Genomic DNA, 144179 nt, shown 5'->3' with positions numbered 1-144179 from the left:
ACCACATTACTTTCATTTCCTTCACTGGTCCAGATTTGACCTCTGCTTCGACTTCCAAACCATTCAGTTGGATGAGCTAGCTCTACAGCTAGCACCCTGGTATCCCTCTCACACAGTCTGTGCACGTTGAGTGCTAGCCGTTAACCCGAGCATCTCCTCGGCTCTGCAGCTGGGCCAACATCTGTGCTCTGTGTCTTCTTCGTCCGCCCCATTCCCTCCAATAACCTGCCATGCCTCTGATGGGTATGAATAAAGGAGGGAACAATCTGGATCCTCTGTTGCACAACATGCTGCTGGGACTGAACACATATTAATAATAGATTCGCCAGGATTGACCTTCCCCTTAGCTTTCTTTAGCATCAATTGCTACATAAGTAGCCTACTTTTAAAAATGTCCATTCGCGAGCTTATTTTAATCTTGCAAAGTAAAATAAATTGCTTGGTACAAGCTAAAACCTCCAAGTGTTGTCTTCAACCTTTGTTGGAAGTGTGTTAAGCTCGCTCCACAGCTCTGCACCTACACCAAAGTAAGGGCAGGAGAGCAAGAGACACGTTTACAGGACAGTTAGACAAGTGAGATATAGAATAATAATTCTTCCTTATACTATGTGTTTAGCAGTTGATATGTGAGGCAGGTCTTTAAATGCCTTCATGTGGGGATGTTTTTAGTAGCATAAATCCAACTTGTACTCACTCCAATCTTGTTACATAATTAGCTTGGTCAGTTACCCAAAAGCTTCAAAATATGACGCTCGAGGTACCACTCTACTAGCAGTTTTGCACCTGCAGGACTGCACAGTAAAGTTAGCAATAATAAATACAATTCAGCAACAATTCAGTTAGATTTTCAAAATAAAATAATATTTTTACATTTAATGACTTTTGGACTTAGAACTCTGATCATTTACACATGGAAAACGTGAAAGGGTTGCGGAGTGGTTATGTGCATCACTACAGCTACTTGGTTTGAGTATAAATCAATGATGTTTATAAAGATGGACGACGCGTCTCCATCTGCTCTCATTGTACAAAATTGAAGCCAAAATCCCCCCCCCATGAAGGGCGCTGCTATCTTGCCCTGGTGACGTCATATGGAGCCAGAGCTGCGGGTGGAGCCGCTGTAGCCACTTCCGCTAACCAAAACACACTTTTAATTACCGAAAAAAACAAGCAAAGATCCCGCACGTCGACGTATTTAACAGCAGAACAGCTTCTTGTGTTGGTCTGAAGCAGACGTTCACATATATGGAAACTTCAATAACTGTAGTGATTGTTTTAGTTACGTCTCCTCTCGCCGTTCCTGCTCTACTCTGCTAATCCGGAACAGATCGGCTGCAGGAGCCGGATTTGTCAACAGAGCTGTCAATCATCCTTTTTACAGCATCAAATAACTAATTAAAAGTAAACTTGTCAGAAAAATTAACACTTGGACGTAAATCAGCATGATAATCACTTACTATAATGACAGAAACCATGTTTGAGAAACTTTTATTTGGCGTGTATTTTGATTTTATAGTTTGACTCATGTCCCATCTGTTAACATGGAGGAGGCGGGCTTTATGACCTATACTGCAGCCAGGCAGCAGGGGGCGCTTGAAATGTTTTGGCTTCACTTTAAGGGAGCTGTCATGTCGTCCATCTTTTTTATGCAGTATATGGTTTAAATAAGTAGTAATGTGCGTATACCACTTATGTAACTAAGATACGTTACATAACAAACGTATCTAATGTCTGCACCTTGACAATGACGTAACTGATGTATGCACATTATATTACTAATGTACGTTGCATAACTTAAAGGGAGCCTCTTTAAAGTACTCAACATTGACTGATTGTTTCTCAGAAATGTAACCCTATTTGTTTGATTCATTCAGCAGCTTCTTTATATAACTTTCATGCTCCCTATATTATGTATCCTGTTATCAATGTCATATCGAAACAATAAACTAGAGGGCAGAGTCCTTAAATGATGCTAGAGGGGTTCCTACAGCTTCATATGTTGACACATTGGGCCTCTGACCAAGCTAGCATATTTGACAACTTGTGAGTGAGAGATTAAAAGCTGCACGGATCATATGGTCAGATTGGACAGTACAGCATTAAAAATACTGTCCATGTAAAGGTATTTCATGATCTATATATTATGAGAAAACTACACTAACTTACCTTCAAGAGTGTAATTACCTCTTTAAAGCATGTAAATGAACTGCTAAACTTGTATTGTGACATGAAAAAAACCTGCTGCCATTAAATCCTGATTTGAAATTGATGATTTGTTTGTTAAGATCCAAGAAAAGCACACTCTTATCCTACACGCTGGTAAGGTTACATGCTGAAAAACCTCCTCCACTTGCATCTTGGCACTGCACAAATTGGCATGTAGGCGGGACCATGTTAATATGGTGTGAGACTGCTAATGGCTTTATGATTGGATAATTAGAGGAAGGTGGGTAATTAGGAGGGTAGACTGTGCTTGGCTTCTCTGTTGGAGTTAGTAGGAACAGGAAGGCTCCCTGCTGGCTGGTGAAGGGTGTTTATGTGTGTGAGCGGGTAAGTGTGTGTTTTTGGATGTCATTGCTACCGGCTAATAGTATAAATCCTCGCTGTGCCAGTTTGAGATTCCGGCTTTTAAATGGGGTTGGAGTGTGGTGAGAAACTAGAGCCAGTGTCTGATACTGAGTGTGTATGTATGACAGGAAACTCTTACAGTCATACAGCATTGTATGCGCACAAGTCTATATAGAGGTGAGTTTACGCAACATTGGGAGTTTGCTTTGACACAAGCGCCTGCTCAGAACTTACTCTTTTTTCAATGTGCATTGTTTTTTTTGTTTGTTTTGGTTTTTTTGTTTTGCTTTTTTCTTTATTGATAGGACATCTGACAGAGACAGGAAATGTGGGGAGTAGAGAGTGGGGATGACATGCACCAAATGATCGGCAGACCGGGAGTCAAACCTGCGATCAGTGCGTCGAGGCCTGTAGCCTCTGTACACGGGGCGCCTGCTCTACCAACTGAGCTAAACCAGCACCCCTAAATGTGCGTTCTATTTAGTTATTTCATCTTTTATATATCATTTTTAATTTACAAAATTGACTTTGTGAGGATTTTAAGGCCTCTTTCGATAGGCTGAGTAATGTTGCACATTATTGATTTTATTCAATATTTCTCCACATTATGGAAATAGACGAAGGAAAACAAGAGTTTATCCAAAAGATTTAATCATAATAATCAAAAAATATGAATCAAAATTATCCACAATTTAATAATCAAATGTTATTACGGTTGAACTTAAGGAAAATTCTGCAGTCAAACTATTTGCCTTATGCTTTTTAAAATAATAAAGCAACCACGAGCCACTTTTCAAAATAAAATGACCTCATACTTCACACCTCTCATCCTGACGTGAGTATGAATCAGAAAATTCTCCAAATTTTACTGATTTTTAAAAACTTTTTCACCCCTTTCGGTCCCTCTCAGTTTACTGGTCCACCCCGCTGCTTTAAGAGCGTGTTTTTAATCCTGGAGAAAATGACTGTGAAGCTAACGACTTCTCCCTCCGCCCCGTCCACCATCTCCAGACATCATTAAAGCCAGGCTATAGCCTCGGGCTGCACATGAACCCGTTCTTCAAACTGTACACTTTATCCATAATTCAGCTATCTTCCCTGAATTATTCAAGCAAATAGTGGGGAAAATAATGGAGTTCACCGAATCTTACTTACACATAAAACTATTTTAATGTTGATTTGAATTTTTGAGGCGCTCTGATGCGGAGAAGGAGGGGGCTGGGGGGCGTAAGTAGCACATGTGGCCTCCTTTGCCTCGGTCCTGATCAGGGGCAGGGGAGGGTGCGCTGGCTCATAAACACATTAGCACAGTCTGAGGGGGGTAAATCTATACTTACTGGAATATACAGATATGTGCATCAGCATGTAAATTATGTAGACAGTGTTATAATCACAGAAATGCAAAAACATACAAGTTTTAAAAAGTAGATTTTTGTGTGTTTTACATTTAAAAAAATCATTTTCTAACTGAACTTGCAGTTTTTAATAATTGCTGCTTCAGGAAATAAAACAGAAAATATTAGCAGTATATGTTGTCCACGAAGCACAAAGCTTCATGATATCTTCAGATCTAAATATTGACTGCATGTGATGACATGTGGCGTGACACGACATGGCTCCCTTTCTCTCTTCCTCTCTCGCCCAGTATAGCCTCTCCACATATTTAAAAGGGGACAGGAGGCTAAATGTATCAAACCCCTTCTTGATACCCTTTGAGAAAATGGCTGAATTAACATTAGTTGCTTACTTACCATACCGTAAGCCTCGGTGTTAAATCATTTACTCCCATCAGAGTGGGTAAGGCCATGCAACTTTTATCGCGGGAAAAGAATCAGAATTCCCGGGATAGGATAGGGGTGGCTCATGCATAAATAAAGCATACAGTACATGTTAGCACTATAACCTTGCTCAGGGGTTTGGCTGGAAGCTCAGAGCACATTACTGAGAGGTTTTATACGGTATCACATAAAGGCTGTGTGCTTTATAACGGGGGCCTGTGGAGGAGTGGGGCTGAAGTGGAAGAGAATGCACGGGAGGCAAACTGGGGAACTTGGGAGGACACACAGGAGAATGTCCTTGGGTCATACACACCAACACACTCCTGCGTATTCCCGCTTGTATTTACCCTCACGCACAGTCCTGACTGTCTTTTTTTTTTTGCCATCAATAACACATACACACATACAGACACGCACACTAAAGGCTACCCGCACCAGTGAGAGCATCTGGTATCATTTGATTTCAGCACTTTCCTCAGCTTCAGCAGAGTTACAGTGCAAAATGGAAAACATGAAAGTCTTCTATGAAAAATTCTGCCTTTGTGTCATTTTAATGAGCCACCATCACAGATGGCTGATTGCAACCCTGTCTGCTAAAAATAATGTTCCTATAAAACTCATTCGCACATTATTTTGTATGAAATGTAATGGCACATAGATTATACAGTTTATTTATGTAAGTAGAAAATATTTATTTTGACTCTATCTGCAAACTCGTAAGTGTTCTTATGTAAGAGTTTGGTTATTTAAGAGAAGTTCAAAACGTCAATGTTTGCAATTGTCTTCTTCCTTGTTTGGCATGTTGCTTTGCTTCATGGCAGTTTACTGTTACATGTAAAACTGTTTTGTGAATCCATTTTTATCTAAATATATATACACAAACTAGTGGGACCAAACATATTTTGTATCATTTAGGATTGGCATCATCATTATTGTTGAAATCAAAAACAAAACGAAAAATCAGCAGATAAAGGCCCTATTCACACGGGACTGGTATTATTTGGGGACATCATGTGATTTAGAAATAGACCCCCTGGTCCATGTTCCATGTGGTGCATTCACACAGGACAAGCAAAGTCAGCATTTTACTCGAGTTTACAGACATTATGCCCAGGATATGATGTCAAGACTTCATGTATGTTACTATTAATAGTCACTAAAGAATCTCTATTTTCAGATTCTACATAAAAATGTTGGATCTGTAAGCAGGCATCAGATTTTAGTATGTGAAATGTTCTGGTTTCTGTTTGTGGCACGTTTGTAGTCCAAGTAGTGTAGACCAATTGTCTCAGCAGGCTGCGGCGTATGCTGGAAAAACAGTCACAAAAGCTGTTGAAGCAGTGTTTAGATTTCCCGACTTCCTCGAATGCACCAGAAATCGATCTGACTTACGTTCAACAAACAAGCATTTTTAAAGTAGTTTTCTTCTCCTCTTGAGAACAGACCTGACAAAGCTTCACTTTTACTTTTGTATTTTCCTTGTTATTTTAGCAAAGGTAAGACCTGTTAATTACAAGTAAATCACATAAAAATGGGCTTCTTCTTCAGGTTCATACAGCAGTAATTAGCTTCACTTTTGATCAAACACCCGGTCGCTTATTAAGTAGCTAACTGGACTATAAACAAAGCAGGGCATGGAAAAGGAAGTCTTTTCTGGAAGTCCTTATCACTTAACGCTGGCTAAACTGGCATGCCTGACAAGTTCACCATTGCTCCTACAGGCTGTATCGTTGTCAGACTATAGCCTATGGGTTCAGAGATTGGCCACCAAATAACTGTTGGCCTGTGCTGTTAAGCAAGATGCTGAATTTTAGTTTTTAAATTAATGACGTGGCAGAGGATTGAGATCACAGATTATTTAAGGTCCCAAGGTAACACTAGTTACACAAGGAACACAAGGGAGTAGGGTTTAAGTCTCACTGATTTAATGTCTTAGCTTGAACTATAAGGGAAACATTCTATGATACTACAAAATAACACACAGTATGTGGCCATTCTGGTGACGTGAATTTTCAAGGATTGGTACATGACAATGCCTGTGTTTGACCTGTTGCCTATAAACAGCCGCATGCATCTGTTTTTTCTGGGGTGTTCGTAGACCATACAAAACTGCATTTTGCCTCAAGTCACCCTTCTTTGTTGGTCTTAGAGCCAGTCAAATATGGAAAACAGAACATAGCCAGCATCATACAAATGAAACACACAAAATAGATCTTCAAATTTAGTTAGACTTCAGTCCAAAAATGAGAGGGATGCGCTTGCATCACTCCAATATCTACACATTTCCTGATTTCTACCATTTAACCCCATCTCTCTCTAACTGGGAATGGATGTGCAGGAGGAGAGAGAGAGACGAGGGACAGGGTCACAGGAGGAATGGAGCGGCCTACGTGGGAGGATCGAGGCATAGAATAACTGTGGGGTGTAAAGAGCAGCGGGGAGAAGGGAGCAAAAGATCGCAGCAAGGTGGAGAGGAATGAGGCCCAGACGTGAGAACTAATTTGACACATTTGCCCAGAATTCCAGCACCGTCTGCCACTATCAACACATTTACCCTCTTTGTCTTGTTATCAAGGGAAATGAGGTCTCTGAGGTCTAGCATAGGTCAAGAACGGCAGATCAAAGAAGGTGCTTCTCCAATAGAGGCAGTCATCCAAATGCACAACCTTTCCCTCTCCCTGTTCATATGGAGTAGAAAGAGAGATAAGCTTAAAGAAAAGTGAGACTGACAGTCATTTTCCTGTACTTGGCAGGGGGTAAAATGTGAGTACATTGTATTTCACCATATTGGAAGCATATGAGGTTAGATCACACGTCTTTATATCTGTCTGAATGTATTTTACTGTTAAAATGGCTTCAAAACTTCACCTAAAGGAGACATAATGGCTTTCTCTCATTTCCTTTTTTATTATTATCACTTCTAGCTTCAGTTTTAAACTCAAGCTCAGCAAAGATGAAGTCCATTTAGAAGCCATCTTAACAAAGATAATCACTGATAAATGTATCACCCACAGACTTCTGTCTGGTCCAATGGGAATCCAGGTTTGGAAATGCTTTTGATGAAAGCTATTATATGCAGATTTTGTTCTTGTAGCGACTACCACAAGAGTTTCCTAACTCTCGTAAGAGCTTTCTACCTTGAATGACATTTACCATCATACAGGTGATCAGTATTCATGACTCAGTATTCTGCATTGAATCAGCAAAAGACAAATGTATTCAAGTAACACACATAGCAGTGTTTCCCACACATAGAAAAACAGTAAAAGTCCATCTGATATCACATTAGTGCAGCTTTTTATGAGGGCACAGAGTAAACTGGCCGCTGCGCATGCTGAGTATGTGTGTCACCTGCCTGTAAACTGAAAACATGTGCCTGTGGGATGATTGAGGCAAACGGGCAGTTACACAGGTGGCTAAATGTGTATTCCCGTTATCAGCGACACCTCATCCCGGTGCAAGTTAACGCTGTGGCTACATAAACAGACCATTTACGGAGCAGACGTGCCACGGACTGTCTTCTTAATGGCTACACCCACAGCTCACAGACAGCGTGAGAACTCTCACCGCTGTCTTTTTATGATCATTCGGCTTAGGCGCTCCGCAAAAACTCTTGAGTTTATGAGTTTATATGGTAGGGAAAACCCTGTACTCAAAATCTAAACAAGTACAACAGAACTCAAATGTCTCAAAATAATGTCGATGAACTTGGAGGAGCATGTTCAGGCCTCTTCTTACTATACTGCTTTATCTGTTGATCAATCCAAAATGGCCTTGCCTAAAGGAAATCTCAAAGTGTCAGAAACACCGATAACGTTTGAAGTTGCAACTCAAGTTTAATTTAAACTAGGATGTCAGGAAGAATTTCAAAGAGAGTCAGGATAGCTGTCTTTTATTTATACTCAAGGCTTATAAACACTTAACTTACTTTGTAGAAGAGCTTAATTACTAGCCAAGCTAGCTGGTCTGTGAGGCTGTAATGCTGACTATTTGTAATGCTGACTGATTACGTTTTTGACTTGATGCCGCTGGATGAAAAGTCAGGGGATCACTAAAGATATTAATATATATTGTCTTGGAACAATGCATGCAAATGTAATGTTAATACATCCAATGTATAGTTATTTCTGTCTGCACTAGCTAACCAACATTGCCATCCCAGGATCTGCTAGCTTGGCTAAAAACGACACCAGGCTAACACAGGATGAAGGCTCACAGGAGCAGATTCTACTTCACCATTATCCTTGATAAAGCTCTGGATGACAAAACCATGTCCTTAAAATGACAGATTTACATCTCAGCTATGTTCCATTGTGTGGACGTAACACTGTTACATTATCAAGGAACTTACGCGCGACACAGTACTACCCGGTGCTAAAGTATCCAATCTCCTGGTGAATTCCATGACTGACTGCATCCAGACTGAAACTGGAGGGGCTTTGTCGCTCCAGCTACATGTTCTCACTAGCCGAGCCTCCATTAGCAACCTTTGTCTCCCGTAATGAGATATTCACTGTGAAATGTTAATTACAAAACAGGGGGCCGAGTGGCTTCCAGTACTGACCCCATTCTGATTGAACTTAATAACAATTACTGTAGTTCTCTGAGAAAGTGGGTTAAGAGAAAATTAGGTTGTACAGCAGCAAACGACTCAACTATTGAAACAAAGGAAACCCCCATTGTCCAAGTTACATATATGACTACATCATAACATGTCAATCATAATGGGACAGGTTGTGTTCTTTTGTTATGCTCTCAGTTAGGTGTGATGACATCGGTTATACAAAACTGACAAGATGTCGTTGTTGGTGTAATTGCTAGAGATCTTTCACAAACATATCAATTTTTTTGTATGTGTGTGGGACTTGGAGATAGAGGATGTGTGTTTGCCTACCGCATGTGTAGGTCTTAGCGAAGATCGACAGCCATTTTCTCCTGTTTGTTTGCCTCTAAATCCACACGTATCTGCATGAATCCGGCCCTGTGTGCTTCTTAATGGCAAAGACCTTCTCTGTTGGCTCAGCTATGAATAACAGTAATTGTTCAGCCCACTCCCCGTCTATTCCCTTTGTGCCACTGCCAGCTGGCATCTGGTGCCCGTCGACAGTAATATTCACCCTCCACACAAACCCACACACATACACCAACACACTCTGTAACACAGTATCGCACGCTTCTATACGTTTATGGTCACGTGATCCTCCAGCTGTGTCCACACGATTCCTTAGTCACAGCGTTAGCTAAGATGACACTTAGTTCATGGATACACACACGCGAATGCAAAGAGATTCACACACATACACTAGCACGCAGCATACACACATAAACACAGATGCAATAAAGAGGTCTTCTAAGGCTAGATTATCACAGTTCAGCACCTGTAAATACAAAACATAGAGCTACACACTCATGCATACACAACAGCGGATTTGTGTAGCCACACACACAACTTTTATACAATTCACTCATGCATGCACACACACACACATACACACAGAGCTCCCCTCCCATCCTCTCAACCCCCAGTCCAACGTTTTCCAAATGATCTCATCAGATTAGCCCCAGATTGCTACCTATTACAGCCTCGCTACTTATTTAGCAATTTAGCTAGGGGGAAAATTGCCCCCGCTTGATGGCTAATTTTCAGAGGTGACATTTTGCCACATTGGGCTGCAGTGCTGAGGGGCCTGTTGTTGGATAGACAGGGGGTCCGGTTGTAGTAGAGCCATTAGGACTAAATGATCCCCTCTGACTTGATTTACTGACAGGAGTCTTCACATTGTGAGCAGTGTGGACAGAACAGTCTGCAGGATGAAGGAGCTGAATGGTGGAGCTGTAGCTGCTGAGACCAAATCTCCCTCAAGCTCTGCAGATTCTGGCTTAACGTGTCTCACCCTTGTCTGGGTCATGTGATGGGCTGCTGTTATGGCCACATCATAACATGTTTCAATTGGGCTTTTGTATTCAGAGAAGCAGTGTGCTACAATTTTATTTTACATTTTTAAGTCTTGGTTTTAGAGAAATATTTAATGCACCTGCCGTTAGACACCTGTGTTGTTCAAAATCAGCTTTTTTTTATCAGTAATCTTGTTTGGGCGGCTGTGGCTCATTGCTAGAGTTGGTCGTCTCTTAATCGACAGGTAGTGTCCTTGTGCAAGACACTCAACCCCAAAATGCGTATGAAAATGTATGAATGCATAGCTCCTGATTGGAGATTGGCACTTAGGCCTTTGCCATCAGTGTATGAATGAGTGTGTGAATGGTTTAGTGTGACAAGGTGTGTAAAAGTGCTTTGAGTTGTTGGAAGACTAGAAAAGTGCTATATAAGTACAGTCCATTTACCATTTTACCATATTTCTAAATAGAAAAAAACCTCCTAATTGCATGAAACTCATTAAAACTTTGTGCAAGGTCAGGTTTCCATTGGCACCAATATTGTGATGCTGGCTTAAAGTAAGACAAAAAGATGTTAGTGACAGCTGAAATGCAGAATTTATTATGACATTTTAGAACAAACAATTTAATGTGGATAAGTCATGTCCGGCTGTTTTCTGATGGCTTTAAATGGCCAATATTGGCAGCGATACCAATTGGATAGTTGCAAGCCCATACCGTTATGGGCATCAAAACTGGGAAGTAAAACACAGCCACATCCGCATTATGGTAAATGGTAAATGGACTGTACTTATATAGCACTTTTCTAGTCTTTGCGACCACTCAAAGCTGCTTTTACACTACATATCACATTCACCCATTCACACACACATTTATACACTGATAACAGAGGCTGCTACGTAAAGTGCCCAACTGTCAATCAGATATCACATTCATACCCTTCATTCTATGCCACCGGGAGCAATTTGGGGTTCAGTGTCTTGCCCAAGGACACTTCGACATGTAGCCTGAGGGAGCTGGGATTCAAACCTTCGACCTTCCTATTGAAAGACGACCGACTCTACCACTAAGCCACAGCCGAACCATTAAATTGTATTATGTAAAACATAACAGAAAACACCTACATTTTAAATTGTTAAATCTCATAATCCCCACAAACACTGCAGCAAAGATTGCTGATATAAGGTTAAAAGCACAAATGTAGTGTTTGATATACAAATTTACCTTTCCAAGCATGGTAAGAACCAAACGGACCTAGTCATATCTGCAAAGATTGCAGGTGCATCAGTCATAAAAATTGCAAGTAGCAAGTAGCAAGTAACAATTCTGTAATGAATAGTGTAAATTCACTTTAACTGGCCTGAATGTTAAGTGCCCCAAAGCTCAACTTTTGCCCCTGACTGTGGTTAAAGTGGTAGCACCATCGTTCCCAGCTTTAGTGGCTTGATAGCCCAACACTGATATATTTACCACTCGTACTGCAAGGTGCATTGGCTAATGGCATCTGCTGCACCAAATGGGATATGTTATGCTGATGTAAAAGTGCATCAATAATCCCTGGTGAGTTATGAACTGACCATGATTATGGCCCTGCAACTGCAGGAAATCCGTTTGAGGCTGTAAAATATAAAACCATGACATTATAAATATGCAGGCCATTAAAAAGAGCCAGCTGACATTGCCAAAAATAACCCTGACACACTGTCGGAGGCAGAAATATGGATTATAGACTAATGCAATACAATTCTCTTTATATCTGTCATGATGTGGAAAACTCCCTCTGCTCTCATTTATAATGAATGGAAAGACCTTATGCACAGTGTGTTTTATGCTATTCTGATGAAGTCCATGGAGGGTGGCTTTATTGCTGTGTGTGTTTGTGTGTGTGTGTCTTTGAGGTTAGCTGTTTATGTGGACAGTTGTTAGAGTTAGAGAGTAGCTAAGATAGAAAAGCCATCATATGGCTCAGGCTAAACAAAGTAACTATCAGATTGAACTAGCATTGCCTTATTTGACATGTCTGTAGTTTATCATTTAAACCCTGCATTAATCAGCCATAACTCTCTGATGTAAAAATCAGTGTGTAAATTGATAGTTTTTTGTTTTTTTTTACAATGAAAATCTTCTTCCAGTCTTGCTCTATAAAAATGCAGTCAGACCTGTCATCAGACCTTTAAATTATCACGTTATCAGTTGTGAACACTATCATTAGAATGTTTATCATGGGTCCAATTGGACCTACCAGTAGGCCGGGAAGTGCATGATCATCTATTACTATTGACATAAGCACAGTGTCATCCAAAGCAACAGGCAGGACATTACAGAGCCTTTGTGGTCATAGTTACAATGATAAGCCAGTTAGTGTGAAAGGTTGGTTAGGGTTCAGCACCAAAACTACTTGGCTATAGAAAACAGATAGTTGTTTCGGTTATAATAGGGTACTTAAGGGAAACTGTAAATGAAGAAAGCCATCATGTTATATGTATCGTGCAACTTATGTCAGTTATTAAATCAATGTTCTCATCTGGTCTCACAAGGGACATGAACCACAGTCTCCTGGGTAAAAGTACTGTGTTTGGTTGACCCGTCCATCTACCCCAACTATATCATGGCATCACCTGACTTTCTCCAATCATTACTCCCATCATAATAACTAGAGCCTCTTGGTATCACTGGCCCATGTCCATGCTTCCCAAAACACCAGCCATTTAAAGAACTGACGCAACCTGAATTGGCTGGTTTAAGAATTATTCTTTAGATCACAAATTACAATTTTTCCAAAATCCAAAAGCCCCTCATCCCTTCAGGAGTAGGCAGCCATGGAACACATGTGCTCAAGTGATGTTTAAGTGTTCAGGACACAATTATATCACGATTGTATGTGGTCAAAAGTGTTTTTGTGTCTTTTGCACCTGTGACCACGCCCACCACTGATCACTACAGCGAAAAGAAGACGACCTTGACCTTGGAAAAGAAGATTTACAAACTCACCACAAGGTTCAAAGATCTTCAGAGGCATTGTTTGCATAAACATGAAGTTCGCTTTGATAAATCAGTGACAGTCAAATGTAACTCTTCTGCTTGATCTTATACCGACTTCAGTGAAAGCAGCTAATTTAATTAAGCTTTGAGAATAACTTTTTACAGTGCAGACATTGTTGGGTAAGTCCTTTAATTATCTAAGGTCTCCACATACTACTTGTCTCTTGTAAATGAGGCGAAAGACTACGAAAGACAGAAAAACAGAGATCGTAGCATCCTTTTTGCACACTGATTATCTGCACTGAGGCATTAGTAGAAGCAAAACAACAGCATTATGGCCCTAATGACGACCAATTTGAGGACCCCCGAGGACCCCAGCTGTGTCTAGGGCCAGATGTATTGGCCCCTGATGGGCTAAACCAAGCCTATTTACCCATGCTCTTTCTACAGCCTGCCACACGCAAACACATATGCATAATGGAGAAATAATGGAATCTTCTAATAATTTGTTTTGGCCAGCAAGGAAAGCGGAGGCATGGAGAGTGAGAGGCTGGCTTTCTAAATGACATGCCCCTGTGGCCTAACACGATTAGAATTTAAACTATGAGACCGCCGAGCCCTTCTTCAGGGGTCGAGATGAAATATTGAGATTGCCGCCGTGGCTTTTGCTCTCTTCCCAGCTCCCTGCGACATTCCCTCACTCTGACACTTGTCTGCCAATCAAAGTGATGGACAGCTAACACGGAGAGAACAAAGACGAGGTCCGCTGAGCCAGTTTGTTTTAGTCGGTTTGGTGGTGAAGGAGGTTGAGTGACACCTCGACGCTTGGAGACACAGTACTTTACTGAAGTGATGTTCTGCAGTTTATTTTGTGGTGAAATCAGGTGGAGGAAAACGTCAGAGTCTGAGAGATCATGTGCAGGAGATGCTGACAGCCATATTTACTATCAGAGGGCAATCAAATGTCTATTCTATTCAATTGGCTTTATTGGTATGACATTTAACAGAGGATTATACATAATAGATATTAAAACAAACAAAAGGAGATGCTAAGACTGCACAGGCTGTCCTCCCTGGGCAGCAAGGTCTTCCTGTATCTTTCCATCTTTATTGCCAGTGTATGGCCCATCAGTCTATACATTGTAAAAGTCTCTCTCAAGTTCTTAACAGTTACTGTGGTTCGCTTGTCTACCTCAGCTTACTGTCTGTTGAAGGCCAAACATGTTTCCAGTATGTGTTGTTAGTGTGTAATGTCATTCTAAGGTTACATATTTTACTTTTTCCTAAATTAATATTCTAATCTTCTCAGTGATTATGTAACAACTCTGAGCTCTGAGCCTGCATGTGTTTTACACAGAAGACGGAACATTACAGTGGTGTAATAATCCCGCCTTGAACTTGCAGTGTAAAAGGGGCTTGAGACACTTCATCATGAATTTCGCATCATTAAAAAAAAGGAGGAATAAAACTGGGGTTAAATGTGTCAGTACGAGGTGTATACCGGTAAATTATATGACCGTTTGTGAGCAAGTGCTGTCCTGTATTGTCAAGAAGAACTCCTGGAAAAGTATTTCTTGAAAAGAATGGTAACCCTGAAACTCCACACCGAAAAGCACATTTCCGCCGAACCGGGATTCGTACCAGGAACCTTCTAGCTATGAGGCGACAGCGTGAACCACTGGACCGCTGTGCAGCCTCAGTCTGGTGTATTCTTTTCTGTTTTGGCCTGCTATTAGATTCTACTCCATTTTAGCCTGCTGCATCTTTTACCCTTTGATAGCTACAGTTCAATACACCAGGATAGAAAAGAAGTAAAAAACATGAAGAGAATAACCTTGTGCATTCTATTCTTTATATTTTTAGTTTAGTGTTGTTCTGTTATTTTTTTATACTACAAAGATCTTTACATTCAGTCTTTTTCAAAATGTATTTTCTGTTCTCCTCAAAACTGGCCTAAACATAGAGGATGAGCTGTGCTGATAGTAAGAATCTCTCTCTCTCTCTCTCCCTCTCTTCATGGAGGAGTGTGAACCACAGAAACAGTGTTTGGCACAGAAGCAGAAGCTCATAATTATTTGAATATTTTCTCCCTCATGAATAATACAAAATATTGCTTGCTTGCTGGACTGGGTGCTGTGTGTGTGTGTGTGTGTGTGTGTGAGAGAGAGAGAGAGCGTGTGTATGTTCCTGTGTGACTGCATTGAGTGTTTGTGTGGTCTGTGTGCACACATGTACACCTGTGCATGAACATTTTTTGCACATGTGTGTTTGTTGTGTGCATATATTTAAGTTTAATTATATATTTCTATGGGTATATATATGTGTGTGTGCAGGGGTTAAAAGGTTGCCAGCCACCACTCTCCAGGGTTCTAGGCTGCCAGTGAACATATGTTTGTCCCTGTGATCTCTTGGCCCAGCAGCCATACACTCTCTCCGTGTGTGCCCCCTCAGACTCTGCCCTGCCAGGAGAGCAAACATGTTGATGTGAAGTCTGAGTGAAGACGAAGGAGGAGCTGCAGCAGCTTCTTGGTTAGCTGAGTAAAGCATGATGATGCTTGAGTAAAGCCCCCTGTCCGCTGTTCCTGTACAACACCCCCGTCAAAGGTTGGTCTGCCTTATAATTGTGCTCCATGTTATGTAGTGTGTGTATGATCCATATTTGATTATGGTTCATGTTGGGTTTAGTACATGGGCTGCAACTTGAATATAGACCATATGGACACTGATGTTTGGACAGAAAAGCTGGTTGGCACCATTGTTGGATCAGGCTAACAACATCTTGGCAGCTAACCCCAGTAATAAAGTTTATTTTCAAATACAAAAAAAAAAGAAGGATTTTAGTGCAACTCCACCCAAAGTGTCAGTTTCCATTTATACCGTGTATCATACTATGTGCTGCATATATTACATCTGACATGTCTGTGACATTTGTACTTGTCCTGAAAAGAAACGTCATCATCGCCTGCCATGTCTTCGTCACAGCTGGTTGGATCTTTGCGTCTGTACTGTTAAGGCCAGTGTAAAGCCGACTCTGACAGTGTCAGGCTTTCATACATCAGAGAGGGATATGAAAAATAGAAAGTCATCCCATCAAAAAAGTTAGACTTTTTAGCCTCTAAAGATTCTGTAGACTGCATTTATATGTTTCAGATTCCACCCACAACACAGCATTAGTATTCAGAGGAGATTTCTCTGAGACTGACAAATGTTAATAACATATACTTATATGTACTTTATATACCCTACTACATATTATTTCTCCATTAAACCTTTTAAACATGTTAAAATAACTATTAAAAATGTGAAAGTTGACACCTTTAGTGACAAACCAACAGAGAATTATCACCTGTTTATGTTTCCTTCAGCTCTACAGAGGGTATCAGCATCTTTTAGCTAATTGCTTACGTTTTTACAGCACACAACTTTATTGTTTCGGTGCACTCTCCTTGCGCTCATCAGGATTATTTCCTGATCCAGCACACAGCGATAAAGCCCTGTTAAACCTTTTGAACTCCACTTCTCCAACACCAAAACACAGATCAACGCAGTTAGCTCAGTTAGCTACTAGCGTGGGAACTTGGAGCATATAGCTGCTAAAGAGGCAGACATTTCCCGCAGGAGTTGTAAAAGAACAAACCACAGCAAAGCATTGAAAGAGGTGAAAGAGTGAAAAAGGTGTGTGTAAGGTTTGACTGCTTAACTTTAGCATCACAGTCTTTTTACAGTTAACCTTGCAACGTTGCTGCTAGCATTACTAAGTTGTCGCAACGGGCAGACTTGTACCAGCAAGGCAAGGCAGCTTTATTTGTATAGCACATTTGATACACTAAGGCAATTCAGAGTGCCTTACAGAGTAATAAAACATATTAAAGGACACAGATTTACAATTGCAAAGAGGGGGGATGTGTACAAAAGGTTGGCTCTCTTAAAGAATTATACCTGTATGCATCATTCGCAGTTGTTGCTTTAAGGTAGCAAATATGCCACAGTGGCCAAAAAGGGGTGAAAGATGCCCGAGGTTGAATATTGTTGCATTTTTTATAGAAATGAGGAAGTGCCAAGAGGATGGGTGACGTGTTTGGACCACTAAAAGTAATATATAATAATATGAAAGTCACATTACACTTTCCACTGTAGCCACAAGCTGATAATCAGCATAAGTGCTGGGATTTAACATGTTTGAGGATCCGTCTTGACAGACTAACTGCTGATTTTCTGACCGTCACACTGCTCTTATTACTCTTTAAAAACACAAGAGGGAGAATAACTGCTGATCAACACTTACTTTCCCACACGATGATAGTTACGTGGTTGTGGATATCATTACAGTTATTTTAATATGGCTACAAATACTTCAGCTGGGCTTACTGGGGAAAACAATGTGTGAATATTTTGCCACAAGAGGGGGCTAGGATAGTTTGGTTGTCTGACTTACTGAAATGCGTTTGAAAATCAATCCCAAACCCGCTAAAAAAATGAGAAAACTCCCACAGACATTCTTTATGTTGGCTTAGATTGTTATTTCCTCTTCAGTATGGCTCAGTTATGTGTTATTTTTCAGTTTAATTCACAAAGTTATTGTACTTCAGTTTACTGGTCTCAAAAGAACATAAGATTGGAGTCAGATGAAAGTTTTCTTCTCCCCAGAACTTCGTCCAAACTGACGCACTGGCCCACTTCAGAGAGCTGCTTTGATAGAGACATCCAGACCGTTTTCAGTGAAAGTCATGTCACATTTGTGCTAACTTGGCTTCAGTACGGTCAGAGAGGAAGAAAGGGGGAACATTTTGAGGACTACAGGAAGAGAATGATGGAGGGATGGCCAGAAGACAAGAAAAGAAAAGAGCCGTTCCTTATTCATCTGATTCTAATTTGGATGTAAATTGCAGGCTGATGTCACGGCGGCGCGGCATGTTGCTGGGTAATCACAGTGGAATCCAGGAGAATGAAGCCAGAAAAAAAAAATACTGCAGGACAGGTGCACAACAGAGCCGCTCAATAGAGCTGTCGTTTTATCTGCGCTATCTTTCTGGCACACGACACAACACGGCCGGCGCTCATACAGGCTGTCATACAGCACAAACTCAAGCTCAATCTGAAACTCAGGCATTGAGGCCGGAGCAGCTGTTCCTGCCAACAGCTCACTCTCTCTTCTTTCTTGCTTTCCTTCACTCTTGCATCCCCACCCTCATTCTCATTCTACTCTGTTGCTTGTTTCTTTTTCTTCCCGCTTTGTTTTTTCTTTCTTTTCTTCTTAACGCTGTCACCCCACAGCCCACATCGGCCCACTTCTGGGCAGCGTGCCACCGTCTCAGCCCTCGCCATCACATCTGCTGATAATAAGTTTCACTCAATAACAAATAATGATCAGCAGCCTGTTTATGTGCAGTGCCAAGGCCAGAAATTTGCCGTCTAATTGTTTACCTCTTGTAAAGCAGTCAGATGTTGCTTTCCCGCCGACTTGCACACAAACATTCCTCCGGCCCTCCGGTCCCCTTTTGATGATGTCAGCGGTGGATTGTGGGTCTCTGGTATGAGGGCAGCGTATGGCTAAGTGACTGCGAGAGCCCCCAGTAATCCCTCTGTTCAGGATGGGGCCCGCTGGGGCCCAATGAAAGATGTAATAGGATCCCTCTGTATGCCTGCTTCCCCTGCAGGGTTGGAGATTAACACTGGTGTCATATTCGGCTCTGTCTGCCAGAGCTGGACCTCTCTGTCACACTCCCTAACAAGCCCGAACAATTCACCAGCTTTAGACTAAATATCACAAAGATTATTGCAATGATTATTCACAATTATAATTTTTTTATGGTCAAGATTTTAGGGACAACCTTATTTTAAGACAAGAGTGTATTTTTTTCAACTTCATGCAAGGAATTAGCACCAGTTGACAGATTTAAAATATATACTTTAATTAATTATTTGTATTTAAATTTATGGTTAACTGCATCAATATCAGTGTCAGTATCCCTCACAGGTGTACTGAAATATGTAGGGTTAAGGGTTATGACTATATTGATACAAGCATCCAAAACAACAACCGCCATAACCAAAAGCTTCCCCCCTGTGTCTTAGTTATTTTTCCAACTCAGCCTTCTCTGCCAAGCAAAGGGCCTCCAGCATCATTTCCTTCAGGCTGATGACGTCTGTGGAAAAACAGAACAACAGCAGAAGAAAAGGCTGTGGTTGACGGCAGGCGATGCTGTGTCAAACCCCAGAGAGAAACACGTCACAAGGCTGAAAACCCACGATGGATTAGCGTAACGTTCAAGCTGTCAGTCAGTCGGGGCGTGTGTGAGGGATTGCAGTTCCATATTTTAGATTCCACTGACTTACAGACGCCGGCATGAGGAGAAATAAAAAATAAGGAGATACAAGGCTGCCAACGGGCCGCTGCCAGCAGTTCTGGAGCCACTAAAACAGCCAGCTTTGACCAGTTTCAGTGGCAGCAGTGACAGAGGGAGGGAGAGCTGCGGCTTCTGAGTAGAAAGCCAGTCTGCTGCAGTTTGGCATACCCCTGGACCTTTACAGTGTGAGTGTGTGTGTGTGTGTAGAGACTCCAGTGCTGGAGAGGCTTCAGAGAAAAGAGAAAGTGTGTGTGTGTGTGTCTGTGCATGGCCACAGTAGTCTGGCAAACCAAACGTGCACACAGGGACTTAGTGGTGGGAAAACTCCTCTAATACTTGTGCACACAGGCATACATACATACACACACATGCGTGCACACACAGTCAGGAGTCAGCTGTCTACTCCTGCTTCTCAGCTCATTAAACCAAATCCCAGAGACTGGGCTGAAGAATTTAAATGAGAAGCCCCCCTCTTGCTTTGAAGTTTCGCCTCTTTCAGCTCACCGTAGCCGTAGTTGCACTTCCAGCCTCTAACAGGTAGAACACGCCCACTTTGTTAGTGCTCTGTGCTCATTCGTTCTGTACTGCGTGTGGCCTGTCCTGCGCCTTCTGGCGTTACAACCGGCAGCTCGAGCTGACACTGTCGACACTGACGGCCCTTTTTCGCCTGGGCTCTGACCTTGGGGAGGGGGAACTTAGTTTTAAACCCTGAAATCGAATATATGTGTAAATCCGCCAAAAATCCCCCTTGCCCAACACTCCCACCCGGCCCACGTTTGTCCGTGCCCTTGTAGCTCCAGGTCCCCACAGAAACTGGATAACAGCAGTGTTTAGAGGAGCATTTGGGATAACAGGGCTCGCCTGACAGGCCGAGGGACCGGCCATGGTCTCTTGCAACAGTAACCAGAGAGACAGGGTTGAAAGAGAGAGCAGATTAGGGACTTTGAATGGAAGGACTGGAGGTAACTGTTTTGCAAAAGAGGCTGATCCTCTTGTTTACCTCACCGCCGCTAACCCTAAGACTAAAAACTGCACACACAACCGAAGTGCTTGATTTAGTTTTTTTGGTATGGAGTGCATTTCATTACCCTTGGGGTAACAGAAACCTGCTCACACCACTTTGTGCCGTTCAGAGCTATGTCAAGTCAAGACGAATTCTGTTGAAGATGCAGGTAACGGTCAAACATGTTTATCTGCGAGTCAGTGGAAAGACTGTGTTTAAGTCTTCAATATGCTTACTGATGTTTTGATAGCTGTAAAAGTCATCGAACAAGAAACAAGCGAGCAGTTGTCTCCAGCAGAAATGTCAATGTGGTTCTTGGATCAGCCATCAAACCTTGACGTTTGTCATGATGGCCTTTTTTCGTACATTTACTCGTACCATCTTTTTTCTTTATTTCCTGATTTACACAGAAAAAAGTTCTCTGAAAAAAAGTTGGAGAGCAGCTGTGTATGCCAGTGAGTACAGAATCTGCATCTCTATTTGATTTATTTTTCTCTGCCATGAACTCCCTAAGACATCCCTTCCCCCCTCCCTCACACATGACCTGCGACCCAACCTTGATTCTTCCTTTTATAGCGTTTGCCAACATTTTTTTGGACGAGGCCATCTCTGGCTGTTTCTCTATGGAATATCTTTCCATCCCTGCTCAACCCCCCTCAGCCCAGCATCATCCAGCAGCCCTCGCTCTCTGTATCAGCTTTTTTGTCAGGGATTTGCCTCCTCAATCCCACAAATCAACAGAGGATAGATGCCTATTGTGCCTAATCAAAGCACTTCCTCCTGGGGTAATCCCTCAATTTGAGCAGGAAGAAAAGCCCAGTGAAGGGGGGAATGTTCTGGATCAATCCTATGAAGGGCCCATATTATACACTCTCATTTAGATTTCACCAAAGAGACACAGCCAGCCAGCGGTCTTAAACCCCCCTCGCCTCCCCTCCAACCACCTCCGACTGCTCTCCTTTTCTGTTTGTGTTTATCTTTATTTTACTCCCCTTTCTCTCTTTATTAATCTGTTTTCCCTCTGCTGTCATTGTCAGCGAGTGTCCTGGCGTGCCGGCTGGTTAGCACGTGGCGGCTCTTTCAGCGCTGCTTGTTTACCAGAGGAAGGTTGAGGATGATTGACTTGTCGCCGGCGAAAGCTTGTTGGTACATTGGATGTGGGATGACAGGATCATCAACCTAGATGTTTCTGTCAGTCAGGAAACAAAGGCCTCGCCAGCTTTCAGCGAGGAGGTGGAGATGTAAAGACATTGCCAGGTTAGCTTTATTGAGAACTTAGGGTATGTCATCTTGGTTGTTCATGCCAAGATACGTAAGAAATATTGCTGGATTGCTTCCATTTTCTTTTAAAAGATTGTGATGGATTTTCTCCATTTCTTATATATGAGGCAAATGTTGTGACCTGAAATCCTCCAATCAGTAATTCATACCCTTGGATGACTCATTTCCCATTAGCACAATCATCAAGATGCGACAACCTCAATATGATAGGGGATTTGCTGTTAACTACATCTGTCAATCAAGTTGGTGCCATCATTGGCCCCCACTACAAAGCTTGCTGCGCCACAAACAAAGATGGCACGAAGATGATGTTTGTACTTTGGGTTTATAGATCAGTTCTGTGATGGGTTTTGTAAGATATTAAGCTTCCTTTGCAGTTATGGTTATCGGGAGAAACTGCCTACATTGAAATGATCGCTGCATTTTTTCATGTGAACCTTGATGTCTCCAGAAAACGAAATAAAAGTCTGATCATTTACCTCGGGTAAAAGGCAACGCTGTTAAGCTTTGGCACTCAACAACAAATATTGGTTTTGATTTTGTCACTTTGGAATCGTAAAATAAGGCATAAAACTTTCTTAAGTGGAAAAGTTATTCACAAAATTGCATTTTCATAGTAGTCACTCAGAATTCACGTCCTGCTCTCAGACTTCCATAATGACTTGCTATGTCTAGACACCAACAGATGTGACTGTTGTGTCAGTTAGATCTTTAAGTAGTTGTTGTGTTAAGTCTTAAAGACAGCTGCCGTTGGGTTCTGAGCCACGTCTGCCTTGAGAAAAAAAGATCCGTGCACCCAAGTGGACCAAAGACGCTTCCAAAAATATAATCCTAACACCTCGTCCGTCTACCCCTCCGTTTACTTCTTCCTCTAATGTTCTTATAATGACAAATTTCTTTCTTTTTTTGACGTCTTTGATGTTGAGGTCTTGTCCCTGTGGAATGCCTCTTTTCTCCACTCATTCATTGATGCCGTGTAACCCAAACTCAGGGTTTTGCATCAATAGATGTCATTGAACAGAGCTGACAGAACATGACCTTTACCGGAGTTCTGAGGTTACTGTTCTCAAGCGGAGGAAGTCAAAATAGACGAGTGGATTAAGTGAGAGGCGGCGTCTCTGGAGACTCATTAGAATGGGAGAAGAATAAGGAGACAGAGAGAGGAAAGGACCGATCCCAGCTGGAGCGACTTCCCCTTACATCTGACCTCATCACCAGGAAAGACTTCACCGACGTCCATCTGGTCAGGTACCAAGCCCAGACTTTAGAAACAACTGTGCTCTGTACAGCTAAATCATCACTGTCGCTACTAATAATAAGTGTGAGAGCAAGACTTTGTACACGTTTCCTTAGAGTTTATTTAGCACCTAATCTAGATTATCGGCACTTTTTCAATTTGAGATGATAAACAATTCTCCAACCGCCACAATAGGCACCAAATATGCTGCCAACGAAAGTAGTGAGTTGGAAAGCAACTTACAACTGATTTTGGTTTGTTAATCTTTTTTTTACGTAGAAAACTGTGCATAGAAAACAATTATAATTTTCAAGAGCCAATTCAGACATCTTTAAAGTGGTAATCTCGAAGATTTCAATTTCATTCTCTTTGGCAGACCAACCACTGCTGGCTGATGGAAAATGCGCCACTAACTGGGCGCTGCTGGTGATTTTTTCACGAAACTCGCCACCGACATGCAGTCTGTAATACTGCGAATGCGAAATCTTTCATCAGTGGGGCATAGGCTCAATCACCATTGTGTTACCCTATCGATGGTAGATAGTGACTTAACAGACATTTATTTACATGAAAATCTTCAAGATAATTATTTCAAATTCCTTGTTTTGCCCACCTAACGGTCCCCAAACCTGGAGAAATTCTATTTACAATCATATAAACCAAGGAAAAGTGCCACATCGTCACATTTGTAAAGATTGAGCCAGACACTTTTACTCTATAAAACAACTTAAACTTGCTTGGTTAAACAACGGTCATGTAAAGTCAATTACATTTATAGCCCAATATCCTAAATCAGAAATTTGCCTCATTTACAGCAAAAACCCCCTCTGTCCTCCCCTCAATTCATATATGGGGCCTCCCCACAAATTGTTGGCAAATTTCTTGGTTGATCAACACATCGATCATTTCCTTTGTCAAACTTGCTGTATAACTGGGAACCAATCCCCCGTCTCTGCACAGATTCAGGCTGCTGTTCTGAAAATGTAATATTACCAAATTAAATTTAAATTGCCCATGAACTAACTCAGTCTTCACACATTCACACATGTGAGCTCCTGTACACTGTGCAACCACAACCTTGGCTTTTACACAGTTCTACTATTGAGGTCCTCTCAGAGTCACTTCAACGTTGCTTTCTGTACGTTTAAGGACAGCACTTCTCAGAGTACACACGTGTATTTGACGTCCGACTTTATCCATCTTTAGCCACAGCAGCGGTTCGGTGTAAGATGGCAGCCATGTGTGGCCCACATTGTGATGATGTGATGGACGATGTGAGTAATTCTCATTAACTGGGAAATGGCACATTAACATTTATTACTTTTGAAAGAGGCATGATTACCTGAACTAGCAGCCCTGTGTGCAGCCACTTTAATTCCCAGATTACGCTATCCTCATATATACGCCTTGTGAAACAGAACACACAGCCACTTTATTTTCCTGCTTGCTGGCACTCTCAGTAACTGCTGTAAATTTTCAGTCCAACTCCTCTTCTTACTGCAACGTCTTTCATTTAGAAGTGGGCATTTTTCCTTCAGCGGCAACAGAATCTACCGTCTACTTTCCGTCTTTCGGCCTCTGCACGCCGTCCTCTCCTCTGGGGAGAGAGTCTCTCTCTGCTCTCTGGGGCCCACAAGTGTCCCAATCCCCTCCTCTGGTCTCAGTTTTCTAACCTAGATCAAATGTTAGGCTTTAAAAAGCTAAAGTTTGATGTGGATGAGCAACTGCCTATGAAACACTTTAATCCGCAATGCTGTAATGTATTTAATTTCACACCCTCTGATGGTGTTGCCCCTTCTTAGGATTACCCAAGGGAAGAAGGGGGTGGGGGCACGAGGGCATGGCAGGAGAGGAGGGGGGCGGTCACTGAAGCCCTTGGTAGGAGAGAACAAGACTTAAGAACGACAGAAGGAGAGCGAGAGAGAAAGGAAAGGTGGGGAGTGAGAGTAAACAACAGGAAGATATGGAAGAAAGAAGATACAAAGAAGGAAAATCATGTAAGCAGAGAAAAGAGAAAATCAGGAAGAACGAGCGATAAGTGAGGAGGAAAAAAGCGGGGAGAAATCTGGCCACGGAGCCGGCTTCACAGAGAAAAAGAAGAATGCCACTTTACAATTTGGAATGCTTGTATTCAAATAGAAGGTCGGAGCTTTGGAGCCTGAAGAATGCAGCTATATCTGCATTGTCACACACACCCCTCCCTCCCCTCCCCTCCCCTGCTTGGATAAGGGGAAAAGACACCCTGGCAAATCCCATTGTAGAGCTTGGGAGCTTCATAAAAGTTAAGGAGCGATGGATATAGTCTTGGCCCCCTTATGAGATGAGGATCTATCTGGCCTGGCTTTCGGAAGCCCGAGACGCATACGCAGGGATATTGGAGGCAATAATTCCCCGGGACGGGAGCACACACAGGCTCCTTTATATCGCCCCCTAATATCCAATTTACGGGCTCAGGCCCTCCGCCAGAGCAGCCCCCGAGAACTTAGAATGCACAAACGCCAGCGTGAGATGGAATTAGGGCCAAGTTCTCTTTTCTTCTGTTTGCCAAAAGTTTGAGGCTTACAGAAATATGAAACTGTTTTTCTCTCTCCCCCTCTCCCTCCCTGTCTCCTCTCCTCCTCCTCCCCCTCTCTTCTGTCCGTTAACCCAATTCACCCATTAAATAGACAAGGAACTAAAAGCAATAAATAATTCGGCCCCGGGATGGAAAATGACTTGATGTTGTGTGTTTTCGGTTAAAATACAGCAAGCTTTTCCAACATGGTGAGTAGAAAATGGTGTAAACAAGCATCACTGATTGGAAATTAAGACGCATTAGTCAAACATATTTGGTTTTCTTTAAAGCCTATCAGGCTGAGGGTCTAAATTCAGTCGAATAAAAGAGGTTTGGTTATTTCGAGGCAAACTACGAGGGGTGAGGGGAGTCCATCATGCTTAGATGAGAGGGGGATTTATTTAGGTTTTGGGTGAAAAAGTAAAAGTTAGAAAGTGTATACAAGCTTAAGAGGCGTGATATTCCCCCTCTGCTGATCTCCTTATCCTCTCCTTAGCCTCCCTAAGCGCTATGTGGAGCAGACACACACACTCACACACACACTGACGTTCCCTCCGCTATTGCTGGATGAGTCTCCCATGAACCTTGCCAGCCTGCCTTGCCTGTGGATGTATTTACTCATAACAAGGGCTTAGGCCAATAAGAATATATGGTGATTTATACTGTGACCAGCAGGGGATTGTGTTGCCCTGATGCTTTAAGTATTTTACACTTTGCTAAACTCTCTGACACCTCCATGGATAAAATCCCCCATTTGTACAAGCCCCTTCTCCGCCTGTTCACAACTCCGCACAAAGAAACAACAAAACAAAACTGCGATTGAATCCGAGCAACACGAGCTCGCTCATAAACTGCTTACATTGAAATAATCACCCCCAGATATTAAACAGCAAAACTGTACACTGTACAGAGCAGTCACACATAATGAGAAACAAAAAACGATACCTGTCTACACGTCAAAGTCACAAAGCCCTCCTCTGGCTGAATTATAATACCTCTAGTTCATGGGTGTAAAGGAGGAAGGCAGGTAATGTTAACATAGGTGACACCGAGGGTGGAGGTTGGGGTGGTCAACCAAATGTTTGGACTTTGATATGAGGAGGCAGCTGTTCGTTACCTGCTTCTTTTGTAGTTATATAGCAGTTACACGGGTACAAGACAATCAGAACAACTGCATCAACGGAAAAAGGCAAGCCCACACTTACTCCAGGCCACAAAAATGTTTGGAAACCAAAGACATATAGATGGATGACAAGGAATAAGTGTGCAAGCTTGTCTGTGGACCATTTCCTACTAAGAATCAACACAAGTTTCTTTAATGCATGACACCAAAGAACACCTTAAATTAGAATAGAAGTAATTCCAACCCAAACCACGTTATTTTCCTAAACCTGACCAAGTTTGCCCAAACCAAACCAGACCTTATCCAGCAGTGTGACAAGAGAAACCTTTATAACGATGTCATGACGATCACTTTGTCAGATCAGAAAAAGGTTCATGGTTAAGGTTTTGGAGGACTCATCATATATTTCGCAGTTCAAACTGGATCACTTGTTGTGTAATAGTAAAAAGAAGAACACAAATAATTAGAACTAAAAAGTGATAGTCCAAATTAAGCGTGGCTGTAAGTCATTCATCAACCAAAAATGCCAAATATTTGCAGGATTAAGTTTCTCAGATTTTCTCTGTTAGCTTTGGGGTGTTGTCTGTTTGCCAGATAAAGAAGCAATTTGAACGCTCTACTTTGAGCTCCGCAAAATTGCAACAGACATTTTTCACAGGTTTATGGCATTTTGTATATTAAAAGATTGACAAATGGACCAAAAAAAATCAGATGGATTTATTGGTTACACAAGTTATCATTAGTAGGAGTGGGACAAAATATAGATAAGGCAATATATCGTCGTCCTGACTCGTGCGATACGATTATCGATAGACTGGCGCCAGATATTGATATTTTGATTTACAAATAAACAGCACTCTCAACAGAATTCCCTGCAATGTTGACTCACCATGTCACTACTTCATGACTCCTCAAACTGGCACTTATGACATAAATGAGCAGTAACGTACAAAACATGTACATTGTTTCATCTCAGTTTGTGTCAAATTCTGTGAAACTGGCTCCAAATTACAGTGAATAAATACTGTGTTTCTCACTTAATCAGATATCGAGATTTATCATTATTTGATGTCTTGCAATATATCAATCATAGCAGAATCGCTGTATCGTGATATTATCGTTATCGAGGGCCACGTATTGCATATATTGCATATCGTATCGTGAGCTACGATACACACTCCTAACCTGCGATTCCCACCCCAAATCAGTTGCACCTAAGCTAGTTTTTTAAAATCAAAGAGGACTAATTCAACAAAAAACATGCTCTGCTTGAAATAATAAATTGTGTCTGATATGTTTTTTTCCCCAAAATAAGATGAATTAAAATTGTTAAAATCCTCTTAAAGGCATCTCCTCCTTCTCCCTCATTAAAAATTCCCCAATCTGCATAGTCCCCGCCCCCTATGTGCTACGTTTCTCCTTTTGTAAGATTACAGCCGAAACACGTCTCTGCCATCGTTTAGTGACAACTTGTTGAAACTTACCTAGCTTGAAATGTAGTAGCAAATAGTAGCAGCATTAGTAGTAGTAACGTTAACGTTAGTAGTCAGTGAGTTTGCAAGAATAACAATGACGGTTACAGCTGGCTCGCACATCGCCAAAGTGGTTGCCATAGGTTGCACATAATAATATGCACAGCGTCACCCCGTCCATTAACAGGATTGGCTCCTTAGGTTTGTGACACCACAAACCCTGCCAATCTGAAAACATGTTGTTCAGCCTGTCCTTGGTACACTGCCGTTTAAAAGCAGACAGGCCCAGCCATGGAGATGACTGCTTATGTTGTCCCTGATATGTCTTGTAGCACATGAGAAACAACACATGGAGATGTTTACAAGGTTAAACACTTGATTTTCACTGGAGGGGGTCTATAAGGTAACTTCTATCTGTAACATTGTTTTATGCTTACCTATGACAGGACTGATCACACTTTCACTTTCTGAGACAAACCAATGGAAAGCTGTTACTACAAGGCTGATAATAACTTTGTGTCTACCAATCATATTTGATATGTGTCTTAAAAACAAGAAGTAACTCCCTTCAGCCTCTCATGTGCAGGTTCATCTCCATCTAAACCTGCCTCTTCATTTACCAGCTCAACCTGACCAAACTTTCCAAATGGCATCACATAGAGAACCTGCAGCTGATATCATCCATCCACCTTTCCTGAAAGGTCACGCAGAGTGTGCTAGAGTCATAAAAACCCCCCATCTCATTATTTGAGCATTTCTGCGGCCGGTGGCAGCGCTGCAGAGCCGGGGAAATGGAATGATGTATCGGAGCTGGTCAATAGTCGATCTATAATGACTGTGTTGTTGGGCTTTCACTTTAGAATAATTTATATCCGCGCTGATCAATAACTAATCTTGGGCATAGTCAGCGCTGAAATAAAGAGGAGAATGATGATGGCAGGGGGGGAGAGAGGCTCTGCAGGAATGTGTGGGAAACCAATGCCCCCCACCTCCCATCACACGCACACACACACACAGTCAGGCTGAAAGTAGATTATCACGTAGCCTAAAAAGTTTGGTGGAGGCAAAGTACTGATTTCTTCTTTGCTATAAAAGTTCAGATTTAGTTTTTTGGTGTAAAAAAATCAGCTTCTCTTTATTTTTTTGCGTCTTTTTCAGCAGGTTCACACATTCATATATTTCCATGCAAGTGCACGAATGAGTAAATCTCAAAGCAGTTCTCTGTGTTTACAAGTCTTCTACATTTTACACCTGTTTGTGTGTGTGTGTAAATGTGCGTGTGTTGGCCTGTGGAGCTGAGGGGGCTGAACCCTCTGCCCTCAGATTAGCCCCTGCTTGATAGGATTAGGCTCTAATGACTGGGACTTGGAAGACAAAGGGAGTTTCTGCAAAGAGGCTTAGATATGGAAGAATTAGCAGCAACCTTCCATTGCTCTTTCTTTCTCTCTTTCTTGCCTTTCTGCTGCCTTGTTCACCCCTTTTCTCTTGCCTCTCCTCTTCTCTTTATGACCTTTCCTCTCATTGTCTCGTGCATACACATTGTCTCCGGAGCTCTCGTAACACTCGGGTGCTCTCCGCTAACTGTTTCCCTCTGGTCATCTGTGGAGTTTGTGTATTTACACTCCTGTGTGGAATACAGTGAGATGCACAGAAGCAAGCGTTCCCAGAAAGTGAGAAGACTCCGGTTGTAACGTCGCATCCTTCTAAAATCACTCATCAGATTTCAGAAAATAGCTGACTCTGTGCTGTGCTGTGCCTGCTAGGAGAATAAGTTTTATATGCACACCAGTTTTGGTGTTACAAACCTGAGTCTGCATCTAAATGTTTTATTTTTCTCTCAATATATTTTATATTAATGTCAAACTTCTGGAAATGACTGAAGGCCCCTTATTGCTTCGATTTCTACGGCTGGCTCTTTGGCTGTCTCTTCTAAAACCTCCCAGTGAAATGCTAATTTGCTATGCTTCAAATATTGTACTTTTTGAGGAATAAACATTGAAGAGGAGCAGAGGAGTGTCGTGAGTCCGGACAGGTAGAATTCCTCACATTCCCTCCAGAAAAAAATCAACACATTTTAAGAGAATCAAACATCTTGAAGCTCCGCAAAATGATTCATCCCCTTCGGTACAAACAGTGCCGCATTGCCAGTAGTTCTGGGTGTCTCCATAGCCAGCCCTTATTAGCCTCTATGCTAAATGGTCTGATGCCCAAAGGCCCCTCTCAGGTTCTAATTGCCCCGGTCTCAGATGCTCCTCGAGCGAGCACCAGCCGAGACGCAACACAACAACGGCAAAAGAGAGGGATTTAGGAGATTTTCTGCCAGCTTACGTAAGAAGAAGAAGAAGAAAGCAGCTCCTTTTGGTCGCAGCCAAGAAGCTGCGTGTGTGTTTATGTCTGCAGAGATAAAACCATTGGTGGATGAAACCATTAGAAGAGTGTTGCTCAATAAGCCTTGGTATTTTAATTTGGAGCAGAGCGCGTGTGTGTGTTGTGTTTGCACAGCATTGTGTGCGGCCGTGTTAGCGGTTGAAGAGTAAAAAAAAGAAAACAGGGAGTAGGACCATGGAGGAGGCCCAACATAAAGGAGGGGCGGGTTGGACGTCGAGATTTGTTTGGGAAGTCATGTACAGTGGTGTGAGTCCGAGGGCCGAGTGTTGGTTTACTGAGCCCCAGCTGGGCTCTAATCCGTCTGACTTTCATAAACCTGACCGGGCAGAGCAGCAAAACTACGGGCATTAGCACGAAGGAAGCACTGAGAGCCTGTCCACAAGCCAAAGTCCTGTCAGTCCTAATCCAGTTATTGAGACGCTTTTTTTTAAAGTTTAGTTTCTCGCCAAAATCATCACACAAAGGTCATCTTTTAAGAAATATAAAGGTCTGTGTAGATGTTGCACTTTTATAGGCCAATTCTTCATCTATCCTTTAAAACTGGAGGATCTAAATCTGCAGTAGCCTTTTCTTTTTACATTTTGAGTTAAAAAAGGTCCAAAATATTTGTGAGAACGTAATAAAATCCACACAAAAGGAGCCAATCAGTGGACTCATTTGCCCTGATGTGTTAATACCTTGATAAGTAAAAAGTTCAAAGCCTGGCTGTGGAGGTAAAATCTGTGAACCAGCCTCGGCGCACATGTCTGCTGCCGCCGCGTGCACAAATCCTCAAAGCCGAAATCAACTGCGTTTACGGAGTAATAACGGTGACATCATGCAGTTTTCCTAACATCCCCTGAGTTAGGTTCAGTCCAATTTGCCCTAAAATGCTTACACACACACACACACAATAGTCAGGCATATGAACTCACACACTATTCTCCCCTGCATTGTACACTGGCAGCCTGTATGCTTTTATCTTGCGCTGGGCACTAGATGAGGACCATATGCAGCCGCAGTGCGATTATAGTGCGATGAATCGGTAGAACAACAAGAGGGCGTTTTAGCCGAGCGGTAAACGCAGGTAAGAGTCTTTATTAAGCCGGATCAGGTTGCACTGATGTTGTCAGGAGGAGACGGGCTCTCAGACAGGCCGTGTGTTTGTATGCACGCTTATTTCGCATGCATTTCACGATGGTTGTAAAATCAGAGGAGACATTTATCTGTTACTTTCAGGAGATTTCAGGCTTGCAGAGGCCGACAAATTCTGCAAGAGGCGTGCACGCGCACAATTTACCTGTCTGAATGTCTGAAGGGAAATTGCATTTGATCTGTAATGGTTTTGGACACGTCACCCCGCCTGACTCCTTTTTTGTGCCTCGTAGGTCAAAGGTCAATCTCTAAAATGTTTATGCGCAGCCCTGTGATGTTGTCTCCCCCAGGGATTCAGATTAACCCACACTGCTCCTAAATCACGGGTGGGTTTTGTATTTCCAGAAGTAGGGACAATAAGATGTGACAGGCCCAGGTCAAAAATATTAGCAAATAATTCTGGCACTTAATCTAACTATATTTATATAACAAATATATTTTCTTACATGTTTTTATTTATTTAAAAATCCTTTTAAAATTCTCTTTTTTTACTTCCACGTAGAAGTCCCGTCTGCCAAAATGAACTTAAGATGTTGGATTTAAGCGACACTGTATGTTGTCGGCTAATGTAATCTATAACAGTGCATCATATTTTATTAATACATCATATTATACGTACTTGTATCTCAAGTCTAAAGTACAATATTTAACCAAATGTGCTTAGCTACTTTGCATTGCAGAATGTTTTCTTATTTCACTTGTAATGCTTGTTTACTACCGAGTTACAGTGTTTGATACTTCAACTAATGCTAACACATGCCAACGATTATTTTCCAGTACATCACTGAAGCCACAGGTTTATACACTATTTCCTGCCAAATCTCAGTCAATATAAACCTACGGGTGAGATTATGACACTTTATACACAGAGTAAATCAGGTTTTCGGATGTGTTCCAGGATTTGGTGAAAATAAAAGGATCCGGGAAGTTAAAGCTCGCTGCAGTGGAAGCTCTGGTGGTTTGGTGGTGAGGAGCAGATCCAGGGACAATGTAATCACTGCTAACATGTCGATCCACGCTGATTAACTCTGTCACTGATTCTGCACGGAAATCCTGTTTTTCCCCTTTTCGGAAAGCTCAAGTGGTCAGCCGCAGCAGCTCTGCTTCTCTCTTTGTTCAATAGCAGAAATATGTACAGTCTGTTTTCCAGTTCAGTTTAATCCAACCAAATATACTTAAATACACTGAAATTCAGATTATATAACTTGGGTTGATTACCTCATTTCAAACAAAAAAATTCAGTGACAGGAAAACACACCTGTTTTTTTTGTTGTTTTTTATTTACAAATTTCATGACTGTAATTTTGAGTTAGACAATTTTCTAACCTTGGAATCAAATCATGAGAGTCACAAAACGTTGAGCTTCAAAGTTTTTAATGAAAGTTGTCAAAATACAAAAACTTTTTGAATTTTTTGTTGTGGTTGTTGAACCAGTGTTTTTTTTGTAGGCATTTACTTAATCAAATTTGACATGCATTTATAGAACAAAGGAAAAACTCTCTGCACAGACAAAAGATTCCAGATATTAAGTGTTTTAAAACTGCCTGTAATAACAGTGTAATAACAGTGTAATAACTGTGTAATAACTGGGTAGGTAACATAAAAATGTTGCATTCTTGGAGACAACTAATCAGATAGAAAATTTCAGTTCTGTTAAAAAGACAAATGCATTGACTATTTCTAATGCAATATTAATTTCTGATTGTATAAATCACATATGAAGAAAGCACACTTATTTAGAATAAGGCAAAACAGTGTATGCTGCAGACTGCAGGTACAGATCCTTATTAATTGCAGTAATTTAAACATCAATGTGACTTTTCATTCTCCTCCACGCTACAGCATGTGGCTCTTTCAAAATGAAATCTTCAAACCCACAAGTTGTGTCTTCATTTAGGAAATCAAGGACTAAGCACAAAAGTGCGAGCGAAGAATAATGATGTGAGGCAGGTGTGGTATAATATGTGATAAACAAAGGAGGGAAGACAGAGCGACAGAACAAAGGGTATAAAGATAGAGGTGTCAAACGTTAGCGTGTGCGCCAAGTCGTCTGTTGTTGTCTTTTGATGGTTATGACACTTGTGATAATTAACAAAAGCTAAGTGGAATACATTTACAACAAATCACGTCGCCTGGATTCTTGTGACAGTTTGTGTGTGGGTTTGGAAGAACTTTTCACAGACAACAACTTTGTGTCTCATTGTCTGAAAATCCTTGGTGATTTTTTTTGTTATACAGCAGCAGAATAATTGCTTCCATTTACTGCAGCACAGCCACAGTTAGCATACTCTCCGTGCCTCTGACATTTGTTGTTATGACAGGAATTTATGCTTTGAAAGCTTCTTTATAGGATCCCGCAGGGTCGCGCGGCATACGAGGGATCTTAGACGAGATGATGTGACCGCTGACCTCTTCATGAACTTCAGTAGAGATAACTTTGTTTAGGAGAGATGGCTGCAGGTTCGCTACAAACCGCTGCAGTCAATCAGTGTGTTTGGTAATCTGATTCACTGCTGCCGGGATGGACGGCTGCCCCTCAGCTGAACTGCTGTTCAAGTATCCCATCTGATATGTGTATATATATCTTTTATTTTGAAGTCGCCATTGTTACTATCTACAAATCTCTCTTTGGTCCTGGCAAATTTTCAGGGTGTCTGATTACTCTCAGGGGCAGACATTGAAAGACAGCCCCCAACCTAACACATGTTTCGATGAGCTGTACACGTTAGAGTTTATAATGCAGATTTTTTTGCAAGTCAGTCGCAGACTTGTGCTGGACAGTCCTCTGGTATTCGGCCTCAAGCTGGGAGCATGACCGGTGAGAAGGTAGCGTTAGTGCTTGGTCCTCGCTTCTGCAACGGTCTGCTTAAGCACCCAAAGGCTCCTGAATCTGATTCAGTGAAACTGCATCTTCTTACCTTGGCAGAAAATAGTCCCCTTTTTTTAACTGATACTATTTTATTTCTAATCTGTCACAATGCTGCATCATGACCTCTCTCTTTATTAGTTTGGTTTATTTGACATCGAGAGGACATCAAGGATAAAGTCTGAGACTGCTGACATTTTATGTTTTGTTGCTGTTTTTAAACTTTATATTATCAATTTATATTTTTCAATTTGTAGCTACTATATTCATTTTATATATTTAGCATATATATGTGCAAAAAACTATGTACTCTTATAAAAAGTTTGCTCTAATATCTGGACTAGATTCACTAACAAAACCACCTTTGTCACCTTTGACCCTTTAACTGTTTATTCTGCTCTTTATCAAAAGTATTAATTTTTAATTACAGTGTGATTCAAAGAATGGACTGAATAAATGCTCTCGCCTTTTATTACCTACACTGACTATATGAGCATAGCTTAGACTTAGACTTAGACTTAGACTCAACTTTATTGATCCCTTTGGGATGACTCCCTCTGGGAAATTCAGTCTCCAGCAGCTTATACAGTACAATACAATAGGAAAGAATCAGCACACAGAGGGTAAAAAATAAAGATCAAAATATATATATCTATCGATATATATATATATATATAAAAAAGTACAAAATTAGATAACAAAATATATAAAATATACACTCTTAGAAAATGTACAAGTAGGTGGTTTTGTGGTGTGTATCTGTGTGTGTGTGTGAGTTACAGCTGTACTTTCATGGTGACCATGTGTTTACAGCAGCCTGGTGATACAGATCAGCCACAAGCCAAATGCTCGTGGTTTAGCTTTTTATAATCTACGAGAAGCCTGGGAACCAAAGGTGCAGTTTGCTTGTAAAGCCTGAATGAAATGTAAACATATTTTTCCATATTTTTTTCATTAAATAAACTTAAAAGAAGTTGTTTAAATTATTGGTTACCAAAATAAAAGTCTTTTTATTAGAAAATATCTAAATCCTCTAATTAAAAAATAAAAGTAAAGCATTTGAGATGTAGACTTTGAGCCCAGTGATGCTCTGTCTGTGAGGTTGTAACAGCTGTATTATTGATTATTGATCTCTGAGCTTCATTAATCACACTGAGCGATACATTTGAATCAGACCCTCGTCATATTTGTCCCTCACATGTGATGTTGGCCGTCTCTCTTTATTACCACCAGGCTATGCTGCGCTCCCAGGCCACTCCAGCCCAAACTCACACCCATCCAGGAACAGATGAGTCTTCACACCTCCCTCTCCCGCTCCGTTTCTCCCCCCTCCTGGTTTTATAGCCGGGCTCCCACACCCAGCTTCTCTCCTCATCGTCATCCTTCATCTCTCTCCCTTTTTCTCACTTTCCCTCTCTCCCTCTTCTTCTCTCTCTCTAAGGTGCTGATCAATTCACAGTCTCCCTGGAAGGTGTGAGAACCCCCCCACACACCCTCTTCATCCTCACCCATCTACCAACTGCCACCCATACCCCTCCACCCTGAACAGTGCGGCTGCCCCTTACTCTTCCCTCACCCAAATCCCTCACCCCTTTATTTATTTTTTTGGGGGGGGAGGATAAAAGTTAAAGCAATGATGAGACTCCTTTCCTTCTGTCCTTCCCTCTTTCCCTCTCCGTCCCCTCTCTTCCTCCCTCAGCAAGAGTGTCCGCGACACCATTAGCACACCTGAAATAATAGCGGCGGTGACAAATGCTGCTGGAAGGGGAGGGCGAGAGACTCCGAGAGCGAAGGAGAGAGAGAGAGAGAGAGAGAGAGAGAGAGAGAGAGAGAGAGAGAGAGAGAGAGAGAGAGGGAGGTAGGTGTGTGTGATCTATCTATCTGTGGGGTTAATTCAGACTCAGCAGCCTTTCAGAGTAAAAGCGTGGCTGCTGACCCGGTGGCTGGTGGCACAATGTGAAAATTGACTGGCAGCGTTCAGCACCAGCTATAATTACAGGCCTCTGCTGCGTGTGTGATTCAGTGTACACATTTGTACTTCTATATCCTGTACGTGTGCATCTAATTTCACACCATATAGCAAAGCAGCTGTTCATCACATATGTATCTATAGGTGTGATGCGGTGATGTCAGTGCGACTGTCACGTCCCAGCAGCTCCTGGATCTGTTTAGGTTCAGACGTTTGCAGTTGTTTTGCATGAATCCACATGTTCACATTGATGCAACACCTACGTACGGACTGCTAAGAGAGAACGCAGCAGCAGTGCGCTTATTTTAAGGACTGTGACAGCAAAATTAAGCTTTTAATTACAGTTTTTTTTTTAATCATTTATAACATACAGATTGAGTACAGTTGCAGCTTTTTAAATTATAAGAGCTGAGTGTAAGATTTGAGCGTTTATGTTTCCTTTTTTCTTTTTGGTTTTCTTTTTGTTTTTCTTGTGATTGGAGCTCACGAGAAGTTCATTCGTGGCTAAATGTTACTTCGATGGAGTGATAGAAATTAGCTACTTCCTGTATGAACAGCTTCACATCTGGCTTTAAATAAAGGAAACACATTACTAGACACACAAGATATTTGCAATAAAAAGCAACACACAAAAACACAACTACCTCCATTATATATTTTATTAGCATGTCAAATAATTTACATCAACAAAGAGATGAGAAATACAATATGTATCTATATATTGAAACAGAATATTCTGTATGCATTGCAGCAATCTGAAGAAGATAAAGATGCTTAAAATGCTGAATTGTGCAGGTGTCTTTTTAATCCTAATTACCTGAACACGTCTCTTCCTCTGCCTCTCTGCGTCTCCTGTAATTCCCCACAGCGCCGGTAGAAGGCGCACATGATTAAGCATTAATGTGTGAGAGAGGGCGAGAGCTGCTCAGATCAACGTTTGGGCCAAACTGCAGGAGTGAAAACTCCCAGAGGAGAGAGTTTACACTGAAACAAACTGTGACTGATCCGTGATTTAAAATTAATACTGCAATATATTGTTGTTTAATAATAGAAAGGGTTTTTACAACATTTACGGTAAGCCCCAGTGTTTATGATGTTCTTGATGCCATGTAATTACACTCCCGAGATATTGCTGCCTTTATTTGAAATAATCCGTCTAAAAAAATCGTATCAAATCACCTCGTGGCAATTAATTAAGACAAACTGTGTTTTAAATAATTCCAACATAAACTGCACTTAACTTATAAACGATAATGAATCAGGGTAAATAGGCTGCAGTACAAAAACGCCTTTATTGTGTGACACTGGCTGCGTTTGAGCTCATTTCACTAACTTTAAAAATAAATCTCCGAGCTAAAAGAAATCCTCTGCTCTTCCAAACCCGAACGCCTTTTTTCTGACTGAATAATTCCAGACCTAACAGCCCCTGAATGCACCCTAATGAATCCTGCTTGATATTCTGACAGACGATAATATACTAGTAGTAGTTCCTTATAATTAGATAAGCTGTGAAAACTCTGCAGCAGGTCTCTATCTGTCTGCCTGCGCGCTGCAGCGGTGACACAAAGCAGGGAGACTCGGTCTCAGTGGCCTTTTGCAGATCCTAACACGTTTGCGCGCAGAGCTGCGGGGCTGCAAAAAGTTTGACCTCAGTTTGACTCCTCGGGCTGCCAGTTGCTCCTTGTTTCTTCAAACAGCAACAGACAGGCAGAGATAGAGACGAAAACAAAGGCTTAAAGTGTGATTCACTCATCTGAAGTTGTGTTTTTTTCTTTATTCAACCCAAAGTGCACTGATTAAAATTAATATTAAAATCTAAATTATTTATTAGAATATTCTCTGAGCCAAAAATATATGATTGAGACTAAAAAAAACACCGACTTTCTGCAGGATATTTGTGTTTCATAAACTCACATAAAGAATGAAACTTCTCTTTGTCTCCAAAAAGCACAAGTCACGCGCGTAAAGGCCGTCAAACACCGCGTCCATTTGTTCCCGCAGTCAAACATGCTGTCAATTTCCATCCAGCCGTTTGAAAGTAATACCTGCTGATTTTATTGAAACGACTCAAAGCATTACCGTCACTGCAAAGCGGATTAAACAGAAATGACGGTATTTGCCCCCCCCTGCTCTCTCTCTCAGGATGCCAAAACGCGCTGACCCTCACGAGAGAGCGACTCCAGGAGAGAAAGTGCAGCCCCACTTTGCTTTTACAGACGCTAATTGAAGGAGCTTAATTGCTTTATAATGCCATTGTAGTTATTTTACAGTGGTCAGGCGCTGATGTGGGCTCCTTTCATGTTAATTTGGCTTTTTTTCTCAATGACCCTCTAAATTGTAGAGTACCTTGTGGTTCGGTGAGTCATATAATCCTGTTTGCGTTTCACTAAACCCACAAATTTAGCTGAAAGTGGATTTAAAACAGCAGGTTTTCCTTTAATTTAAAATAGCTTCCCTTTCAGAGAATATATCAGTGACAATATTAAGCTTTTAAATTATTTAATGTGCCCAGAAATAAAAAATAATTAGAATGAGAGAGCTTCTACTCACCAATAAATAATTAACAATCTCCACGAGCTCGAGTCAACACACTTTATTATTTGATCCGGTGTCTCTGTGCGTAAAAGTCCGCGCGTCCTGCGCCGCTTCCAGGCTTCTCTGCTGCCCGCGCCCCGGAGCCTCTCCGGTCGGACTGCGGGAGCCTGTGGTCGTCATTTCATGCCTGTAAAAAAAAGAATTTGTCCCATCGGATCCCACCGCTCGGGTTTTACCGCAGGAATCACCGGCGAATGTGTGAAGCCGCATTATCGTGTTATGACACCATTTCTGGCTCCGGGGGCAGATGATCGATGAGTGGACGCGCTGCACGGGGGAGAAAAAAAAAACTTCAACCAAGCTGTCACCGAGCAGCAACACCTTGTGAGCATAATCAGGAGATAATGTGGCGCCCTCAGTTTATGTGTGCAGGGCTGGAGATTAATACAAAGTTGTTTAAAACTGATCACCATGTTGGGAAACGACCACACAAACATCCAGAAATCTATGAAACCTTCACGTTTGCACATTCCCTTCAAACTAATCCTGTCCATCAAACTTTTACTTATTTTACTTCACATGCCCGGAAATATGTCATCAATATTTCATGCAGATTTTGAGGAAGTTCAACTTCTTAATTAAAAAACCTTAACAGACTAAATGAAATAAGATTTGCAGCCCTTTATATTCCGGCGTGGAATCAAATATAACCACATAGCGCAGTAAATTTAAACTATTTGGTTAATTTACATCCACACATTACAGCGATATCAGCACCTTCCTCTAAATTACTCCAGAATCTAAGTTTCCCCTCTATAAATTAAAGCTCATCAATATTTGACAAACTTTTACAATGTGTGAAACTCAGCTGAACGTTTCATTACGAAGAGAGGAAAGTTGACTGAATAACTTCTGAGACAGAAGAAAGTTGAAGGTAGTGCAGCTCTATTCGCTTCTCAGTTTATCCAAAGTGCGCGCGCGTTTAGTAATATGTCATTAAGTCAGAGGTGTAAATGTTGGGGTGTGTGTTTATGTTCTGACAGAGAAAGACTCCTGATCAAATACTGTGTGTGTCAGTGAATTTACAGCCCGTACGAGCTGACAGAAAACACAAAGTGTGTGTGTTTTCTACCAGCGGACGGTGTTTTGTTTTGCGCCTCCTCGCAAATGTGGCCTAAAACCGATCAATCAGCCCCGGATCGATCATGCGGGGAGCCAATAGGGGGCTCCCATCCCGGAGCCTCTCTGCCATTGGACAGCCCGGGCAGACTGGAGCGACCCATTCAGCGCTGCTGTGGGGGAGAGGGACGGACGACATGGGAACTGTTATTTAGACAGAAAAGATGCGTTTGAAAAGCTGCAGGAGCGTTTAGATGACAGAATTGAGCATGCAGACCTCAACTCAGGCTCAGGGAGTCGACTAATTGTGCTGTTTTTACGCATAGAAGTCAATAAAACAAAATATGTTCGACTAAAAACACACAGAAAACTTAATGAAAGTTATTTTTCTTTTTATCTGCAGTTGACACTTTCCCAAACCCTTGTATAGTTTGTGCATTACATGGAATGTGCATTAATGCAAATAGGGCGTGCAAACAGACGTTAATAGTGAGCTACCAGAGGCGCAAAACCTGCAGGACTGGATGTTTCTCTACAAGCTTCACTCTGGGTATCATGCAGACCTGATAGTGACAGCCTTCCAGAAGCTTTACATGAACATAAACTATCACAATTAGCTTAACTTAAGTGCTAATTGTATAAATAAAAATGTCGGACATCGGACCATTTAGGCTCTTAAAAACCTACCTGACAATATCTCTCATCAGAGTTGAAAGATGGTTCAATAAACCGATCATAAACTGTTTACATGCACAGAAGTGCATGCCGGATGCGTCAAATCCTAAATTCAGACACTTCAGTGTTTACAAACGGCTCCAGACTGAAGAATAAAGTCAGTTTGTGAGGATGAAACCCGCAGCTGGAGTCATAGGTGCATATTCTGTGTTTATCCCTGTGTTGTTCCAGCTCGCGCCGTGGCTTGCTGGCTCTCGCAGGGTCCTCCCACCCCCCCTCCTCTCCGCACGACTTGCTGCAGCCCGGTGCGTTGTGTAAGACGCGACCTGTTATGGCCACCACTACTTCCGGGTTTCAGCAGTCTGGTCCAGATCCTCCGCTCCTCCTCAGCTCAACACACACATCCATTGTACACAAAACGGGGCAGGCGGCTCATGCATACACACGCACTCACACACATACAGACACATCCACACACACACAGACGTATACGCACACACGCTCAGCATCGATCGTGGCTCCTTTAAGAAAAGCCTAAGCCAGAATTATCACCCCACCTCCTCTTGATCTCCTCTAGACGCTTTTGCATAAGAAAATCAAGCCGGGAGCCGAGAGTGATCAAAGAAAACGAGAGGAGAGCTGCTTCATTTTTTAACTCTGATTGTGACCATTAACGTTGAGGTGGTGCCGAGCCCGTGGAGACGCGCGTCGGACCATCATTCATCCGGTACTTTTGACAAGCCCTCGCGTTTTGACTGACAGGCGGAGTGGCAAAAAAAGCCATGAGAGTCGCCACTTTTGTTTGAGGGGCTGTTTTATTTTCATCCTGGTTTTGGGAAAGGAGCCTCGCGCCGCTGCCCCGAGGAGAGGACAGCCGAGGACCTATTCGCCGCGCCTGGGCTAAACTTGCGCAGAAAGCGGGGGCTGGCTGCACCGCTCCGTGGAAAAAGGAAGAAGGCATACGGGATTTTGGCTGAAACATCTTCCAGTTTATTTGGATTTTCTTTCTTCATTTCGTCTCCACCCTGGCCTCAGAGGGGATTTATCTAAAGTGAAAGGACGACCAGGGAGTCAGGAGGGTTATGGCGCAACGGGTACGTAGGACGATCCCCCCGAAAAAAGTTTCTCTAAGTCTGCTGTGTGTGCTTGAATGCAATGCTGCGCTGTAACGTGGCTTAATGACACACATACCCGCACGGACACACACTCGCGGCGAAAGTTGCTGTCGTCTTCCTGACACATGGAGAGAACCATTTCATTTTTGGCGTCTTTTGGCACGTTATTACGCACGGCCGCAGTCGTTTTTGCCCCCACGAACCGGGTCACTAAGGGACAGTGGAAGCGTGATTATATCTCGCATCGGCGATGTTTTTTAGATTAGTTATGACAGGCCAGTTACTGGAAGCAAAATGGGGGAGGGCATAGAAGCAAAACAAATCTCCGAGACTCCACATTGAGAGGAGCGTTTAACAACAAAACCGAAATCAGCTCTATTTTTCCTCCGCAAAATGTGCCTAAACATACAATATTAGCATAATGCACGTGCGGCAGATTTTCCAAATGAGCTGATGACAAACTCTTTGATTCACACACTCCAGCTACAGCTTCAGAACAGCGGCTCTGATCCTCTCACGGACAGTAAACAGAGTGAAAGCAGGGATGTTCGGGACACATTTAGCTGCTTAGTTTGGCTGTGGAGCTGCACCACGCTGGGGTTTGCACCTCGCTGCCTTTAAGGTCGAAAAGCTCAGCTTTAAGTGATAATGCGTTTTACTCTGTGCCCAACGCTTGCTTGACACTTCCAGAGAGCACTATCAATAATTCATGCGTCTTTTTTAATCTGTTAGAGAAGCAAACCACGAATAAAGATTTTATTTTAGACTTTTACACACTTTAACAGACATGTTTTTAGTTTAACACACCAGCAGTGTGTTTAATAACAATCTAAAGACAGAGAGTGCGATATTTAACTCAAAACTGACACGTGAAAAAGTTTGAATATCGAGCTGCAGTTTAACATCGTCTGACAAACACAACACGCGTTCAGCTGCATTTGTTGCATGCAGAGATCCGAGTGTTTGACGGGAACAACAAGCTGCACAATTACGAGCCTTTAAAATGAGAAAACACGGCGAGGAACAAGTTTAAGACTTTTTTTGTTGCTGTGCAAACTGCTGGTGTTTAACCCTGCCTGCTGAATGACAGTTCTAATAACTGAGCCATGGTACTGTAGTTTCACTTTTTAGTGGTCCCAGTATTTTTAAACTTCGTGAATAAATTATGTTAAATTTATTAATGTCAGAGCTACAAGAGAGACTCTGTGGGAGAGTTCAGAAAGAAACTAATTTTCATTTCAAAATAAAAGCTTTGGTTTCACAGCCATAAACACAATCCTGCTGAACAAAACACTCTTTAAATTACTCACAAATTAAATCAATGTTTTGGATGTATGTGTCTTATTTTGCATGTTTTATGAGAGTCAGAATTATTAAAGATAAAGCACTAAAGTGCAATATTATTAGAGACTTTGAATAAAGCAAATGTTGAAACATTGTTTTGAAATATAATGAAACTATTTCTCCCAGTTGGCACATTTTTACTTTATCTGTTTTTAAGAAGAAACAAACCTTTAAGTCTCACTTCTGCTACTTAAAACAACTTTTCTAATATAATTTTAACTTGTGATTCTGTCAGTTACAACCAGAGTTTGACTCATTCTCCTGCATGTGTGTTCATGTTGTGTGCAGTACGAAGACTTGCCCCACTACGGGATGGACGGGGTGGGCATCCCGACCACCATGTACGGAGACCCGCACGGCGCCCGGTCCATGCAGGCGGTGCACCTCAACCACGGGCCCCAGCTGCACTCGCACCAGTACCCGCACACTGCCCACACCAACACCATGCCTCCCAGTATGGGCTCCTCCGTCAACGACGCTCTCAAGAGAGATAAAGACGCTATATACGGGTAGGTCCTGCGGGGGAGAGTCGCTCTCAGGAGGGCAGGCCTGGAGGGGGCAGCCGGGGTGGGACTGTGGGTGCAAAGTAGCAGGAAAAACACCGGACCAAAGCCCGGGACGCTCGTGCGTCTTTGGGAAGTTTCCTCCTAACGCTGGAGCCCAAACTGCTGCAGAGGCGCGAGGGCAGAGAGGCGCTGCAGCCTTTGCTTTTATTTTAGCAAAAATCAGAACATTATGCTTCTAAAGTGAATATTTTTACCACGTGTTTCTTTTGGGTACAGCTGAGAAAATGTTTACAAATATATATTTGTCAGTGTTTCACTGAAAAAGTCAGTTGGCTGTTAAGAATAATTATAAGACAAAGTCCGTTTTAATGAGAACATGTACCATTTATTTTAGGGTCTAACGTGCTTTAGCTTTCTCGTTTATTACGAGCTAAATAATTACTTTCCCCCCTTTAACAATTTAATTAATTGCACGTGACGTTCCAGACTTCAGCAAATTAAAAAATACATCACTTTAAAGCAAATCCAACATTTGCATGTCATTTATTAATTTACAGGAGTTAATTAAAAATTCTAAGCGTGATGTTTTCACGGTGAAACACGCTGCTCAGAGTTTGACCGTCTTGCGCCATTTTGCTGACACAACTTTGAACACACGACCAGCCTGCACATGTTTGCTCTGATGACTTAAACACTAAATAATCTACAAATATGTGCACATCAAGTGGCCTCAACACACACACCTACACGCACACACACACGCGCGCGTCGGGAGATCCAAACGGAGACCTGTGCACAGAATTAGCCTGACTGACTATGAAGCTTTTATGCTATTAGGCGCCTAGATTTAATCACAGAAGTCTGTGCGCTGTTTGCAGCCTTTCTCCGAGCCTCTGCATAATATAATAGCACGCGGGCTGCAGCAGCGGTCCCCATGGGCGAGTTGTTGAAGAGTAGCATGGCTGGCTAAATCTAGCCTGGAGTAGTCTTGACCCCGGCGCTGTTCTCTCTGGTGACATTTGCTATTGTGTGTGTGTTCCCAGGCACCCCCTGTTCCCCTTGCTTGCACTGATTTTTGAGAAATGTGAATTAGCGACGTGCACCCCCAGAGAGCCCGGGGTGGCGGGAGGAGACGTCTGTTCATCGGAATCTTTCAATGAAGACATAGCAGTGTTTGCAAAACAGGTCAGGAAAGTTTGACTCTTTATAATGTGCATGCTCGGGCTGCTGGAGCTCTCTCTTTGAATGTGTGGACCTGTGACTGTTGTGCGTAAAGTACACACTGCAGTGGCAGAAAATATAGTTATTTAAAATGTTTGAGTGTGCGCGTAAAGTTAGAATTAACGCACCATTAAATCAATACTTATGCTTCATATTTAATCTCACATTATATGTTATTTATTGGCGTATTATATTTTCTACACACATGTTTTATGAAAATGTTCTTGCTTTTAGATTCGGGCAGAAAAGCCTTTATTTTCATCGAATCCAGAGTTGGATAATCTGGTAAGACACATTTTATTTTTGCATTTCCTGCATGTTCTCCCAGCTGTTGTTGTGCATGCGTACTGGCGGGCTGTAGATCTGTGTCAGAGAGCCATGTGGGGCTGGAAAGTAAGAGCAGGATTGGAGGTGAGGCTCCTCTTTTTTGGGGCTGTTTGATATCACGATGGCCCCCGGTTGTATCTACAGATGAAGGGGCCGCTGTGAGACAGCTGTCACAACCCTTTGAACTCAGCCTGCAAAGTTATTTTACTCAAGCTCTTCACTTTGTACAGTTTGATACTTGTGCTGTGATGTGAGGGGAACGTTTTCCTGCTAATAGATCTCTGACTCTGAGGCTTATTGCAGCGCCAGGCTCTACTGTACGCCTGCTCTCCATATTGCAATAACGTCCAACTTTAATATCAGTCCCACATAAAATCCATTCACATGAATATTTCTCCTCGTCTGCACTTCTTGTATGGAGAAAAACGTGCCTGTTTAATATCAAGAGATGTGAGCAGCTCATTTTTTATTGTTATTTTAATTTTTCAGATGATTCAAGCCATTCAAGTTTTACGATTTCATCTTCTGGAGCTGGAGAAGGTAATATTCTCTCTTCGTTTCTGTCCGCTGTGCTGCACCTCAGACCTATGGGCTGTATTTGTGAGAATGTATTTTTTGCTAGTCGGTTATAATTAGCGTCAGAATCAATCATGGGGCCATTCCTCTTCCGCGTTTAATCACGACGCAAGCTGTTACAACTGGAACGGATATCTGTGTGCGCAAATCTCCCCGCGTGTTTTAATGGGCTTTAATGCGGCCACAAATTGCGTGCAAGGTGAAACATATAGGCGAACTTTGCGGGGTTTAAAAAATGATTCTTTGTGGAGGGCGAAAGGCCGCAGGCAGCCATCTGTGGGTGTGAAACTCTGATCGTTAGATGGACTACAGTAGCCTGTAAGGTCAACTTTAACGTTTTGAAACATGGTCAAAGCTGTTAGAGTTTTTTGTCTTCTCATTAAAATGTTGTAAATAAAGTTTAAGGCAGTTTTTTCTATATTTCTCTGCCCATCTGACATTTCAGTTTCCGGTGCGTCATGACGCGCCGCCTTGGCAGTGATAATGTAATAAGTAGACGAAATTAAACAGTTTACCTTAAATGTCAGTCACGCGGGTCACCCTCCTCTAATGGCCACTACCCGGGGCACCCATGATGAATTTAACACGGCTGTTGAGTGCGTTGTAGCCCCTGAGCCCTCTTGTCACTGTCAATTTTCAGCGATATCTCTATTTTGAGAGGAGGAGAAAAAAAATAGTTGCTATCACAGTCCGGATGCAGTGCGCTGGCACGGCACGGCATAGCACGGCACTGGATCTGGACACTCATTAGCCCGAGGGAGTCCAAAGTGATCTGCTTTCATTTTTTAACAAAACTGAAGCAATATAAAAACTTTTTCGAGGCAAAATACATGAATAAATTACAGTTTTTGACCATATTTAGCCTAATAATTTATCACAGCGAAAGTTCCCAGCATGCTTTGTGTTATAGTTAATTATTTTAGATGCAATAATTGTGCTGTGATCGCCGGTTTGCCAAATTGCTCTAAAAACTCCTCAGGCCCTTTTTGCACGTCAAAGTCGTGTGTGTGTTGCTTTTTTTGAGGTTTGTTAAAGTGTGTGTGTGTGTGACGCCTCTGCCTCCTCTCCCTGAAGGTGCACGAGCTGTGTGATAATTTCTGTCACCGGTACATCAGCTGCTTGAAAGGAAAGATGCCCATCGACCTGGTCATAGACGACAGGGAGGGAGGCTCCAAATCTGACAGCGAGGAGATCACGAGATCATCTGTGGCCCTTGATCAGGTACATCTCTCTCTCTCTCTCTCTCTCTCCCCCTCTGTGTGTGTGTGTGTGTGTGTGTGTTCTCTCCCTGCTGGCTATTCAGCTATTCTGGGTCACTCCTCCGCTGCGCTGTTATTTGCATATGATTAAGGCCGTTTTACATTCCGTCCATCGGAATGAGAAATTTTTCTGAATAATGTCGCCATTATTGGCCCATTAAGACTTGAACCCGGAACCGACCTGAGGAGATTAGCTGGAAAAAGCATCGCCATAAACTTGACCTGCTTCATGTCGATTTTAATTTAGCGCTTCTCTCCATTTTCTGTCCCTTTCTCCAATCAAACATCATGAGCTGCTCTTGTGTTGTTGTGCAGCAGCAGCAGCAGCAGCACGGGCTGCACACTGTGGCTGAGGTGCCTTGCTTTCTCCACTGTGGAGTTCACGGTTCATTACGCGTCTTGTCAGTATTTTTCCTTAGACATGAGTGCACATTGCTTATCGAGACCCCTCCTCTCCTGCTCCTTTATTTCGCTCACAGATTCAGCCCCAATAAGACGGTTTATTCCCTAAAAGCTATAGAATCAGTGGGCATTAAAGGTAGATTAGGGAGTGTTTCCCCTTTGTGCCGATATCAGAGATAACCACAGCCTTCATTATGTGCTCCACTGACTGTTGCCACTCCGGGGACATTGTAGTGCGCGCGCAGGCATGACCCTAATGGCCCATACACTGCCGTTAAATAATGATAACAGCAGCCGATGATTAGAATTATGCAAATCTGGATTTTCGGCCATTAATAGCGCGAGTCATTTGCGCAGCAGACAGGGTTGCAGGCTATGAGACGATGATTCAATAAGTTAAACTATCGCAGAGTTTTAAAGGACTGGCTTAAAAGCCATCAGAGCCGATGAGGGGGGAGAGGAAAAAAAATCAAGTGTCCAAATTAAAGGGATTAGTTGGATAGTCCGACATAAAAAGTAATGAAGCGATTAGGCTAAATAATTTAAATCCGCGGACTTCCATATGGTTGAGTGGCTGGTCTGAGGACGCACAGAGGCAGCCACCGGCTTTTATGTTCCGGGCTGAATGGCAGGACTGGGAGCGGACTGGGAAGACCCCCACTCCTCCGCTCAGGCCCCTTATGTCTGATTATGGAAATGAGAAAGATCACCCGGAAGATAATACTTCATTTAATCCAGCAGCAGAATTAAATAACACAGACGCCACTTGTGCATTTAAGTGTCTGTTTGAACGGCTTGTTGTATTCTCGCGGGGATTCAGTTGTCAAAAGTTTTTTTTTTTTTAATAGATGAGGTCAGAAGCTTTATGATATATAGACATGGAAATAGAGTGCGTTAAAAGCCCATGGGTTTCCAGGTATATGAAGAGAATGATGTTGTGCTGCAGGCGCTGATGCAGATCTTTAATTGCCTGTAAGATGAAGACATGGCCTATTTTAATATAATGATCCTCCCTACATATAGGCGATGCAGGGAGAAACCACATGAGCTTGTGTTTACACTGATATGACAGAATAATATAAATGACCTACAGGCATATAGTTTGTATAGAAACACAAGAACAACTTTTTGACAGCAGTGTAATACTGAGGGATGGTCTTCTGTTCCAGCAGGATAACATGGAGCCTGTCCTCAGCAGCACGCTGTGTAAATGGGCATATCCAAACAGCCTCTCTGCTGAATACTTATATTGTCAATCTAATGGCAGCGCGCTTCATAACTTACTCGCGGCAGAATATATATTTTTTTGAGTTTCGTGGGCTATTTTTGTCTGACATCTTATCTCCGGTTGTTAGGGAGTGACATCCTTAACGAATTTGCGTTGTGTGTGCATTATCTCTTTCCATATGTATTTTTAATATATGCCCTCGGGCATAAAGTTGAAGTGGACTGGAAAAAAATGCTGAAAATTTGCACAAAAGAACAATGTTAACAAGAGGGAGAAAGCAGGCTCATTTATTCATAAACCAATTTATTCCAGTGAGGCGACTGTAGCAGAGGAGAAAAAAATGTCAGAGGAAGAAAAAAAAAATACTTTGAATTTATTAAACTCAACAATCCAACGCCGCTGACTTTCTTGCTGCATTATGCACTCTTTCGTCATAACCGTAATTTTCTGAATATTCTTTACATGTCTTTACATTGTTTTCTCTGCCTGCCTGTGCAGGCGAGTACGGAGGGACGCTGAGCCCCTTTCAAAAGAAAGCGGAGCATAGCTGAGAGGTGAAAAAGTCAGAGAGGCTCTGCGCTGGCTTGTGAATGCAGCCCAGCCAGTTTGGGCTCACCCTCCTGTGTTTGTGTGTGGGGGAGTGTGTGTGTGTGCGAATGTGCACGAGCTGTGTGCATGCATCTGTCTACAAGTGTATGCATATATGTGTGTTTGTGTGTACGCTGCTGTGTGCATGTGTGTGTTCAGACCGGCCTGATAAATGCAGCACCCCCCTCAGGTGCTATGTGAGTGGAGTGACTGGTTAGCACCAGTTGGACTTTCTTAACCCTTTCCCTGCCGCTCCCTGGAGAGTTTCCCACCACGTTTGCTTAATTTCTTCACTTGTGCAGCACATTTCCAGTCGCCCCATTAGACCGGTACATCCTGCTTTACTTTAGCTTTATATAAGCATGAATGTCACAGTGAAAGTCCATTATTATGAGTGAATGTTGCAGAGGCCTTTAATGTGGAGCGGCTTGGAGTGTGGCTGCGTCCTGTCTCCTTGTTGTTGTGGAAATGTGTCAGCAGTCGCTCCGCTGATTGCGTCCCTATTTGCCTGCCGCACATGTTCACCTCAGTCTGCAGAAGCGGGGAGGTATTTCCACGCCGCCGTACGTCATTTGCACAGTTGCATTTAATTGCGCAGAGAGCGCGGGGAGGGGCGCAGCAATTTGCTAATGAACTCGGAGGGCCCGGGCTCTCTCCGCTGTAGAGCAGAACGCTACTAATAGTGCTGAGGACTCACTCCAAGTCTCAAGAGCTCCTCGTCTTGATTGAGCCATGCAGGCTGAAGTGGGGCTGGAAATAATTGAAATTTTCCCTTAAAAATGTTCTCCGCCTGCCTCTTTGTGGATGTGAGAGAGCCTTAAGTGATTCTGAACGCTCAGCAGTTGATCTGTTGAGTTAATTTAGTGAAGAGGTTAGAGAGGCTTTGTGGCGTTTGTAGGGTGTGATTGTTGCTCTAATGCAGCTGAGTTCATGTAAAAAGAATGTGAACAATCCCAAACAGTATCTATACGTTTGTTGCTGTTTTTTCTGCTGTCCCGCTCAGTCTTCCCCAAACAAACCCTGCTCCTGTGAGCTCACTTGTTGTGGTCACTGTGTAAGAATTTACTCCTGATAGCGCTATCGCTGTATCTTTTCCCAACAATTGGCACTGTTATGGCATACAAGTGCTGGTTTCCAGGTCAGCGAGACCCAGCAGTGTTGGTTTAGGTAACTCTGGCGGTCAAAGAGTGACCCCTGCCCCCCCCCGTCAGCCAGCCCTCCTAACTGAATGGAAACCCTGACCGCCGGGGTCAGCCACTATTTTCCTAATCAGTACACCGCTATCGCTAATCTATCCGCTTCTCGTTGAAGTATGGATCGAGTTACACCCGACTTAACAGCCGCACACTCTCCCTCTCTCTTTCTCTCCCTCTCTCTCCTACAGTGGCACACTGCTGATCTTAATACAAACTTTTGAATCATGCCGGCGATTGTTGGTAATAGCAGCTTTTGTAGTTGAATAGAGGAGAGGTTTGACCCTCACTCGCCTCCCTCCCTCCTCTACACCCCCGTCCTCCCTCCCCTCCCCTGAACTCCCCTTTTTTTTTTTTCCATCGGGGAGTGAATGCGGGGCGGCTGTTAAGGATTCAACAAGTGATACAAAGGGCCGACCACGTGACTTGTGTGTTTCTTAGCCTCTTCATTATTGTGCTGGAATAGCAAGTAGGGGTGATTCTGATTAAGCAAATCAAGGCCAGAGTGACTTCAAAGAACGGCAGCGTCAGGAGCTTTTGATACTTTCATATAACTTCTTTTAGTAAGGTGATTTATAAGTAGATTTTAAATAATGCAGCGTAACTGCACTGAGGAACTAGTCCTCAGTGTTGCTGCAGCGTGTCAAAGATTGCAACTAAATCCCAATCGCAAATAAAGTTCTTGGCTTGTGTCTCGTGTTACTTCTGATGGGCGGCCATGTCTGTCCCCGAGGCCTGCTGTGGTTTCTTTGGCTAAGTAAACAATAACCTGGGCTTAACACATGTGTACTTAGCTAATGGAAAGTTCCTCTCCCCCTTAACCCCCCGCGAGCCTCTGACAATGGCCGCCGTCACAAACAGCCCGTCTCCAAGGGATCCTCCGAGAACATCCCGGCGCGAGCTAGGCTAGGCTAACGAAGAAAAAACCCACAGCAAAACATGTCATTAAGAAATTATGCCTGCCTTTTCATTCACAAGCGGAGAAAAAAAAAAAGAAGTGAGCTTTGTTTGGGGTTAGATAGCGTGGAGGTGGGAGCACTCGAGTTAATGTTTTTGTTTGGATTTCAGCTCACAGAGAGTAAACACGGAGCCTGAAGTGCAGGAGGCCGCAGAGAAGGAAAATCAGTTTGTCGGTTTCCGCGAGTGTCGTCTAAATGGACTTTGAAAGCTCTGGTAATTATCTCAAACATGTAATTATCTTTGCTTGTCTCGATGAGGTTAACCGGCTGTTTTTTAAAAAGCCGATTGAAGAGTACCTGACGGCTATTCAGTGTAGCATACTTTACTTACTCAAGAGACCAAATCCAGTTTCTCCCTCACCCCCTTCAGCAATTATAAGGTTATTTCTCCTTTCTTTGTCTATTGTGGAGAGTTAGGGAGGAAGGGGAGTGCAGAACAGAATGGGAGGGAGGGAGGCAGAGGGGAGGAGGGGGATCTTTTGCTCTCTCACTCCTTTTTTTTTTTTTTTTTTGCACCACGCATACCATTACCAGCCCCTCTTTTCATTTCGGAGGCACTAATATTGCAGCGAGGGGAGGAGAGGGGAGGAGAGAGCAGAGAAAGCGGAGGTAGTTTGGGCGAGCACTTGCCTGGCCGGTTATCAGAGAGGCAGATCCTGCTTTATCTAGTCACAGTGGAAAGCAAAGTAAACAAGAGTTTACAATAGCTGGCCTTTCAGCCCCTTTCACTAACAGCTTCCCCACCAGCGCTCGGCTGAGTGCGAGAATGTGTCCGTGCAGCCGTCGCGGGCCATCTCGCTGCTGCAACACATGGCATTCTCGCAGATTTCAACTGGAGGAAGCAGCGCTGTTGCAAAAGGTCAGAAATGGTGTTAAAGAAAACAACCGCAGAGAACACGTGCACCAAAGCATTCTGGGGGATGGAGTAGCCCGACTGTCATCTTTGATTCAGATGTACCACCAGTGAGGAGTGTACATGTGGGGGGGTTATTTGGATATTTATGTCTGTGCCGTTAAGTATGCACATATGATTATTCCCGCACGCTCGCTGGCACGGACTGAAGAGTAAATATCCATATCATCACAAAAGATATTTCAGAGTGAGGACAGAGGGGAGGGCGGGGGCCAACAGCACAACAACCTTAACCATTTTCTTTATTATTGCAAATGAATTGGGAAGGCAACATTTCTTGCATGAGCGCTTGTATGATATGGAGGCCTGGCACAGCGAGAAAGGGAAGCCCCCCCTTCGCATCTTAGACGCGGCACAATGAGAATGCATCGGATTGGAATGCCTCACCGATCATAGCGGAATCAGAATTTCCAGCAAGGAAAATCTTTTCATGGCGAATTAGGGGTAGTGGAGGGAAGAGAAATGGTAATAAAAAAAAGAGGAAGAAAAAAAGGTATGCAGGGCTCAAAAGCAGGGTTCCCTCGGCTTGGCGCGGCAGATTTAAGAACTTTAGCTAAAGCTAGGTAGAATAGGATGTGGAAAATTGAATTTACTAAACAATTAAGCAGTGAATTAATCTACATCCTGCACAGAGGAGAGAGAGAGAAAGAGAGAGCATGGCGGCTCATTAGGGGGACATAGAATAAATCAAGTGTGTAGCTGTGTGCAGCTCTCTCTCTCTCTCCAGCTTTCTGTTTATGCATCTATTTGTCTTGTGAATTTACACGTCTCTTATTTTGAAGGTGGACCCTCTGAGCTGTGTGCTGAAGTCTTGTTGGCACAGGGTGTGTGTGTGTCTTGTGGTCAAGGTGTGCTTTTGTCAAACAGAGTCTGTGCGTATGGCAGTTCTGTGTTGTGTTTGCGAAAGGTAGATAAAAAGGGTTCCCATGAAGTGCCAAAAAAAAGTGTGTTTGTGCGTGGGTGTGCACACACGCTGTGTGACCTGTGTGTGCTGGTATGTGTGTTGTGTGATCTCAGCCGTGTGTGTATTAATTGCGTGTTAGATCAGTGCCGGGCCTGTTCAGTCCAAGGGCGGCCTGTGATTATAAATAAACTCCCCGTCCCCGCGGAGATGCCACCAGGCCCTGTCTCAGCCCCGCCCCCTTTCCCATGGGGCCTCAGCAGGCCACCTCCCAACAGGCAAAGCGCTCTTTTGTTCAATTACAGCTAATGCAGTAGTTTGCCACTTCCCCCTGCACTTTCTAATTATATTTTCAAGTGGAATTTGTTTCAGAATTAAAACAAAAAGAAAAAAAAAATCTCCTCTTTGCGAGTGGAGGGTTTTTTTTAATACTCTTCGCCTCACGTCCCCGGGGTCCTGTGCTATTCTCTTCACAGAGCTCTGAATAAACAAGTTCTGCTCATTTTTTAAAAGCACACTTGGCAAAAGCCCGTGTTAACTGTTTGCGTGCTGAGCATGTGGTCTGGATTACCTCACTTCTGATGTTCTCTGGAGTTTCTCGGTCATGCACGGGTGTTTCATTTTTCTGTTCTTCGCTCAGCAAAAAAAAAAAGGAATCTAAGAGGCAGAAAAAAAACCCCTCTCGGTATCTTATCCCCGTTAAAATCAACGTTTATCTTCCCGATCGCCATTCTAGTCATGCCTTTGTGCTGTGGCTTTCCTCTTTATTGCAAAGCCTCAAAGCCTAATTTGGAAAACAACGATTATATCGTCAATGTAAGCACTGGATTATAATTTCATAGCCCAGCAACATCAATCGGGCTCTAATAGAGCCAAAATGTGTGGAATTTGCTGACTTGTGTTTCCTTTCCTGTTACTTTATTCCATCTACATTCTGTTAAACCCAGTTTCATGAATTAATGCCTACTTTATTTTTCATAATTCTAAACTCTGCTCCAAACCTCGCTCGCAGATGCAGCGCTGCTCTGCGTTTCCCAATTGAAACCAGTTGTTCCCCAGTGTGCTCCTCTGCGCTCCCTCCTCTCTTCCTGCGCGTGGGTTTCTATCACTCATTTCGTCACGTAGCCCTAAAAGCGTGACGCAAACACCACATCGGCCCCTTGATATCTGCTTCATTTGATTTGGCAGAGCAAAGATAGACTCACACGGGCGCATGGAGCAGGTAGAAGTGTTTGTGTGTGTTTGTTGTGTGTTTGTTTGCGATAGCTGGCTGTGTGTGATAAGACGTTAGATTCCATTTCCCTCTGTTTTAAAGTCTCTTTTCTCTCCTGTCCTCGGCCCTAATGTGGCTTTTCAGAGGCCCGGAGAGATAAGAGGTTACATCTGGTTTAGTTTCGATAATGTGCAGCAGCTTCGTATGGGGCAGTGTGTGTTTTTGTGCAGCGTGTATGTATTTGTACGTGTGAGGGAACTTAATGTGTCTGAATCTGACAGTGTGTGTCTGTATTTGATGTGTGCCTACCTGTGTGTGTGTGTGTGTGTGTGTGATCCTTATGTCAGGACTATTTGCTCTACTCTCCCTTGTGCGTCAGACTCTCTCACACAAACACACAACTTACTTTATATAAATCAATGTCTCTCTTGCCGAGTCAGCTGCTTGTGTTTATGTGCCACTTTTTTGAAGTCGTAGAAACAGGCACATGAGCTTCCCTCCGCTGTGGTCATACAGAAACTTTTTCCTTTGTCTATATAAAGTTAAAAAGCTTCAGGTTGGTCCGTCATGCAATACTTTTGTTTCATTTTGTATATAAGAAAAGGCTGTGGGAAAACTTCAGCTTATTTGGTTATGTCTCCGTCTTGGCTCTTGCTTCCCCGAAATGAAATTGAAATCCACATTAGCGGGATTGGTCATCCATTTTTGTTTCATTTCTGGACAAAACACAGTATTTATACGAATGTAGCAATACTTTGAGTTATTTACCTCTCTCTCTGTCGCTCTGGTCGGCTCTGCTCTGCTCGGATGACATCACTCCCTGGCTCTGGCTGCGGCCTATCTAAAGTTGTAGCTGTTTTGTATTTTCATCTGCTAGTGGTTTGAGCCAAATGGAGGCAGCCGTGGATTGCATGCCTCAGAAAGCTGGGAACTAATACAACATGTTCGCCCGCTATTCGTCTCGGCCTTTCTCGACGTCGAGCCCCAATAATCCTCATTGCATTAGATTGTTGCAGGGGCACACACACGCCGCGTGACCGGGCAAGTTGTTAACTTATTGGAGTGTGTGTATGCACATGTGTCTGCTTCTCTCATGACATGATGTATATGTGAGAGGTTTTCAAAATAAGATACAAATGTTGCACGCTTAAAAAACACATTTACACATGAAATCAGTACAACAAAAGATGGAAGAAAAACACAGGGAGTTGACGTTAACTTAACCGACTGGTGTCTCTTTCTCTCTCTACGTCAGACGTCCTGGAACAGAGATCATGATGACACGGCGTCCACACGCTCTGGAGGAACGCCGGGCCCATCCAGCGGCGGACACACATCGCACAGCGGCGACAACAGCAGCGAACAGGGTGAGCGTCACAGTCTTCTTACTCACATGGAGAAGGAGGGGAGGACAGGGAAGCAGTTCAAACGTAGAGTAAGGTTCTGTGTATATTACATCAGATAGATTATATCATGTACAGCTACATGATTGACAGCTTAAGCATCAGTCGGGATCAGGTTTGACAGGCTTATTCAGGCTGTTTGAAGAGGAATTAGTTATTGCATCAGCTCACAGTTGCTTGTAGTAACTCACAGAGAGGTCAGAGGTCATGATCTATAAGAGCGCTATAAAAGCGCTGGCTCACTCTTGTTTCATGCTTTAGCGTGCAGTTAGCTTTACATGAGCATGTTTGGTTGTGTTTGTGTGCTCCGGCAGACAAAGCAGTTCATGTCATATGTACTGTTTGACTACTTAGCTTGCAGACCTCCTAACAAGTAGGTGTCTCTTTCTGCTCTCTTTCTTCTTTCAGTTCTTTATCATGTCTGATTATTCAGAGGAACTGTTTTCTGTTGTCATATGTCGTCATTAGACGGTGATTTTATTGTTTCAGTTTAATTTGAAGGATTGCATGCATCTGTTTTAGTTAATGCCAGATCATAAACTATTACCAATTCCAAAATGGATATCAGATTAAAAACAAGACTGCTTTTCTTTTACAGAATAGACATTTCTTTTCTCATTAGCATCGATGATTAGTCATATCTCTTATCAGGAATCATCGGCATTAAAGCTTGCAAACATAAATTCAATGTGCTTACATCTTTGACAGTCGATGCATTTGAAGTAAGACTAAGAAATGTGCAACATTTAAACGGAATTTAATTACAATTTGTTTCATTTATTTTTCATTGATATTATGTTTAGCATGGTCTGACACATTCTCTCCCTCTTGGGCCTGACGGCTCTGCTGAGGCAGGATGTGTATGCATTCTAAGAATATGTGTGTGTGTGTGAGAGAGAGAGAGGCAGCGGTGGGAGAATGGGTCGGTGTTGCTGGTGGGGCGGCGTTGCAAACAAACTGTAGGCAAAAAGGCAACTTCATATATTATTGAAGGCTATGTCAAGGCGAGCAGTTTGCAGGGTTGCCAGTGCCAGGAGGCAGAGCCTGGGTGGGAGCAGAGAGCGCCGCCATGCCTTCCACTCCACTGAGCAGCCATTTATATAGTCAACACACACACACACACACACACACACACACACACACACACACACACACTCTTTCTGTCTCTCTTTGTCTCTCTGTCTGTCTCATCCTCTCTCTCTCTATCTCACACACTGTCTTTTTGTCTCACTCGTCATTAAAGCCCCGGAGACGAGCTGAGGTGAGACACGAGGCGAGACAAAAATAAAAGATGGACAGAATATGAGAAGGAGGAGAGTAGGGTAAAAAAAAAGAGTGAAATTACATAAAAAAGGAAAAGACAAAGCAATATTTGTGTGTGTGTGTGTGTGTGTTAAAGTGTGTGTGTGCGCCTCTACCTCTGATGACTAATGGTCTGGGGCAGCCAGGCAAGATCTGATTGGTCGCTCTAATGAGCGTGCTCTGTGCCGAGTTTGGGCTCCTGCTTCTGTGACCTTTGGCCTCTATTGACCAAACTGACACTTCATTTTTCACATCTTTCCAATTATAGGCCCACTCCTTATGATGGCCCGCCTCCTCTCTCTCTCTCTCTCTCTCTCGCTCTCATCATCTCTCTCTCTATCTCTCCGCATATCCCCCTTTTACATCCCGCCCCGACTCTCCAGGGCTATCGTAGGTTTTTGTTTGTTGTTGAAGTTCACTAGAGGGTAAAACGCGGGGTAGCGTGTGTGTGTGTCAGCTTAGTTAATGTGTTGTAGGATAAACTTGATGTATAATATATATTTGGGTGTTTGGATATCAGCTGTACCACCTTAAAAACAACTGTTTCTAAGGGCAGCTCTTTCATCGTCTCTCTTAAGCCTGACGACACACTCATTTCTGCATGTACGTGTGTGTGCGCGATCGTTCTGTTTATGTCCACGCACACACATACACAGTGTAGAGCATCAGGACGGCGTGACAACAGTAAACACCGGAGGACATCTTGGACGGCGTTCAGGTTTTATATGGGTTAAGAGCTATCACTGCCACGTCATATTGGCTCTGGCAAATTGTGTGTCAGTCACTCTGTAATCCCAGTAAGCTGGTTATTTATCTGTTTGGCACTTTGCTCGCTCTCTCCCCGACAGATTCACCCGGCTGTCTCTCTCCTCCCTCTTTCTCAGCGCTTTCATCTCTGCATCCTCCCTCTCTTCTCCAGTTTTCCCTTGTCTCCCACCTACTCTCGCGTCTCCCTCTTTCATTTCGCTCTCAGTCGGTTTCTCTCTCCTTGTGAACCCCCGTGCTTTTCTCTCTCTCTCCTCCCCCTTTTTTCTTCCATGCCTCCCACTCGCTGTAAAACACTACCTTTGTTTATCCCTCTTCTTTCCCTTATTCTCACCTCGCTTTGTTCCTTTAGCTTCCTCTCCTTCTTCCCCGTTTTTCTCTTTTCCTTTGTCGCATCTCTGTTTTTCCGTTTTTCTCTTTTAGACGTTTCTTTCTTATCTTTTTTTTCCTGTTTATCTTTCACGCTCTCTCCTTCTTTATTTCCTCCTCATTTCTTCATGTTTCATTCTTGTATTTTCCTCCTTCTCTACCTCGCACAGATTGCTTTCTCTGACCTTTCCCTCTCTGTCTCTCTCCTCCACTCTCTTCATTCCTTCCTCCCTGCCTGTCGAGCTACACATCTAATGGCCATCTTTCTCTCCTTTATTCTTCCTTTCTCTCATCTCTCCTTCAATCCGCCCCCTTTCCCCTCTCTTCCTCAGTCTATAGAGCCGCCCTATTACTCTCCTTCTGCACTTTCTCCGATTCCTTCCTGTTTATCTCTCTATCTTTTGCCCCCTCGTCTCCCTGCCATGCCATCCTCCCCCTCCAGCAGAGCGAAACAGCTCAGAGGGAGGATGCTGGATGGTCGAGGGCCTTTAACTAGTGAACTCCAGTCTCCTCTATCAGCCCCTTTTTTTTTCTGAGGCTGTTCCTGAGACAAACACATGCTCCGCTGTGCCCTCTTCTCTGAACAGTTCACTGCACGCTGGTATAAAAATCGCAATTTCTACCCGGAAACGCAGCATTCACTCTCTCAAACGTGAGATCTGCAGGAATAGTGAGGACGTATCTCTTTTACGTAAGATCAGAGGTCTCTGCGAGCATGTCTTTTAACTGCATTGCAGGAGAACAACGTCCTTCTAATGCAAAGTTAACGATAATGCTGTTTTTAAAAGGGCATTTGCAGTTATTTGTCAGTGTCACAGTAAGAATGCGAGCAATTAAATAAATCTTTATTTTTGCATGTGGCGGCTCTGCTCACATGCTGAGCTCTTAGTTATGTGTTTATGCTCTGACCACAATGCCGGTGGTATTTTTTAGTGCTGAATTCCATTGGCAGCCATAAAAAAATGGAGGGAGGATCACATTTGCTTCACACATGTCATTAAAATCAGTCCTGGGTGTCTCCTCTTCCCCTAAAAGAGCACACAAAGAAGAAAAGCCTCTTATTTTTCTCCTCCCTTTCTCCGGGAGATCTTTGTAAACATCCAGCAAGCTTCGACAGGGAGAGTCGGCGAGAGCGGCGGCCCTGTAGTTAATTAGTCCCACTCTATTAGCCCAGCTGTTTGCGCGCTAGTTCCTACCAACAGGCCCCTTTGTTTAATACCCAGAAGCCCTCTGGAGAAGCCTCATTGTAGCTGTTGTTGCCTTGGATCATGCTTCTCTGTGAAGAGTAATGCTCGAAGGGCAGAGGAAAAGCCAACAGATCATATATGCGTTGCGATGGAGGGGGGTCCCTCACGGACATGAGCTGGGCCTCCTCTTTTTCTCCCAGTATAAAGTACTCCTCTTTGCCTGTGTGAATTTGTAAGGACACCCCTCGGCTTCTCCGAGGGAAACAGAATAACACTCAGGCAGCGAGTCGGGCAGCTGCAGCGGCGTGGATGCTAGCTGAGCAGAGTGTTTGCTCTGTTTTTTAACAACTACAGGGTTTCCCTCTCCGCTCGTCAGAAACATCCAGGGAGCGAGGCGATGACTGGCGTTATTAGATATGTATCACCAATTACCCAGACCGTTTGTAAGGAGTACAGTGTGGCGCGCCAAGTCAAATAGCTCCCTGTAAGGCTGCGTGTTGGTGTCTGCATACATTTCTGGTGTCTGAGTAGTGGCCTGAGATTTGGGGTTGTTGATGTGATGCCTATCTGTGAGGTTTATGTCTCTGGCTGGTGCATTTGGAGGAATTCTCAGTGTCAGATTTATTCTGATATATGCTATTTAACTGACCTGAAGTATGCGTATGTGAGTCTAATATGCATGGATCATTATGTGATGTAACACAACTTTATTTATAGAGCACATTTCATACAAACATGCAGCACAAAGGGCTTCACATAGGAACAAACTAAGACAGAATGAAAAGAACCCCAGTTACAAATGAAAGTAAAAATATAAGCCAAGGAATATATAGTTAAAATTCACCTTAATGGAAAGACCTGTAGTGCTAACTGGCTACAGAAGGAAGCCTTAGCTTGGATCCAAACCAGCAGCCGATCAGGCCGAGATTCTCCCGGTGGAGGATGTGGCACTCGGCCTGTCCCCGTTTCAGGATGTGGCTCTAAAAACATTTGGTTACTCAGCTTTCCTGTTTAGTGATGCCTTTGAATATCCTAACAAAGCTGCAGCACATTAATTCTGACTCACTGTATATAACTGTGAATCCTCATTGATCAGGCTCGACTGTTCCTCATGTTGTCACCCATCCATCCATCCGTCCATCCATCCACCCTCCGACCTCTGTGGCCTCCAACAAGGTCAGGCAACAGAAGAGAGAGAGAGTGAGAGAGAGAGCTGTTGCTTTCTGTCTCCTCATTGGCCGCTCTCCAGGGCCGGGGCGAGCAAACGGGGACATGGACAGGGGTACCAGGCAATCAGCGGCCAGATCTGGCTCGACCAATCAGTCGGCTTCACGTGGCCCCCTCAAAGTCACCGATTAATTGGTCCGATTGTCCAGTAGACTGGAAGAGAGAACTGTGAGTGTCGGTGTGTGTGTGTGCTTGTACTCTCCCTTCCTGGATAGCTTCTCTCTGCCACTAGCCTTTGCAGTATGACTTTAAAGACTTATAGTAAGAGACTTAGATGCACTTAAAGTAGTAAGTTGTGTTGGTTGCAGTATATGACAACTTTAAAAGAGTATTTGTTACAGTTTGCAGCTTCAGAAGTCTTAAATACTTAAACACAGCCTTGTTTTGTTGCTGTTTTTGTGAAAAAATTTGATTTATTTTTGGCCATATATTAAAAATGCATAAATCTGCAAGTGGAAATATACTGTAGCTACCAAAAGAAACCTGACTTAGTTCTGCCTAAAGGTTGTCTAGACGTTGTCTAGACGTTATTGAGGCAGATCCTCAGGCCGGTAATTGTCTTTCTGGTGTCCAGCTTTCCTGGTAATCTGTTTAAATGTGAGGCTGTGTGGGTAGATAAAAGGTATGTGGTTCCCTTGATTAGTCTGCAGTCTGTATTACTGGAGGTGTGTGCGTGTGTGTGTGTGTGTGTGTAAGTACAGTAGCTGGCAGACACAAACAGGAATCTCTCTTTGATTTCCTCAGAGCGTGAACACGGGAAGAAAAGAGAGACGAAAGTGACGGAAGTGGAAGAAAAACACAGAAAGAAACGGCAAAATGAGAGATAAAGAGGAAGGAAGAGAACCTGAGAGGGAAAACATTTTGGTAGTGTGTGTGTGTGTGTGTGTGAAAATCCCATAGTGAGTGAGGAAAAGGGAGTGTGTTAAGTGCTGCTGAGTGTTGTTTGGGAGTCTATTGAGGCGTATGCAGCGCTGCCAGCAAACAGCAATATCGCCTGTGCCGGATCAGAGGTGAAAGAGTTGTAGCCGGGGCCACCTTACGCTCACTATGTGTCCCTCAGCGGGTTAAAGTAGTGTGTGTAAGCATGTGTTGAAACTGTTTTATAATAAGAGCACAGCTCCCAGTTCACATGCTGTCTGTGAAAATCAATATTTAAAAAGGCATAAAGGGTAATTTCGTCTGAATCATCCCATGACGGCTCAGCGTAGCCAGTAGGAATGTTTATTCAGCCTAAAGTGGATTTACAGCATCTCAAACATCATTATCTGCTGTTACCTGGGAAAAGACATGTTTGGAGTGTCAGCATCCAATCACGACGTCCCTCTGCCTCTCAGATTCACTCACATCTTTACGACCGCGCTCTATCTCGGCGGCGGACACGTCTCCCAACGTGTAGCGGCTCGCCTGGCAGAGAGATGATAGCCCTCAATGACGTTTTATTGCCTCGTAGGCAGAGAGCAAACTTGCAGTGGCCTGAGTTTGCCCCTGTTGAAAAAGAGGAAATTGTATCAGGTTCCCACAGCAAGGGGCCAGTTTGTGTTTAGGATTAGGGCTGGTGTCAGCGGGCCGCGGGGGTCGTGTGGAGGAAAGAGTTAAAGATACGAGTAAACAAAGTGACTTCCTCCACCTTCTCCTCATCTCCTGCATCCTTTCCCACATGCAGCCATCTTTAGTTTTACTAACCAGGTTTGCTCACTTGTGTTTTATTGGCGTCAGTGAACGTCTCATCTGTGAGAGATTTACACTCATAAAACTCTTTGATAAGGTTTAAGAGGTAATTTGAGTGTTTGACTTTGGGATTTATCAGCTGTTTCTTCATATCGTCTCTATCAATATATATTTTCTCATGGTCCCCTTCTCTTTTTTCTCTATGTACCATTTTCTCGACTATGTCTTTAGGCCCTTTCCCACTGGTCAAAAAACCTGCTAACACCTGGCTTTTTTGCTTAATGGGAAAGGTTACAATCGGCATTCAGACCAGGGTCAAATGACTCTGCAGTAGACCCGGGTAATTATCGCCTCGGCTCCAATCGGCAATGATGGGAACACAAAACCCGGGTTGACACGCTAATCTCCGCCCTATTTCCCTATATGCTCCGTCGGTAACTTCTGCAACTCCTCAGCCACAAATTCCATCTAAGCAGCGCTCGAACATCGTTCCAAATTTGTCGGTGCCAAGTTTAATACACAGTCTGATTGAGTAATAGATACAATAAAGACCCAACCACCGTAACATCGTCACTGTTTACTAACCCTATCTCCGGCGCGATTGTGACGTCAGACGGTAACGCAGCAGAAAAGAGACCGACAGGAGTATACTTCACTGACAATGGGAAAAGAGACAATCGGCATATATCAGTGTGTCTTCTCGGGTCTGAAAAGCCCATGTCAGCAGGCAAATTTTGATGGGAAGGGTATTTGTTTCTAACTCTCTTTGTTTCTCACTCTATTGTTGAAATTGTAGGGTGAATAAAATGTTTCCCTTCGTCTCTCTGTTACTTAATCCCCCCTGCATTCACTCGCTCCGTCTCTCTCCGTCTGTTGGTTACATGTGGCCATGTTTGCATGACCAAAGAAATGCAAAGTCTAGCTCCGACTATTACAATCTGCCTAGCATGTGCAATTTACATGAAATACATATTCATTCATGACGTGCATGCACACAAACTAGCTCCTCTTCCTCCTCTCTCTTTCTCATCCCTTCTTGCAGCTTTTTAGCTAGCTTAGCTCTGTTCAAATGAAAACACTGGTCTCATTAACGTCTCTTATTTCGTCCAAAGTTGCCTGTGTTGCCTTTTATCTTCCTTATTTTACCTGTGAATACGCTCAGATTACATCATGTAGTTTGCTGCTGCTCCAAGAAGACTACAACAGCCGTTCATTTGAAGAAAAAAAAGAGAGAAGACGTTCTACTTCATTTGCTCCAGCGAGGGAGAGAAAGCGGGAGGGAAATATATCTTTAGCTCGCATGTTATAATTGTGGCACGCTAATGATGTAGACACATTCTCGCCGTCTGTTTACAGGAAGCGCTCTTCTTTAATTTGCGACTGGCGTGAACGCCAAATGCTTATATCTAATTACTGGTGTTTGGTAAAAGATACTATTTACACACACTTTTTGCCTCCTCGAGGTCTCTTGTGTGTCGGGGCGGTGCAGATTATGACAAGAAAAGTTAAAAGTGTAAATGTGGTAGAGACTGTTTTTTTATGTGAAACATGTTTGTGTCTGTGCGCAGGGAGTGAAAGGGGACTTCTTTTCCACATTAAAACATGAAGATGTTTCATTCAGTGTCTCTGAATTCAAGATGTTGTTCGGAAAGTGCCAGGCGAGGAATCCATTCAGGTTTATTTCTGTATGAAGCACCATAATTTGCACCATTGTCGTGTAATCATGTCCTGAAAGAAGATGCCACTTTCAGTCAAATTACTGGATATCTCCTCCTGCAAGGGAATACTTTGGCTTTGATTTGCAAATGTAAGCAAGTTAAAATGTGCTAATGCTCTGGTCATGCAAACGAGAAGGACTGCATGCATGGACCGTCTTGTGTTCTTGCCACGGGAAAGTCGTCATAGCGCGGAGTGGTGACAAATTTGGAATTCGTCACCGGTTTGCGCTCCTTATTTTGTCTGGTTTCAATTCAGCTCCAAATTGCCTCAATTCACACAGCGAACACACACACACACACACACACACACACACACACACACACACACACAGTTACAAGCTCCCACACACAGAGAATGCCCTGGCTCTTAATCATGGCCAGAACAGGTTCATAGGGAATCACAGCGACTCATCACTGACGTGTCACAACACATTACATCTGGCTGATAAAACAACCTAAAACTCTCTCTTCTCCTTCTGTCTCTTCACTCCTCTCGCTGCTGACTCTGCCTCCCTCCGCCTCGTCCTCCTCCTCCTGTGAAGAGGAGCTGAGCTCAGGGCCCAGGAGGCCTCTGATCAGATAGATGTTAACTTTTCAGGGAAAAACGCTGATAGCAGGCTGGAGAATTCACACGATAACCGAGTGACCCCATGAGCTCTCCTACTGTACGGGAAAGAGACACAATTATATCACTTATTTTGAATGTACATGAAAGAGACATACTGTTTGCACATTCACTTATAAGGAGGGAGAATGACAGGGAGGAAAGAGAAGGAACGGAGGAGGGAGGGGGAGAGCAAAGAGACAGGGTATTAGCACTTTGTTGGTGGAGGAGCATTGTTTGCCCCCTTGGCACACACACAAATAAGCAACTCGCACACATGCACAGAGCAGCAACGTTTATTTAAGCTTTTGATAAAGAGATTAGCCCCATCATCCTACGCTCTTAAGCTAGCCGAGGGGGTCCGTGTTCAGGAAATCCTGGCTTTCCTGACACGCGGGCTTATAGGGGGAAACCTGGCTCAAGCAACACTTATATGATATTAATACAATTCCTAATGGTCAGATTAGCATCGGTTGATCCTGAAAAGGAGGGAACGTTTGGTCAGGTTGGTGCTGAGGATTTTTAGAAGGTTAAAGGAAAAGAGACAGAGTGAGTTAGAGAGAGACACAGAATAAGGAGGCGGGGTAACTGTGCCAGCTGGGCTCTTTTTTTCTTTATTATTAGCCCTATCGCGGTGGTTGGAGTCCAGCTTAAAGCTACAAACAGTGAAGTGCTAATTTTAGCCTCCAAAGAGGATAAGGATAAATAGCTTGCTGCCAGTTTGCCATATGGTCCCCCGCCGATTATATTGTGTCAGGAATATTTTCACCCCGCCCTCACCCAAACACACTCACATATATGTTCCAATACTGTGGCACTGGAAAACGGGTTGATGTGTTTCTGTACATTATTCAACATATTTATAGTGGTTAACATCTCCATGTGGTGTTTTTCACTTGCTACAAGACATATCAGGGACAACATAAGCAGTCATCTCCATGGCTGGGCCTGTCTGCTTTTAAACTGCAGTGTACCAAGGGAAGGCTGAAAAACACGTTTTCAGATTGGCAGCTTTGAGTCGCACAAACCTAAGGAGCCAATCCTGTTAATGGACGGGGTGACGCCATACATATCATTATGTGGCAACCAAGCCAGCTGTAACCGTCATCGTAATGTTTGCAAACTCACTTCTGACTAACGTTAATGTTACGACTACTAATTACTACATTTCAAGCTAGTTTCAACAAGTTGCCACTAAGCGATGGCGAGACGTGTTTTGTTTCCGGCTGTAATCTTACAAAAGGAGAACCGTAGCACATAGTGGGCGGGGACTCTGCGGTAACTGGTAATTGAACATATTTTGCAGAAAAAACACATCAGACACAATTTATATGTCTTAACACATGACTGGAGCTGGTCTTTAAGCTGTCTCTTAAAAGTAGCAGTATTTGGTTTTGATCAGTATAGTTCGTGTCCTTCTAAGAGTGCACAGAAATTACACTGAAACAGTCCTTTCTAGACAGGAAGTTGTTATTGTGGCCTCAACCGGCGCTCTTTTTTATCCACTATAGCTTCCAGCTGCAAGCTAACATTTGGCCTCTCCTGTAATCTCCTGCAACTCGGTTTATATTCTCACTTGTAAATGTGAGCCCCGTAGAGGAATACAAAATGAGTCTCTCTCCCTCTCTCTCTCTCTCCATCAACACACATGCATATGGCCACATGTAAATGCAACACACACTCGCACAGCCACTCTCTCCATTATTCTCTCACCCTCTCTCTCACTCTCTCTCCCTCAAATTGAAATAATTCAATTTATGGACACAGCTCCAGACCTCCCTGGCTAAGACCATTATGCATGGAGGCCCCCCCCCCCCCCCCTCGTTCTTTTCGAACAAAAGAACAGGAGAATTTACCAGCCGGCTCTCCAAACGACAGCCACACAAAGCCAATTTCATGCCAGGGAAACACCAGCAGAAGCGCCATCTTTGGTCCAAACCTGCATCCCTGTGGATCTTTGAATATGGGTCGATGGTACTTTAGCCTGATGGGACGCATGCAGCTGCCTTTGCTTCGAACAGTCAGACCTGACTTCAGACTACATGTTTAAAAGTGATGTCTGATGGTATTTATGGTCTGTATGGGGATATTTGTAATAGTTATTTACACCAAAATGTGATGTTTTGGTGGCATCTTTGGGCCCATGTAACTTGGGATGCAGGAGATTGTTAGTAAAGGTGGGATTGAATGTGCGTCAACTAGGCCAAAGCTTGACCCCGGGCTGACCCAGACCAAACATGCAGCCCCCTGAGGCCCACCACCCCTCAGTCCTTTTGACATGGATACCTGCTTTAGGGATTCTACGGAGAGATAAAGACCTCTGCAAACTTTTCTAAGACTTTAGAGCGAGCGAGAGGGGATAGAGAGAGCTAGATAACAAATACCTGTAGGTAAACAAAAGAGCAGCAGGGTGGGCCGGAGGGCAGCAGCGGCGTTTATTTAGTGTGTTTGCAGAACAACACAAGGCATGCCACTATGCACACACTCATGAACACACACACACACACATTTGGATGTAACCCGATCGTCCCTTCTCGCTCTGAGCCGGTGAAACTCAAAGAGATGAGCAGGGACTGGGGGCCGAGATTCTCACTTGTGATAACCTTTGGAGTAAAGGCATGAGTGGCGGCGTTACGCACACACACACTGCGTATATGTATTGTACACACTCGCTCCCATAGGCAGCCCCATTGCTTTGTTCCACTGAGTTTCTCCTCAGTGGCGGAGAGGTCATACTTTTACAGGAAGTCACCCCCACAGAGGGGCTGCCTCTCTCAGGAAGTGACTCGGTGGGATTGCGTGGCGAGAGCGGCCGGCGTCCACGGGGGGCATATCACTCCCATCCACACGGGCCCATGCTCCACAGGAAGTAGACCCGCTGTAAACCCACTCACTTCCTCTTCCTTTTTGCCCGTGTCCCGAAAGCCTTATCAGGGCTGCGTATGGGGAGACTGATAGGACTACAAATCCCCCACATCCCCACAACACCACATCCTGTGCCTATCAAGGACACATTGACAAGAAGGAGGAAGTGAAGCGGCTGCATTACTCTGTAGGGAGAATCTATAATTTAATACTTAAGCTTGTGAAAGAGGGAGTTTTGGTGATATCAGGAGTGTGCCTGTTTACTCATTAAAAATCAAACCCTAAAATGTAAATACAACAACCAGCAGATTTAAATAGAGTAGGTAGTTGCTCTGATAATGACTTATCCTGTTTTCCTCTCCACCCCTTCACAAGCCTGAGCTAGTGGGAGCAGACCATATTATACTCCTTCATACACTAAAACCTTCTGTTATTCCAAAAAAACTCACTGGAAGCTAACGCGCTATTATTAGCCTGAGCCACCGCAGGGTTAGCGTGCCTGTATTATCTAACTACATGCTGCAGTTTGGCCGGCGCTGATAGGTTAGCATGAGTGGGAAAATCCTTGTGTATTAAAAGAGTTTATCAGAGGCTGTGTCATTCAGATAGTTAGCATGTGGAAAAAATGCACACACACATACACACACACACCAGGGCGAGAGCTGTACACACCAGCGCCGAGGAATAAACTCAAGTTTGGTTAATGGAACTACACCCCAAACATGAAGGCATGATTACAGACACAAGAGGCTGAATGTTGGAACTTAAATGATACATTTCCACTTAATGTTAGCTCATTAGGCTGGTGGCTTTGGTGGGATGGTTGGAGTTAAAAAAGGTGCTGCTGCAAGATATAATTTAACAAAATGTAGCCCATCGGAAAAGATGAGATCATTCGAAAGGATGTATTTTAAGTCAATTTATGTTGGCTAAGAATTGTACTTTGGCTTAGTAGAAGTAAAGGAAGCGTCTTTGTGCTAAGACAGACGTGTTTACAGCTGAAAGAGAATATTTTCTGTGAGTAAATATATATTTGTCTCTTAATGTTAGCTGTTGGCATGCTGTTAGCATGCTGTTAGCATGTGTTGTTAGCCCTTAACCAAGTTTAAAAAGGATGTTTTTCCCTTGGTTTAGCTGAAGCTTCCCTCTCTTTGTCCCATGTTTAAATTGAAGGACTTTTGAACGCCCTTCAGCACATCAGCTGACTTTTGGAAAGGGCCGCGGTGCCATTGTGCTGTTAAGTGCTCTTAGCTTTTGTTATGGTCCTTGTCCTCGCTCCCATCCCTTCCCCCTCTTCCCCCTCTTCCTCCACAGTCTGTTTCTCTCTCCCCGTGTTCCTTGTGCCGCGGAGTTTGACTGAAGCCTGGTGTGGTCGAAGGTGTCAAAAGCCATCTGAGAAGCAGCGAGACAATCGAGAGAGTGAGAGTTAAGAGTGAGAAAGCAGCAAAAGAGGCGCAATTTCGTGAATCATAGCGCATTGTGCGTCTGTGTTTGTGTGTACGAGGACTTCCCTTCACTGAGGGGAAGAATCCGTGGGCCCCCCCCTTTACAAGTGCTCCCATTTGAACCGAGTCTGGCCTTCTATCTTCAGCTTAGGAAAAAAAAAGGAAACTGCAACACAAAGGCAAGAGGGGAAAAATCAATAGTTACACAGCAAAAGTGCTCAACATGAAAGGGTGAATTCATCGCCCTACACTTTCATTTTAGCTTGTTCCGTCTGCCTCTTTCTCCCTCGCTCTTTCTCTCTCGACTGATCTGGAAGTGGGAATAAAAGGCGGTCACTCCGTGTGTGTGTGTGTATGTGGAGGCACACTGCAGTTTAATGTCGTGTCGGTGCCCCGCGCTTGAGGCGGTTTCCAGCGTGTCAGGCAGCCTGTGGTGATGACCCTTTACGGGGGAAAATGGCACTGAGAGAGCAGTCACATTTACACTGACATTTTTGCCATCACCTATGGCTATGTCAACAGGCCTGATCCCCCACCCCCCTTTTTCTCACAGACAACAGTGTATGGGCCTCAGACATAACGCACAGAAACGCAGGAAGTCTTTCAGATAGACAATGACCATTTTAGTATTTCACTCTAAAAATGATGCACCAACAACAATGCACATCATTCTCACAGACCTGTCTTTGACGAATGCTTGGAACTGACTCATGAACAACATTAACGGCCTTTGTTTTCTCTTCCCTTGTTGTTAAACACATTCCCCGTCTCTGACTTCCTCATCAGATCACCGCAAATGAAATAATTGCTCTTAACTTTCCTCGGATTTGCGCAACAACAAGCCTCCAGTGTGCTTTAATTATAAATAACCCTTGTAAATGAGTCACCAGTTAACTGTCATTATTGAATCTGTCAGGACTCATCCACAAAACTGTCATCATTCAAAGTACCTGGCTTTGTTACTGCAAAGCACTCATTATTTACTGTAATTACTCCAATGCATTTGTCTTTGATTACAGGAAGTAATTACTTAGCTCTCCCCTGATTGTCTGCCTGGCAAGCCTCCTTTTTTACTCTTTTGTAATAACGTCAAGTTTCTCTCATCTTTTTGCTCGTTGTATTGTGTTCGGCGTAAGTTCTTTTAAACCCTAATGTTTGCCTCCGAGTGATAAGTTCCAAATGCGTTGGCTGGAGTTGAAAATAGTCGAGTGTCTCTCTGGCAGAGGCAGGAAGGGAAGTCTAGACTGCTCATATTGTTTTGTCCACAGCGCATGTCATTATGCGCAGAATAGTGGAGGGGATTTCTCTGTCTCTGAATAAAAGGGAGGCGAAACGGCATTGGTCACAGAGAGCGTTTTGTATTGAAGCGTGCGTGTGTGTGTGTGTGTGTGTGTGTGTTGGTTGAGAATACTTTGGACTTGAAATACTTATTGGAAAGTTGCCTCAGAAGCGGCTGCATGCGAGTGTGTTCAGCGTGTTGCAGGAAAGGCAGACACTTTTCTCAAAATGTGCCCCTAGTTTGGAATTGTGTTGCAAGGAATTCCTGCATGTTCAGAATATTTGGCGGTGGGAGGGGCCTCCACAGCCGTGCAAAGGGAACCCCCCACTGCCTGCAACCCCCCCCCCTGTACTCCCCCCTCCTCAAGTCTTGAGCTTATGAATGGCCTGAATACAATAAACGCCACTTTTTTCTTTCCTCCCTCCCTCTCGCGAGCCCTTCTTTACCTCTCTGAGGATTTCTGGGAATGCGATGTATGTGTGTGTTTGTGTGTGTGTTGGAGCATCAGAGAGAAAAACAGCTATAAGGAGAGCACTTTAGTGAATGTACACCAGCATGTGTGTGTGTGCATGCTTTATGTATCGGTGCATAAATGTGTGTGTGTGTCTGACTTTCTCGCCTGCCTATATGAGATGTGTATCCCATGTGGAACAGGATAGCAGGTCCCTGAGGCCTGGGCCTTGCCTGGTGCAGCCAACCCAGGGTCATGTGAGCTTTCTGGGGTGTGAAACTCTAGGAGTGGCCCATGAGAGATCAGCTCCAGGTCACTCGCACTCTCTGCGAAAACACACACACAAACACACTGTCTCTCTCATGCAACAAATAGAATAAATGCACCGTCATAAACTCAAAAGACCTGTCCCAAAATCCTTCTCCCTCTCTCGTCCATCGTCGGCGTATAAAAACATCTAACATTACCCTCCGAAAACGTTTAGCCATCTGTGAATGATTCCCGCCTCATGACATCTGGCACAAAGCTAATATTCATAACCCTTACTCCTTTACTCAGCGGTGCTTCTATGAAGAAAAGAAGATATTAGAAAGCTAAATGTCATTATTCTTTTTGGCTAGAAGGGACGTGTCTGACGAGATCACTGTTCGCAGATGACTGGCTGGTGTAGTCACGGCTGTTAATTTGCCAGGCAGCAGAAAAATGGCTGACACCTCGGAATGGCACGTGTGCCCGTATGGAAGCGGGGGGGGGCAGGTTGTACCAATCTCTTGTCTTACACTGAGAGATGGTTCATAATCAGATCATAACAGATTAGCCTAGATACCGCTTGATAATGTCAGGGTATGCCTTGAGACAGAGGGAAGTGTGGAAGTGATGAAGACACAGGAGAGGGAGATGAAGACACAGATGAGAGGAGGCATCATTAGGAGCCACTGGTTGAAGAGGTAGACTGGAAATATCAAGACAGAGGAATGTGAATGTTAGCCTACATTTTTAACCATATTTAATCAGTGCAATATAATTACCGCTGTTTGATTTACAAAGAAAGCGTGCTGTGAAGAAAGGTACCAATCCTTGATCTTAAATCCCAAATGCTGTGCAGATATCCTCCATACAACCACACACTCCAGCAGACAGAGAGAAAGAGACCATAAAGTAATGAAGTAGGAAAGAGAGGAAGGCAGGAATGAAACATGAAGTGGCGGAAAGCCTCAAATATAAGCCATCGAAGCTGAATGAGCACAGAAGCAAGAGTCTGTTTAGCTAACGCTAACGAAGCTAGCAAAAAAGCATGAAGGAAGCTAACCTAGTTTTTACGTCATTATCTGTTTTTTACTCGCAGTGTGTGTGTGTGTGTGTTGCAGTGTGTATTTGTATATACAGCGTGTGAGGGGACTGATAAAATATTCCTTCCCTTGGTTGGCCCCGGGGCATTTCAACTGCCCCTGGCTCCTTCCAGTCACTGGCCTGCTCCCTAATTGCCACACACACATACACACTCCCGCACACACATACGACATTCAGAGCTTCTGTGGCTGGAAACACACATGCATAAAGAAAGACGGAGATAGACACACACACACACGTACAGACGAATGCACATCCATGCATGCATGCATTCTTCACACACGAACATGCACCCCCACCGCCCTGCATTGATTCACCACCCACCCCCCCCCCTTCCCCTCCCCCTCACAGCCCCTCCTCTAACTAGTTGCAAAGATGTTGTCATGGCCGATCAGTGGGCCAGGCTCCGAGTTGTGCCTGTGGCTTTTCCTCGTGGGGCGACTGGAGCTTGCTAGCTTAGCTGCACCGCGCTGAATGAATGCAGGCCTGCTGCATGCTCTTAATGAGCCTGGCTGCCTGTGTATGGAGAGTGGCTGACTGGTTCATTGACTGACTGGCTTACTAGCTGCCTGGCTAGCTTTCTGACTGACTGGGTGATTGGTTAAAGGTTGACTTACTTGGTGGCTCTATCGACTGGCTAGCTTACTGGCAGACGAGAGTATTTACCAGTTGGACCATTGGACAACTGACTGGTTGGCTGTGACGTCACTGAGGCAGATACATTTGAAATATCTGCTTGCACATCAGACGTTCTACCCATTCAATCTGCCCAAAAGTCACCCTTTAACCCAACATCTCCCTCCCAAGCTGAGGTAACACCACTGACATTTCCCCAACATGGCTGCCAGACACGGCTTCAACACCTTTCCTGCTTGCTTCGCCCTCTCTCGCTCCCACAGTCTCTCCTTTCTCCCTCCTCCCACCTCCCGCTCTTCTTTCACTCTCAAAGGCTAAAGCAAAGCAGAAATTAGCCCCAGACCTCGCAGAGGTGATTGGTATCAAATTGCAACGAAAATGGAAATGCCAATAAAATTGACGGCCTTTCTCGTGCTCCCCCCTCCTTCCTTTCTCCCCTCTAGGTAAAGTCAGAGTCTTACAGGTCAGACTTACTTAGAAGTAGTGTGGAGGAAGAGGAAGGGTTTAAGTTTCCCTCTTTGGCTTCGGTATCGGAATATAATGGTGACATTTCACTTGAAAAACAGTTTCCTCGTTGTTCATTATGTCTGGATGTTTGGAGATCTTATCAGCAGAGATAAATATGATATTGATAGTGATGTAAGCCTGCTTCTCTCACATGATGCATCATTTTGGTATGTGGTTGATTATTGATCAGCAAGAGTTCTTTGGGGTTATTTCATATTCTGTAAGGTCATGATTAAGAGTCTTAAAGATTTTAGTTGCAGCTTTCAAACCATTTTATTCACCATATATCAACAGATACAACTAAATATATAAATTGGGAAACTGGACTAGAAAGAGCGTGAAAAAGAGATCATTGTACTTATACCCCTTTCCCACCAATATCAGAGCGTTGATGAAGGTTTTTCAGACCCGGGACGACCAGCTAATAAATGCCGATTGTGTCTTTTGCCAGTGGACTATCTTCCTGTCGGCCTCTTCCCTGCTGCGTCACCGTCTGACGTCACGAACGCGCCGGAAACGGGGTTCTTCCTGTCAAATCAGAAGAGGCTGTCTCACCTCGCCGTCTTGCAGTGTTGCTGCATCTTGCAGCAGATAAGCCAGATGTTAACGGGTGTTAGCGGGTTTTTGACCAGTGGGAAGGGGGCTTTACTGATCCCTGTTAAGTAAGGGTTCAGATTAAATGCATTTATCATATTAGCTAGCTTATAAAAAAAAATCACGACATGATAAAATAAGAATATCCGTTATTAATCCCACAGCGGGAAAATGTCTTCTAAGAAGAGGCCGTTTCATCCACAGGGTTCAGTTTAGACGAGATCATGTGATCAAACTGTGGCACAAGAGTGTCACCACCACACCCAGAATCATGCAATTCCATTCCAACACTTTTATTACTTATGTTTCTCTTTCTTTTCCCCCTTTGTGCTTCTCTTTCTCTTGTTTCCCCTTCTCTCCATGCTTCTCACGATTCCTCACCTCTTCCTAAAGCTTCCTGCTCGCCCACTCTCTCCCTTGCTAGCTCACTTGCATGCATGCTCACTCCCTCTCTCGCTAACTCGCTCGCTCATGATCCGAGCGGGTACTCCGGCCCGCTCGCTTCTGTTTTCCCAACTCGCATGGGACGAGCCCCTAGGTTTGTTATTGTAGGCTTTGCTGAACATGAGCCGGTCTTTACAACGGATTGAAAGCATTTGCTTCCAATGAAAATCTGGTCTTAGATTACAGGGCCTCGACTCGGCTCACCCCTTCTCCTCCAGCAGACGTAGAGAGGGAGAGAGAGAAAGAGACGGAGGGGCGGGTGGATTTTAGCCCTGAAACAGTAGGCAGGAAAAAACGGACTTGTTAAGCCGGCGCTGCGTTTGTCCCGGGCTAATGATGTAACTGAAGCCTGCAATGTGAGGATGTTTTTAGACGGAGAGAGGTGCAGGAGTGGCTGGATTGTTTGAGTGTGAGGGAGGGTTGAGCTGAAACGGTTTGTCAATTTATCAATGAATGGATTAGAAAGTTGGAAAATAAATAATCAATTAAGGTTTCTTTATTGTTTGCCAAGAAAAAATGTCAATGATTGACTCGTTTCTGCTCTCAGATTTAAGGATTTGCTGGTTTTACAGATCCATCCAACAGATGCAGGATGTGAACGCAGATGACTGAAAATGTTCTTGAAGTTGCTCAAAGGCACTTGTCCAAATTTTGACCCTTTGCTTGCCTTACAGTAGCCAAACCGTGCCACCTGCTTTACATGCATTTGTGCATTATTAATGTGCAGAGGGTGGCGTTCGCATCAGTCTCGCACCCCTCCGTGAAAAGCCAGCTCTTGTTTTATCCCTCCCCCACCCGCCGCAGCGTCACCTCCACTTCCACGCGAGCTTCATTAGAAAGCCTTCAATATGTGTGCATATGTATCTCCTTCTGCCAGAACAGTCGGAGCGAGCGAGAGAGCGAGCGAGAGAGAGAGTGAGAGCTAGCCAAGAGTGTTGTTTCGTATGGATCGTAGAGAGCCTCTCTCTCCTAATGGTGTATATAATTCAGGTGCCCTCCAGGCATGCTTTCAGGAATTCTTTTGCCTGAGGTAATGGGGAGCAAAGGCCTGGGTTTTAGGCCCTTGATTATTCCATTGATGTGGCAGGCTGGAAAAAAGTCATCTCCAACCGGATTAGCGCCAACATCCCCATTAATTATCGATGAATCGGGGGCTTAGGGTTTAGCTAGGTGCTGGGTGTCGCCCTCTGCAAGTTAGCGGAGTACGGGCCCGCTCGAATGCAGTTATCTACTCCCGCCACAGCGAATAGACCTAGAAGCTTTAGAAGTGCTTTGTGTGTAATCAATAAATAACTGGATCCAATTCTGTGCACTGCTTCAGCGTTCCTTATTTTTCTTCTTTCCTTCCCCTCACTTCCAGTCGAGAGAGGCGGTACGGGACAAAAGTCAGTTATCAGCCGCCGAGATTTCCAGCAGTGAGGGCGCCACTTGTTTACCTCGCCTCATGTTTCTTTTATGATTATCGTCTTCATTGAGGGGGGCTCGCATTTTTGAATAATGATAATAACAATTAGGCTTTTCACAGCCACAGATGGGAAGAGCCTCTTTCTGTGCACTGGAGCTGTATAGAATGCGTACAGTAATTGGGTAGTTTGAATGTGTGTGTGTGTGTGTGGGTTCATGTTGTTGAGTCTGAATGCAGAGAAAAGGCCCACAGAGTGCCTTCCTTTCACTTTTCCTCCCAGTGTTCAAATACTCTAAGCTGTCTCCCCTTAGGTGAGGTTAACTGTCCTTAATGGAGCCTTATCGAAGCCCTACAGGTTGCTGTAAGCAGCCATGACGCCATTGTTATGAAAAGCAGCTAGCTTTGTTAGCGCTGTTTGTGCCTCTCACTTCCTTTTTTCCACCTATTTTCCTTTTATTTTCCGCCTTCCCCCTCCTCGCAACCTCCCCTTTTGTAGTGCCGTGTTACTCTTTCCACCTCAGGTAAAATGGCAGAATGCGCCGGGGCGACGCTTCAATAACTATTTTCCCCTCAGGATAATAAAGACTAAATCTCTCTGTCATTTTCAATTCTGCGCAGGCTTGGATGGGAGAGTGGGGAAATGCGACCTTACAAGTCCTTTGTGCTCCCCTTCTCCCTCTCTTTCTCGCGGAAAGATGCGAGCGCTCGCTGTGTTTTCAAGTGACGGGGGGGAAAAATGAAAGGCAGGGTTATTTATAAATGTATTAAAAATGAATGCATTTATGAGGTGCTGTTTTCCAGCCATTCTCCGCTTGCCATTGTTGTGCCTCTATACCCCTCCATCTGTGCATACAAAGCCCTCCAGAATTCCTTCGAAATCGTATTTATTCCCTTTGAACGCAGAGGCGCAGCGAATGCTGGAAGTAAACAAACTGTGTGTCTGATCTCCGCTGTCTCTTCCTGTTTCTTGTCATGTGACAGGTGATGGCCTGGACAACAGCGTAGCCTCGCCGAGCACGGGGGACGACGATGACCCGGATAAAGAAAAGAAACGCAACAAGAAGAGAGGGATCTTCCCTAAGGTGGCCACCAATATCATGAGAGCATGGCTCTTCCAGCACCTAACAGTGAGTTGAATGAAGCAGCATTAGTTCTCAGACGCTCTCAGTTTCATATCACGTGTGCACACTGAACTTCTCTTCACAGCCACAGGCCTTTTTTTACACACACGCACAAACACACACACGCAATTTCTATCTTTCTAGCTCTGCTTTTGTCTTATTTGACACAAAAACACTTACACACAAAGGAACACAGACCTGCACACAGAGACGCTGACACACACACCACGAGAACCCCCTTTCCTCCACAACGTATCTCGGTTCGTACGGTGAACACTTCAAAGACACAGGCCTGTGTAATCTGCCGGCGATCTCGGCTCTCGCTCCTCATCTGCTGAAACAGAATAAGGTTGAAGCCAAGGAGAGACGCCCCCCGGCCATAACTGCAGATACATAGATGAACCTTATTAAGAACAAATCTGTCATTATTTAACAGATGCCGGGGATGCTGCAAAGGCCTGTGGTTTGGCTTTATTTTTACTCAATTATAGCGAGGAATACCAATGCCGCTAGCGCCAGCTGACAGCATCACACATGGTTTCAGGGGGGAAGTAGTGTGGGAAAAATTGTATTTACACACTGGTAGCCTATATACCAACGAGCAAACAGTACATAGAATGCTGCCTTATTCAACAGTATCTACCATTTCAAGCCAACATTATGCCAACAAATCTTAAACCATCTCACCAAAGGATAAAAGAAAGCTTAGAAAGTTGAGTTAGTTGAGGATGATACTAACACCTGTCAAATCAAGTCTCAATTCAGTCCTCGAAATCACCGCTCACTGCTATGCTTTTTTTCAGTGATTAAAATAATGCATCTGAATATCATATTGAACAAGTTTGATGTCCAAAGTCTAAGCCTTTAATTTTAACATCACATGTATCTCCCACTTTAAATCTTTGCCCTGGAAAATGTAAACAAAGGCAGCGTCCGGTTCATCGCTTCACGTGACACCTACCCCCCGCCAGCGGTTTCAACCATTAAAAATAACTATATAATCTTGTCGCTGATGGTCTGGTTTGCTTTTGTAGCTCATATAGAGTCATCAGAATTAATTTCAGTCTGTTTCATAACCAGTGAAAAACTCCTCACAGGAGCTTTAAGTCTACAAACAACAAACAAGTGCAAGTATGAATAGAGACTGTGAGAAACACAGACAACTTGCATAAGTTAAACAGCATCGTTGATGACGCTCACATGTTAAGCAACTTTTAAAAGATTGTGTAGTCAAATTCCAACTTAAATCTAGTTCAATGCAAAGCGAATATGTTTCAAAACTGACTCCAGCCGGCGTTTGCCTCGCACACTTTCTGCCTGTGTCAGGAGTTTGTCGAGAACTCGATACAGTTCGGCTGAGTGGGTGTTGAATTGCGCAAACCAACGGGGATGGACGATGGGGAAAGTAATTTTGCTGTGGGATTATGGATTCTGCATAAGCTCCACTTTTTGTTTAATGATTTATTTGTAGCCTGTCTTTGCTTTTAATGGTGTGCTTTGTTAATGGGAAATCAGGCCTTTATTCATTGCTGCAGTGTGGCATTAAAACAGCCTAGTCTGTCTGTGTACAAAACACACACACACACCTCGCAAGGCTTCTTATACTTTTTGTTTCATTTTGTGCTCTACCCTTTCCATCTGACCCTCACCGCCTCCTTCACAAACCACCAAGCTCTCCATCAACTCGCGCACACACACACACACCATCATCACACATATACACTAACCTCTCCTCCAACTCCCTGACCTCAACCCATATACCTCCTGAAACCTTCGGGGCTACAGAGGAAAGGTGTTTGAAACACACACACATCCTGTCTGTGGAAATACAGCTCGGCACACACTTGCCGAGTGAAACAAACACACACACACACACAGCAACACACCTACTGTGTCATATTACACCGCAAGTCGGGCTTATGGGAGGCTTCTGCTCTGTTAGATCTCAAACAGTGGGAAGGATACAAGTGAGTGTTAAGGGAGCGAGGGAGAAGAAGAGGAGGAGATGGGGAGGAGGTGAAGAAGGGGGGGTAAGGAGGAACCTTTTCTTGTGCCCAGGCAAAAGAGAAATGGGACTAAAACATGCACACAATGGCACATCGGGTACACTGTGGCACTAAACAGGAAGAAGCTGCAGTGCAAACAGAGCTGCAGCCTTCAGAGCTGTGAGCACACCGAAAGGTCGATGGAAGAAATCACTTCCAATATGTTTATCCTCTTCAGTACAGCCAAACAGAAATGAAACCCAGCCGGAGAGAAGACGAACATCCTCTCCTCTGTTTATAGGAAATGTGGTCTTAATTCTAAGAATCACGAGCATTAACAATACCACCGCGTTCAGATGAATGCTCGTGGTGGTCTCATTTGTTTACGCTGATCATTCTTCAGTGTCTCCATTAATTCAATCAGCATATGTCCGTGTTTATAAATGCTACACGTAGCGCCTCTAATGGAGAAACATTTACAGTATCTCTTACACTGGCGGTACGTCTCTCATAAACACGGACAGCTGATGCAGGAACAGCCGCAGCGTCATCAGCTGGCCTGCCTTTGTTTCACAGAGTGACGGAGGATATGAGTCTGGCCTCTTGGAGATAGACACAATACCAATTAGGCACACACAAACGCATGCCTACACACACACATATTCACGGCAGAATGTTTTGGAGCTACAAAAACCTGACGAAAGGTGATAAACATGCAGGAATTTGACAGCAGCGAGACAATAGGACAGAACAGTGCAGCAGAATAGGGTAGAAGTTTATCCCCACCTTGGTGTATTTCCTGTTCTTCGCCCTCACACTTGGTCCCTCAAGGGAGTTCCTATTGTGCCGGAGCAGAAGGGGAAGGTGGGTGGCAAACTCAGGCTGCACCAGGAGCACACCGGCAGGGAAGATAGTAGGTGGCATACATGCATATAGCTGTTTTTTTAGAGTTGTTTTGAAGATGTTCAAGGCTGCTAACTTCCATCTTCTTGTTATAGAAGAAAGGGAAATATTTTAAAGCAGAAAGTGCCATTGTTCTTGTTCGAATGGACACCAGCAGTAGAAAAACTGGTATTCCCAGGGATCATAATCAAGGTCTTAACGGGGGGAAAAGGATTTGGGTGTCACGATGCATAGAGTGACAGATAGAGCAGTGGTACTGAATTTGTGACGATGACGCCAGTCACAGCTCGCTGACTTCTCTCCAACACGCCCAATGAGCTCATATGTTGTCCTCAGCGCTCGTGGGACAAGTTCATCGGAAGAATTTGGCTGCCCCGGCTTGGAGCGACTACAAAACATTAGCTTTTACCGCCTGTCACCAACGGCCGACCTACGCAGCTCGCTGCCAGCTTGACATGCAGCTGTAAAGTTGGTGGGGAACCAAAATAAAGGGGAGGGGAGGGGAGGGCTTTTCCACTGCTGTCCTCATCACACTTTGATGTTTGCTGTTTCACTGACATTCTGAATTAAACATCGTTGTTTCACTAAACGTGGCATTTGAGGAGAGGAGAGCAAATAGGCAGCAAATCCTCAACTTAATATCAATTTTTCATCAATGAGGAAGTAATTAAATGTATCATTATTGTTGTAACATGTTCACATTTTTCTGGAAATAGCAAAAAAAAAACATGTTCAACAGTATAATTTATGATGTTGAATCAATTCTAAAGTGATTGCGTAACTAGCTGAGCCACCCCGCTGCTTTGTGTGACGACCAAAGAGACAAACCCTGAGATAAAGACACAGCTAATACCCAATCTCTGTTTCCTTCATCCCCTCTATTGTGCACTTGGAATCCACTTACCTCCCACCCCTGAGCCCCTCCCGCCTCACAAATGGTATTTTCTTGTTTAATTTAACAAGAAATGAGTAGTAAATGAAAGCTCAGGCCTCAAATCCCCGACGCGCCCTGTGCTCTGCTCTCCACTCCCCTATGAAAAGGCAATTTGTGAAATTATGTGATAGAGTAATTAGATGGAATTCACCCCCACCTCCCAGCTACACACACCGCCCGTATCCCCGTTTAGATTGTTGCCTTGCTGAACTGTAGTAGGTGTGTGTGTGTAGAAATAAAGAGCGGGGGGGGGGGTTGGCATTCAGAGTGTTAGCATGGGTATATTAGCCTGGCAGACTGGGACACACACACTCTCATACACATTATCACTAACACTCTCTCATTCTGGCTCTCCTCCCCTCCTATTTGTACACAGACTCAGTGTAACGAGGGGCAGCCGTGATCGCAGCTCATAAAAGAAGCCAACCCGCAAACCCTCAATGAGCTGCTTTTTTCTTCCCCCGCCTCCCTTCTCCCCTTAAAACGTGTAAAATGCACAGAGAGAGAGGGAGAGTATAAAAAATCCAACTGGAAGGCATAATCCCCCGTTAATACAATTAGAGGCTAATTTAACCGCTCGTGTACGCAGATGTAGCCGAGCTGGGGGAGCGCAGTTACCCCCCTTGGAAATGTTTTTTCTTTTTTTTCTTTTCTTCAGCACAGCAGCGTGCAGCAGGGTTTTGAACAGAAACAGGTGTGAAAAGCAATATAATTCATTTCTGCGCTGGCAGAGGAGGCCAGGAGCCGCGCTGTTGTTGGCCCTGGGTGGTGGAGGAATCCAGGCTGGGTGTGCAGGGTGGGAGGGGGTGAAAGGAGGTGATGGATGGATAAGTGCGCTTATCATTAAAAGCAAGACATTCTTCCTTCTATCTGAAAATTGGAACGGCATTGTGTTTTATCTGTTCCTAATAGAGAGTTTATAGTCAGCCGCATCCTGGTCTAAACTGACTTATTAGTTCCTAATCTTCTCAGCCAAGAGAGCACAAACCAGATATGTAACGCCTCATCCAAACAACAGAAGGGAGGGGAAAAAAAACTTTTGAGGTCAGAGTTCGGCATTGCCTCAGATGCCATTAGTCTTGTGCTGTTTATTGCTGGAGCCTAGACATGTCAGCACCCTGGTCACCCCCTGCAACCCTGACCTGCCAAGGCAAGCCAGGCCTGCGAGGGTGTTGTCCTACTGGTGCAACTTTCCCAGAGGCAGAAGTTTCCTTTTGGGCCTTTTCTACTATCTAATAGTATGCGTACAGCGTATGGTTGATTTAGACTTCAAGCAATCACATCGTCCAACTTCACGAAATCAAACTTTAATGTTAGACGTTAAATGTATTCTTGTTGTCTTGTGATTGTTGTAACAATTGTGTCTTGGTCGTCCTCTGCACAAATACAAGTTCTCATGAGAACTGATTCCAATAGGCCGAGCAAGCCTCCAGACGCCTTGTTAATAACTTTAAAGAGACATCAGGACGTGAGTTTAATAGGGAAACTTCTGCAGACTTTTTTTTTAATGTGTTTTCATTCATCTATCCATAAATGACAACAAAGACACGATGTCCATCCTGATACTATAAAGCAATGTAGTGGCCTATGTGGCCTGGTGTCTCCGATTAGGTCTTAATTCAATCTAAGCGGCAGTCAGAATCTTAGGCGCCACTGCATTAAGGATTTCAAAGAGGTCCTAAGAGACGACAGACAGGCGGACAGATCTGCCAAAGGCCTGGCGTGACACTGTGATGAGACAGGAAAACAAGAGAACAAGCTATTCTTATTTTCAGCATTTTTATTTGCTTTAAGGAGTTTATCTCTGGGAGTGGATTTGGCTTTGGCTTGTGTGTGTGTGTGTGTGTGTGTGTGTGTGAATGCTTTTGTACGAGGGGCATTTAGACGCGAAGACTCGTCCGTACCAATCACAGGATCGCTTGGTGTCAAAGAGGAGGCAGCTGAGTCAACCTGCCTACCCCCACAATACACACACATATGCACACACACTCATACTGTGCCCCAACCCCCACATTACCCCACACCTTGTAATGAAAACATCATCAATTATCCCTCTTGACAGGCCCCAGGGACCAAAGGCAGACAGCTCTCTTTGGGGGCTTCTCTTTGTGGATTGACCCTCACAGATACACTCACTCGCAACTCACACACTTTTTGCAACCGTCACATGACCGCGTAGGTGTTTTTTTCTTTTTAAGTGTGTGTATTAAAAGCTGATAGGCAGATGACCCGTCTTTTCCAGGGCGGGTAGATAGCGGTCCATGGGAGTGGATGGTAGATAGTGAGACTGGTCCATGTGGTGGAGGCGTAGGGGGCAGGAGGTGTGTCTGTACGTGTGAATGTGTGTGTGTGTTGTTCTGGGGGTGTTGGTGGAAGGAGGGGAGGGTCACGTCACGGTATGGCCGGGGCAGGGGGAAGCCATCGGTCCTGACACAGACCCCTGAAAGGCCATCTGTTTCATGATTGATGGACTGAATGATGGATGGATGGAGAAATGGATAAAGGGTTACAGTGGATGGATAGGAAGACAGATACATGGCAGATGTTGCCAGTTTGGAATATACGTTTATATATTGTTCGGCAGAAACTGGGGCGATATTGACGTTTTATTGGTTGATGCTTTATTCTTCATTGGCTATTGCTGTTTGGAAAAACAAACCAACTTAAAGTCTTTTTAGATTTTGTTTCATCCATAAAAACCAGTACCCCAGTGGTTCCCCTACCTTGGAACACAGGTAGACCTGCCAGGCCACCTTAATGCATCTCATACGTTTGGCTTTTTGAGTTGGGTTTAGGTGTCGATCGATGGGGTGAGCGCCCATCACTGACTCTGAACAAGGGTCATGTTAGTTGAATCTTGGTCACATGCTTTATGGACATAATTTCTGTAACATGGTTGGGTTTTATCACATTAGGACAATTCAGAGTCCATTACTGAAAAGTCAAATAAAAGTTAAAGTATAAACAACAACAACAGACGAAGAATTTCCCCTGAGGTGGTATGAATATTTCATAGTTAAGAAAACAATCCACCTAGACACCTTAAGGTTGGCTTTGTGAAATTGAAAAATGTAGGGTAGGTCAAGTATTTTTGTTTCTTTCAACCCTTTATTTCAAATCTTCTCTGCCGCTCTCCTTTCTGCCTCTTGTATCGTTTTAGTGCTCGGTTTAAAAGCCCTCAAGGGCAGTTAACTTTTAATTCATGCCACCTTTGAACTTTTCCAAAATGTCTGCCGTAGATCTGGACCAGAAGCAAATGTGTGGGTGTGTTGATCTGGCCTTAGTCAAGGGGGCGGGCTGATGTGTTTCCTTGAGAACGTGAGAACTTTACAGACCCTCAAGGTCGGTCAGCGGCGCTGGAGGGGATCACCAAGAGAGTCGCAAGAGATCTGACATGGCTCCCAAATACACACACACGACACAGGAACACACACACACTTCTTTTTAGTTTCTCCTTTCATGATAAATTGTTTTTATAAGTTACCAGCCGAGTGAGAACATTTCTACCTCAGGTATTTTACAGTGAACCATGTTTAAATGATTATCATGATGGTGATAGATGATTCAATCCCACTCCTAATTTCTCAATTAACTTGTCACCATCATTACCATATTCCTCATCTTCTTGCTTTCCCATCCTTCTTCTTTTATTCTCCCCTCCCCCAACGCTCATATAATTTCATAGTTGGGAAACTATGAAACAGTTCAGTGTGTGGTTTCATTGTTGTACGTCTGAGTGATTGATGGCCTCACGCTGAAGCTGTGTTTCACACTCGTTCCATTTTTCATTATCAGCTGTATGTCATAAGTGTGTGTGTGTGCGCGCGTGAAATGTGTGTGCGCACGTGAAATGTGTGTGCCTTGAGAGCGGACAAAGGCCCAATAACTCGGATGTGTGAAATCATTCTTGGTTTGGTACCCACTAATCAGTTTACGATGATTTGCAAATCCAAAGAAGAGGCCCACTCTCATCGCTCAAACACACTCAAATGCTAACGCACACACACACACACACACACACACACACACACACAAGCTGTTAGCAGTGACGTCAGTGCCTGGGTGGGGTGTGGAGTTCCCCACCATCACTGTGGTATTTATTGGAGAGTGAGTGGCAAGCTGACGTGTGGAAGAGCCAGGGAAAAATATGGTCACAAGTCTGTGGTTAGCTTGATTAGCTATGCTAGCAGCGTAGCCTCTGATTGTCACAACAAATGTTACCACTGTTTAAAGTTAAAACTCCTGAAATGAATGTTTGGCTGTTAAATGTTGACCAGCCTCTCAAGAAAGAGAGTTTAGCATAGATTCTGTGTGTAGCATGACTTTGTTCAGCCGGTGATATATTAAATCTGCTATGTGTGAAATCACATTAGCGCTAGCTGTTAGCCATTATCCATTAGGCTGTGTTTGGTGATCCAGAGGATTGTGGGATCTTTTCTGGCTGGAGTCAGCAGCTCAATACCTTTTACTTACAGCAACTGCAGCAGCCTGCCCTAGATACATTCGGTATATATATGTGTGTGTGTGATTGAATATGCAGTTGTGCTATTATTTGTATGTGTCAGCCTCTTGTTTCTTTTGTAAGTGCTGTGTATGTGTGTGTGCGCGTCTTTGTGTCTCATTCCACGCGTGTGCTCGATGGATCCTGTGGCTTTGCCGTCGTGGTAATCAGTTTGCGCGTTGGCTGAACTAATTTATCAATTCAGTTCCTCCCACTTGTCTTCTCTCCCATGCGTGAACGCTCTCTCTCTCTCTCTTTCCCCCCCCACTCACTCGCTCTCGGTCTCCCTCTCTCTCAGACAAAACACTTCTTTCTGACAAACCATAAGGGTTTCCTATCTTTTATGCATGCCTTCTGCCTCCCTGACTCCTCTCTCCCTCTCCTCGTCTTCTGCCATGACTCCCTCTCTCTCATTTCTTCCTATAATGCGCTCTTGTGTGCGTTACACTTTAATGGCCTTGAACCATGATATCATAGCAATATCGGTGCTCTGTTTCAAAGGCATTGGGGAGAGCGCTATGATTTATAGATGAGATATCAACCCATAACTCATCATTTTACACCTACTTGTCTCATAATGTTGTGATTGAAGTTTTCGGTGTAAAACACCGCGATGCACCGAAGGCAGGTGGCATGGAAGGGATGCTCGTAGGCTGGTGGTGCGTTTACACTTGGTCGGCTGACCTTAGGTGCACCTGTGCCACGTGTGTGTTTGTCCTTGGTGTGTATATTTGTGTGTCAGGATGCGTGTGTTTGTATCCAGTGGAGTGAGAGAAATCCTAGCTAGTGAACCAGGTGGTGAGTGCAGACAGGCAATAAGTCATGGTGGAGGAGTCGGAAGGAGCTGAGGGCTTCTAGAGGAGATGTGGTGGGAAAACCAACGCACACGCTCGTCCATTTTTCCCGCTTATTATTTTCTCTTTTACATCAAACATATTTTAGTCTTCCTACTATCCTCATGTCGTCTTTTGTCTTAATTTGTCTCTATAATATGTATGTCACATCGCATAATTGTCATCTTTCCTCATTTCTCTCTCCGAGGCGTGTTGTTGTAGTGTTAGGAATGGCGGGGGGGAAGTGAACAGGGCTGAGGGTGCTGCTCACTTGTTTGTTACGACAGATTAAGTCATTGATTTGTAAAAAGCGGTGCACTGATGGAGAAGGCCCTCCGCTGCCGAAGAGAGAGGGAGGGAGAGAGAAAGCGGGAGAGGGAAACGGAGGGATGCATTTGGCTGAGGAGGATATTAAAATCGAAGATGAGAGGTAGCGGTAAAGAGAGGAGTTAAGCGGAGGTGGAAGAAAAGAAGGGGGGAAAAGGAGGCAGCATGAGATAGTTAAGCAAAATGCTAAATATAGAACAGAGGGATGGAGGGGGCGGAGACGGGTGAGGAAGATAGGGAGATAAAGGAACGGGAGGAAGGAGGGAGGGGTGTACTTTGAATGACAGAGATGTCAGAGGAAGACAGAGGAGGTAGAGTGAGAAAGCTTCCTCTTTCAAAAGCGCCGGCTGCGTCCTCCTTCCCTCTTAAACTTGCCGCTCCAGAGAGCATAAGGGAGCAATTGTGAAATACCCTCACCTAGTTTCAACGTTCCCCCATCCCAGGTTCTTTTCACCCCCCTGGGGGCCAACGGTGAGTTTCTAATTAAAACGTCGGGGGCAAAAGGGTAATTATGATAATAACATAATAATATCGCCAGGGTTATTAGAATGTTCTGTGGTCCCCAAATTGCTTCCTCAGAGAGATCAGATTTCAGTGGCATTACGTAAAGTCAAATTTCCTTGAAAGTCAGGTGAAATGAAATGAATTCCCCCACGGTCCGGGTGCAATCTGAGAATCTGATTCCCTCTTGTATCTCACAGACAGGGAGTCTAAAAAAAGACCTTCAGTTTCTCATCACAATGACACACAATCCAAACCCCTCCTCCTCCTCCTCCTCGCTTACTTTCTTTAATCAGAAGACTTATTTGGTTAGGAAGTCTGATCGTTTGTTTAATTGTTTCTGTTCTGTTGCTCTGAACTCTCCCGTAGCAGCACCCTGTCTCTCTGCAGCCCTGCGTAACGAGCTGCGTGTATTGTAGCTGTGTAACAAGAGAACATTTGTTTTGAAACTTGGAGATCACTGCTAGAACGCTAGCTCCGAGCGCCGTAGCTCGGAGCTAGCGTGCTGGCGCTCTGAGGGGTGTCCTGCTGTTTTTCTCTCAGCTTTCTTTGGTACCTGACGCTGTGTGGATCCCTCCTACTCCCCCATTTACACACCCCTCCATCCCAGGCAGCCCTGAGGCGGCCCACCTCCAGCTGTGGCTGCCGTTCACAGCGCCGCTTGGTGCGAGTACCGATTGCTTTGGAGTGCCTCCCCTCGCTCAAATAGGCAGTAATTACGGGCTTAAAGAGGTTTAGTGGTCCAGCAAACTACATAATCACCCCCTGAATTAGCCCCAGCTCATCAGCCTCAGTCCAACGAGCAGCGTTTACCGCTAGCACTAGCTAGCATGCTGCACCCCCTTCCCTTTATTGCACAGAGGGAAGCACAGCAGCAGGTGTTGTGCAACATCCGGCCCCCTTAATAAATTTAGCCTCCCCTGAGCTGGAATGGGGAGGACTAATGAAGCACGCCCTCGCTCTTACTGAGAGCAAGCAGAGAGCACTGACTCCACACGCACAGCCTGCAATATAAGATGCTCTCCTGCAGTATCAACAGACCCTTTACATTCAATGCTAAACAAAACAATACAGCCCTGTGTTAAGACTTGGTCATGTGCATACATGCTGTAAGCTTCAGTATACACATACTGAAAGCTAGAGACCCACCCAAGTGTAAAGCACACGGATCATAGTTCACACCCTGCAGGAACAGCTCCAGCGTGTTGTTTTGTGCCCTTAGAGTTAAAAAAAAAAAAGCATGAATGATGCTAATCATCAATTATCATAGTGGAGAAGTTGCTAACGCTGTACATTGTCTAATCCACTTTGTAGTAGCGCTTTAATGACATACTTTTCACCCTTTTTCCTCGCTAGCTAACTAGACTTATCTCATTCCCATAGGCAAGAGCGCTGAGAGAGTTCCCTAAACCAACAAAAGCTGTTTTTTTGAGGGGGAAAACGCTCATTAATGAATGAAAAGCCCGAGAACATCTGTTTTTTTCCTCCACGTTCCTTATCTCCAGAAGAGATGGAGAGATTTGATGACAAAAACAGTTTGAAAGGGGGTTTCTTTGCCATTTCTGGTGCATATATCGAGGTTTCCAAAACGCTCGTGAATAATTCATGATACCAGCTATGAGTTGGTTTACCGTGGTCCAACGCCATGAAAGAGGCTGTTTCTGCGCTGACGGGGGCAGGCTTTACGGAGGGCACTCTGAAACTCTCATCCTGTAGATGGCTCATGTTGAAGCTCTCTAAAGATCTGTTTTTGCTCTGTTTTGTTATTTTGCATCGGAGCAGCCCAAATCAGAGGAAATTAGGTTAGCGGTGCTTTGTTTTTTTTCTGTTGTTGTTTTGTTCCCTCTCACTCTCTTTTCTTTTTGCCTTTAATCCCCCCTTTCTCCCCGAGCCAGCTTTGTTGCTGGGTCCCTGCTCCCTAATGAAGTCAAAGGGATGTCGGTGGATGCCACCTACACAGAAAGGAATTTGAAATGGCGTAGCGTTCGCAGCACAGCATGAGCACACACACAGAGGATGAAACTTCCACCGAATGAGCGAGACATTTTTTAAAATTTGAAGCTTTATGAGATACAGCAGGCTTACAGTTTGGAACGCTTGTTTTAAGGCCTGCTTGTGCTCAGGGTTCTGGCCATTTGTTGTTAGCATAACAATGTGCTCGCCTCCCCAAATATTTAAGGTAATCTCATACATGTCTGGCAGCAGCAAGGCTACACTTCCAGTAAGCGGCGTGTTCCTGAGTGTGTGTGTGTGTGTGTGAGAGATAGTTTGGTATGATACTCTGATGCCCTTCTAGCCAAAAAGGCCCCCGGATTAGCCGTCAGGCATTCCTGATGGGCAGCTCGGTTTCCACGGTGATTTGACCTGGGAACAGCGAGGGGAACAGTCCTGGCAAAGTCAAGGCTTTTCACTTTTACCTCACTCGGTACATGCTACTCACTAACCATGCATAATGTTGCTGTAACCTGCTCACTGTGGCAGGTTGTTGGGTTTACTGCATCAAAACTTCTTATAAGTGAGCTGAAAAAGTATGAAGTACAGTAAATAGTTCCCCGTTAACAAGTTGTTTACTGTGATTCACTGCTGTTTATGGCCTCCCTGTGCCTTGTGGCAAACCCCAACCATCTGCTGGTGAAGTGCGCTAGCTCAAAATACCATTGACCCATGTGTGTTATCCACAGATTGTGCAGTGTCATGGCCTCTTTTTGAGGCGCATCACATGACTGTGACAACATATGATTTTCCTCTCCCTCATTCCTCCCTCCATCACGTTTCATGGTTACAGTTTTTATAAAGCTAATGTGGCGTGTCAAGTCTTTTTAATGGGATGCACAGAAGCTTGGGAAGCACGGCTTTAAATAGAAATATATGCAATGATAACACCGCCGCGCTAATGGCTAAAGGAGGAGTGAGAGGAACGCAGGCTGCAGTGGATCTGTTAACGAGGAAGGAATCACACACGTTCAGAAGCGAGTTATTTGACATTTACTACCTATGTAACAAGTATGCCATTAGTTTTACTATCATATTTATAGTGTTGTTTTGTTGTTTCTGTAATTTGCCGAAGCCAAATTAACGAAGTACAAAGTCAAAGTATTTGGAGCAGAGAAAGTAAGAGTGAGAGAGAGGGAGCTGGTTTTGCTGAGGAGGCGAGATTTAGAGAACAGCAGCGAGATAAAAGACATTTCTGAAATAGCCTTTCCCTCACGGTGAAGCGGAGCACCCCCGCCAAACAGCGACTTTAGACCCTTGTTCCTATTTCCTTCAAGGTGAGGCGAGGCTTTATTCAGATTACAAGTTGCAAAATGAGGAATTATGGAGACGTGACCTTGAGGAAGTTGGTCGTTTTTTCCTTCCTGTAGAAGCTATTGCTCTCAGAGATGAGATTCAAATTTTGTTGGGACAGGTTGTCCTGTAAAGGTCAAAGGTCGGTCACCACGGTTACATTTGTCTTCATTGGTACGAGGTAATAACCTCTCCCGAACTGTAAGCCGCAGTAGCTCCAGGTTTTTGGAACATGAATGAAAATGCTGTGCAGGAAATGAGAGTCATAATGATAACTTAAGAAGAACGTTAAAGTAAGAGTCTTCATTATTTCTTTTATATCTCTCATAATGTGATACAGCTACTTTAAGACATCTTTAAATGTGTAACCGTAGTCTGATTTCTGATTGCTATTTTTGCAGCAGTGGTTGCTGTTATGGTTGATATTTGTTGCCGGACTGCCTGGAATAGTTCTGTCCCGGGTTAAGCATGGGACAAGGGGAGTAAATGGGGGTCTTGCAGAATATTTCTGCTCTTATCTCTCCGTTAAACCCCTGGGGCTCCAGATATCCATTTCCATGTCTCCTCCCCTGCCTCCTTCTTCCCTCTTCCTCTCTTCCCTTCCTCACTCCGTCTATCTATCCCCCTCTTGTTCTTGTCTGAGGGGGTCAGAGAGGAAGACGGTCAGACAGGGAGGGGATGTTACTGATGCTCTGTTACTCACCCACACACACACACACATCTGCACGCAGACACACACACACACACCTATGACCACGCACAGTGGAATTTATTTGTAGCTGAACACACACACATGAACACACTCTTTTATCCACAGCTTGCTAATACGAACACACAACGCAACAGACACACAGTAACGCGCCCACGCATACACACACACACACGGATTGATAAGACGTACAGAGGGGAGAAGAGAACACACACGCCCCTCCTGGCACACACATGCTCAGAGCCCAGCAGAGAGCGGGGAGCGAGCAGGGTGGAAATTCTCATGAAAGGAGTTGTATATTTGGAGAAGACATATCATTAAGATAGGCGGAGGGAAGAGGGAAAGGGAGGGAAGGATGCGCAGAGAAACTTTCCATCTGCTCTTTTAAAGAACATGTTATTGCTTTTCTCACTAAAGACCTTTCTATCTCTCTCGCTCTCTCTCAGAGCCGCTGAACCACAGCCAAGAGCCGTTAAGACAGCAGAATCACTGACAGACAATATTAAAACTGGGTGACTTGTTGCTGTGCGAGGAACTAAATCACAGTGTTTTGACGGAGGGGAGCTAATTTGGCGGTTTGGGAAAAAAAGAGAGGACAAAAACAGTTTGGGCTTTCTGTCCGTCTCTTCCTGGTAACTCCATTAAGTGTGCGTTATTTAGTTCGGGAAAACTCATGAACTTAAACCCAACGCTGAGACGAAATCCATCAAAATGTTAACTAATTTAAAAATTCAGTATGAAAAATGAAGCACTAGATATCCAGTGTTATGTGATCATATTATTTTCAACCATTCATTCATGTCTAAACAGCTGTTTCATATTGTTCCACATAAAGGTGGAGCTAATTTCACCGATAAGCAACCTATACTTTTGGGGACTTTATTCTGTCACCATTATTACAGCAGGAACCTCAGAATGCTTCTTATTTCTGTACTTGTGTAAATATGTTGTGGCACACAGAGCACACACCATGCTTCTCCAAATCTGCTGTCTGGGATTCAGCTTGCGTGTGCGTCTGTCTGTGTGTGACCCTTTCTGTATAGCTGTCTGTCTGTGTGTGTTTACTGGGAAGCCAGAGTTGGAGACGCACTGATACAGGGTGTGCTTGTGCTTTATGTGGCCCCTGGCGCGGCTGCGGCGCCCGATATCACGAGGCAGACACTCCTGCTTCAACAAATGTGCGGCCCGTAGAATGGACACATTGATCTTTTCGTGTTCAATCAGCTCTGTTTGTCGAAAAACTTAAAAGACATGTTCACATGATTAGTAATATGTCCGCTGTGAGTGTGTGTGTGTGTGTGTGCGTATATATGTGAAGTGCGTCAAGACATCAGATGACACAGGCCCTAAAGAATAATGTTTTCTCACTTCACACACAGGCAGGCAGCTGATTGGCGCCCCAGATTTGCTGATTGTGAAGTTATCTGATTTTTGTATAGTATGGAAAACGTTCACACGCAGTGTATGGATGGACAGTTCACATGCATTGATGCACACACATACATGCGCAGACACACAAAAACGGAGTGCAAAAAAAGAAGTGGACACCAATTTGGCCAGAGGCGACAATGCAATTATAACTTAGCGCATGAAATTAGCCTCCTTGTGTTCCCATTCCCCACAACCAATCACATGGACAAGGGAGTGCTGGGAAAAAAATCTGTCTCCTCTCTCTCTGCCGGCTCGTCCCGCCATCAAACACAATCCTGTTCATTATGCGCTGGAAAAACTGTAATGAAAAAATGAAAACGCTGGCGCCGCACTGATTTTGCACGTCTGATTGTCTATTAAGTGTGCGTATTCTTATTAGACATACTCTATATATCGTACAGTAGTCATATGTGTGGCGCCTGTTGTTGGTCAACATAACATGGGATGATAAGTGAAGAAATATCAGGGTTCGGACAGATTGGGGTGTTGATGTCATTCATTTAAAATAATTCTAATTGATGAAATACGACATCATATCGAGAACATCGAGCAAACTCTGCATTTTCTCCGACATTTTAACAGAATGAATCATTCAGTGATCTTTTACTAACCTTCATAGTTATTTATGTATCTCTTCCCCCTTTCCTAAATATATATTTAACATTTCAGAATACATACGTAGAGTTTCCAGTTAGTGCTGTCCCTTGAACTATCTCTTCTCTCCCCCACTCCCCCTCTCCTCCTGTTTTACGGCCTGCCCATGGTGTTCAGCACAGTCCATGTCTTGTCTCAGTCATGAACAGCACATTGTCCTCAGCGGACAAGGCTCCGTGCAAACTGTGATACCACCCCCCCTCCACCCCCACCCCCTCTAATATAAATCAACACACTCCCCGAGTTCACATTTATCCAATTTATTCATTCTATGTATTTAAACAGGTGGCTCGGCTTTAACTGTTCTCAGCTGGCTTCTCGAGGAGGGGGGGAAGACTGTCGTTACGACTCATGTATCGAATGTATGATTGTTTAATTTCTGAAAAGTAGGGTTAAGTAATTTCTCTTGTGTCGTTACCATATATCTTGTTTGAACTGTTTCAGAAGAGTGACAGCCTGTTTGTCAAAGCTTGATTATCTCTGGGTGAAAATCAGTTTCTGAAAGGTAGAAACACAGCTCTGTTCTGTCCTTTAACTGGCAGATATTTAGATTTTTAAGATATAAAACCGTCAAAGTTTAACTTGGTTTTTGAGATAACAGTGTGTGATTTGGCTCATACCCAAAAGACTGAAACCTTTGAGGTGTTCTGTAGTTTAAGTTTCCTACAATCAATGCTGTGCTGCAAAAAGTGGCACGCTTTACAGAGTCATGTTATTGTAGCAACCGCACTAAGGATAAAGGCAAACAGCAGCAATAAAGACAAGCGATTTTACCTTCTCTTGTCTGTATTCCGTCGGGTTAACGCTACATATTCCCCGCTCACTGATTACATATGCGGCGGAGTGAAAAGGGGGGGGCCGTCGACGCGAATATATTTGTGTAAGAGGCTGCCTAATTACCAGAGCTGGTTCTCCACTTCACTTAACTTTCTAATTGGCTTGCCTTTTTGGCTGCCATTAATTACAAGATTTCATATTCCATTAATGATCGTGGAGGAGAGAGAGGAGCGATAACGTGCGCGCACACTCACACACACTTACAGGAAACATACTGACACCTACGCACCAATGAGCATTAGCACTCGTCTCATTTTCTACCTCTCATTATGCTGTATGGTTTTGTGTGTGTGTGTAACCTGTGCTCTACAACGACTCCTTCTTTATAGAAAAGGCACATCAGTTCGTTCTTTCAACAACAAAAAGCATCATTAAACAATTTGTGATCAGCCTTTTCTCATACATGCTGTATTCTCTCTCCTGCAGCACCCCTACCCGTCAGAAGAACAGAAGAAACAGCTGGCACAAGACACAGGCCTCACCATCCTACAAGTGAACAACTGGTGAGTCTTTCCAGAGTTTACTTGCAGTCGATTTCAGGGGTTTGCACCCCGAGGCTATCCAAGTTCTTAATGATCGGAATTAATGCCTCCACTCCACCCCCATTTCATCCTACACACACACACACACACACGCAGAAACACGCACACTCCACTTACCGAATCATCCTCACCTAGATCAATCCAACTAAAGAGATATGGCCTGGAGTGATTTTCCAAACCAACAGCCTAACTCAGCCAAAAGATGAGCATCCATGTTAATTAAAAGTCAAACTACTATCTGAAAACATCCAATAAAATCATCCAAAATGTAAGCGGCATGATTTTATTGGATGTTTTGCCCGTTAAACAAGAATGATCACTAAAAAAGTGGTAGCTTTGAGACTAATTATAGGGTTTTACTTTGACTCACTTATTTTGGTGGTTGTGGCTTTTTGTAGCTCATTTTACTGTGATTAACATTTGTTAAAGTCAGTCGGTGAACTTCTCATGTAACATTTATTCTGTCTTGGTAAAACTTTAACGTTTATTCCAAGTTCATGCGCCAAATTATCTTAAAAAGCTAGCTTAAAGTTAACCCTTTTCAGAGGTAGCTAGCTGTGTACTTTATCTACTTCTAGAGATGTAACGACAGCGTTGTGCTAAAAATGTTATTTTAAGAGTAAATTAAGAAACAAAAAATTTGCCAAAGCCAAAGCATTTTAAGTTGTTCTTGTTAGCATGTAGCCTAGCTCAAAGCTGCACAGGCTAATGGTTACCCTGCCTTCACAGATGACTGCTCTGTAAGTGCAAACTAGCATGCTAATTGGGCAGAGGCGTGACTGCAGCCGGTGCCATAAAATAAGCTCGCTAACTAGCCGTTGTAACCTCAGGTAGCACTGTAAAAAAGGTAGAAAGGGGCCCTGTGTCCTTGTGCGGCTAGTCTTATCAGAGAGATGGCTATCAGCACATGCTTAGTGTTATTAGCCGTGTCTAATTAAAGGGGCTGGAGTCTGGCTAACCGAGGCAGGGCCCGGGCAGAGCGGTGTTTGATGTGAACGGCCCTTAAAATAATCCTTGAAAGTATCAGTCAGTTTGCAAGGTGCGGGCATGAAAGTGCAGAGAGGCAAAGAGGCAGCAGAAGGAGAAAGAGAGATAGAGGGAGAGAGTTAAAGAGCCAGACGGAGTGAAAAATAGATGAAGAGAAAGAGAGGATGATAAGGAGAGGGGGGAGAGAAAGAGATGAGACATGATAAATCCCCATTACCAGCAGACTAATGATGTTAACATTATTCCCCGCCATTGTTCAATCACAGACCTCAGAGACAGACAGACGTTAGATTAGGGGATGGTGTATCAGTCTATGGAGAATTCATTTAATACCAGGCCAAAAATAATGCACGCACACACTGGCAGAAAAAAGGCTTTCTGACCAGAGGGAATCCTGTAGAGGTTATCAAATCATGTGACCCCTCTAAAATCCATGGGGGATCAATTCTTACAGCGGAGATAAAGCCAAGCAGTGTGTGTTTCTGTGTGTGTGTGTGTGTGTGTGTGTGTGTGCGTGAGAGAGTCAGACAGACAGTCACATGAACAGTAGCTTGGTCACTTAGGCTGACTGTGTGCTCTGATTCTGTTTGTTGTTTTTTATTGGTAGGGGGGATAGCAACACACCCTGAAGGTGTGTGCGCGTGCGTGTGTGTATTTGTGCATGACCAACACACACTGTGTAAATCGTGGGAGGTTAATCTTGGTTTGTGGAAGATGTTGTGTGTGTGTGTGTGAGTTTGAGAGGGGAACCGGGGGTGGTTAATCTAAGGGGTATTAGCTGTTAAACCCTGCATGCTGGGATCCCGCTGCCCCCTCACATTTTGTTGTATACAAGTGTGTGTGTGTGTGTGTACGCACGCTTGTCCAGAGGCATATTTCCACGCATGGTTGTTTGAGTGAGCGAGCGGTACATTGTAGCATGGGAGGGAGATTGAGAAGGGAAACAATAAAGTGAAAAGATGGGGTGACGGAGAGATAAGGAAGAAGAAATAGAGAGAGAGAGAGAGAGAGGGAGGGATAAGAGGAGAGACAAGAGAGAGACAGAGGAGAGAAAAAAAGATGACAGAGAGAGGAGAGGAGGATAGATGGAGAGACAATCACAGAGAGAGAGGTTACGTTAGGGGAACTGCCATTTCACAGGCGTGTTGTTGTGCTGGACGGGAAGCCCCGTCATTGGGTGTCTCCATAGCAACCCCCGGTGATGTTACCTCCTGACCCACTGATTTGGTGTAGTCAATTTCCCTAGCTGTGATTCTGTTTGTCAGTGAACACACACACACACACACATACACAAATGCTTGCATGTCTAAATTCTCACACACACACACACACACATTTTCTCATGCATTCACTTGCACCAAATCAGGTCTACAGCTGTGACATCACACCGTGGAGGACTTCAGGAAGCATAAAACACTTAGCGGGAGTGTGTGTGTCACGGTCATACGCTGGGCGAGGATGCTGGATTCATGTCTAAGCGGCCGCAGATGAACCTCGGGTCATCCATATTTTTAGTCTTGACGGGAAAACGTAACAATGACAAACGCGTAGAACCGACAAATACAACACAACACTATCACATGTTACAGCACGGAATATCCGTCTAAAACACACACACACTCTTTTTATTCACTTGAGCAATATACCCTCACTTTATTCTCCCTCTCTCTCTCCCTCTCTCTCTCTCCTGCTCCCTCTCTCACGCACTCACGCACACCAAAGACGTGTTAACACACATGTCGGTGTGTATTATTGATGAGCGAGCACGCGGTAGGGCTCAGCAGATTAAATAAAAATGCTAAAGGCCGGCAAGGGGCGCAGATCACTCATGAATTATTGGCAGAAATACGCAGCACCAGGGAATCTCAATTTGAATGGAGAAAGTGTGTGTGTGTGTGTGTGTGTGTGTGTGTGTGTGTGTGTGTGTGTATATAATATACTGGATTTAAACAGCAGGATCATATATTAAGAAGTACACACCCAAAGGTAAATAATCGGACATATCCCTCCATAGTGGCCTGTACAGTATATAAACACACACAGGCTTCCTAGACAGGTAAGGTATGTACACACGGTGCATGTGTGTGATGTTTCCACACACCCATGTTTTAAGCACACACAGATAAGCCACCAAACGAGCACACACTCACTCTGACACTTAGGCTCACACAGTTAAATGCACCACGTTTGTATTTCTGATTATAGCAGTCGATAGATTTAATATTTAACATCTCATTGTGGTTTGCAGTGACAAAAAAAAGAAAATAAATTCAAACCTATTGTAAGGTACAACATAAACTAAGAGGTCCGGGAAAAATTGTTAGTGACGGTTAGTCAGAATAAAGTTTGTTCTAACAGGACCGGTCCACACATGCACTCTTGTCCTTCATAGGCCACTGTAGGAGTCACACAGCCCAAAGCTTGAATCTAACAAATCTTAAAGCCATTAATTTTAAGGGTGAGAATGATATTAAAAAAACCGAAAAAGAACCCTTTTTGTTAACCTGATTACATTTACTATATTTACTCGATCAGGAGTTCAGATTTTAGGAGCTGATACTCTCTGAGCGTATAAGGACCACATGTTGTGACCTTGTCACCTGGTATTTTCACATGCTCTGAACAAAAACACTTTTGTGTTTGAGCTTGTTGTGATGCCACACTGGGCCACATGATCACCTGTTGAATTATTTGTATGAGAATGATGTGAGGGGACATTTTTTTACACTAAAAACCATGGGGGATCATAAAAGTTTCCCAGGCTTAGATCTATTAACGGACATAGTATCTGAATGTCCTTGAACAGCCCAACCCTTTACCTACTCACACGTTGTAAACGACTCTGAATCAGGCTCATCAGGCTCAACGCGTCACATAGAAAATGTCTTTCTCTCTCTCTCTCGCCGGCCGCAGTCCCTATCTCTCTGCTAAGTTCTCCTAACGCTCTGCTGATGTAAAAATCGATGGCGAGGTCATCAGGTTTCCCTTGTTGGCCGCCCCTCCCCTTCCTGCCTGCAATTTAATAATGCCCCTTTAAAGGCAGTGTTTAAGCCTCGCCGAGCGATTGTTTTGTCAATAAGGCCTCCTTTTACGAACGTCTTAAAAGCATAGGCCGGGCGAGAGCGAGGGAGAGAGAGAACGAGAGAGAGGGGAAGGTAGTATTTAAGAGGGCAGAGTGGACGGACGGACGGCACGTGCGTGTATGCTGCTTATCGGGTTTCAGAAAAGGACGCGCAGAGGGAGAAGAGAGGAGAGGAGGAGGCGAGGGAAGGGGGAGGAAAGAGGAGTGGGGTGGGGTGATAGAGAAAGAAAATATGGATGGAGAAGAAGGCCAAATTCGGGAATATAAGATGCAGTCTGTTTTGGGGGGGAATCCCAGAGCTATTTATTGATAAAAAAAAAGTGTTTACAAGTTATTTCAACACTATTTCAATGTATTTTCATTCAAAACACACAAATAACAGCCTAACATCTGTTTTTCGCCTTGTTGAGTTTGCAATCCTGCTAGCTACCGGTGATGTAGCTAGCCGTAGCTGGCAGCCTATGGTAACGTTGATTGTTTGAGGATGGTGGCTGCAATGGTGATCATGACGGTGCAGGTCCGTGACGAAGCTTTCTCTTAAAGCAGTGAGGAAAGCAGCACTGCGACACGTTGTAAATATGAGATGTTGTGACTCGGACCTGGAAACAGTTTGATGCGGAGATGTGACGTCATCACTTAACAACCGGATAGCGCCATTGTCTGGGTAAAATATGGTAACATAATAACATACCTCTCTCTGCATTTTATACTGGTGTTTTAGTCGCTCCAGTATATAGGACGCAGCCCACTTTTTAGATGAAAAAAAGTGTATTAAAAGTGCATCTTATACACCGAATGTTACGGTAATTCTGCTTTCTTACAACAGGGTCTTATTTCCCATTGTTTTGCGTCATGGTTCTGTTTTGGGAACGGCATGAGAACAAAAGAAATACAGTGAGTGAAACAAGCCAAACATATACAAGAGAAAATAAAGAGAAATGTTACCCGACTGGTCTGTTATAAACATTCCTTACAGTTTATAGAACAAAATCCTGCATCAACTTTGATCTAACATACTCGCTGAAGTTGTGCGTGCACAGTTTTACTAGTAGTACAAAGATTTTGTGTAGATTTACTGTTGTTTTCACCTCAAATTAAAGAAGGTCTGGCTAAACTGCTAGCTTGTTGCTGTTAGCCAGTGGGATCTATGTTGCTATAAAATATTCCAAGGTCACAAAAATTACTTTGATGAGAACAATTTTATCACAACTTGGCCCGAACGACATCAACAAACCCCGAGGTTGAAAAAACAGAACAATCCTTGAAAAGACATGTGAGAGAGACGAACAGGTAAAGTGAGATGAGTTGCTTGGTTCAGTATGTTGACACGCTGGAAAGAGAGATGCTGGAACTTGTTCGCAGAAAGCCTTTTGAGGTGTGTGTGTTCGTGTGTGTGTGTGTGTGTGTGTTTTGGAATTAGCAGGCCCCAGTTTCAGTCCATGCCCTAGAGCCTGTTTCGTACACTGCAGCTCTGTCAAGTTGCTTCAGCCTGAAACTCCCTGACATTACAGCAAATACCACACACACACACATGAACACACACGTTTCACTAGGTATGACCTCACCCTCGGATTTCAACACTGACTTTAAATGTGAAAATAATTTTGCAGAACAATATTTTCTTCCCTCGGTTTGAAGCCGGTTGCTACCAATAAGCTTTTACAGGAATCTCTCGCCTGTGCAGACACGACCCTGTCTTAACTGTATTATGTCAACACAAGTGTGTGCAGATGTGTGTGTGTGTGTTCGTACACACATATAGGTGTCCATGTGCAAAGACACACTGTGAACTGAACACCATCCCTCCTCCTCCCCCCTTTCTTCCTCTCACTCTCTCTCTGTTTCTCTTACATCACAGCACGCCGCCCCAGGCCAAACCTGCATTTCTCTCCACTCGCCTCCCTCTCAAGTCTTTTTTATTCCCTCCTCTTTTCTCCCCACTCCTCTCCCTTTGCTTTTCAACCTTCTTTTGTAGTAGCAGAGGGGGGGTCCAAAACATGAAAGCAGAGGCAGAACGTCGAGGTCTGTGGTGAAGCGCACACGGTCGCTGTCGTTCCTGCCCTCATCAGTCTCACGCTGATGTTCAAATGCTGTTTGAATCAGCAGGGATACAACGTGGCTTTTTTTTCAAAAACATAGGACACCTTTTTTTTTAATTAACAGGAAAAATACATTGATTTATGCAACTAAAATAAGTGATGATTCTGCAAAGAATTTTCTATAAATAATGCGGCTTACAGACTGTGTCTGATGATCGGAAATCCTGCAGACATGATCGCTATCTTAAAAAGTCTTTCACTAAATTGATCAAATCTTTGCCTGGTTGCACACTTAAGTAATTTTAAGCAGAACAACTTTAGATGTAACAAGCGAATATTTATATATGAGCATGTAAATCTGTAAAAAGAAAATGTTCCACTTCCTTTAAAATCATCCCAGTTTTTCCTCACGTCCACGTCCTTGCTGACTCTGGATGTCGACTGCTTAGAAAAACCGCCTCCGCTCGTTTCTGGGCAGTCAGAGGGATCCCCATAGCGATGGCTGCTGTGAGCCAGCGGGGGGAAGTGACACGCGCACAGACAGGATATGACACGGGCAGTATGGGGGGATTTAGGTCAACCGCTGTGTGTTTGCGGCAGTCCCTCAACTGCAAGCCCTGTCAGCAATACCGGCTCTGTGTGACACTGGTCATCTGTGTGTGCGTGTGCTTCTGTGTGTGTGTTTATTTGTGGATGTGGTAAACACCAACCCACTCTGTATGTATTTACATGCAAATGTGTATGCAAAGTACCCCAAAAACCTCACACAGACAAGAGACGCTATGCTAACAGAGGTACACGAGCCCCTCCTGTAGATGCATTTTGATCCAACCCAAAAGCGAACGGACGCACACTTCGTCCAATGTTGTGTTTGTTGAGTGGGCAGCACAGGGCGGCCATGTTGTTTCTGGGTGAAGCCAGGCTCCAAGACATCCCCTCCCTGTGGCAGTGATGGATGACTGGCTAACAGAGCCCAAGACAGGCTGAATGTGTGTGAGGGGAAGCAGGAACAGAGATAAAGAGAGCGACGGAGGTCACATGCTGCAGCTACACGCTCCCTTCCGATGTCCTATTCTTCTTCTCCTGCTTTTATTTCTTTGTTTTTGTTCCTCTTTGTCTCTTGTGTTCTGAACTTTCCTTGTCCCCCTCTTTCTCACCCCTCTCTCTCTCCCACCCCCTCTGTTTGTATTTTGCCTTTTGGCGAGTCTTGTTTAGAAGTCGGGGAGTGTTGCAAAGCCAACCAAAGCCAGAGCCAACGAGTTCATGTATGTTTTTCAAGCGGCCAACATTTCCTCTCTATAACTTTTGGAGGCACCTGGTTGTCATGGACACACACACACACACACACAATAAACATACGCACATATACAGTGAGCTCGTCTCCTGTTTGTGTGTGTGTGAGAGAGAGAGCGAGAGTGTGGTTACCCAGCCTGTCGCTCCACTCTGTAAAACCAGCTTTAGTGCTAGATTCATGGCTCTCTTAATGGACACTGGGCTCTCCGCTAGTAGGGCAACAGTGTGTGTGCGTGTGTGTGCGCTCTAACATGTATTTTATGTGTGTGCAGTAATGGGGATTAAGTGACCCCATGGCTGCTCTCAGTCTAAAGCTCCTTTTAAATTTCACACTGTTTTCTTATGTTTCCCTCCATATGTGGCACCAGATCCAACTAATCCACCTCATGTTATTAGGAGCTGGATCAGCAGACCTGCGTGTACCGAATGTGTGCTTGTGTGAGTGGGTGTGTCCGTGCATAGCTGTGCATGCATTTGGAGATGGTTCAGGAGCTGCTTGCCTGCCAATAAAGACGTATATGTATCGCTGACTCAAAACACAGGCCTCCTGTCTAATAACAGCCCGGCTGCAGCACTCACACTCGGTCATGTGACTCCTGCTCGACCTCGCTTCAACCTTACATGTCCAACGTGTGTGTTACATATAGTTTTTATGTGTCTGTGCATGTGTGAACATGCATGTGTGTTAATGTCCATCACAGTGTAACAGCTAGCCCGGTGTTGATATATAAGGTACCACACCTTCTCCTCCGACCTAATGCCTACAGCCCTTTTCTATAGGAGGAGCTGAGAAGCAGAGAGGATTGTGGGAGTGAGCAGGGTGTATGTTTGTGTGCTGGAGTGTTGCGGACTTACAACATGTAGCTATTTGTAGCCTGATCTGAGCAGTTTGCGGGGGGAAAACGGTAAGAAGGATGCTATGCGTCGACAAGTGAGCGCACGTAGCAGAATGTGTGCCTGTGTGTGCAAAAAGAGTTCTGCAAACAGCTGAGATAGTTTATTTAAAACTATTTTGAAGCATTTAATCCGAGCATCTGACCCGGGAATGACACTGAGGTGGAGAAAAGGAGGGAGGTGATTTATGATTAACTCGTCAACCGAGGAAAACAAGGGGAGAAGCTCATAATTCCCTCACACACCCACGTGCAGAACACTCACACACATATGCACACATGCAGCGTGCAGATACACGCCCACAAACACACTGCCATGCCCCTCTGAGCGGATTAATAAAGTTGTGCAGGGATGTAAGGTGTGAAATGGGACGTATTGTGTTAGCTGGAACATGCTTTGTGTTTTAAATAATAAAGTTATGTTCCACTAATTTGTGCAGAAATTTCTTTGACGGAAACATGATTGGATTAAAAGTTTCCAATTAGATTAAAAGAACCCATTAACTGAATTAATGTGGAAAACATGAGAACAGGGTTTAAGTGTGCTTGCTTGTGTTTTATTGCGTGTTTACCGGCGAATAGGAAGGCTATACGGGCGAGGCGTTAATTGTGGTTGAGCAGCAGACAATCGATGGTAGCCGCGCAGTTGACAACCTGATGAAAGCTGCATGATTCTACCCGTCTGCGCTCGCTTTCTTTTTAGTGCTTTTAAATCACATTGATTGGCAGCCAGGAGGAGTGTGTGGTTACGCAGTTATTTTAAGCTGATCTCACATTTGAATATGCATGTAAACCCTTGTTGGCGTGCGCTGAAATCCACCACCAGGTCCTTATATATGTGAGTGTGTGTGTGTGTGTGTGTGGGATGCTGGAATATCCAGCTGTGTATCAACGTGAGGTGTGCAGGCCTTCATGTGTGTGCACGTTCTCTCAGATTACTAATGTAATATTGGTAGTGAGTGCAGAGGACGCGTGTATATATGCGTGTGTGTGTTTCAGTGTGTCTCATATTACTAATATAATATTGGTAGTGGGCTCAGGAGATGTGCGTGTGCGTGAGTATGTGTGGCACCGAATCTGAGAACTCCACATGAATTTAAATGGACGAGCTCGCACAGTAACCTTTTGTATATCCAATCTGCATCTTTCCACCGCTCGTTATTAAATTATCCCCTAATTGGTCACGCAACAAAGGCAGCTGATGAAAAAGACAATTTCTTGCTTTTAATTGGGCATTTCACGTGTGCTTCGTGTACACCTGTGTGCGGCTGCCTCCGCTCACTGTGCCGGCTTGTGTGTGTGTGTGTGTGTGTGTGTCTCGGGTGTAATGAGAATAGGACATTAGCAAGGGCTTGGCAGACGCCGTCGCAATCAGTTCCACTCTTTCCAGAGAAGGAGGGAGCGGGGCGGGAGGGGTAATCCAGACATTAGTAATCTCAGAAGGAGAAATAGATTGGAGGCAGAACAACAAAGACGGAGATTCACCCAGTTTCCTTGTTTGACTTTTAGGAACCACTGTACAATGGGTGCATGGAAATCGAACTCTTAACCCAGGCAGTTTCCGCATCATTGTGGATTCCCTGAACTCCACGAGGCCACATTTTATTTCGAGTCATTTTCCCTGCCCGTGCTTCTCCTTTGGTGTTTTTTTGCCCAAATTTAGACGTACCACCAGTGGTGTGTCACGCCAAAATAGCCCGGCTATTGTTGCGCTGAGCGGAGCTGAATAGTGCAGCTCATTGTGTCGTGATGGGAGGCAGGGGAATGAACAGGCCATAAACACTGGCCCTATAGCACCCAGGGGTCGTGCAAAGGTGAAGCCTCACTCCCCCTAATAGAGAAGCTCCACTCCGCTCCTCTCTTCTCCTCTTCTCTCTTGCTTCCCTCCTTTTCCCTCTGTCACAGTCTTTCCCTCTGTCAGCTTATTAACGGTCACAGCAAGAGTGTCTGGTTTGCAGACCAGAGCCCTTTGCCTCCCCCCCCCCCCCCCCCCGCACTCTCTCACTCCTCCTTCCCTCCCGTTCTCCCGCTCTCCATCGCTCCGTTCCCCCGGCTGCTATTATGAGAGGCATTTTATCCTTTGTTCCAGCCCCCATGGTGCATCTGGCCTCAGATATGGGGACGACGGGGACAGGAAACCGGCGAGAGTTTTCTCGGGGAGGAGGGGGGGGCGAGTTCGAGTGTGGGTTTGTCGCTGGGAGGTGGACGGCCAGTTTCCACCACACAGGGAAGGAATGATAAGGAGGGAGCGAGCAGGAGAAGGAAACAGATACAGAGAGGGACGGAGAGGGAGAGTCGCTGGAGTTGTTCTGGTTGTAGCATTGGCAGCACTTGTAGGTCGAGTAGCAGCAGTAGCAGTGATAGTGGGATTATTACTTCACTGATACATAGTCTCTTTAATCCTCAGAGTAAATAAGCGCTGGTGCCATATTTCTGGGAGGTCACATCCAGTCATGAGGCTGTTACATTCCTCCCTGAGCCGATTTTACCAAGAACAAATGCTTGACTTTCTAAGCAGCGCGTACCTATTGCCAAAACAAGCTCCTTTGTTGCATCAGTGCCTTTTTTTTATGCAGGAGGTAGAAGGAACTACATGTTGCAGGGGAGAATTAAAGCAAAGGAGGAAGGAAATGAAAGCAAGACAGAGGAAGAACAGAGGCGAGGAGGCTGCAATGACACAGGAGGTGAAGAGAAGGAGAGGTCAACAGTTAGCCAGCGCTGGCCTCAAGTTGACCTCGTCCTTCTATAAAGGGCCTGCAGAGGAGAGGAGAGGAGAGCTGAAGGAATGCTAAGGCCTCCTCGCCCTCTCTCTCCTTCCATATCTCCCCCAGCAAAACAGGGCAGCGAGCGAGGGAGGGGAGGGAGGGGTTGTTGGTGATAAAACTCCAGACGTTCCCTCATTTGATGGTGCTCTGCCATGTCAGTGCATTCTTGCATTCCTCCCTCGCTCGTTCTGGTTCTGTCTCCCCCCAAATTCCAAGTCAAACATACTTTATTGTAACGAACAGTGCAAGAAAAATACCTGATAACGGTCCTGTTTTATTTTTTCACCGCGGCTTACAAGATATAACACGGCAATTACAAAAAAAGACAATTCAGGGAAGCGATCGCTAATCATGCTCTCTCTGTCTCTGCCGCTATCTGCCTCCTCATTTCCCCGCAGCTCCCGTCCTCAGAAGGTGATACAGGACGGATAGCGGTCACAAAAAAAGGAGGAGCACCATAAAGCAGTTAGAGGAGGAATATTAAAGAGATAAAACACAAGAGGGTTCCATTCACTAATTAGGGGTCAAACAGATGCACCAGCTAGTGTCCCTTTGTTTCTCCTCCTCCTCCTTTCCTTCCCTAGATCGCTTAAACGCTCCTTTTTTCCAGCATCACAAGCGCGGCTCGGCTATTGTTTCCTTAAAGTTCGCCCCCTTCTTTTTTCAGAGATGAAATGGAAGTGTCCGGTGGGGCAACAGCAGGAACACATAAATCAAGTCAGAAGCCCCAAGAGCCCTCTCTCCTTGGGGTCATTACAGGTCAAAGGGTCATTTCACAAGAGGTTAGGCTGAGCAAGGCCAGAGCACTGCCTGTGTGAGTGTGTGCGAGGGCGTGGATGTGTGTGAATGGATGCAGGAGAGGGGAAGATTAAGAGTGTGTGTGCGGTTGGAAAGGAGTGAGCAGATTTAAATATGAGTAACAGTGTGTGTGTGTGTGTGTGTGTGCGCGCACAATAAAAGGTGCTTTTATAGGAGGTCACAGGGTAAAAGGGGGGTTGTGCTCGGCTATATGCACCGAATCCTGCTCCTCCTGTGAAAACACACGCCTGCTGTCACAGGAGTAACACATGGTCACCTGTCTTAGCAGAGTATCACCCAAAACAATGCCTCTCACCAGTGGCAACATGACATGTTTCTGTCAGCAAACACTTCCCACACTGCCAAGCGTGTTAAACAGTCAGCAATCTCAGCCCGTCGCGAGGTGGAACGTCTCCAACAAAGCGAGATGGGTCGACGTGTTTCAAACAGGCAGAGGGAAAATCTCTGGTTGAGCCTCGCCCCACAAAGACCCCAGTGTGTTCAGGCCGATGGTGCACAAGCTGAGGCGCTGCGAGTTTGTACAAGTTGTGAACTTTGCGTTTTCAGAGCTAACCGGCTTGGTTGTCGGGGATTTTAAGGTGTAACTCCTGGTGCGGCTCTTTTTTTATGGGGGGGGGGGGCTTCAGCGAGGCTCAGAGGAGAATGATTTCCACACATTGCTATTATGGTTCGCTAAGTGAAAGACGCTGGTTTGGCAGCGTGTTTGTTTTTGTGCTGTGTGCCAAGATTTTTTAATGTCTTAGTCAGCATTTTTTGCCTGGTCTTGTTTTGAGAACCGCACTGACAGTTGCTGTGTCTCTCTCCTTCTCCTCATCTTCTGCAGGTTCATTAACGCCAGGAGGAGAATAGTCCAGCCCATGATCGACCAGTCAAACCGTGCAGGCAAGTCTCCTCTAGTTTCTGTATTCAAGTCTCGCAGGCGAAAGCCGTCCACACTCCATGCACCCGGAGGCCCCTCGGCTGGTAAATACAGGACTGATGCCCCCATCCTGGAATGTCCAAATCCTGCAGGGGGTTTCCCCCTCCGCTCTCTGAACTGACCACTAAAATAAAGAACCAAAACGTTACATTAACAGCAACTATTAATCAGCTTTGACGTGGGGTGAGAAACTATTGATTAATTATGAAAAATAATAATTTGGCTGAAATTGAGTGAAACAAAACTAGCTGTGTTCTTAGTTTGTTTTTAACCCCTTCCTCCCCCTCATCGCCAGCCAGGCAAAATAAAACTGAACCCCTCCTCCCTGACTCAAACCAAAACATAAAGTGAGCTACACCCGTTTCTTTTTTTGGGTGACCGTTGTTTGGCTCTTTGGCTCCAGACCTGTTTTTACCCCCTCACTCTTTTAAACTCCCCCCTCCTCCTCTCAACCCTATTTGCGGCTGTTTCAGGGAGCGAGGGGAGCGAGTGAGCGGTCCCCCTGGTGCATGGCTTGGTTTGGACTGCCGTAAACTTTATTACCTGTAATAGGGGTCAGAGGTCAGGGTGGCATTAGGGGCGCAGTAAAGTTCAAAGGCATTCAGCGGGGCTGAGTTCTTGCTTTTGCTTGACTGACCCCCAAACAGCCTGAATGGAAGGTAAGTGGATTTCTATGAGCGCAGAACAATGGAGGGCAGCAAAAATAAGAAGTCTATCAGGTTTCACTTAGCGCTGCTGCTGCTCAGTTAAAGGCTGTTATTAGATAAAGCACTGAGGTAGGAGCAGCAATGATCTGACCTTATGACCTGTTCTTTTGATCAGGTGTTTAATCAAAAATAAATAAGTTTCAAATGCAGCAATGTGAAGTGCTAAAGTGACGTTTTTATACAGTACGAGTCAAGTAGAAGAGTTGTGTTTCAAACTTTTTTCATTATATTAAGATCATTTTAATAACTTCAAAAAGAAGAAAATGTTAAGTGTAAAAAAAAATCATTAACATAGCTACTGTCTTACAAACATGCTTAATCCTCTAGACTCCAAACCCTCTAGTCACCAATTAACCGGAGCGGGAAATGCATGTCGTTACATTGAAGTCTTTTTTTTTTCGCGGGTTTCCATCAGTTTTTTTACAGATCAAAAAATGCCTCCGCCGACTAAACGTCTCCGTATTTACAATCTTATGGCTTCCATAAGCTACACATGCCGCAGATTTGGTATCAAATTAAAAAAGGAAGTTGAGGTTTTTTTTTAAATGAAAACAACTTGTGATTGTCGAACATAAATTTATGATGGATACAGTTTTCTGAGACTACAAAACTGTAATGTGAAAAACAATAAAAAACTAGAAATCAATCAATAAAAATCAGCTCAAAGTTAAAGCTATGAAAGCATGCAGCTATAACATTGCTTCATGTTTTCTTTCAGTCACTCTGTCAAAGAAGTCGTCTCCTCATTTTTAAACATAAGTCCTCGTGTGTCTTAAGTGCACCATAGTGTGTGTTGAACACTCTCAGCCCAATCCCTATTAGAGCATTTAGACGCATTAAAGTCTACCAGGGGCTTACAGTGCAGAGCCGGCTGCACAGACACGGAGCACAGTGACGTCGAAGGGACAACGGCGGCTCCCTGTGCGTGCACCGGCCGACAGATGATCCCACTTCGGCCACTGAGCCTTAATTAAAAGCACTAATTGACCACTCCGTCTCCTCCCTCCCTCCCTCTGTCTCCTCCTCCTTCCATCCACAGTAAGTCAAGGAGCTCCCTACAATCCAGATGGCCAGCCGATGGGGGGCTTCGTCATGGACGGCCAGCAGCACATGGGAATCAGACCACCTGGTAAGGCTTTCTCTGCGTGTCTGTCCCTTTCTTTCCTCCTGTCTCTCCTCCTTTCTTTCCTCACTGTCCTCCTTTTTCCCTACTTCATCATCATGTATTTTCACTCCTCTCCTCTGATTCATCCCTCCTTCCTCACCTCCTCTCTCCTCTTCTCAAAGTATCTCTAAGTGCAATCTGGCCTGCATGCGCACCCTCAAACCCAGTGATAAAGATACACACATTTGTACACACGCACGTCTCCCTCCTCCTCTCCACGCACACACAAACCAGAACAGGTGTGGTCAATCACATTACACAAGCATCTCCTTCCTTCCGCACTCCCACTCCCTCGCTCTCTCCGTCCCCTCTCTCTCTCACGCCATCAGGTCTAATCCCAGAGTTTGTCCTTAAGCTCCTCTCCTCCTCTCCTCTATCCCCTGTTTTCTGGGATTCTCTCAAGTCTCTTACCCTATCTCACCCTCCACTCAAAGTCAGCAGGTTTGGATAAACTGCCAGGCTACTTAACCCCCCTCTCCCCTCAGCACTACCCCGCCCTGCCAGATTAAAGCCAGTCTGCTCCTCTGCTATGTTGTCTGACAAGTTAGTTTCACAGGAAAAAAAACCTCTCTGGCATTTATGTCAACATGTTCCTGGTTACGCTACTGTCTCTTTAAATAAGCTGTAACTTTAAAAGACATATTACACCTTTGTATTAAGCTCACTTTGTCTGTGCTTCTCAGGAGCCATGGGTGGAATGGGCATGAACATGGGCATGGAAGGTCAGTGGCACTACATGTAGCCCCGCCCCAGTCCGAGCAATCGCAACACAAAGGAGGATGTAAGTACACGCAAACCCACCAGAACTTTTCGGATGTGAGATTTTAGTAGTTTAAGTTCTTGTTTTGCAAATGGCTATTCTCCAAATACTTTTCTTCTTGTTGCAAATCACACTTTTCATCCTCCCAGGCTCGTTTTTTTTCTCTGTTACTCTCTCTGCAACTGTCCCACCCTTGCTCTGGTGATAAGAGCCTTTGATCACAACCTTGTAACTCTTGTGCGTATGAAATGTGCGTGTCTGTGTGTGTGTAGCTGTTTCGCTCTGTCACACATCCAATAGCTACACGACAAAACATCAGGGAGGAAAGAAGAGAAGATTTTTCAGGGAGAGAAAAAACAAGAGACAGACAGAGAGAGAGAAGGAGAAAAGCACGCTTATACATTCTTATATGCTAGAAATTATTGATGATAATCAATGATACCCATAGATTAAAAATAGTTAAATGAAAGCATTTTGTAATCTGGTTCGGTACACATGTTTCTGTTAAATAATGTGTGTGTGTGTGTGTGTGTGTGTGTGCCAACAGATAGGAGAAGAAACAAGGCGACTGGGGCAAAGTAGGGAGAAAGGGGCAGAGGGGTGATGAGAGGGAAGAAGGCGGGGATGGGTCGGGACGGGGTTGGGGGGGCTGGGTGGTAAGACTGGGTAGTGGTGATGGGGGGGGGGGGGGGGGGGGGCAGGTAGGACGTTGCCATGGCAACAGACTGATTGGCAAAAATGTAAGCAGTCTTCGCTGGTGCAAGGAGAGAGCGAGAGAGGCAAGTGAGCGCCCCTTAAGTGTCATAAATCTGCCGGGTTGCTGTTGATGCATGAGCCACATTAATACACACACTAACCAGCTCGAAGACCCCCCCCTCCCTCTTTCCCTCTCTCTCTATGTCTTTCTAATGCTCGCTCTCTCACTCCCTCTTCTCACTGTCAATTTCCCTCCTCTGTCTCTCTCACACAAACACCTTTTTTTCTGATTCTCTTTAATTCTCTCTCTCTCTCTCTTTCTCTCACCTCCTCTCTCCCTCCCACCCTCCCCCCCTCCCTCTCTCTCTCTCTCTCTCTCTCTCTTGCCCCAGGGCCAAATAGACTCCCACATAATTCTGGATGTATACTAGCTTGGTGTTGTCACAGTGCACAGTGTGTATGAAGTGGCTACGGGTCCAATTGTTGTGAGAGATCATTGTTGAGTCTTGTGTTGTGTGTGTGTGTGAACATGTGTGTGTATACCAAATACAAACATGGATATGTGGAATACATGCATTTGCCCATGTGTGGGTGTGTGCACGCGTACAAAAGTGTGTGTCTGTGTAAGAGTGTGTGTGTGTGTGTGTGTGTGTGTATGGTAATAGGATTACTCCTGGCACAGGGAGGGGACACAAACTAGTGCAAAATGGAGGAGGTAGCCAGCAGGGTATGGAGCTTAGCTGGGCCTAATTGACTAGATCCAAATTAAATATGCCATCACCAGAGGTGTGACCAATGGATTTGACTTATTCAGTTTACAAAAATAGAGACCATTAACCCTCCACAGAATGTGCGTGCGTGTGCGTGCGTGCCACGATGGAAATATGCCGCCCTTGTTTCTCTCACAAATGTCCACAACCAAAGCGGAGACAGAACTCACATCCAATGGCATCTTTCAGGTTTGAAATGCAGGGAGACATGGTAATAGAAAGGCTGTGCTTTCAGAATGAGACGTGTGTGTGTGTGTGTGTGTGTGTGCGCGCGTCTGTGTTTATGTGTGCGAGTGTGTAAACATGAGGGCTGGTTTCTCCGTGTCCAAGCTGCCTCTTTCCAGCAGCTGCTAGCCTTCCCAGCAGACCTCGCTTTAAACAGCCTCAATTTGCCTGCTGAATCTCGTAATTGGGCCACCAGAGGAATCCTCTGCGAGACGGGCGAAGCACAGAGAAGACGGGTAGACAGCGGAGCAAAAAAGACAGAGAGAGAGAGGGGTAGACGGAAAGAGGGAGGGGCGGATGAAGAGATGGCGAGCGAGAGAAGTGTAAACGACAAGAGGGAGGGGTAAGAGGGAGTCAGAGGAAGGAAGGAAGGAGGAGGGAAGAGGATAGAAGTGACAGAAATATGTCTACTCTTCCTCTCCACTAGCTCTTCTGTACAGCTTCATTAGCTAGCGGTTGCTAGCTGCTAGCTTGTCTCCGTCAAATACTGCTACTTTCCTTTCTAGGTCAATTAAATGTAAGCGATGTGTTATATTCTTTCATGACCAATTAAATTAATAGGTTATTACGGGAGGAGGGGAAACGGTTATCCTATTTGATTAAGAGAGCACAGGTTCATTATATTTTATAAGCAATTTTCATTAGCAGAGTTGAGGTTTTGTTACCGCGGGGCTAAATTGAGCGGTTATTGTGCCGAGCAGCGCCGAGCCGCGATACAGAAGGTGTGCCTAGCAGTCACACTGCAACATTAGTTAAAACTAAAGCCAATTAGTCGTGCTTAGTGAAAAGCGTTATGCTTTCCACCCAATGATGATTACAGAGCTTAGATCCCCTTGCGAAACAATACACCTGTCAGCAGAGATGAAGCCCAGCAAGTGAAGCAGAAGCGAGCCGAGCCTTTGATAGCGGACCAGAGTGACTCTGGGATGACCCTTACCCCCTTTTCCCCTTCTTCCTCTCTTTCCCTCTTCCACGGAATTAGCCAGGGGTGGCCCGCTGAAAAACTGTAATTTTCAGATTGGGGACAATAGTTATCGCAGGGCGGAAGAATTAATTATGTCGTAGAGCGTATGGAATTTTTTCCCGTCCCTCCCCGCTCTCTGCTTTTTCCCAAAATGTCGGGTGGAACGCTCGAGTGAACGCTGCCTGTAACCCCTCTGCTGCCAGGCTCGGCTGGAGGCCCTTTGTCCCGGGATTCACTGCTCCAATCATTAAGCGCAAATTTGTTAACCTTCTGCTGAGGGGTCAAGATCCCTCCCCTCACCCCGCGCTACCCTGCACCCTCCCACCCTCAAATTCTCTTTCTGCTGGATGAACTTTTACTAGTAACGAACGCTGGAAAAAACAGGTCCCTATGGGGATTTGGTGCCCCCTCGTATTGTCCACGTGAACGTGTGTCCCTGTTGATTTGGCCTCTGTGGAATCCACATTGGACTTTAGGAAGGAGGTCTGCAGCTCAATGTATTGATTGGCTTATTAAGTGAAAAACCTTATTAGCAACGTGTGTTCTCTCAAGCACGCATAGTGTTTATTAGGACCATGTCATGGATTAACTCTGCTCCTGTTAGCAAGGGTTACGTATGCAAGGTAATTACAACAAGAAGCGATCCAAAAGATTGATCTTGATTTTATTTTGGGATATTTTTAGTGTTAAATTATTGTTGTTTTGGTGTTACATGTCAATCAAATTGGGACTTCTGCTCCTGACGTAACACTTTACTTTGAAAAACTTGCTAAACTACAACTTAAACTTCCATAAACAGATATTTAATCGCATCAGATTCAATAAATGATCTGCCCCGCATTTAAGCTAGCTTAGCTAATGGCTTAGCTCGTTGTAGTCCCACAATAGAAAGGTCACAGGTTTGATGCCGTCAGGTCCAAAAAGATATGTAACCCCTACCACCTCGCTCATTGAAAGGAAGCTAATTGAAGCTTGCGCGGCTCACCCTGCTCTTACGCAAGTCGCACCCATTCTCCTCGGCAGCCCAGGTGAACGCTGATGGATGAGGGGAAAAACAAAGGAGGTTCCTCTGTTGTCCTCCTCCCGGCTGCACCTCATTGTCCTTTTCCCTGCCGGCCTTTGTGTCGTCTGTAGTGGCCCTCTTGTGTTTTTGGGGGCGAACACGTGGACGGGCCCCCGGCGCTCTCAGGTGACGGGCGGCCGCTGCTGCTCTTTGGTTTTGACAACAATGGCCGAGGTTTCTCAGCGGTGACTTTCCACCTGCGGAGATGGATGGCGGCTATTGTTGGCTAAAGAGAGGAAGTAGTGATGCGAGGGGTTTCTTTACATCATTTTTCATCGTTCGTGGCAATATTCTGATTCAAGCCTACCTGACTAGTTAATCAAAAGATAAATCGAAGGTTAATTTCAAGTTCCCTCGTAGTCTAGTAAACCTGATAATCCAGGAAATGTTAAGCACTGGACCTCGATGTCACTTTGTGTGTTTGGTCGCTAAGTCCTCTCCTCATGTTAAAGCAGCATTACTGAGGGTGTAGGATTAACTCACTAAACCCTGCAATGCTCTCTCCCTCTCGTACGTCCACACAGTCTTACTGATGGGCTGCTTTAGGTGTGTATTCTGACCCACATTAGCACCATGTTGGGTTAGAGCATACTATTCTGCTCCTCTGGGCCTTTTCAGCAGCTCCTGCTGTGTTCAAGTACCATCAGTCTGAAAATGTAACATGAGAGTCTATGTGCTGAAGTCTAGTGAGATGTATTGTCGTATTTAATGAATGATTAATGACGTCTAAGTCATTCACCAGTTTTCTTTTGGAGTTAAATGCTTTCTGCTGCAGTGATGGAGACACAGGCCAGTTTGCTCAGGAATAAACAGGACTGTGTGACTGCTGGGTTGAAGTTAACAGTGATGCCATCTCAAATGAAATGTGTAAATTCATCTTTGATTAACCCGTTTGATCTCCTCTCCTTTCAGGACTGCAGGGCAAACCAGAAGATCACGGCTCTCACAGAGGCCTATGGAGCATGGGAACCGGACTCCTTTACTTCCTGATGACAACAACCAACAGCGAACCCTCTGTCCACCTCCAAGAAGCAACAACAATTTCATTCGGCTGATACCTGCAACGTGGAAACCTTCCATGCCTGCCTAAACTAGAAGATCAAACCTCATCAAACCCTCCCTGTCCCACCACAGATCCCTGCTTCTTCTCCGGTGGGCACCAGACTCCGCTCCCTTTGCCTCTGCCCACTAGGTCCACACGGATTCCTCCACTGAAAGTGATTGCGATTGCGCGCATCGATGACACACGAGAGACACACTGTGTCCTTTGCCTGTACCTTGGGCACACGCAGCCCCTGGTGATATATTCTAGACTCTTTGGCGAACAAAAGAGACTTCCTGTGAAGAGCACTCCACTCTTTGGGATGATGGAAATGGACCAAGGAGAAGCCAATGTCTGTATCTGACAGGACACTCACAGAGCAAAAGAGGTGCCCTTTAAAAAATATAGTGGATTGAAACATGGAAGGAGGGAAAGCGAGAGAAAAGAATAAAAAGTATAACTATATCAACCCCTGGTTTGGGAAGCGAGTGGAGAAAGAAAATATACTGTATACTGTTGTAAAATTACGCTGGACTCTCACAAGAACTGGGAATTTAAGTATTGTAAATGCTATTGTATTGTTCTGCATATTATGTTGTTTCTAATAGATTTTTTAAAAAAAAGGATGTGAACTTTTTTCTCTTTTTTTCTCATTTCTTTCCACACTATGTGTGTGCAGTCTCTCCATCAGATTTGACCCCCTGCCCCCTCCCTCCATTCAATCACGATGCATTTTTAAAAAAGACGAAAAAGTGAAATAAACGGACAATTCGATCAGTCTGTCGGTTCTCGCAGGCCTTTATTTGGAGGGTGAGAGTGTGACGGCGATTCAGATGTTCTGTTTTTTTACACACGCGGTACACGCAGCCCGTCCGTGTGCATACAGGGTGCAGCTAACTTGTGTTACTGTTGCTGTGTCTACACCTTGTTACTCTCATTTTTTTTTTTTTTTTTACATTTTCATATCAGTTGATTATATGTTCCTCTACTGGTGGAAAGTTTTTATTGGTACAAAAGTATTTGCTGACAATTTGGGGTCATGAAACTCTCTTGAAACTCATTGAATTAACTCCAAACATCAAGCTGCACACGGTCTCTGAGAAGGTAACATGTAAGAGGTTTTCTAATCCAATTTTATACAGTGTTCACATCAGGACAGACACATAATGTAGGTCAACATGGCTAACATTTAAACAGGCTAACTAACAGGATACAGAGCTCCAGTCGATGCTCACAAACTATCTTACCTACAACAACATGTTGTTTCCTGTTTTTCTCCATGTGTGTGTGTGTGTGTGTGCGATAGGCGGCCTCTGAAAGTCTATTCAAGTGTCCGATTGATGTGTTTGATGTCACAAGGGCCGAGCACCCGCATGGCCGATGGATTCTCTTCCCCTCGGTGTTTGATGCAGCCTGATAACGGGGAGACGCAGAGATAATGGGAAATCACCGTTTATACCACAGTCCATTCATTTTTCATTTACCCAGATGATGTAACGCTGATCAGCAGACAGGAGAGAATGTAAAATTCACTGTGTGTGTGTGTTAGCGTGTGTGTGTGTGTGGCAGTATGCATGTGAGAGGGGGGGGACGTGTGTGCGCTTGTGTGGGTTATCAATGCATCCATTATCCATAGCTTCAAACATGTATTACGCACATCTTTAAGATTCCTTTGAAGACGAGTCATGTTTCTTATGCTTTTACTTTGAAGGGTATATATGTACATCTGTGTTGTAAATAAATACTTTTTGTTCAAATAACAGAACTCAGAACTAGTCTCACATTATCTTCCTACATGCTGATATGAAATATAAACACAAGCAAGTGAAGCTGAATTAGGCACAAGCGTGTTTTCACGCAGACAAATGCCCATTGAAGAAAGCAGGGCTCCATTTATTCTTAAAGAAACATGCACTTAAATCAACCTTTCTGCCATCGCTGTGGATAATGTGCAGCTAATGCATGCGTTCTGCTGTAATTTTCTCACACATGGAGAAGGGAAAAAAAGGGGGCTCGGCAAGAAAGCGAATTATCCTTCATTTAGCATTAAAATTCATTTAGGTAAAATTGCTACGAACATGTAAATGGGAAGATTAGTTCTCCCTCACGCCTTGTTGCCCGCAGTCAAAGGGCTCAGCGCTCTGCAGCCGATGTTGTCTCCGGGTTACACTGCACTTTAGGAGGCAGAGGCTGAGGAGGCGAGACGAGAGCAGAGGAGCCGAGCGACTTTAGTCTAATTGATACATTTCGGAGAGCAGCCCTGAATCTCCAAGTCTGTCTGTTTTTAACACCAGCGAACAAGTGAGAGTCTGTTTTATCCAAAACAATACGCGCGTGTAAATCAATACTCTCCCCTTCTCCCTCTCTATCTCTCCTCCGCTCAACTATTGTCTTTTTACTGCCTTTGCCGAACTGAATGCTATTTACACTAAAGAAGAAGAGGAAAAAAAGACACGCTCTTAAAAAACCCCGGCGACGTTTTAATTGCTTCGCCTCTCCACCATGGCTGGAAAATCCGAGGCTGTGAAATGTGAATTCCTGAGCCCGTGGCCGCTGGGAGCTGTGGAGACTGCGGAGGAGAAAGCCCATGCTTGACTGCCCTCTTTAGGGAGGCCTGGTAACTGTCCGGGGCAGGGACGTTTGGAGATGGCGCACGGTACCACCTCTGCTTTTACGCACAGACGTAAACGGTACAAAAACCTGATTTTGGAAGTTTGATAAAAGAGCAAAAGCTGAGACGTGAGACAAAAGGGGGGTGCGGAAAGAGAAACGATAAAGCTGCAGGAATACATTTCAAAATAAAAGTATTTTTACATCTAATGCTCTAATCATTAGTAATAAAAGATATGTTAGTAAATAAATAAAACATTGAAATTAATTGTTGTTTTCTCTTCATTTTTATTTCAGGACTTTTCTTTAAAAAGGTGTCAGTGTCCACAAACAGGACGGACGTCATTTCTTTCTACTATCTTTAAGTAAGACTTTTAATTCAATTACATTACTGGGGAAATGTGTTGTGTCTCACTTTACTCACATTTCATGTTTATTTTCAAACTCCGTTCCTGCTTGAATGATAATAATGGATCACACAAAGTAATTTATAAAAACAGTTTTAAGTTGTAGTTAAACTTGTGTTAAATATGATCATATTTTAAACTTTAACATGATGGTGGTTTTGCATGTGTCAGGACTTTTTGGTCACTGCTGACTATTTCTACTGGGATGTAAAGCAGCTGTTTACTCTTCGTTTCGTTTAGCACTGTTTCTATGCATTTCAGTAAATGCAGTTTGACTTGTGCTGATCCCAAAAGTTACGAGTCAGAAAGTAATTTAAAGTTAATAATACTGGTAGGCCTGTACCCACCCCTGTCTGCCTTACACACACACACTTACACGCTCACTGTGACCGCGGAGTGAACTGTCAGAGTAATGAATGGAGCAGAAATGTGTTCCAGAGCAGTGGAGGTGCCCGGACAGGCCTGTCTTCCTCCCACAACAACGCACATATTTATGCGCCTTTATGGTAGAAACAGGGAGCCGTGCGCCTCGTGTTCTCTCTCTGTGCTGCGCTGCAAGCCGGGGCAGATCTCAGCAGCTATTATGTGCGCAGGATTATTAATTAAAACCACTGGTTTGTCACCGGTTGCTGAACGCCGGGGCCTGTTAAACACTTCCTCTCATTGTGAGCTGAGTTGGAGGTTATTTTATCTTTATTTCACTCTAAATTAGACATTTTACGCACAAGATTTTGCGTCAAATATGTGTGTTTTTATCTTCAATTGTTCATGAGAAGCATATATTTATAAAAGTTTTTTTCATGTGCTTTCAGAATAACTGGAATACAGGCGGTCTGAGTGCTGAGCTTTTTCCTTGTAAATGTGAAACTAAATTTAGATTTCATCCGACTAAAACGGATTGAGCACAACTAGGTGGCTTTATTTTTTATTTGCTTTTATTCTCCTCCAGGGAAGCAGAAGTTTAATCTTCGCCATAAAATGTGCAGATTATAGAAAACCGGCCTCGGTTACAGTCAGGCTTCATAACTTCAAGGTCCAGCTCGAGGGGAAAAACAGGTTCAAGAAATGCTGCAACACAATATTCAACCAATGGTTTGCAAAGCGGAAATCATTACACAGGAAATAGACATATTCCCGAGATGACATGTCAATATCTCGGCTGCTTTATGAAATCAATACAGACACAAACGCAAATGAAGCAGCAGCCTTCAAACGCCTCACAGGACAAACTTCCCAAACCCCCTCCAAAAAAAAAATCACCTTCAAAAGGTCGCGCTGCAGCTGGTTTGGAAACAAAAGGAGTGAGAGGAAAAACAAAAATCTGTTGGTGGGGAGAAAGAGAGAAGAGAGGAGGACTGTTGAGCGGGGGCCATTTTGGATGTCATCTGTCTCCTTGGCGACGGGGCCCCGGCCCTCAAAAGCCCCTTGGGCGCACGGATTGTTTGAGAGGAGCCCGCTATTTTGTGCAGCATCATTTATCACTGTCACCACATAATGATTCCCCTCGCAGCTCCTTATTGATGTTTGTAATTGCATTATCTCATAAGGGGGGATGATCAATGGAGCCGAGAGGAGCATGGAGGGGTCAGGAGATGTCGGATTGCTGTTTGTCCGTTTAATGCAACCAGGCTCTCATTATCTGCAGCCTCTCTGCGTTCAGGCTAAGTAACGTTTGGTCTGCTCTCCTCTGAGCTTTCACAGAGAGGAAGAGGAAGAGGAGGAGGAGGAGGAGGAGGAAGAGGGGGAGGAGGGGAGCAGCTCGTTTCATTTGTTTAACCCCAAGCCACTGCAGATAAAAAATTAGAAATGCAAAGGAGGGAGAAAGGCGAGTGAAAGTAACGTGATTAAGTGTTGTGTTATTAGTTCCATTAAGTCTGAAAAACGAGATTCTGGATTAAAGCGCACAGCTTTGGGCTCTCGGGCATCCGTCTTGTAGTGGCCACATAACTTGTGATGATTAAACATATCTATAACACTCCACCCTCCTGGTTAAAGCGTTCAGATTGACCTTACGCACATGAAAAGAAAGAAGACAGGGAATAGGCGAGAAGATATCTCAAACTACATGATTCTGGTATTTTTTTTGTTTACTCCGGGTACAAAAGTAGTGCGCTTAGGAGCTCTGAGATATGGAGCATCAGGGCCAGGCGATGCCGGTCGCAGAGGCTCGCGTTGGGAGGGTGAAGTCATGAGATCCAGTTTCAGAGCCGTCTGAGGCCCCCGCGTCAAACAAAATGCGATACTCTCGCTTTCCAAACGACCATAAGGAACAGCGACGTAATTACTGTGACGTGAGTGACTTCAAATGCCCCCCACACACCAAACACATCTTTGAGCACAAGTACTCCGCTGTCATTATCAATAAAAAGGACACGATGGTGTATTTTGGGCAGCAGAAACAAGTGTTATTTTATTAAAAGGACATTTTCTTTTTTAAATAAACGGAGCAGAAAAATAGAGCAGACACATTTAATTGCCAATCGCATGCACAGAACATAAATAGCAAATAAATACACACACACAAAAATGCTAAAATTACAAGTGACTCTTCATTTGTTAAAGATTTCTATATTTCCTTTTGCAAAAGAAAATTAAATTAAATCAACGGTCTTTTTTTGTTTTGTTTTGTTTTTTGAGAAAATGAAATAAAACTTATCAAACCTGGACTTCAATGAGTCTTGGAATATTTCAGAAACGACTTTTCATCGCTAAAACTGTCCTGGCATTTTGTGGCGCGGTGTAAAACCTTCTTATTTAGTTCATGTGCGAGAGGAGACGTTCTGCGGCTGCTGGGTGACTCTCTGCAATCTAGCAGTGAACACGCCGCGCGTCATGGCGCACACGGGGGGCCTGTCAGCAGGTATGAGTGCGGATATGAGGGCCTGGAATTGGAGACATGCGTACTAGTGTGTGCCAGACACAGGCAGTGACAGAGAGTCTGGCTCAGAGAGACACAGGCGGCTAACAGGTAAACACTTTGGCAACTGGTTTGTGGAGAAATTACGCACAATGATCCTCAGCTCGGGATGTTTTGTGGGCGCGTGGGGTGTTTCTCCACTCTGCAGCTTATGACCAGAGACATCCGGTGCTTGGGATAACATGTTCTTGGCCTCGATGTTTTCCCTGCTAGCTGCTCCAGCTGCGGGGAGGGAGACGCCGCTGGCAGCGCACCTTTTCCAGCGGAGAGAAGCAAACCGCGGCTGGTTCACAACCAGAGATGTTTCTGTCAGCACCTCTCTCACTCTCTCTCCCTCTCTCTGGAAGGTCACCTTGGCAGCGCGAGGCAGGGCAGGAGAGCCAGAGGAGCAGGGGGGGAAGCCGGCTTCTCAGCTCACCTGGTGAGGCCAGATCCAATAACAGCGACCTCCTCATCCTTCCAATCACAATCGCATACGCTTACGCACCACAGCCTGTATCCCCCTCCCCTACCAGCCCCCGCCTGCAAGTGGATAAAAAAAAATGATGCCAGGTTTGGCACGGAAAATAATCTTGCAGCTTCTCTTCTTCGAAGTTATTTTCAATCATTGTTTTCTCCTTCCTTCTTCCTTGTTCTCAGTGACTCAGCTGTTCGGAGTCAGTGATTCGAATCCCACAATAAGAGCTGTGGGCACAGTCTTTACTCTCAGCCTCACTGTCAGGATATGAGACAGTAGAATAGTGTCTTTGTTTTCTTGTAAAAAAAGAAAAAAAGAAAAAGAAAACAGAAATAAACGGAAGTCACCAAAAGCATTTATTTTGAAAATCAGAGAATATCAAGATTTAGATGGGGGTTTTTTCAGCTCGACTGACGCTTTTAATCTCGGTGCTTAAGCAATATATAAAAATGTATCAATTATAGTCATTATCATCATCGTGTTGGTCTCTTCTGCACGTTTTAATCACGCAAAAAAAGCTAGATTTAAATCATGATTCACGCGTGCAGATGTCAGCCTGTGCGTCAAAACCAGTTTGCGTCTCGATGCAGAGCCGCCCTCATTAATTAGCGCGCGCATAACTGCACGGGTGAGTTTTAATTGCGCTGTCTCGCGGCTCTGTCTCTCTCTCTCTGCACAGCGCACCTTTCAGCGGCCTCTGAGAGTAAACAGAGAGGAAGCAAGTCGAGACAGGACAGAGGGGCTGAATTCCAGCCACAGCACAATGCTGATAAAGTATTGGCCCCGAGCCACGTCGTTCATTAGCTTATTTATACGTGGAAGCTCCTCCACCATTCATCATAGTGTTCAGTCCTAAAATGTGCTCGGGGTGGTGTTGATTTGGAGCGTTTTTAAAAAGACTGGTTGGGCTGTGAAAGGTAAAATACAGAGCTGTGTTATTTGTAAGAAGGGATGGACATGAAGCTTGGAAGTTAAATCAAATATTCTTTACAGATAATGTAACATATCTAAGATACTAAGTCAAAAGAATGAACAAGAGACTTTTGTTTGACATGTTTCTACCTCAGGCGAAGATGTCAAAGGCCTCAAATATTCAGCACATTTCCAAAAGAGGTGATTCTCATTATAAAAAATAATCTCTGCTCTTTATTCTGGATGGATCTCGTTATCGACAGATCTGCATTTGCATCTGGATTTGAGTCCAAACAAAGCTGGGAGGTGAAACTGTTTGTGAAAAATCCCTCCTCCACGCTCTCACTGGAGTCATTGATGGATTGGAGGCTGTGAAAGTGCGACTCATCTCGCACATTCATCAGCCTCACATCAGTGAAGAAAAAAAAAAACGTCGGCTCCACGCGCTCTCACCCTGTCAGCCGCTCTCCAACCCTCCAACTGTGACAACGTGCGTCTTCATCTGTTGTTTGGTTTCTGGTTCTCTGCAGCCTCCAGTGTGTGTTAGTGTGTGTGTGAGAGAGAGAGAGCTGGGGCAAATGTAAGAATGAAGCAGCTTTGACCAGACTCCACGTGTATTTCATGCAGGAGTAAGCCATTTATTCAGGCTATTTTCTGTCCATCCCCTGTGATTCTACTTTCTTTACACTTTCCTCTAATTAAGGCAAAGTTTGATTACTGTTCGAGTTTTAGTCCACACTCTTGTGCTCCAGTTTACAGACAGTTTTCTGTAGTCGTTTCTCATACAGCATGACAACTGCTTTTTCCATCAACTCTTCTTCAATATAGTTTTAGTGTTGAAGTAACTGTAGATTCATTTGCACGTTGCATCTGCGTGTCGATCTTTGTGGAACTTCAGCTGATGTTATTTTTGGTAGTAGTTTGTTGCAGTGTGTGCATTCTCTTTTAAAGGGACTATTTTTCCTCATAAATCCTCCTGGTACACTTGTGTATTATGGACCACAGCTTTTACAGATGCAGAATCTACACGACACGTTTTTGTCAGACATACACATCTCTTAAAGCGTCTCTGTTGAATCTGTAAGCGCACAAGCATCTTTAAAGTTATGTCAAAAAGTGCAACAACGCAGCCTTTAAATTGGCGCAGGCTATGTGCTGCTTCTCACATGTCATTCTCAGTGTCTCGGGGTCAAGATCCGTGAAGGACGACAAAATATTTAAATCCTAAATGTATGCTATAGTGCGACAGGATGTGAACGAGCAGCTCGCAGATTGGCGAGATGGTGGCCGTGTTCAATTCCAACCTCAGCCTCAAGTCTCTTGTCGTATTAATGCAGTGGTTTGTATATTATCTGATGTGATGAAAAGTGAATGATGCTACTTTTTTAATTAGGAGTGTTTATCCCAAACATCTGGTAGAATCAAATTATCCACAACTGATGCATTGTTGCATTTAAGGTTTGTGAGTCATGCATTTTAAATAAAGTTGTCGTGTGCGTGTTTTTTGACACATCTGCAGAGTGGAATCACTCACAGAGAAACTGCATGTTAAAAACTTTTCTTCACGCCAGTCTCTCTCTTTAAATCCGGGGATTCTCTCGCACACTTTCCTACGCAAATCTAAGCCCGTGCTTAGAGAAGAAGAGAGGAAGGAGGGGGCTCTGAATGTGCGTGTCCCTGCAGGCCAACACTGTGTAGTGTTATGCTCGGCGCAGCACAATTTATGGACCATGGACAGTTTATAAGAAGCAATGTAGTCTATCAGAGCGGCAGGCGAACTGAGGACAGGGGGGGAACGTTTCCATGCAGGAAGCTGTGTTTTGGAATAATATACTCCGTGATAAAGATGTTTCCCCTGTGACGTAAAACAGCAGGGAGCACCAACGGCCACTTACTCTTCCAACCAAATATGAAGGAGAGTCTTTGAGCTGCCATGCTTTTTTTCTTCTTCCCCCTCTTATGTGAGCCGTGTGTGAAATGTTGAGAAGTTGAGACTGTGGGGATTGTGGCTGCTTTAGCTCTCAGTTCAGTTTCCAGGAGCTAATTTTGGTGACATTTGAGGACTTCATGGAAAATGATTGAAAAGAGCATGGCATGGATTGAGTGGTTATTATTTAGTCGTCCCTATTTGTGGATGCGTGACCTTGTGTGATCTGCTGCAAGTATGGTAACAACTGCAACATTATTAAACACGCACTTTAAGTTGAAAAGGTTCAATTTAAGCCATAAAAATGCACTAAACCATCAAATCGTATTTCTCAGCATTCTTCTCAAAATAAGTTACATTTCAGTCATTTACAGACGATCAAAGGATTACAGTTCATACTATTTAATATTACCCACAATGACTTGTTTTCTGTGGCCAAAATAAAAGACCTCTTTTATTCCAATAAAATCAAGTATGAAACTTTATACGTTCCCCCCGAAATATCCGCTTTTATTATGTCCTCACATGCTGTTTACGACTGTCGAGTGACTCCTGAAACGCCGAGATGACTCCAGCAAGGCCCCGATGAGACGCGAGTCACCTCAGAGTAACAATGTTTGCTTCAGCAGCAAAGACAGAGCCCAAAGAAAAAGACAGACAAGCTTAGAAGTGATGGAGGGACACGGGCGACCTCCGTCACAGGGCTGACATCTGCCGAGGCGTCGGTGTCATGAGGACGGCTTGTTATGCAAATGGGTGATGCAGCCCCGTGAGACACCGACAGGCTAAAGGGCTAGCTAGCTTGACATCAATGAAGACGTCACTCTTTTACACATTCATTTAACCGGCAGGTGGCTTTTTAAATAAATCAAAGCTGGTGTCAGAGAGAGAAAAATTGGGGAAAGATTGAAGCAGAAAGAAGGTGGTGTAAAGAAGGTGGTGTAAAGACGCTGAAACAGAACACGTGAGAGTTTGTATGATGCTCCTCTGTCAGCGCATCCTGCCAACGATTCATGGCTGTTTACGTATACGTGGGAAACCCTCGGCAGATATCAGACATCCATCTGATAAGAGGCTGGAGAGAGAGCTGCAGGCCCCAGGACACACACACACACACACACACACACACACACACACACACACACACACACACACAGCAGGTCTGCAGGATCCACATGAAAAGCTTTTAGCAGCGCAGAAGCAGCTGAGGACACGGCTATTGTTAAGCTCCATGATGGATGAAGCGGAGGTATGTTAGTGTTAGCAGACTAAAACACAGCTGAATTTATTAGGCCCCAGATAGGCAGGGTCATCGCCTCCAAATGGAATGCCAATGAACCAAATACAATTTCAAGGTAAATAAGAAGCACTTGTGTGAGAAGGTAACCTGAGCGGCAACCAGAAAGTGTGTGTGTGTGTGTGTGTGTGTACATGTGTGTGAAGCTGAGGGATTTCCAAAAGGCATATCCTGTCATTGCTGGCATTAATATGAAGCACATTATGATTTAATATTTCTGTGGAGTGAGGTTCATTTTATATACATATAAAATTATGCTTTTTAAGAGGACAAAATGATTCAAGACGTGAACAAATAGAGCAGGATGTTTAAGACCACCTTGTACTTCAACCAGATATCAATGAAATAATCGTGGATAGCGTGTCATCGATTTGCTTTGTGGAAAAACTATGGATGTATTGTTACAGTGAATGTCAACATGACTCAACTAAAGTTTTCTCACGACACGTTATGGAGCAGGTCTAGACCGTACTCGTTGTTATATAATCTTTGTTACCTGGCAACAGTGGCAAGGAACAACTTTCTTTGAACAGGCAGAAACCTTGAGCAGAACATCACGCGTTGGTGGACAGCTGTCTGCTGCGACCGGCTGGATCGAGTAAATGCACAATGACAATACACAGTAAACATACACTAAATAAAAAGGTATGAGGCTGAAATGTTACACTGACTAGCTGCATGTTGTGGTTCTGTATAACAAACTTTTCCGTATTAAAAATATATTCAATTTCTCCATCTTTTGGAGGATAAAATTCACCTGCATAAGTCATACCAAAAGATTCTAGCACATGTGGAAGTACTGGTAGCAATATTAAATTGTAGCCCCTTTCACACCACCAGTTCAAGGTGGGATTATTATGCCTCTGTTATGCCTCGTCCTCTATGTAAAACACAGGGAGGATTGGTGGGGTGAAGTCGTTCTGCCTCTGAGCCGGCATCGGAGGTAGTAACAGAGGCAAAACGGCGTCAGTGTAAACGGCGTATTTGAAGCACACGCTGTTTGTTTACACCTTGCACATGCTTCGTAAAAACACAATCTGGTGAGCTTTATGCCGGCGTCGCTTGGTCTAATGTAAAATGGCAAAAGCTGCATGACGGCGGAGCTTCGTTACGGCGCTGTTTGCAATTGCAACGTAAAGGGACTTACGACATCCAATCTCTACAACTGGAAAAACACCAAACAGATTGCCGTGTTCTGAAAGGGGTGCGTCTGCCTGTACATAGCAAACACAGACGTTATCGGCATCTCTGCTCACTAAGGAGACCACATGGCCTGATGATACGAGTGCCTGACAGAACATCACTTCTGGTTATATACTTGACATCTCAGGCTGGTTAATCAAGTCAAGTGAAGAGTTCAATTACTGTATGCTGCATACTATCATGATTCAATCATTATCTTGTAGGTGTGTCTTAGATCACTTAGTCACCTGTACCTGGCTCCACATGACCGGCTAAGTCTCGTCTGTAACCACCAGAGTAGAGGATTCTGAGCTGTCTAACTGCACTACTACCTTCATACGGAAACCCTTAGCGGACATGCATCCATACATTTTATTCACTCTGTTTTCCTGTGATGAGTTATTTCTGGTCGAGATCTCGACTTATTATTATTTTCCCGTTATCTCAAGGTAACAAAGCTGGTTTTCCCATCACAACATATTAATTTAACCCGGGATAACAAAGCTGGTTTTCCTGTGATAATTGTCCAGCGATCTAGAAAACAAAACAACAGGCTGGTCACTGTGATATTACAGACTAGGACATGTCATGCGGCCATTGCACAAGCTAACGAGGCCTGTTTGTTTTATAACTCTGGAGATACGAGTTACGATCATCTGACGTTACCATGGTGCAGCGTTGGTAGCGTGGAAAACCGAGTAAATAAAATGTAAGGATGAATGTCCGCTAAGGGCTTCCGTACTTTAGTACACTCATCACTGCTATTTTATAATTTACAAAAACTATAGAAGCCTTGAGAAGACATAAGAAAATAATATTTTTGACAACATTAAATTGAGCGTTACACCCCCAAATACCATAATCTGCAACAATAATAGTTATACTTAAATTATCCAATTTTGACTTTGTGATCAGTTCTAATTTGTATGTCAAAAAACAAGATCATTTATTAACAGGTGTTTTCAGTATGACTGCCCTGTGACTTATGGCAAAACAGAAAAACCAATGGTTTTCAATGTTAGCCTGCATATCGTCGAGTTGTGATGCTTGCCAACTGGTTAGAAAAGTAGCAATTTAGCTGAGTTGATGTTGATGTTGATGAAGTTGTGTGTTAGACTTTAGAGCGATGATTTACAGTACTGGTTCTTACTGGTGTGGGGATCAACTCTTGTCCAGCCTCTCACTCACTCCTTTTCTCTTCTCCGTCAAGTTTCTCTTCGTTCCCTTCTCCTCTGCCAGGCTGATCGACTGAGATCATACGCGCTGAACCCAAGTTACAAAGAGCAAGAACAAGCATTCAGGACCCAGAGTGGAAATGAAAGATGCACTATTCTCCTTATTAAAAGTCAGTGTACCATCAAAATGATTCTGAAGCTGTCACTTTGAGGCGAAATAGTTACATAATGGTGCTTTTTAACGCCAGGTGTCGGCAAGACAGAATCAAGTGGTTGGGGCCGTGCATCAGGGCGTGAAGTGAAGTCAGAGACGCACACGGCTGCAAGTTTTGAAGAGAAAATACTTGAGCAAAATCAGAATTACTCACAGGAGATGTTGGGGAGGAATAGGGTCTGATCTGCATCGAACTACTTATTGTTTTTAACCATCCAGGTATACACAAGGAAAGTATGTTAACTGTACAGCTTACATCACATTCGTCAATGTGCGCAAGTTGGTAAAAACCGGGCACATAACGAACCTTACGTACCCTGAAAGCCCTGCATACTTTAATCTCTTCCATCCCATCCATCCATCTTCAAAAACCAGTTGTATCTTTTCCCCCACATCCTTACCCCAGCCTTCTCCTCCTCCTCCGTGACCCTGAGTGAGCAGGGCAGCGTCCGACCTTGGCTTCCCTCCGTTATGGCAGCAGGCCCGTTAACAGCGGCCGTGAGTTGTGGCCTGGCGTTAAACTGTGCTCCAGCCACAGTCAATGTTTATGTCTACCAATCAAACGCAATGTGTTTATGTTATATGGCATTATGGACAAGGAGGCACTCTAAAACACACAGGCTGGAGGAGTGCGGTCCAGGATTGGGGGTTTATGGTCCGTCAAGCGTCTGAGAAAAATGGCGCGACGGTTGGAGACGAAAAGTTGGACAGAAAGGCTGGTTTGAAAATCTGGACACGACTTAATATAAAGTAAAGAGGGAAAAATAAAGGAGATGTGTGACATATTTTTGTCTTATAATGTAAGAAACTATATTGTTAAAGGGCCAGTGGGGAGTTGTGGGGACCAGAGAACACATTATCTCCATAATCTGTACCTTTACGCAGACTTGCAGCGCTGTTGTGTTTAATGTAGTGACATTTAAAGACAAACACAGTGCTGGGCTGAGGTTGGATTAAAAGACCAGCAAATGTTCTAATATTGTTATGCACGTGTCAAAAAGTTCCTTTGCACACAACTGCAGTTTGAGCTCCGTCTTTAGTTCGTTTAAACGTCCAAGAACACTGTGTGCGTTTGTGTGTGTACGTGGATTAGTCGTCTCCTCCCTGTCCGGGCTTAAACATTGGTGTCTTTGAGTTGTGAGGATGTGTGGAGACTCAAGCTGTTTTGTCCTCAGCACCACGTGTGAACGAAAAGCAAATACACTTAATCCTCCTGGATATAGAGACTTGACACCAATTTGTCCCTGTAGGGGAGGGGGCCCAGGGTGAGCTCCCTTTATCCTATAGTCCCCTCTTTGTGTCCCGGGCAAGAACACCCTTCTTCTATCTCTGTGTTTCTCCCCTGGAAAATCTGGATGGACGACGTGATGAGACACTCCGTCCCCTATCTTTGTGGTGTTTTTGAGCAAGGCATTTAACAGCCAAACAGCTGAGTGGTTAGATTGCGGTTGCACTGGGTAGCTCTCCATGATTCTGCATCTGCTTTATGAGGGTACATCTCTGTCATTGCTCGGAAATGAGCCTGTCGAAATTTTGAATTTTCTTGTAAATATCTGAGAGATTGTTAATTTTCGTTCCAACTTCCATGGTGGTAAGTGGTTCTCGTTTTTGAACTCCTCCCAGCGATATGAAATTTAATTTATGACAAAACTCTTTTTGGGAATGAAACAAAGTCAAGCTGTGAATAATCTACGTGTCAGGATGTGACTTCAAGCATGAAGAAAAGTTTGCCCTCCAACATTGTTTTGTTCCAAATGAGCTCTTATCATCTCCTACAGCTGTTTTGTCAGTTTGTCACCACTTGAGATAATGAGAGGCCAATTACCGACGAGATTTGGAAAACATCTGGATGTAATGGTTCTATCTTTTCTCAGAATGAAAGTCTGGTGAGAAACGAACAAGATGAAGAAATGGATGACACATGACAGTGGCCTGGTGTTACTTAGAACTTAGAACAGGCACTTTTAGTTCAAATGGATTGTGTTTGGTTTTTGGCAGTTTGTGTCGCTAACTCTAACATCAAGCAAACTGGGAAACTTTGGAAATAATTGAAATTGGACTGTGACCGGTACTCTCACTGCTGGTCCTTCTTTACAGAACAGTCTCAAGACCAGAGGAGCCTCAGGAGCTCATCTCATGGGCTAAATCAGGAACCAAAAATCCCCATTTCATATTACTTTGTTGTGTTCTTGTGCGCGTGAAGAACTGTCGAGCCTTGTTGAATTAGAAATGGAATGGTGAGATGTGTTCTGTGAATAATGCCGAGGCACCGTGTTCTAATTAGTAATTTGTTGCAACATGAAGGTGGCTTTGAACTGAACGATGTATATAAAAGTATATATATAAAGTTATGTTTCTGTTTCAGTGTGTCATCACATTGAGAAAGTTTGTAGATGGACTTAACAATGGGCACTGCACTCTCCAGCAGTTAATTTCATTAATGACGAAATACGTTCGTGTACAACCTTTTTTCTGTGCAGAAGACGAAAAAACTGTGATGACACGCATGTTTTGTTTTCGTTAACGAGACGAGACGTGACTAAAATGTTGTGGTGGGCTGTCAGATATTTAAAACGCATATTTTCCCCCACTGAGCGTCTAATCTGTCTGTCAAAATGCATGCAATGCATTCCTGTAAGTTGGCATCCCAGTAAAGTCCTAATTTTACCTGAAGCAAACAGGTAAAAGATGTCTGTGAAGGTTCTCAGTCGTCCAGGTCATGGTAATTCTAAGCACAATCCAAAAGGCAACTGGACTTGGTTGAAGTTCTTGAAGACGTTTCACCTCTCATCCGAAAGGCTTCTTCAGTTCAGAACAGCCTAGAATCAGGTAAGAAGAAACAGGTAAAACAAGAGGGGGGGGTCATATTGTGACCAAAACTAATAAGCATTTTCGTCTGAAGACTAAGACGACCGTAAAATAAATCGCACGGGAATATAAGACGCAGTCTGTTTTTGAAGGTTTCCCAGAGCCATTTATTCATTAAAACGTGTGTACAAGTTATTTCAACGCACACAAATTACAGCCTGCCATTTGTTTTCGCCATGTCGAGTTTGCGATCCTGCTAGCTACCGGTGCCGTAGCTAGCTGTAGCTGGCAGCCTACGGTAACGTTGATTATTGTGAGGGTGGCGGCTACAACGGCGATCATGACGGTACATGTCGTGACGAAGCGTTACCAACAATCAAGTTAGTTTTCCTCACTGTTTCAAGTGAAAACAGCACTGCAGCAATGCAGAGGTGTGACCACTTGACAACTGGATAGCGGCCATCGTCTGGGTAAAATACCGTAACACTATAACGTACCTCTCTCTGCATTTTATACTGGTGTATCAGTCACACCGGTATATTGGACACAGCCCACTTTTTACATGAAAAAGTATTAAAAGTGCGTCTTATACACTGAATTTTATGGTAAATCTAAAATAGCTGAATTAAAACTGCTTTTCAGCTCAATGTGTTGCCAGATCAGACTGACAGTTTCCAGCCCAATTACAACTCAAAACCAGCTCAATTCAATAAAAACCAGCCCAAATCGTAACCCTGAAACCCGTGTAAACCATAAAACCATTACATACGCAAAAGCAAACAGATCATAAACATGCAAAGCTTCATACCTGCATCAAATAACCAAAATTAATTGTTAGATAAATATGCTATCGCAACCCAAAAAGAGTGCAGTTAGACAACCAAATACACAAATTGGTGTTGTGCTGACACCAAAATGAAGAGATCAAATACTGCCATGAAATGTGACACCAGAACAACAAAATCAAACCTATTTAAAAACTATAGGATTACAGAGGAATGGAATATATGAGTAAATCAATATGCCATTAAATGCGCCAAAAATATTAAAAATAAGGCATTATTTATTCATTGATAAAATTAGATCCCGGTTGCTCTTGTTAAAGCACAGGAAAAGCTCCTGAGTCCATAAAAAGGTTTTAGGATTAAAGGAAATCGCATGTAGCACCAACTTGATATTTGCTTTCAATGAAGCGTCACAGCTCAATCTAAACACACAGTGTTGTTTATCCCGAATCATTTGCTTTTTGCAGAAATCTGAAAGGCCTCACTTCCTGTTTGCCTGAGATTCTTTCCCAGAAAAGAGCTACCCAGCATCTGGTGGTTGGAACAGCAGATGTACAAAGTTACATTAATCACTTGGCTGAATCACTGTTGTTTTGTATCAGCTGGTCGAAGCGAGAGGGGACAGATAATCCAAAGGATGAGGGAACTTTTTCTTCTTTCTGTCATCGCTCTCTGTCTGCATCATCGGTAGAGTGGAAGCCATAAAGCATTACCATTTACTTTTCCATCGCTCCGTCCTCAACATCTATTCATCAAAACATTCGAAAACATCTGTTCTAAAAAAAAAAAAGCAGTGTTTTTTAATAAATATATCTTAAAGATGGAGATTTTTTCAATCGCAGAGATACACTAATTTATCATTCTTTTGGAACAAGCCCATATTTATTCAATTACTTCCTCACCCCCTTCATCCAAATGCTTCTGTCTCAACCTAAAGCAAAATAGATCCTCTTTCCTTTTTCCTCCTTGATTCTCTGCCCGCAATCCAAATATTCCTCCATTCAGAGTTGTATGCCACAGTCATAAATCCTCACAAGGTGCTTTCAGACAGACTGCCGTAACTCATGTCCCCACTGGAGCTAAATCTGAGCACAGCGGACAGCGTGATGCAAGCATACTGGAGATATACGCCAGGGGATTTATTGTGGCGTATTTCATCTGAGGCAATGCTGAGCCTGTTCTGATGTCTGTTTTGCACTTGTGAACTGGGACGTCTCGCAGAGAGGCACATGGACAGCGCTGTTTACTGTCAGAGCGATGATAAACAGTATGAATGAGGAGTAGAGTAAAAAAAATCCCCCAATAGCAAAGACTGAAACTTGTGATTTTTTTTTCTGTTTTACTGTTGCATACATTCCCATACCTCTGGAGGATGTGTGCATGACAAAGTTATAGCTTAAGTCATGGGCGTAGGAAGCATAAATAAAGTGGGTGGAACAATGTGACGGGGGTCGGTGGGTCTTCCCCCACAAAAATGTTAACAGAGTTGATGTCATTTCCTGTATTCTGGTGCCTTTTAACATGTAGTTTGATAATTATCTGACTCTAGCAAAAACCCCAAATCATGGTTATATGTTGTAATTTCATCTAGAGGAAGTGGTTGGCCCCGGTCAGATCACATGTTTGAAGATATTAAAAAGCTAAAAGTACAGAAATTGTTTTGATGACTAATTCAGAGCCATCTTTAATATTAACCATTCATCGATTATTTAAACTTAAAAAGTTCAAATAAATGATGATGTCCTGTCTACATTGGTCATACGGTGCACCTTGACTGAAATGTTTCCTATGTAATATCCCCACTGATTTCCATAAAATTCTGATAAGATATCCTGCATCACAAATGTAGCTGATCGCAAGTTCAACCAGGAAGACTGTTCCTACTCATTCATACATTAGCATCACTCATTCAATTCACGTTCCCTCTCTCCCGCTCTGTCCTTCCTGTCTGGTGATCAGCTGATTATGGGCGTACACTATTTAAGTACTTAACCAACCAGATTCAGCCTCAACGTCTGTCGACCAATCATCCCGCTGCTGTTAAATTTTAAATCTGTTCTCTCTGCCGCAGACAGTTTGCCATTTCAGCTTGATCATTGCGACCCTCCTTCACCCCGTTCACCTCCAATCCATCTCATCAGTGTCCAAGTCCAGCTCCTCAGTTCATCCCTCTTCACCATCATCACCACCACCAGTGTCTAGACTCCATCGGGGGGTATCCTATCCTTCTCTCGGCCTCTCGACATCTTCAAGTACATGAAGACATCACGATGGAGTCTAATCGCCAAAGACTTTGCACAGTTCATTCTTTTCAAACTTGTAAATAAATAATTGTTCAATCTTAATGAAGTCTCTCCTGATTGAAATTACTCTAAATTGTCAAATCCCTTTCATCACTCACCTCAGCAATGGAGCTCTCTCCCCCTCCCTGCAGTCTGACTCAGTCTCAAGTGCCTAGATGTCAAGCAGGATGTGGAGCGATAATTATTTAGTGGACAGTTAAATTCTTTACAACTGATGATAACAATAAGCCAGTCAGATCTCTTTTTGGAGCTAATGTTTATGAAATGTAAATTATTATTTAAAGGTTCAGTAGGTAACATTATTAAAACTAACTCAGGCTGCTGTCAATCAAACGCTGCGCAGCACCACTACTCTGCGCATGCTCACATGGACGAGCTTAATTTCTTAAGTGTGCGTAGCGTCAACTGGTTTGTGTCCACAAAGTCTAAAAAACAGCCACCAGGACTGAAAAAACTGCCCATCCCTACATTGCTAACGACAGCTTACACTAGAAAGACCGTTAATCTGAAGAAGAGAAATGAGGAAAAGCAAGCTAAAAAGAAAGAGATGGACCGAGACAGAAACAAAACCAGAGTACATCAGTGCGGCATTTCCAATGTGGAGAGAGCTACGGGACCTGAAAGGATACAAAAGCGATGCCGAGTTACACAGTTCTGCTTGACAGGTAATTACCCAAGTTTACTGTGACGTTGTGTTACGTTGATGTTGCAGTCGGGCTAACGTTAGCTTGTTCTCAATGCGGCTGCTGTTCAGCGTTGTTTTATGGCCGAGTGGCTGAAAATATATATATATATAAGTGCCCAGGGAGTGTTACCGTTTCGTACTTTCTCCTGATAGTTCTGTGTGGCTGTGCTCTCACGGCTAAATGTTCACGACATCAGTGTGTTACTGCTTAGTTGGCGCTGTATTTTCCAGTCTCTGTTAGCAAACTAAGTGATTTCACTGAACAAAAATATAAACGCAACACTTTTGTTTTTGCTCCCATTTTTCATGAGCTGAACTCAAAGATCTCAGACTTTTTCTATGTACACAAAAGGCCTCTTTCTCTCAAATATTGTTCACAGATTTGTCTAAATCTGTGTTGGTGAGCACTTCTCCTTTGCCGACATAATCCATCCACCTCACAGGTGTGGCATATCAAGATGCTGATTAGACAGCATGATTATTGCACAGGTGTGCCTTAGGCTGGCCACAATAAAAGGCCACTCTAAAATGTGCCGTTTTATCACACAGCACAATGCCACAGATGTCGCAAGTTTTGAGGGAGCGTGCAATTGGCATGCTGACTGCAGGAATGTCCACCAGAGCTGTTGCCCGTGAGTTGAATGTTCATTTCTCTACCATAAGCCGTCTCCAAAGGCGTTTCAGAGAATTTGGCAGTATATCCAACCGGCCTCACAACCGCAGACCACGTATAACCACACCAGCCCAGGACCTCTACATCCAGCATCTTCACCTCCGAGATCGTCTGAGACCAGCCACCCAGACAGCTGCTGCAACAATCGGTTTGCAGGTGCATTTTATTGATAGCATTTTGAATGCACAGAGTTACGGTGACGAGATCCTGAGGCCCATTGTTGTGCCATTCATCCATGACCATCACATTCATGTTGCAGCATGATAATGCACGGCCCAATGTTGCAAGGCTCTGTACACAATTCCTGGAAGCTGAAAACATCCCAGTTCTTGCATGGCCAGCAGACTCACCGGACATGTCACCCATTGAGCATGTTTGGGATGCTCTGGATCGGCGTATACGACAGCGTGTTCCAGTTCCTGCCAATATCTAGCAACTTAGCAGCCATTGAAGAGGAGTGGACCAACATCCCACAGGCCACAATCGACAACCTGATCAACTCTATGTGAAGGAGATGTGTTGCACTGCGTGAGGCAAATGGTGGTCACACCAGATACTGACTGGTTTTCTGACTCCCCCGGACCCCCCCAAAACAGTAAAACTGCACATTTTAGAGTGGCCTTTTATTGTGGCCAGCCTAAGGCACACCTGTGCAATAACCGTGCTGTCTAATCAGCATCTTGATATGCCACACCTGTGAGGTGGATGGATTATCTCGGCAAAGGAATAGTGCTCACCAACACAGATTTAGGCACATTTGTGAACAATATTTGAGAGAAATAGGCCTTTTGTGTACAAAGAAAAAGTCTTAGATCTTTGCGTTCAGCTCATGAAAAATGGGAGCAAAAACAAAAGTGTTGCGTTTATGTTTTTGTTCAGTGTAGAATTAGCTGTAGAAAACCGTTCACAGCAAAAGAATTGATTTCCGCTGGTTTGATGTGAATCTGCTTTAATAGTTTGGTGGTGTAATACAACGGCTGTGGTTGTTGTCATTTCTCGTTTTTACATAGTGTAAATCTGGCTTCGTCAGTTGCTGTGGTTACTAGCCTGTGCGGCCATGACAGCCTCCTCTGCGGGAGGGCTTTGGAGGCAGGACTGAGCACCGCAGAGAGAGAGGGGGAGGGACCTGGAGGTTGTAATCTTTCAAATTTTGAAGCAAAGTCCGCTCTCTTACCTACTGCAGCTTCAAGTGACAGAAATCAAAATCATGCTAACTTTGTTGGGCCAACCGGGCATTTATTTGTCAGAATGGGGAGCGCCTGGTTCATTGATTACAAGCCTCTGCCGTTACTTAGCTGGAGCTAACAGCAACGATTAAGACTTACTTTTATCTTCTTAAAAAACTCCTCATGTCCATTTCTATACTATCAGATTTGAATGGGAATCAAAATATTAGCGTTGGCGCTCCCGGGTGCATGAAGCTGAGAGCTACCTGGGTAAAAGGTAGCAGTGAAAACGTGGAATGGAAAGTCCTTACATGGGAATTCTCCCAATGAGCAGGCGGGATGGATTCGACTGACAGAGCGCTCTCAGAAGAACACGGCGTGGATCGGCAGATGCACTGATTTTCAAGCTAAAAGTGGGTGGGTCCAAACAAGCAGTTTAAAGAACTGGCCGGTACTTGTCCCACTCATGTGTAATGGTTCCTACGCCCATGGCTTAAGTCCAAGGTTAAGTCCAGTTTTAATTTTGTTAACAAAAATGCTGAAAAATGTTCATCAACGATCTATTTTCCATGACGAAGACGAGACGTTAATGATCTAACATAGATCGTTGATTATAAAAACTCTGACGACACGTACACTTAGTGGTGGGCTGTCGGACATTTAAAATGCATATTTTCCCCCCACTGCTCGTCTAATCTGTCTGTGAAAATGTGATGACTTTTTATCTACTAAAACTAGACTAAAACTATGAAGGGTAAAAATGACTAAACTAATGAGCATTTTCATCTGAAGACTAAATCTGAAAGAGCTGCCAAAATTAACACTGGGTCAATGAAAGCCACGAATCTTCATGTGAGTATTCTTTAAAGTTAGGGATCCACATTAGATTGAATGCTAAAGCTAATTTGGTTGTTCCCTTTGTTTCTGATTTACAGTTATATATTTCACTTTCTTGTTGTTGTTGTTCGTTATTTGTGTGAGACAATGTTATTCTATGTTTAGAGTGGTTTATCTATTAAGAATTATTGGAGGGCGTAAAACTGTTTTCTTTTATACTGTGATCTTTGTACTCTGAGTTTGAATTATATTCCACAAGGACAATAAAAAACCTTTTTATTTAATAAAAAGTGTATTGTAAACGTATTATTTTCTCAGATGGGCTCCTTTTCAAGTGAAATGAGCTGGAGGTCGTGCCGATTGGTCACATATGCTGATGAAATGTAAAAATCAGCTGCATGAAAGATGAATCAGAGCTTTATGCTGTAACCGGTCACTAAAACACATCTGGGTGATGTTGAGGAGATGGAGGGAGAGAACGAGAGAAGGAGGTCATGAAGAGGCTAAGAACACAGATACACATGGGAAAGCTAAATAGTTACTGAGAAAACTCCAAGTCAAGATGCAAACCAGCTTTTAGTACTCAATTCCCCACGAGGACAATGGCTGCTTTTTAAATCTTTTTGTGATGGATGATTTATGTAAATGTCTCTTTAATTTTGTTACTACTTGTGATTGTAATGAATATGTTATTCATCTCTGTCTGCATTGTTTCAAATCAATAGCATTGCTGTATTTGTAATGCTAACATTTGTGATGCTAACAAACACTTGTAGCACTCCTACTAATTAACCACTCTGTAGGCATTCATGGGGTTCTTGGACAGATGTGCAGAAGAAAGTCCTCCTCTGGCTTACCTTTCCCCACCATTTGTGCTCTTTACTTTTCTTCCCTTCTTCTTTCAGAAGACTGAAGAAAAAAAAGTCCAACTGGGAACCCGCGGGGTGAGGCAGAGGACACCGTGTCTTGTAAAACATATGCACTTAATATTAGGGCCATAAAACTTGTAGAATTAAAAGCTATTTTGGAAAATAGAAAGAGAAATATTTATGCGTCTGGCTCTGGATAGAGCTCGTTTTATCTTGGGGCAGCGAGGGCCCGCCGGGGCACAGGTAACGACTGTCAACAGGCGAAGGAGGGGGGTTGAAATGCTGGGGGGGAGCTGCCTGCGCCCCATGTCCAACCAGATGTCCACATGTGTGACTGGGTTTCCCCTTCTCAGTCGGCCAGAGTGGCCAATGTCGAGTTTCGAAAGAGCGAGAGAGAGAAAGAACGTCTGCTCTTAATTACGAAAAGAGGAGAAAAAAAGTAAAGAATCTCGGGGCTTCAGACTTTTGCTTACGTTTAAACTCGAGTCAAAGCTACGCAGGGGTAGCTACCGACACACAGAGCGGCCTCCCTGATGACAAGAGGGAAAAATGAGAGGTGAAAAAAAATACAAAAACAATGTCCAGCAGGTTGGGTTGATTGAAAAGCTGCAAAAAGCAATTATGATTGTGAGAATGTGCAGACCCCTCGTCTTAGCAGCCAGCAAACATCGTAAATCGTGTGGCGGTCTCTGTTTACGTTGTGCTGACCTCTCTGTGCCCTCTGGTGCTGGCTGGGCTCTCCATGCCCTCAGCACTGCTGACATACATACACATGGAGGCTAGATCATATATACAGGAATGTTTCTGAATTTCCATGACTTTTTAATGACTCAATGACTTTGCAGTTTGCTGATTTTGTACCATTTGAAGTCTCCAGTCAGGTTTTGTAGCCATTTGGTTTTGCCATTTGCAGGGATGTGGAGTTTTGTGTGTGAGACCCATCACTGGGGGACTTTCTAAAGTAGCTTGCATCTAACCCAAAGAAGAAGAAGTTAGCAACTCACTTACAGCAACCCAAAATGTCTACAAATTGGGGAAACAAGGAAGCCTGTTGGTTGGTTTGTAAAAAAGATTAGCCAGAATAAATACGAATGTTCTTCCCAACAGTATTGTGGGTTTCTCTATTTAAAAAAGGGACTCATACTTGTCTTTTGAAGCGACAATGCAACGATGAAGATAAGATGGGCTCGCCCCACATTTTGCCTCCAGTCATTCACTGGTGCTGGAGCAGGATTGGATGTGGATCTGAGACAGCAAGAAGAACCTGTAGGTGCAGACTTCAGCTTGATGAACAGGGCTTTATCCACCACCTGTAGCTCAGAAGCTGCGATTGGTGGGGTGTGGCAGCTGTGGTTTGACCAATGAATGAACAGCTTTTTTTTCCATAAGTCTCCAGGTATTTACCTGGCACCTTCAAAAGAGCTGAACGGGAACTTTTGTAGAGTTGGTATGATCCATAGTGAGTACCTGCAGGGTTGGGAAACAGTGTTGGCAACTGTCTGAAACCAGGAATCAGACGAGCATGTCCATTTTACACAGTGACTGACAAGGTATACATAGGTGAGAAAGTATGCAGAGATTAAACTGTTTCAACTACTTCTTTTGCCAGTTTTAATGCCAAACATGTACAACAATACATGCAAGACTCAGACTGTCGAAAAGATGACCAATTATTAGTGTTCAGCCCTTTGACAGCAGGCTGCCTGCTCCACCTTTGTGTGAGGTCATTTAGAAACTGTTAACCTGTCAGCGTAGTCAATGTGCCATATCTTGTGTGAACCTGTAAGATTCAACACGGTCAAGACTAACTTTCCAAGCTAACCTACTTTCTTGGATTACTTTGGTATTTGTGGGAACGAGTGCAAACTGGACATGGCTGCTCTGAGTATCTTAGCTAACAAGCTATTTGTATGCTACAGTTTTTGTTGCTTCTGCACCAATGAAATCTGAAATGCTGACTTAGGTAATGGATGTCAGAGTTAAAGTGTGAGTCAGACAGAAACAAATGAGAAAGCTGAGTTTAGTTTAGCAAAATCTACTTAAATCTGATGGCGGATTCAGACGTTGCACATCACTGATGTTCATGACCTGAACCTGTTACCTGAAACTCCAGAGCCATAAATACTTGCAAGGAAGTTGGTTTTCTGCAGCATTAGTTTCTCTGTTTGTCAGCAGGGTTACAGAGACAGTACAGGCCTGATTTATTGCTGGAAAGGTATTTCATGGAGAGAGCCGTTGATTACGTTTTCAACCTAATCGGACCAACGAAGAAACATCGGCAACTAAATCAGAGAGACTGACATTCCTATAATTGCAGGTTCGACTCATGAACAAGTCAAAGGCTATCATACAGAATGTGTTAACTACTGTTATTGATATTTCTGTTGTGTTATTTTTATCAGTGTAAGCATTTCATATTTATATTTATGTTGAGGAGTGTTAAGTATGTGGAAAAGGAGTACATAATCAATGCACGGCCGAGATGATTATGCTTCAGGTAGGCACAACTATATCTTGACTTACAGTGGTTGTTCCTGCTTATTTGCCTATCATAGCAGATGGGACTATTGGCCTTGATGGAGGTCTGCACTTAACAAGTGACCCTCTAGTATTTTAGAGTAAGTGAGCCAGTTAGAGACAGGCCGACACACGTTCAGAGAAATCATCTCAAACAGCTTTATGAACACAAGATTGTTGAGCGGTTTTTGCCAGCCAGAAAGCATTTGAAAGAGTTGGAACGGCATGTGAGCAGCTGTCATAAAGACACTCATTCAGACCAGACTCGATGAGGACAATGATTCAGACTTGAAAAAGAAAGCAGCTCTTTCAAGAAAACTTGTGAAGCAAAGTAGAATCCAGATTGTTCTACATGAAGAGGTCTGTGGCGGTAACAGAGCTATTTTACTACGAGCCTTTGAGAGGGATATGAGCTTTTTAAATGTACCATCAGAACAGATGGGAGCTCATAGTTTTACTGTGCAAGAGCATAATGATTCTAACAAATCATGGCTCAGGCTTAAAACGGTACATGGTTGCATGCAGTAGGTTTCAGAGAGACAGTCAAAAGGCCCTCCATTAACAAAATAATATTTATTCTCCCAACCACAACGTTTTGTCGTTCATTTGTTTTCTGCTTTCTCATGTCTGATTATTTTGTCTCCCCTTTTCTCATTTTCAACATGTTTTGTTTGTTATTTTATTGTCTATATTTTATTTCTACAATAAAGTTTGAGCTTTAAAACGATAGATAGATAGATAGATAGACATAGATAGTTCGAGATATATACAGAGATAGAGATAGATATAGAGGGATAGAGATACACTATAAAATGCTGCCTATAGAATCTACTCAATAAAATTGAGATAACAATTTGCACTTCATTGGATTGAATACATTACATACGTTTTGAGTGAAGAGTACCTAAATTTAACAACTATGATACACTAAAGTAAATTAGGTACATTTTCATAACATTTCTGAGTAGATAATTACTAATAACTTCATAAAAATGAGTATCAATAATTCTTGATACATAGAAACAGACAACTTTTCACACTCACAGGCAATTTTAGAGTCACCAATGAACCTAACGAGTCTTTGGACTGTGGGAGGGAGCCAGAGGACCAACGCATGGACGGGGAGAACAAGCGAACTCTACACAGAAAGACCCACTTCGTCCGAACCAGGGTTCGAACTAGCAACATTCTAGTTGTGAGGCACCACCGTGCAGACTTTGGGGTATTCAAGACGCTGAAATAAAAATAAATTCTAATCAACATTAGCCTGCTCGTGTTAATTTACTTCCTAATCCTCAGGAGAGTCAGCCAGTGTAACCGGCAAGAGAGGGCTACAGATTTACATTTCTCGTAATATACAGACACGCCAACTACAAATCGTCTGGTATATCTCACTTATAAATATAAACACTTTCATTCATTCTATGATACACAGCAAAATGTTAAACAGGAATCTTATCTTTGACCCCGATGGCACACCGACACTGGTGATACTCGCACCGATTAATCCAGCCCTGGCCTTTCAGCCAAGAACAATCGTTGACGCATGCGCACCTTGCTGTACAGGCCGAAGATCTTTGGGTAGATTTGATTATGTTGTTTTGGGTTGGAATTGTCACTGTGGAAAATTAGGTAAAGTATGTGTGCACTCCCTTTGCAAAGCTTCACCAAGCATCTGCTTTTGTCTTAGAATTTACTCTTCGATGTCAACAAGTAAAGATGGAGCAGAAGCTGAGTTATAGTCTATGTGGTCACTGAGTGGGAGCGTGCAGTATAATCTGTAGATATGACTGTTTGCATGCTGACTCTTGGTCATGTATGCATATGTCTGTGCGGCTGAGGGTTCACACGTACTCTACGTTTGTGTCTTGCCACCTCCACTCTGGAAGACCGTCATGTTTTTGAAATAAACACACAGCTTTTCTCTGTGAACCTCAAACACACACACACACACACACACACACACGCACACACACTAATGGACATGCTCTTAACATACACCTCTGCACACCTCAGCACGGCCAAAATGCACTAAAAATTTACGACCTTAACATTCCTGCAGGGTCAAGCAATTTATCAAATCCTGCACATTCTGGTTTCAATTACACAGCCGATTGTGGAGAGCGGTTATTTTAGCAGGTTCATTTGGCCCAGTAGGGGAGGTCGAGTCATCCCCTGAACGCAACACGGGCATTACTTTGTGGACAGACGCTCGAGCATGCTACAGATGGCAGGAGAGAAATTGTCAGGCGGCGAGAATGTGAGCAGATGAGCCGCGGGCGTCATCCCACAACTGTCTCTCTCAATTCTGCTCTCTTTTCGTCTTTTTTACTTTGTCCTCCCTCCAAACTCCGTCTATCATGCTGCATGTTCCTTCCCTCAGCCTCCCTCATCTGTCTGCAGCTTCACCATGATGAAAAGTCCTCCATCAGGTTCTTTTGGCCTCTCTCTTTATCCCTCTGCGGGTTTCTTTTCTCTCCCACGTCACCCCTTCTCTAACTGACTTTCTTGATCTCTTCGTCCCTTCCTCTGCCTCACACCCTCTCTCCCTCCATCTCTCTCCCCTCTCTCTCTCTCTCTCTGTGGTAGAGTGGTGATAAATCCCTATTTTATTGCCGGAGAATTCCTCTCTCCCTGCAGGGCTGACAGCTCCCCACGTTCTAAGACACTGCGAGGACCAAACCCAATCCTCCCTCCCTCCCTCCTTCCTTCCATCACTCCATCTCTGCCTCCATCTGGCCCTGATTACTGAGAGAGAGTGGAAGGGTGGCGGGGTGGAGGGGAGACGATGGAGGGAGGCATCACACCATTACACCCTAGGAGAGGGAAGGGAGAAAGGAAGGAGGGACAGTGGGAGTGGATGGTGAACAATTTGTCGGTGAGGGTCTTGTTGGTTCGGTTGAAGAGGAAAGGTAAAAGGAGCAGAGGAGGAATTCAAAGGAAACACATTTTATTTCACTTTTATGAGTACGTCAAGAAGTGGTTTAACGGGGATATGAGGCTAAAAGACTGGATACTTTGCAGATAAGATGCAGAAGCAACCAAAGATATGACTTTGTTTCAGATGTGTCCATGTAAGAAATGAGATGACTTTAGGAAAGTTGCACAGAAAGGAGCAGAAGCTGCAGTTACAAATGCAGTCATGCAAATTAATACTGTCGCGATTCTTTAAAGTGATATGAGCAACAAAAACATCACTTAATTAAAGAAAGGGCGAGTGAGACATTGGAAATAAAACGGAATAAAACAGGAAGAGAAAAATCTAGAGAACAAAATACAGCAGGTGACAGCCACAGGTAACAAGCACCAAGGGTTAAATAAATGTCCAAGTGTGTCCCCAGTACACTTTATAGATGCCACAAGAGATGCAACATATGCTACATGCAGTATTGGTGCTTTTCTTGCATGAATATTTCTATAGAAAGCTTTCACATTAAAGCTCCTGTGAGGAACTTTATGTTTGTGTTGATTTTGGCGCCCCCTGTGGACAAAGCCAGACCTCTTTGCTGATTATGTCCTGTTCATGCTTAAGTTGTGCTTTATAACAAAAAAAACTAATCCTGCTTTTTTTAACAGTCACATGTATCACTCACTTTAAATGTTTGCCCAGGAAAATGTAAACAAAGGAAGTTAACCGCTTCGTCTGACACCTACCCCCCCAACAGCAGTTTCAGGCATTTAAAATAACTATATAGAAATAATCAATCTTGTCGCTGATGGTCTGGTTTGCTTTTGTAGCTCATATAGAGTCATCAGAATTAACTTCAGTCTGTTTTATAACCAGAGAAAAACTCCC

At 43.9% G+C, this 144179-nt stretch overlaps 1 protein-coding gene across 1 annotated transcript; it reads left to right on the top strand.

Moving 5' to 3' along the window:
• The first annotated feature begins 41329 nt into the window (after positions 1-41329).
• LOC138588327 (homeobox protein Meis1) lies at positions 41330-115422 on the top strand. Its single transcript, XM_069658387.1, has 13 exons — positions 41330-42020; positions 43674-43894; positions 44935-45076; positions 45347-45397; positions 45929-45979; positions 47090-47236; positions 55927-56038; positions 76872-77017; positions 94338-94414; positions 107155-107213; positions 108997-109086; positions 109806-109903; positions 114513-115422. The coding sequence occupies exons 1-12, from the start codon at positions 42009-42011 to the stop codon at positions 109862-109864; spliced, it is 1167 nt and encodes a 388-aa protein (XP_069514488.1). The 5' UTR covers positions 41330-42008; the 3' UTR covers positions 109865-109903; positions 114513-115422.
• Positions 115423-144179: the final 28757 nt, after the last annotated feature.

The sequence above is a fragment of the Semicossyphus pulcher genome, unplaced genomic scaffold (genome assembly GCF_022749685.1).
Source record: "Semicossyphus pulcher isolate SPU_LCO1_2020_fin unplaced genomic scaffold, fSemPul1.0.p SCAF_12, whole genome shotgun sequence".
In the NCBI taxonomy this organism is placed as follows: Eukaryota; Metazoa; Chordata; class Actinopteri; order Labriformes; family Labridae; genus Semicossyphus; species Semicossyphus pulcher.
This window is presented reverse-complemented; position numbering and strand designations above follow the sequence as displayed.

Excerpts from the sequence above, each read along its gene's own strand:
- LOC138588327 (XM_069658387.1), top strand. Across the intron at positions 45,398-45,928 it reads ATCCAGAGTTGGATAATCTG|ATGATTCAAGCCATTCAAGT; the intron begins GTAAGACACATT and ends TTAATTTTTCAG. Across the intron at positions 107,214-108,996 it reads CGACCAGTCAAACCGTGCAG|TAAGTCAAGGAGCTCCCTAC; the intron begins GCAAGTCTCCTC and ends TTCCATCCACAG.